A 144,179-nucleotide genomic window follows, 5' to 3' on the forward strand; every position below is an offset into this window, starting at 1 on the left:
ATCATTTATTACTTATACCCCACCCATCTTCCCAGGCCTCCCCAGCCACTCTGGGCAGCTCCCAACATAATATTAAAAATGTGTGTACCTGAAGGGAATGTGCATGCACACAAAAGCTCATACCAGTGCCAAACTTAGTTGGTTTCTAAGGTGCTGCTGAAAGGATTTATTATTTATTATTATTATTAAAAACATAATAAAACATCAAACATGAAAAACTTCCCAAAACAGGGCTGCCTTCAGATGTTTTCTAAAAGTCAGGTAGTTGTTTCTTTCCTTGACATCTGGTGGGAGGGCGTTCCACAGGGCGGGCGCCACTACCGAGAAGGCCCTCTGCCTGGTTCCCTGTAGCTTTGCTTCTCACATTGAGGGAATTGCCAGAAGGCCCTCAGAGCTGGACCTCAGTGTGGTGGTGGAGAATGATGGGTGTGTGTGTGGTGGAGATGCTCCTTCAGGTCCTTAATCTGTGTTCACATGACGTTACCCAAAATAAGGGAGATGTAGAGGGGTGGGACTTTACTTGGAGCAACACCATTATTAGAAAGGCTGCATTCCTTCGTCATTCTCTGTAAATTAGGCCTATTGGATAAATTGCTTGGTAAGAACTATTATCGTTTCTCTGAGGGATATAATTCCGTGAGCCTGACAATAGGAGGCACTGCTCGTCTCCTCCCACCCCCTGCTCTAGATGTTGATCTTTATTTTCCCCCTTTTCTTCCTGTGGGTGGGGGTGGGGGGTTGATACACCATTTTTTGATTTGCCTCAGGTGCCAAAATGTCTTGGGCTGCCCCTGAGCAAGCGAGTCCTTGCCTTCAGGCTTACAATCTAAGAAAAACATGGCACACCTGGGAAAGAGGACAGGGAGGGAAGTGTGGGGAGGGAATCAAACTCGGGCCTCAATTCTTAAACTGTTGTTCTGACAATGACCAGCCTCCATAGTTCAGAGGTAGGAGGTGCCAGATGGAGCTGGCTTTGGGCAAAGTGGATATGCTTACATTGCTTTTTTTAGGCATATGCCAGCGTTGGCAAAGTGTGCAAACACCTTTCCCCCTTCCCTCTCTTCCCTCTGCATAGCTCAGTCTGTTAGAGCGTGGTGCTGATAATGCCAAGGTTGCAGGTTCGATTCCCGTACGGGACAGCTGTGTATTCCCGCATTGCAGGGGGTTGGACTAGATGACCCTCAAGGTCCTTTCCGACTCTTCTACAATTCTGTGATACCTAATTAGCACCTGCCACATAAAGCTATGGCCTGGGCTTGGTCTGTGCACTTGTAATGAGCGTATTTGGATGGATTAGTTTAAACCGCTTTAGTGACATCTTATCCCACTGAGATCATCAGGGGGTTTGGGCTGGGTGTCCATCAATATGTGGATGATACCCAGCTCTACCTCTCTCTTAAATTGGAACCAGGGAAGGCAGTGAAGGTCCTGTGTGAGTGCCTGGAGGCTGTTGGAGGATGGATGGCAGCTAATGGATTGAGGTCGAATCCTGACAAGACAGAAGTTCTTGGTGGATAGGGGGCAGGCGGGGGGGTGAGACTCCCTGGTCCTGAATGGGGTAACTGTGCCCCTGAAGGACCAGGTGTGCAGCCTGGGAGTCATTTTAGACTCACAGCTGTCCATGGAGGTACTGGTCAGTTCTGTATCCAGGGCAGCTGTCTATCAGTTCCATCTGGTATGCAGGCTGAGACCCTACCTGCCTGCAGACTGTCTCACCAGAGTGGTGCATGCTCTAGTTATCTACCGCTTGGACTACTGCAATGCGCTCTACGTGGGGCTACCTTTAAAGGTGACCCGGAAACTACAACTAATTCAGAATGCGGCAGCTGGACTGGTGACTGGGGGCGGCCGCCGAGACCACATAACACCGGTCCTGAAAGACCTACATTGGCTCCCAGTATGTTTCCGAGCACAATTCAAAGTGTTGGTGCTGACCTTTAAAGCCCTAAATGGCTTTGGCCCAGTATACCTGAAGGAGCGTCTCCACCCCAATCGTTCTGTCCGGACACTGAGGTCCAGTGCCAAGAGCCTTCTGGCGGGTCCCTCACTGTGAGAAGCAAAGCTACAAGGAACCAGGCAGAGGGCCTTCTCGGTAGTGGTGCCCGCCCTGTGGAACGCCCTCCCATCAGATGTCAAAGAGATAAACAACTACCTGACATTTAGAAAACATCTGAAGGCAGCCCTGTTTAGGGAAGTTTTTCATAGAATCATAGAGTTGGAAGAGACCACAAGGGCCATCCAGTCCAACCCCCAGCCAAGCAGGAAACACCATCAAAGCATTCTTGACATATGCCTCTGCTTAAAGACCTCCAAAGAAGGAGACTCCACCACACTCCTTGGTAGCAAATTCCACTGCCGAACAGCTCTTACTGTCAGGAAGTTCTTCCTAATGTTTCGGTGGAATTTTTAATGTGTGACATTTTAATGTATTTTAATATTTGTTGGAAGCTGTCCAGAGTGGCTGGGGAAACCCAGCCGGATGGGCAGGGTACAAATAATAAATTATTATTATTATTATTATTATTATTTTTATTATTATTATTATTTGCTAAGCTGTAAGGAGATTCCCACCAACATTTCACAGATGGGGTATTGGGTTACGCTAAGAAGAAGCTCGCCATGAACCGTGGGTAAAACAATTGACTAGAGTTCAAAGTGGGCTTGAGGGATGCCTCAAAGAGAATGCTGGGAATGTTCACTTCAAAACACAACTAGAAAGCATAGGGTGGGTATATCTTTACTTGAGTTTTGCCTTACTTCACTCCCCCCCCCTTCCCTTGTCACAAGCTCCTATTGTCTTCCCTTTGACAGAGCTGGCAAACCTGTGGTTTTAATACTGTGATGGGAACTTTATCCCTCCCAGGTCTTGAAATCCCAAACAATAGAGAGGCTAGGAAATGCTTCCACAGTTTGAATTTGGTGTCGGTTCTGTCCATTGTGGAGCCACTACAAGGATCTCTGGAAGCGCAACACTCCCTGGGGTAAGCTCCATCGTGCTTCACTAGGTTGTAGCTGGGCATCCTTTGCCCGTGTGACCATGTCACTGTAAAAGGGCACGTGCCGTAGCACCAACATAAGGAGGCCTACTATGAAAACAGAGCCTTGGAGACACCTGCAAACTGCAAGATTAATGGGAAACCTGGTCCCAGAACTGATGGGTTAATAGGGCACTCAGCATAGTTTTAGTTTTCACTTTTTTTTAGGTAGGAGCAGCTGACAGGGTGGGGTGAGGCAGCAGGGCAGCTCCACAGTGCCAGACCACTGCTCAATCCAATCCTGGCGTTCCAAAAATAGCAAAGGCTTCTTTTTGACTGGAAAATCACCAAGCAACAACTGTGGTTGGCAGAAAATCCACTAGATGTCACTGTCGCACCACACAAGCACAGGGTAACTCAGAGAGAGAGAGAGAGAGAAGAGAGATGTTTGCCTCACTTCCCCATTTGTGTGTTTTTATTTTATTTTGTGTAGAGAGGTAGCAAAGCAAAGAGAGAGTGGTGAGGTGCCCCTTTGGCAAGGTCAGAAAATACACATGCAAATATAAGATGCATGAACTCTCGCAAAGGTCCACAGAGCTTTGCAAAACAGGGGTACAATGATAATTGCTGCTGACTGTTTGGAAGTACAAAACCCTGTTTTGCACAGTGTGAAGCCATGAAGACAGGGAGAGGAAAATGGGATTTTGCCGGTGTCCTGGCCTCTGTATGCTGAATGATTCTGTGCATGAAGCCTACAAGCTGCGCAGCTCTGTATGTGCGGTCTTGGATCTTGTAAAAACTGGCATCCCTGACCATGTGAAGAGAGAAAATAAAAAATTTCCTTCAGTAGCACCTTAAAGACCAACTAAGTTTTTATTTTGGTATGTGCTTTCGTGTGTATGCACACTTCATCAGAGCTTATGCTAAACTGTTCTTAACTAGAGGCGTGCTTTCACTAATGGGGCCTCTTGCTGCCGCTGTGCCGCCAGCACACAATTTCCATTCTCATCCTGGGGCAAAGTTCTCAACTCGAGGTAACTCTTCCAGGTTAGCTGAGTTTGTAACCTGAGGCGTTCGTAACCTGAGGCGTTTGTAACCTGAGGCGTTCATAACCTGAGGCGTTTGAAACTCGAGGTACCACTGTACTGTTTGTACATGCGCAGCATCTGTGTATAAAGTGGTAGTCAATGAATGCAGTTGTGGATTGGGATATTAGGTGCAATACTGTTCACCTTCCAGACATTCATTGAACGGGATTTCAGACCACATGTAAAAGGCAAACAGCACATGAAATCTGCAGTGTTATGGCTGCTTCTCTACACCAGGGGTAAGCAACCTTTTTCAGCCGTGGGCTGGTCCACCATCCCTCAGACCATGTGGTGGGCCGGACTATATTTTGGAGAAAAAAATGAACGAATTCCTATGCCCCACAAATAACCCAGAGATGCATTTTAAATAAAAGCACACATTCTTACTCATGTAAAAACACACTGATTCCTGGACCGTCGGCGGACCGGATTGAGAAGGCGACTGGGCCGCATCCGGCCCACGGGCCTGAGGTTGCCTACCCCTGCTCTACACCCATTCCAGCAAGACGCTCCCATGAAAATATATCCTTACTCTGTTGCTGTAGACAGCCAGTGCGGTGTAGTGGTTAGAGTGTTGGACTTAGGAGCAGGGAGACCAGCGTTTAAATCCCTGCTCCACCATGAAACTCACTGGGTGACCTTGGGCCAATCACTGCCTCTCAGCCTAGCCTACCTCATAGGGTTGTTCTGAGGATAAAATGGAGCGGAAGAGAGCCATGCATGCCACATTAAGCTCCATGGAGGAAAGGTATATAAATGTAATAAGCAGGCTGTGTTTCTGGACATATATGGATGCACTAGGGGCTGCCGTCCCTGTTCACCAACCTTGCCTACTCACCAACCACCTTCCCTCACACCTGGCCAATCCCTCCTCCCTTTATCCCACTCACCTAGCCTCTCATAGCTCACCCAAACCTCCCCTCCCCAATCCATTCCCCTCCCCCCCAGTTCACCCCAACCCCCTTTAAAGGGGGGGGACTTCAGAGAGTGCTTGCTCACTCACCTGTTGTTCTGTTGAAATACTGCAGTTGGCAGGGCCACCTATTGGAAGGCACACAAACTGCAGTGTGACAACAGCCTTACATTTTTATGTGTATAGGAAGACGTGCTGCTTATATAAATGAAAGCATTAAACTTCTATCCATTGTTTTTTAAAACACACACACAATCATTGTTATGTTCTACACTCCCATCTTAGCAGCTTTCATTATTGACCTGGGTTTTCCTCCCCAAGCTACTGAAGACCTTTGACTTTGCTTGGGGATGGTTGATCAACAAAGCTGTCACAATGATGGATTCCCCCTGAATTATTGCTTAATTAGCTTAGCTGGAGGTATAAATCAAGTGCACTGCCAATTGTCTTATTCTGCACACAGGCAGCCATGCTCAGCCTGGCTCTAATGAATTATTAGCTCCTGCCACTGAGAAATTGCAATATGCAATACCAGGTCTGTAATGGGAAAAGAAATCCAGATTCACATGTAGGGGCCAGAACCTGGAGTAGCTTTACCACAGATATTAAGCGCTATGCATGTGAGTAGTGCCACTGACCTCAACTGGAATATACGCCCCCTAACTATGTTACTTTCTAGCTAGCACACCACAGAAATACAGAAATGAGAAAGGGCAAAAAAGCACTGTTTCAACGACTGCCTCCTACAACATCTTCATTCTATTGAATTGCAGCTCGGACAGCCCAATTTATAATTGGGTCACAGGGAATGGCTCAAGTAGATAAGAACTTGGTGATGTGGTTCTGAGCCTCTGAAACTTTAGGGAGCAGTGGAATTTGTGCGAAGGTTTTTCCCGTGTGTGTGAACTCTTAACTTTGGCAGAAAGTGGTGGTGATTTATTTATTTTTCTACACCATTTGGGCACAAAGAAACAAAACAAGTTTCCCTGAAAACTTCCAAAGAATTTGCACACCCTTGGAAAACTAAGAGGGAGCCCCTTCCCACCTGCACATCCTCTGCCTGTAATGTGGTGTTGAAACAGAGGCGATTTTAGGGTGGCATGACCAGTGCGGTTGCGCTGCCGCCATGCTGTAGGGGACACCAAAACTATGCTGTAGAATGGAGTGTGAGAAGAGGGACACACATCACACAGAGCCCAAAGTCTGTCACTGGTTAAATTTGGGTAGGGGGTTTCATCTTCATACTGTGATGCTGCTGTTGCAATGTCCCAAGTCTCGCAGGGTGGGAGAGAGGTATCTTCTGGGAGCACCCCTTCCTTCTCACCACAAGGAGGAAGGAGCAGCTTGTGGTGCTCAGAATCTGATTCTGAGCTCTGTTGCCACTTGAGCTTACCTTATAATCATTTCCAGGTACCATTTGAGGACCCTCAATTTCTGCACTTTGGTGCTGTCGCTATTAGAGGCATGCCCACTCTGCTGGGATAAGAACATAAGTCTGTTGGATCAGGCCAAAAGGCCCATCTAGCCTGGCACCCTGTGTGGTGTAGTGGTTAAGAGCGGTAGACTCATAATCTGGTGAACCGGGTTCACGTTTCCGCTCCTCCACATGCAGCTGCTGGGTGACCTTGGGCTAGTCACACTTCTCTGAAGTCTCTCAGCCCCACTCACCTCACAGAGTGTTTGTTGTGGGAGAGGAAGGGAAAGGAGAATGTTAGCCGCTTTGAGACTCCGTTGGGTAGTGATAAAGCAGGATATCAAATCCAAACCCCTCCTCCTCCTCCTCCTCCTCCACCTCCTCCTCCTCCTCCTTCTCCTCACGGTGGCCACCCACTGTGTATGGGAAGCCCACAAGCAGCACTTAAGTGCAATAGCACTTGCCCCACCAGCAATTCCCTGGAACTGGATAGGGTTTAAGGCGCGAGAGTGCCTTGACCTAACCGGGTTGGAGACAGAGGAATGTACCACATCGTCATGCATGTTTTCAGTCTCTACTTTGTGACCCATAACAGCCCACCTGTTTCCTTCTGCAGCAAAAGATCGAGCAGAGGGATGTGCAGCCAAAGCCCCCAAACCATAGACTGAGTTGTTAAATGTTGGAACCAGGTGAATCTCCATGAATGTCTATGCATTGCTGCTTTAATGGAATTTTAATGAAATGCTATAGACTTTTCTGTTTATTTGCTTTCAAAGTAAGCTCGCCATGGATTATTGAGTGCAAATTACACAGGCAGCCTGTGGAACTGCATTCTGCACCGATTAGCTGGATGCAGCAGGTTATGAAGTATTTAAAAAAAATAAACTACCTCTTACTATATGCAAGCACACACAACTACACACACACACATCTTTAAATGAAAGGGTTCCCGGAGCAGTTTACAGATCAATATAAAAAGGAGAGAGAACCCTTGTCCCCAGGCTTACAATCTTAAAGACATGACACACAAGCAACAAGGGAATGGGGAAGGCAGAGAAGAGGAAAACAAGAAAATTGACTCTTGAAGCTATGCAGTAGGAGCATAACTCCTACTGGGATGAAAATGGCTTCAGGGTGTGGGCACATCCCAAAGAGACCTGATTGGCTTTGCCAGAGTACCCACAATGCCCAGAGCTTGAAGCCACCCTGCCCCGTCCCAGTAAAGAGCAGGAAAACTACCAGAGATGGAAGGAAGGAGAAGTGCCAACAAGAGAAGAATGGCAGACAAAACTGATGGCAGTATGCAGAGATGGCGAAACTGACGGGGAAGATCAGAAATGAGGAAGATCAAGTATTTTCAAAAGATTGGAGTATATTCCTAATTTATTGAAAAGACCACTGTAAACAGTTAAAATCACTGGCAGGGATGTAATGACACTTGTAATGTGGAATTAATTATGGTAACTATGGATATATAACAGATGGATTATGGTAAAAGATGCAGAAAAATGTATTTTAAATATGGAACCCATGGAGGGAGGTCCGAAGGTTCGAAGGAACCTTTTATTTTATTTTGATGTTTGAAATGGTTAAAGTTAAAATGTATAAAACTATGTAAAACCAATAAAAAAGAGCAGGAAAATTACATCCCTCATCAGTTGATTGATTCCAGCAGTTCAACCGCTGCACTACATTTGGATGTGCTCCATAGTTTCAACAGTGCTACTCCCTCCTCCGCCCCGCCATTGTAGAGAGGCTGCTGTGACGACACGGCCACTGCACTTGTCATTCTTCATTGGTCATTCTTCACACCTCTTCAGCTTGAATAAAAAAGGAACAATATATAAACACCAGAAGTGTACACAAGAGTCCCTCCTGATTTTCATTCTTAATGAAAGGATTGGGCTGCATTATGGAGAGGGTTCATTAATGTTGGGTAGCACAATCCCAGGCATGCTTGTTTGGAAATATATGTATTCCATTTCATTCAGTAGGGTTTATTCCTGGGTAAGTGCACACAGGATGGCAACTTGAATCAAGTAGCACTGCTGCATAGGGATCTCGGAGGAATCCCTTGGGAATGGCCTATCCAGCAGATTTCCTTCCATCCGCCCATTTGACTCCCATCATAGACTAGAATCTTGCTATGAATCCTCTTCACCTCAGTTGTCTGCAACAACGGCAACTTACTTACATGTGCATATTCTACACAACTCGCCCTCACTCCAAGTGTACTGGCACTGTGTCCAGGGAGGGGAAATGGTGGCAACACCCTTGGCCTCTGATCTGGGGCTTCCATCAAAGCGGTAAGAACATAACACAGGGGTCGGCAACCTGCGGCCCATGGGGGTCCTTTAACTGGCCCATGGACCCCCGCCGCCCGCTCAGTCGGCTCCCGTGCGGTGCGCTAAACTGGCATGGTGCAGAGTGGGGACCGCCTTCTGTGATGCTGGCCAGCTTCCCATTGGCTGCAGGAAGCCTCTTCCACGCCGGAAGGAGCGCCAGAAATAGCATTTGCACATGTGTGTGCGTGCATGCGCGCACTTCAGCCCATTGTGGCGTCTGCCAGACCATAAACTGGCCCAAGCCACAAAAAACTTTGCCGACTGCTGACAGGAGGTTGTGGTGGAGGATGTGATGAAGGTGGCGATTTATACTTTCAGCAACTTGTAGCATGCATTTCAAACAGCCAACCAAAGGAAATGAGCCTGCACTTTCCATGCTAGCACTTCTTATTTAACAGCTTGAATTCTGCAAAAAAAAAAAAATCCCCAATACACTGTTTGACATTAAACCTTTGAGAAAGAGTTGTTGGAAGGGAAACTTAAAAAAAGAAGCTCTAGCAGCATTTGCTTAAATACTTACCAGCATTTATAGAGCCTTGTCACTTGCTTAGCAGTACATTATCATCGTCATCCACTAGGAGAAAGGGAAGGAAAAAGAGAGAGGGGGGAATCAATGCATTTATAAATTCACTGTAAAATGTAGCAAGAAAAATAGGGCTGCATAAAATGTCAACATATTTTTATTCAAAAGCAGAAATTGATTTTTCAAAAGTGGTGGTGGAAACTGTTCCCCTCAATCCTGTTATTTGTGAGACCATTTCCCTCTTCAGTCTTACTTTTCTGCCATTATCTGATTTTCCCCCCTCATAACTGCTGATAATAATTCTAGACTGCAATAATTCTAGACGACTCACATCTCGCACCAACAGTGCTTCAAGCTCTGTTGATTAAAGGCAATATTGTATTTCCCTCTGTTAAGAGACACTAATTGGTGCTCAAGCAGGTCTATCAAGAACAGGCATTAAGAAATTATAGGTAGCGATACCAAATGGAGACCACTGGCTAGTATTATGCAGCTGGGGGGGGGTGTCCTCTTTTTTGGACAAGGTTCCTGAAATGTCAATGGTGATGGCAACAGACAATGAGCTGTCACATGTTGCATTTTAACTTTGTGGACAAATTCACATGTATTGTCAAATATCACAGAGCAGGGATGGGGAACCTGTGGATCTCTAGGGTTTCCTCTTCTCCCCTCCCCCTCTTCCACCACGTACACCTCACAAATCATCTGCAGGATCAGGAGAACCCCCAGAATGGGGGTGGGGGAGGAGGGAGAGTGTACTGGTGAAACCATCTTCTTAGTGCTACATTACATTCCACCAATGGTGTGGCTATGACCTTACTCTTGTTTAAGTCCTGTTGAAACGCATCCATTCTCAACGTTTCAGTCCTATGAGTATTGCTATTATATGGCCATGAAACTCAGACTCTAACAGTCGCTCTGGATGCTCATTTTGTTGCATTTAAAAATTCAATAAAAATTAATTTTTTTTTAATGGCTAGTGTTTGCATTGCGGTATTTTGTGATTGAAGGGAACCAAAGTGCTTATTAACACCCTTGAGGTTAATTGCAGGAAATAAATCTCTGCCGAGGTTAAGAGGGCATTTATGGGCAACGTGGAACTCTGCACGTATACAGCACGTACCAAAAGTTACATGTGAATCAGGCAGTTGCACACAGGAATCCGTTTTCCCAAGTAACAGCCCAACTGTAGTTCAGTAAATGGTGCATTTCTTAAGTAATGAAAGTAGATTGAATCAGGTGGTATAGAGACTGCTGAGCCAGCGCCCAACGTTAGTTCAATGGCCTGTGATTTTCCGGAGGCCGTCATTGAAACCTTAATGATGCACATTTTGCCCTCCTTGCTATGCTTGAGATGGTTTTCCTCCACACTCAAAATAGTCACGTCTAGCACTGAAATCACATGTGCTTGTGGACTGGACTGGCTGCTACAGGGGAGACTAGAAGTTGCCTATACCAGGTCAGTGAGCCTAAATATATATTACAGTAATGGCAATGCGATTAGCAATTGCATTGTGAGTTTTTGATACACAAAATAAATAAAAGGCATAGGTGCTGAGGAGGAGAGCTTAAACGTAAAACAAACAAATGAACGAAATGAAGTTAACAGACTTAAATAAACTTAATAATCAGTCTATGCATACACAAAAACTAATATCTGTGCTGCCCATAAATGTGTTAATACCATTTCATTATATAAAAATGGAGTTGAACCTTAAAGTAAAAAAGATGGGAAGAAACAAAAATCCAGAATATAAAAACTCTGTAACGCAATAACTAAAACAGAAAAGGCTATTAAAAAAAATATTTCCACGACATATAAAGAACCATGGAATAATCTGGATCCAAATAAACAGTGCGTGATTTATGATTCTTCAATGCTATTCTTTAGACAGTTAAAATGTCAGTAGAGGGTGTTCTAAATGGATTAATACATCTATTTAAGTCTGTTAGACATGACTTTTTCAGTTTTATTTTGCTGTTTAATGAGCCAGGTCTTCTTTTTGATTGTTAAGGTGAGCTTTAAGCCTCCCCTCCCCAGCTGTGAGAGCAGGGCAGTGCTGAGGTTGGAGTTGTGTGGATGATATCCTGGCAGAGCCAATCCAATGCTCCTGTTGTTGCTTCCACACAACCTCAACTCGCTTCCACCCTGACCCATTCTAGCCCCACCCAGGAAAGTCACAGTGGCTGGTGTTGGAAGGGAAGCTCTGCCCCACCACTCTGGCCACCGCTAGCCAAAGGTTCGGGGGCTTTTGTTTGTTTATTGACAGTGAATTGCATTGATGTGTCTTTGTAGAACATCTTGGGTGGCCAGATCTGGTGATTTATTTAAAATTTATTTTAAATCTTTCTTCTTCTTCTTCTTCTTCTTCTTCTTCTTCTTCTTCTTCTTCTTCTTCTTCTTCTTCTTCTTCTTCTCCTTCTCCTTCTCCTTCTCCTTCTCCTTCTCCTTCTCCTTCTCCTTCTCCTTCTATTATTTTATTATTTGTACCCCACCCATCTTGCTGGGTTTCCCCAGCCACTCTGGGCAGCTTCCAATAGAGATTAAAAATACATTAAATCTACATTAAAAATACATTAAATACATTAAATACATTAAATTAAAAATACATTAAATACATTAAAAGACGCCTGCTTCTTGGGAGAAAAGCAATGACAAACCTAGACAGCATCTTAAAAAGCAGAGACAACACCTTGCCGACAAAGGTCCGTATAGTTAAAGCTATGGTTTTCCCAGTAGTGATGTATGGAAGTGAGAGCTGGACCATCAAGAAGGCTGATCGCCGAAGAATTGATGCTTTTGAATTATGGTGCTGGACATGGGCGTACCCAGGATCAAAACTAGGGGGGGGCAAGGGGAGGGGCCAAGGCACGGAAGGGGAGGGGCCACAAAGTGGGCGGGAACAGCGAACTCGCGCTCCGCCGGGCTGTGCCCCTCCCTAGAAGCAGGGCTGGTGGGCGGAGGCGGAGCCTAGCCCAGCGGAGCGCGAGTTCAGCGTTCCCGCCCGCCGCGCCGCGCTCTCTGGTTCCCCGCCGCGCTTGGCCTTGCCAGAGGGCGCGACGGGGAGCTGGAGGGAGGGCGCAGCGCGGCGGGCGGGAACGGCGAACTCGCGCTCCGCCGGGCTGTGCCCCTCCCTAGCAGCAGGGCTGGTGGGCGGAGGCGGAGCCCAGCCCAGCGGAGCGCGAGTTCGGCGTTCCCGCCCACCGCGCCGCGCTCCCTGGTTCCCCGCCGCGCTTGGCCTTGCCTGAGGGCGCGCCGGGGAGCTGGAGGGAGGGTGCGGCGCGGTGCGGCGGGAATGGCGAACTCGCGCTCCACCGGGCTGTGCTCCGCCTCTGCCCACCAGCTCTGCTTCTAGAGTAGGGCAGCTGCCCTAACTTGCCGCATGGTGGGTACGCCCTTGGTGCTGGAGGAGACTCTTGAGAGTCCCATGGACTGCTAGAAGATCAAACCTATCCATTCTTAAGGAAATCAGCCCTGAGTGCTCCCTGGAAGGACAGATCATGAAGCTGAGGCTCCAATACTTTGGCCACCTCATGAGAAGAGAAGAATCCTTGGAAAAGACCCTGATGTTGGGAAAGATGGAGGGCACTAGGAGAAGGGGACGACAGAGGATGAGATGGTTGGACAGTGTTCTCGAAGCTACGAACATGAGTTTGACCAAACTGCGGGAGGCAGTGCAAGACAGGAGTGCCTGGCGTGCTATGGTCCATGGGGTCACGAAGAGTCGGACACGACTAAACGACTAAACAACAACAACAACAAATCTCTCTCATTTGTTCCTTAAAGTATAAACGTACAGAGATATCCAGCAGTATCACTGGAGATATTTTGGAGTGAGAATTCCACTCTTGAACAACCTCATCAAAGCATCATGTTCTGCATTAGAAAAACCTCAATTCTGAAGTATTAAGTACCGGAGAGAGAATAAAAATCTGTTGCTAAGCCCCCTTTTGCCTTCATTTAATGGACTTACTGATATGAATAGTTCTTTCTAAATTGGCAAATCCTGAAATGTGAATCCATATCTCCAGACACAATGAAATATACATTCAAAATCTGCTATGAATGCCCATTCCAGTTTTGTGTTTCGTGCTCTTTCCCCCCCCCCCCTTTTAATAAACCTGTTTCAATCTCATTTGAGGGGGAAATGCATTGGGTTTCCAAGGATAAAAACAAGCTACTATGAACAATAATGGAAAAGAGGAAAATGGAATTAAGCACCACTTGCCTGATCTTCAGTGAAATAGATTCCTCTCCCATCTGCAGATAAATTGCGAAATGCCTCTAGAGGGCACAAAACAAAGCTTCAGTTTGCAAGAAAATAGAAGAGTTTGTAAAACTATAGAAAAAAAAGTGGTGGCTTCTAGCATATATAAAACCATAATAAAACATTAAACATTAATGCTTTCAGATGTCTTCTAAAGGTTGAATAATTACTTATCTACTCAGTTATGGGGCCACATAACTCCATACCCTCCAACATTTCTCCAATGAAAATAGGGACATCCTAAGGAAAAGCAGTAGGGACGCGGGTGGTGCTGTGGGTTAAACCACAGAGCCTAGGGCTTGCCAATCAGAAGGTCAGTGGCTTGAATCCCTGTGAGGGGGTGAGCTTCCCGTTGCTCGGTCCCAGCTCCTGCCAACCTAGCAGTTCGAAAGCACGTCAAAGTGCAAGTAGATAAATAGGTACCACTCCAGTGGGAAGGTAAACGGCGTTTCCGTGTGCTGCTCTGGTTCGCCAGAAGTGGCTTAGTCATGCTGGCCACATGACCTGGAAGCTGTACGCCGGCTCCCTCGGCCAATAAAGCAAGATGAGCGCCGCAACCCCAGAGTTGGTCATGACTGGACCTAATGGTCAGGGGTCCCTTTACCTTTAAGGAAAAGCAGGACATTCCGGGATCAAATCAGAAACTGGGGCGGCTTCTGTAAAACCAGGGCTGTCTCTGGAAAATAGGGACACTTGTGGAGAGTATCTTATTGTGGGACCTTTTTTTTTCAGCTGCACCATGTGGTCCATGTGCTTATTTTGTTAATCCAGCCCTGTCTCTCTCAGACATTCTTTCTCTCTTCCTTATTTAGGTGGGCCCGCTGTGCTGTGGAGGCTCCTGTCATGCGTGCCTCCACCACCTGTCTCTTCAGGTACTTGCTTTTTGTGGGGAGAGGGGGAGCGGCTGGCTGTAGGGCCCTGGACTTGGGCCCTGGACTCCGACCCTAATGGAGCCACAGGTGGGTTGAAGCACCACTGAAATGAACAGAAACCGCGTAAGAGGACAGCTGTTTCTCAGAGACATTGGCCAAGTTCATACATGATGCTAAATCATAGTTTAGTGGCAAATGAGTGTTGGCAAGCCATGAAAGCATAATGACAGAACTGCACATCTAATCCAGCATTCTGCTCCCGCAGTAGCAGCCAGAAACCTATGAGAAGCTTACAAGCAGGACCCGAAGCCTTGGGTTTGTGTTTTCCCCCTCCCCTTTTCTCCAGTTCATCCACGAGGAGGAGAATGGAAATATTCGCCTGCTTTTTTAAAAAGCAGAGTTTGCTGTTATGTCTAAACCAGGATGTGTCATTAGTTTAAATTATGGTTTATTGAAGAAAGCTAGGATCCGAAACCATGGCTTGATTTTGATTCGTTTCGATAAATCATTGTTTAAACTGATGTCTGAATGGGGCCACTGTGCCAAAGGAGATACTGTAGACAAATCTCTGTGTTGTACAAAGTACCCAGTATCTAAAACAAACAAACAAAAAAACCCACTGCTGTGTATGAATGCCACATGCTCTCTTTGCTAGTGTTTTGTATAAAGTAATGTCCACTTATGTGTGCTGCACAAATAAATTCTGCTTGCAACATCCTTTGTGAGAAAGGGGGTGGGGAGCGTAGAAAAGGGAGCAGCTGGCCTTGTTTGTGGTTAGTAACAGTGAGCTAGAAGACGATACGGAAGATGGACTCAAAAAGGGATATTCAGCCTTTGCAGTAATATAGTATGCATCCCTTTCCTGCCTCTAGCTAAACTGCAGGCTTAGGAGACCTAGTATTCTCAGAGTAAAACGGTACATTAATGTTATGGTCTTAACTGCGATTTAATCTCCACCTCCATTTTACAGCAAGTTATAAAGGGGAAGATGCTTTTGATTTAGGTGTTATTACTGTGGATTTCCAGGGAACATGAGTAATGGTCTAACGGGCCTCTTTATGTATTTAACTATCTGTCCTCAATTTGTATTATTGATGTGCTGCCCTTTATTTCCATTTATCAGTAATCATCTCTTGAGCAAATCCCACTGGCAGCGCTTTCAAGTGTTTGAAGAAATGCATAATACGTTTTTAAAAATAAAAAGATTATTGGTGGATTTCTCCCACCCCGCCCCCACCCCCTGCCCCCACAGGTTCTTATTCTTGGAATTGTGATTTCTCTTCCAATAACTTTTGAAGAAGTTATGTTTCATTCCTCCACCGACAATGCAAGATGCTTTTTATCAAATGTGTATCATTTAAGTGGGGATCGTATTAAATTTTAGCATCTATCTTGGAAATTTACTGTGTCCTGGCAGGGAAGGGGAAATCTCCCAGGGTGAGAGGCTGAAGGAAGAGACAAATGTTCCCAGGTGAGAGATGAGAGGGTGCATCTTTCTCTGTATAGGATAAAAGTTAGGCTATATCTGTGAGAGAGGACCCTGCATTCTTCTAGCGCTTCTCTTTTATACTGTTTATTGCTTAGATTCGGGGTTTTTTTAAATGCAATGTGAAAAGTACATGGTACTTCCTTTATTTGCAATTGTTGGCGTATGAAAGGTGCACATTTCAGATGTGCATCCAAGTGACAGCAATAAAGCATTTGTGCTGGGTCCCTTTGAACTGGATGTGCTATCAAATGATGTACATCCCATCAACATCCTTACACAAATGTCACACTTAACGTATTGGTTATGCATGTCTAGAGCTGGGTCAAAGCTAGAAAACAGATGTGTGAAGGTCACTCTCTGCATTGGATGTTTCCATCCTTGGATTTATTCCTACTTTAAAAACAAATAAAATAATAGAAATCGCTGATTTGAAGTCGGACATTCAGGTGCTTTGCCTATCTATTGCAGGCAGGCAAGCAAGCAAACCATGAGGCAGTTCCTCAAAACACACACACACACACATTCACACAAATAATAAGAGCTTATACTTCACAACATGTTTTAGGGGATGGGGTTGGACTGGATGGAGTTTTCCATTGCTTGAATTATGCGCTATTTTACAACAATATTTTGTCATTGCTCTATTTAAATCTACATTCTCTGATTCTCAGAACATTCAGCCAGTGAGTCACTTCTCCAACAATGGATGCCAAACTACTGCATCAAGGGAAAATCCTTAAAACGTACCAGCAACTAAGGAAATGTTTTTGCGAACATTCGTTGTGTGTAACTTACTTGCCATGGTCTCGAGACGAACCATGCAGCACACAAAATCAGGAAAGTTTACCCTCATCAAGGAGTCACCGTATCGCACGGTCATCAGCTGGAGGGTTGTGTCATCGATGAACAGGCCTGCAAACAGCAACAGGAGAAGGCAAAGGAAGAGATTATAATGTATTTTAAAAGGAAACGTTGTCCAGTAATGTTCAATAACTGCAGAGAATGGAGTGTTGTCGACTTCCTCAAACATTCCAATCAGGGCCGCTTCCTTTATATATACTGGTATATAAGAAAAAGGTTATATATATCAGGAAGAGCATTGTGTGGGTGAACAAGAGTCACAGCTTTACAGTACAATTGCAGGAATGGCTTCTTGGTCTCATTGATTTCCAGGTAACCAGGAATAGGATGCAGCCTTAGTTTGGCAACTCAGACACTAAACTCATGGCAAGGGGCAGTCAGGTGGGTCCCTGGCTGAAGGAACAGGACCTCAGGAGGGCTCACAATGGCAATGGGAATCCCTGGGGTGCTAAACTGCTGCTTAGTATTTTCTTTCAGGTCTATTTAGAAGGCAAAGGGGGAGAGAGAGAGAAATGAACGATATAATCCTGGGCCCGGAAACAAATGTTTGCAATTCATTTGACTTCGGCATATCAGGAATTAGATACAGGATTTATAGGGTTGAAGGAACTTCTTCAAAGGAACCTAGAATCTACAGACTTGTAAAGTGCAGGAAGAAGCAGCGCATCTTAAAGAGGGCTATGCTTTCCCCCCAATTCTGCTCTTGGGGCAAAAGAAGCTGACTTTGCCATATTTATATTCATACTACTTACAAAGACACACACGCCTCCCTTTCTTCTGTTCAGTCCCTGTACTGTTTGCTGTTTGCCTTCAAGGACTGCACAGCATGCAATTTTCCTCCCTGTGTTACACTTTATTGCCTTTATTATCACCATACCTTCCTCGCACCTTCCTTTATGCGGCACATTAGTGATAAATTCCAGATAGTGGCATTCAGAGCATCTGCCCCCACTCCACAATTGCACACCAGGAATCATAATAGTCTCTAGAGGCCACCTAACCCTCCATCTCCTCTCCTTTCTCCTTCTGAGCAATCTCACTTAAGTTTGCGGCTGTCATTTGATCACACTTTCTTTTTCACTCCCCACCCAGGGAAGGAAAAAAAAAGAATTAATATGTTAAGGGCATAATGCAGCTCAAACAGCTATCTGAAAATCCAAATGCTCATCACTTAGGCAGTGTTATTGGATAGTAGCTTCCTCTGTGCAGTGTGATGGATTGCATATATAAATCTACCCGCCAAAGGACTCTGCTGCAAAACATCAGGAACTGGGGAAGCGAAGGGTTAAGGTTGGAGGCTCGGTTGCAATTCCAGGATTGTTCAGCAGGTGTCACTGTGAACTCAATGGATTCGGACTTCATGAAAGAAACAATTTCCAACATTCTGTGGAAGGCGCCAGAATTGGAATTCGTGATAGTAAGATCTCTAGCTTATCTTCCCCACTCTTGTCTCTTCCAGGGCTTGTGACCAAGGTTTATTTGCTATTTTTTTAAAAAAAATAAATGAACTACACCTGTCACAGCAACCTGACACACAGCCCAATTTAGTAGGTGAAACTTTTCCCATTCCTAACTTCCATATCAGGAGAAAAGCTTCAGCTGCTATATTTCTGTTTCAGAAACATTTCCACAAAGATGAATCAGATTTCAAAACTTTAATTGGCCTTAACTGAAAATACATTCAGAGTTTGTCAGTATACCTTCTTCCTCTGTTACTTTTCTCAAATTGGAAATATATAGGAATCCAGAATTATTTTCATCTTCTCTTTCAAAAATGTCCTGGAAAAAAATTTAAACCCAAGATAATATTTTAGGACATGGCTAGTATATCGATTCAGTCACTGCCATGTGAATTATCACAGCTAGGGATGAAATCCCCTCTCCCTGCCCCTAATTCCCATCTCATTCCTGATTCCTTATCAGAAGCGAGTTTCTGCCTGCCCCTCTTCACTTAAAGCTATGAGAAAGTCTCACATATTATATCCATTATTACACACAATATCTTACGTATAATATTACACATGTATGCATTATACACAGATTGTACATGCATATACAAAGTTCATAAGAGGAACCAGCACATAAATAGATACATACAAAATACTCATATATACTAATATAAAATTATGTTGCACAAATATAGTACAACATGGACCTTGGCTCTTATATACATATGGGCTGTTGTTTTATAATATAATAATTTTGTATATTACACATAGTGATTTGGGCGTTTAAAAATAATAATAATAAAATAAACCCAACAGTACATAAGCAGTTTGGGCATGAGCGAAGCTCAGTACAAGAGGCAACTCAGTTGTATGTGAAGTTTGATAAGGTCAGAAGCACAAAAATTGTGAATAGCGTGGCACAGTGCAGTGAGGGTTTCATGGTATTATAGGGTGAAAACCTCTCTTCTCGGGAAAGTGAGATCATTAACTATTTAAAAAGTACGAAAAGGAAAACAACAAGAAAAGGCCCAAAGAAAGAACAGGGAAGCAGCTGAGAGTTTGGATTCATACAGTTCAGCCATACCTTATACTTATAGAGATTTCGCCACAGCTTTTCAAACTCTTGCAGCGTGAGTCTTCCATTAGCATTGGCCTGTATATGTTGTCAAGTTTTAAATACATTTTGATTGGGTTGCATGTTAACAGATCAACTGGTTGTGTGGCCCCCAGAGTGGGGAAACTACCAGAACATTAGTATCTATGATTTGTCTCTCTAAGCTTTACGTCTGACCATTAGGTCCAGTCGTGACTGACTCTGGGGTTGTGCGCTCATCTCGCATTATTGGCCGAGGGAGCCGGCGTATAGCTTCCAGGTCATGTGGCCAGCATGACAAAGCTGCTTCTGGCAAACCAGAGCAGCACACGGAAACGCCGTTTACCTATCCCGTTGTAGCGGTACCTATTTATCTACTTGCATTTTGACGTGCTTTCGAACTGCTAGGTTGGCAGGAGCTGGGACCAAGCAACGGGAGCTCACCCTGTCACAGGGATTCGAACCTCCGACCTTCTGATCAGCAAGCCCTAGGCTCAGTGGTTTAACCACAGCGCCACCTGGGTCCCTGGTGTCAATTCTTTTGTCTATTATTTTGCACAGAGACTATTCTGGATTCACTTTTTGCAATCCCCCAACTCATGTATACTCCCCTATAACTCAGGATAAAACTTCATGTAACTGATGAGGTGGAATGTGATCCACAAAAGCTTATACCAGATCACATTTGTTAGTCTTTAAGGTGCCACAAGATTCTGTATTGTTTTTGCTAACAAAATCTAGCACAAGCAATCTTTTTTTTTAAAAAAAAGTTGCTACAATAATTTTTGCTTCTGGAATGTGAAACACCTGCTCTGCTTAGACAGTAAATACATTCATTTCCTATGGTTGAATCTCCTTCTAAATTTTAACAATAAGGAGAACATATATTTAGCTCCATATATATTTCACACTCGATTAACAAATGTGTAAGATCTTCCACTGCTAATTAAATACACAAACAGACCTTAGCATTCCAAGTACGGTCTATCAGGGGAGGCAGATTCAAACAAGTTTGTTTAAAGGCAATCTTTAGTTCTCTATGCATCAAGTGTTCAAAATATTAAGGGACCTGGACATGAATGATAGTGGAATATTAAAAATGATTTACAGAAATAAATAATTGCTGCAATTACTTTGGAACAGAACATCTATCAAACACTGCAATAATGCCCTTTGGGCCTTGTCATAGCCCAAGAGATAGAGATGGGAAACTGAAAACCACAAATTTAGAACCACAAAAAGAGCACGATTATTTGATTATTTCGATTTCTCTCCCCCCAAAACCCCTCTTAGGTGTCACAGAAAAGACTTCCATCATTGCCTAGGAATGGAGGAGAAATTTGGTCCTGTTTGCATCTTAATGCAAAAGTATCCAATTAGCACTTCTCAAAACAATATGTGAATTGAATTCTGCCCTTCCTTTGGAATGCACATCTGTCCAAATTTTGCAATGCAGTCCTCCAACCGAAAAATGTATACAAAAATGCATATACAAAATTGCAATATATTAGGCAGATATGGGGACAAAAACTGTTTTTTAAGAAGAAATGCACACCAAAAGTATGATGAACTCCTCACTGCACTCAGAAATCTAGCGTATCAGGAAAAGGCTGGGTTAGATTCTGTCTGACATGTTTGCTTTCCATATGCAGGTCGTCACTTTTTTTTTTAACACGGGAGAATGTTCAAGCATGCAAGTTCCCTTCTTCTGATTCATACGCAAAAGTGCAACAGTCTGGAACAGGCTGCCTTGCCTGGTATTTGAACCGGTACTTTGGCTGTGAGAGTCCGCATTAGATTAACAATGTGCTTTATTGCGTACTCCTCGTCCCAAAAGCAAATAAGCAGCTATGGTGACCAGTTGTAATAGGCAACTTACTCAAAGTCAGGCAAATGTAAAAGAGAAACATGCTTCACAGTTTTTTGCTTGGTTTTTCGGGGAATGGTTGTGGTGGTATTGACAATCCAGTGAACTATTATTCATCCTGTTTTACCTGCGTCTTCTATTTAGATAGTTCACGCAGTGATTTTACTGTTAACAAGACAACATTGGAAAAGTAGAACAAAAGGGATCTTTGGTGTGAGCATAAATTCTATCACATTTGTCTTCCCTTTCTCCTAGACATCAGAACAAGTCTGGGCATGAAATGTAGTCAGATAGTTAGGCTTTTCTATGCAACACAAAGTCTTCTTGTATGGAAGTGTGAAGATTGGACCGTATCTAGGTTCTGATAGGAAGTGATTTACAGAAGTGGGCAACATTTCAGGTGTTTCAGGAGAGGGTTGCTTTGACCTTCCCTTTCCTACCTGACATTTAATCGAAAAGGGGACCTTAGAGGGAAGAGTTTGGCCATTTCTGCATATGCAGTGGGCAGATCTCATGGCAAATATTTCCTTGCGGGGCTCCTGCAGTGGGAAGCGCATCCATAACTCAAAGCAAGGAAGGGCAGCGTAAGGAAGGTTTATTGCATTTGTTGAAAAGATACATCCATCAGAGCTAAAAGGCTCCTGCACGAATCGAAGCTGAATCCATCTCCGCTTCCCCAACTGGCCATTAGATCTATAAACGGATAAATCAGAAAGCAACAGGGACAAAGAATAAGGAGGTTAGGGGAGGAGGCAGGCATGAAACGGTCCACTTGTAACCCTAGGAATTTGGAGTCTACGTGACCCTACTGCATGCTGTTTCACACGTCACATTTTGCAAAATATACCAGAGGGGCGATTGGAAAAGGACTAGGCCTTGCTTTGGAGTATTTAAGGCTGATTGAAGAACAAGTAAAATAAAAAAAATTCCTTCAGTAGCACCTTAAAGACCAACTAAGTTTATATTTTGGTATGAGCTTTCGTGTGCATGCACACTTCTTCAGATACACTGTGTATCTGAAGAAGTGTGCATGCACACGAAAGCTCATACCAAAATATAAACTTAGTTGGTCTTTAAGGTGCTACTGAAGGAATTTTTTTTATTTTGCTTCGACTCAGACCAACACGGCTACCTACCTGTATGAAGAACAAGTGTATGTTTGGGCTCCTGCCTCTCCAAAGACCTCCTTCTCCCTTCAAATGGAGAATGATTGCAAGTTATCCTACACTATGCACATTCAACACCACCGTTTTTAACCTAGTCACAAACTAATGCCTGAATGCGATGATTTGAACTTAAGGTTGGGGGGGGGGGGTAGTGAGAAACTGCAGGAGGCTTTCTTCATCCTTACACATGATAGGACAGACTTTCACACAACCACCACCGTGGCTTCTTGTTTTAGATCTGTGACTCAGCTCTCATGGCAGAGAGTGGCAGACCTAACGGTTGCTGCCCCGTGACTTCAACGTATGCGCATTCACATTCCCACACATTCAAAATATGCCCCTCTTTGTGTGTGTTTTAGCAACTGTTCAGGATACAAGACAGAAGAAAAAAGAACTTGAAGAAATTTGTTGGCCACCAGCAATGAACTTTACCTTTCTGGACTATTTCATTCAGAATTCCTTGCAGCTGTGAGGCATCCAAGTAGGGGGCCTAATAAAGAACATATGAGAAGGGCTTACAAATGCTATAAAAGTTGTATATTTTTAAAAACAACAACAACAACCTGTTTCTTTATCGATATAGAACTGAGAGGTTTTTCTGGGCAACCTGACCTTTTCTTGGTAGTGATTCTCTATTCCCAAGGCTGCTGAGCACTTATATTACCTCTACCCAAAATGGCTTGATTCTGCCTTAATTTTTAATTTTTATTCTTAGATAATTTTTATTCTTAGATAATTCCCAGCAGCTTCTGAGATTTGGGTGGGGTGGGGTGGTGGTGGGAAATATTCTTATTATTTATTTCATTTATGAATGACTTCCCAGGAGGCATCCCATGAAAGCAAGTTACAATGGAAACAACCTATATAAAACAGTTGCATTTATAATACCGTGTTTCTCATATTATAAGACATGTCTTATATTTATTTTTTCCTCAAAAAAAACACACTATGGCTTATTTTCAAGGGATGTCTTATTTTTTTCCTCCTCCTCCTGCCGCGGCCGGCATTGCTGCTGCGCCTATCACTATGTCTTATTTTCGGGGTATGGCTTATATTCCTTGAATGCTTAAAAATCCTGCTATGGCTTATTTTATGGGTATGTCTTAAAATATGAGAAACAGGGTAAAAAATAAACAAACAACAGCACACAGACAAAATCGATTCAAATCCAAGACAGATACCAAAGATTTTCAATGTTTTGGGTTTCTTGAAAGAGAAATGGCTTTGGCAAGTGCCCAAAAGATAAGAGAGAATGCATTTGCCTGTCTGATATACAATGGGAAGGAGTTCCAATGGGTAGGTTGCCACCACACTAAGGGCCTGATTCCAGTGTTGTGTAGGATGGTATCTGCAGGATGTACTCCCTTGCAGAATGCAGTGATCAGCTGGGTATGTAGGGGACGAAGCAATCTTTTAGGTGTCCTAACCCCAAGGTGTATAGGGTTTTGTACACCAATACCAGCAACTTGAACCTAGTCGAGTAACTAACGGGATACCAGTGAAATTCTTTTCAGAAGTGCCATAATACGATGACAATATTCCAGCCCAAAGAGAACAATTGAGCTGTCACATTTTGCACTAGCTGCAGGCAGCTTCTGGGATTGTGGCGATCGAGATTAGGAAGAACTTCCTGACAGTAAGAGCTGTTCGGCAGTGGAATTTGCTACCAAGGAGTGTGGTGGAGTCTCCTTCTTTGGAGGTCTTTAAGCAGAGGCTTGACAGGCATATGTCAAGAATGCTTTGATGGTGTTTCCTGCTTAGCAGGGGGTTGGACTGGATGGCCCTTGTGGTCTCTTCCAACTCTATGATTCTATGATTCTATGAGATGTTCATTGGACTACAACTTCCATTTGCCTATTGCCTATTTATCTTGTGAACTGCCCTGAGATCTTTCAATAAAGAACGGTATTGAAATCTAATAAATAATACAAAGTAAATAATGTTGGCCATACTGGGACACTGAGCGATCAATACAAGCTATGAGAGGCCACAGGTTCTCCATCCCTGTTCTAAGATGCTAGTAAAGTAAAGGTAAAGGGGCCCCTGACCATCAGGTCCAGTCGTGTCCGACTCTGGGGTTGCGGCGCTCATCTCGCTCTATAGGCTGAGGGAGCCGGCGTTTGTCCGCAGACAGCTTCCGGGTCTTGTGACCAGCATGACAAAGCTGCTTCTGGCGAACCAGAGCACAGAAACGCCGTTTACCTTCCCACCGGAGCGGTCCCTATTTATCTACTTGCACTTTGATGTGCTTTCGAACCGCTAGGTGGGCAGGAGCTAGGACCGAGCAACGGGAGCTCACTCCATTGCAGGGATTCGAACTGCCGACCTTCTGATCAGCAAGCCCTAGACTCTGTGGTTTAACCCACAGTGCCACCTGGGTCCCAAGATGCTAGTAGGAATATATATTGCACTGTTCTTTTGGTATCCGCAGACGAGATCACATGGAGTTGTGCCTTTGCAACGCTGCCATAACACCATGGAGTAAAAAGAGCTGAGAATCTGGCCTATTGCCCCTGTAGCTTGGAGCTGCTTGAATCACGAACCATGGAGAAACTTCCTTCGTTGCCCTCGCTGCTCCCGGAGACAAACCTTGTGCGTTATTCGCAGCAGGCAGTGCCATTTTCACCTTTTATGCATTGATATAACTATTAGCTGTGAGAGGTCTATTGTGCAGAGGCTTTTGGCAGCAAATTTTTCTCTTGACTAAGTCAAGGAGTCCTTTATAACAGTTTATTAAGCCATTAAGAGCATCTCCTGTGAACACATGCAGCTCAGCTCAGAAAGAATGGGAATCAATTACCCAAACATTGACTGATGTCTGCTTTCCAAACGCAGCAAGTGCAAACTGGAAGTAATTCTGATCACAGTAAAATATGATATACATACCCACATATATTTGTAGCCAAGGGTTACTGCTAATTGCTTGTTTAAGGAACACCTTTCTCCCCTCAAGCAACCAGCCCTGAGCCATCTATTATGTTTTAGCCAGGTTCCTTGCCCTATTTGTTACAGCAGCTGGCAAATCAATAGAGTTTTGAGATACCCACCTGAGATCTGCATTTGCTAAAGCTGAATAAAGAGCAAGACGGGAGACTTTTATTTCCCAATTCTACATGCCATGTTGATGCAGGCAATTTTTTTTCTTCCCCATTCAACTTACCTGATTAGCATATCTTAGGAAGATGTTTTCATAGGAGTTGCCTTGATTCCACTTGGGCACAACCTGGATCAAAGGAAAGTGTGTGCGTACAAATCAGTCACAAAAAAATCAGTCGGCATGAGACATCATCTTATTTTTATTCAAACGACCCACAGATGTTTCAGGCAATTTAGAGTTAGCAACATTTGCACAAAAGGAGATTCAGTCACCTCCTCAAAAGTATGAAAGCGGGAAGAAATATGATACAACAGAACTCTGTTCTCGGATTGTCAATTATCCCTCCTTAATTATCTGAATTCACTAAATTCCCCCCTGCGGCCCCATGTGAATTCTGGCAAATGTAAACTACATCCATCCTATATCTAAACTCAGATTAACCACAAATAATTTGGATGTGCAAGCTCCGGGGTGGGCGGGGGGCAGAGAAGGTTGCTCTGTAGCATTAATCAGGCGGCGAGCAGAGAAAGAGAAATTGGTGTTATTTTATGAAGGTTTTGCGCAACAGCAAGGCTTCAAAAACGAAAGCCCCAAGGATGACTACAATTATTGGCAGTCTTTCACTGGCAGAATGTGCCAGGGTTATGGAGCAAAACAAAAGACAAAACGAGACAAAAAGGATAAGACTGGGAACTATCAAAGCTGGGAGACTTAGGGCAGAATCCTTTTAGGGAAGCTTTTAATCTTTGACGGGCTATTGTATTTTAATATTTTGTTGGAAGCAACCCAGAGTGGCTGGGGAAACCCAGCCAAATGGGTGGGGTATTATTATTATTATTATTATTATTATTATTATTATTATTCCACTGGTTGAGGGGCTATAGGGTTTGATGGAAGCTCTGCCATGCCGGTGGAGCACAATACATGCTGTTACCACACACACACACACACACACACACACACACACGACACCAAGAAGTGTGCATGCACATGAAAGCTCATACCTATGACAAACTTAGTTGGTCTCTAAGGTGCTACCTACAACACGGCTACCTACCTGTAACAAAAGACACCAGTTCAACACCTCACTGGCATATTGACTCAGCACAGTTTTGGCCGTTTTATGGGTGGTACAGGGGAGGGGCATACTTATGATATATCCTGTGCCCCTATAACCTAAGCCATCGACAGTGGAACACTCCTGCTTCCCAGCCTGTGCCAGCCTTCACTAACCTATCTTTCAGACATTTTGGACTACAACTCCCTTTAGCCATTCTGGATAAGGCTGATGGGAATTGTAGTCCAAAGCATTTGCAGGGCGCCACAATGGCAAAGTCAGCCAGCCACTGGAGGCTGCTGCTGCCAATGTGTTTTTTGGTTTCCCTTGCTGCATGCCCTGGCTCTGGGCTGCTGGGCAGAAGAATCTTTCCCCTTCCTCGGATGGCCCTGAACCCTCATCCTAGAAGGACTGTGTGTTCTCTGTAGCCTTCCTGCCAAGCAGTTGTGTGGGTGCCATGTTGTGTAGGTTCCCTCTCCTCCCCATTGTGCTCATAAAAAGGGGGTATAAGGGGCTTTGAAGCCAGGCCATGGGGATGGCTGAGGACTTCCAGTGGTGGTTCGTTGCAATTTGGGGGCTTGGTGGAGTGGGGCATTTTACTGCCATCTCCCTACAGAAAGATGCCCAGATGGAGCCAGTTGTTTGATGCAGTATACGGTAGTTTCCTTCGCTTCACCTAAATTAGATTAATCATCCGGTTTACCCAATGTAAATAAGTTAACTGGCATGTTGAGAACCTGAGTTGAGTGGACTCACTGAGAGTCAACACATTGTGAACCAGATATGTGATTGCTTAGTAGCCATGTTTGTGACTGTCTCTCCACATGCCCAGTTCACAACCCTCTCCCTTGTATTTGTTGTGCCACATTTATTTCCCTCTTTAGACGCTTTAAATTACACTTTTATACCCACTGACCTGGCGGTAAGTTCCAGCTTCCGTGGTGGGACCTACTTCTGAGTACATAGGATTGTGCTGTAAAAAAGGAATTTAAATATTTTTTATCTTAAAAAGCCCTTCATAGAGATCTGCAGAACAGCACATTCAACTAAGAATTAGTACTGCGAGAACCTGAAAACAGTTTAAGTGATCATCCTTTGAGGGTCATTTTGCTTTGCTTCAAGACAGATAAGGGAGCTGTAAGGCAATGGGAACAATTTTGGTGGTATGGTTCCCCGAGGTGCCCTCAATAGCTAAATTATAGGCATGGTGTACCCAAAGTTAAGCACACAAGACCCTGTGATTTCAACTGAAGGAATTTGAGCATGTTTCTCCCACTGAAATCAAAGGGACTTAAAGGTATGTTCAGAGGATCATGTATTGACTTATTAAATACTTCAGAGTTTAAAGAACTGTGGCCATGACTTTATATTCCGGCTTGTTCCAAAGCTGTTAACCATTGTTCTATGGTTCCATGGTTTGGATGAAATGGGACACTACATTTAACTGAAGACTTCTTGGTTTCCATGAAGGAAAGAGGTGAAGGGGCTGCAGGCGCACCCAAAAGACTCATTTATACCCCAGCTCTCTAAGCCAAGATATGATTGTCCAAACACAGCCATCATATAAGAATACATTCTGCTCTTTGGAAGAGTCTTGCTCCACTTCTAGTGTGAAAACTCCCTGTAAAGCAGTTTAAACAGCTACCAAATCACAGTTTGAACTTTCTTCTGTTGATCTTAAATCAGCTGTTTAACCTATTTTTCTCTCAGGGGGTGTAAATGCTTCTAAAGATGGGGGGGGGAGATTTGGATTTACATGACATAAATTTGGATCAGGTCCCTCGACATTAAATGGCATAAATTAGCAAGATCCAGACACTGCGTTTTTCTTAGATATTGAGTATCACAGATGGGCCTTCAAATACAGTACATGGCATTCAGCCTGTGGCCCTCCAGATGGCAAATGGTCGAAGATGATTGGAGGTATAGTCTACCAACATCTGCAGGGCCATAGAGTCTGTTTTCCTGGTGTACGGTACATACCCCTCAACTGTCCTGATTTAATCGGGACATCCCATTTTGGGGGGTCGTGCTGTCTCATGAGTCACCTGACTCCTGAGAGATTGCAGCCCCAAAAGACACACGTCCCGATTTGCCTCTGGTACATGTTGGAAGGTATGACAGTATGGCTCACATAGGTGCCAACTCCCTGGGGCCCTGAGCACCCATGAAGAGGCCAGGAACCCACAAATTCTGCTGCCAAGGCATGGCACTCATGGCCTTGGGCACCCACAGTCACAGGGCCAAGCTGGCATTCCTAATGGCCCATTAGTTGTAGCAGAGTAAATGGGCAAGATTTCAGTTAGATCAGGCATAGGCAAACTCCGGTCCTATTCCCATCATCCCTAGCTAGCAGGACCAGTGGTTAGGGATGATGGGGATTGTAGTCCCAAACATCTGGAGGGCCGGAGTTTGCCTATGCCTGAGTTAAGATGCACACATCCTGACCCAACTTAGGGCCTGATCTGATGCTTCGCATTGGCCCTGATCCACCCAAGGGCCAACTGGACCCAAATTAATTTGGGCCCCTTACCTAATGTTTTTAAACCATAATTAAACAAAAGGTCAGGATGGAGGTAGGGGAAGAAAGGGGTGCTGCATCCCCCCCCAACTGTATGCTTTGTCAGGGTTTAAAACCCTTATGGAATATGCCATTAAACATGTGGAGTAGGGGTTGGGGGAGAAGCAGATGACGTAGTCAGTCCTATTGGGTGCTGCTTTGCTTTGTGGAACATGCTGGCAAAACAGACCCCTGCAGACAGAAGAACAGAATTCTATTTATTATTACATGTCATTTTGGACTCACAGCTGTCCATGGAGGTGCAGGTCAATTCTGTGTCCAGGGCAGCTGTCTATCAGCTCCATCTGGTACGCAAGCTGATACCCTACCTGCCCACAGACTGTCTCGCCACAGTGGTACATGCTCTAATTATCTCCTGCTTGGACTACTGCAATGTTCTCTACATGGGGCTACCTTTGAAGACCTTCATTGGCTCCAGGAAGTTTCCGAGCACAATTCGAAGTGTTGGTGCTGATCTTTAAAGCCCTAAACAGCCTTGGCACTGTATACCTGAAGAAGCGTCTCCACCCCGATCATTCAGTCTGAACACTGAGGTCCAGCTCCAAGGGCCTTCTGGCGGTTCCCTCACTGCAAGAAGTGAGGTTACAGGGAACCTGACAGAGGGCCTTCTCAGTAGTGGCGCCTGCCCTGTGGAACGCCCTCCCAAGGCTGAAGTAAACCCTGAACAGGCTACCTGCCTCTCTTTCACTCTGCCAGCTGACTGCCCTACCTTTTGACTGCCCTGGTGAGGTCTAAATGGGCCAACCCAATGCAGGCTGATCTAGGGCTGCCTTGAACTGAACTATCCAAATTGGGCCACATTGAGTCAATTCATTTTCTGGATCCAGGCTTTCAATAAGTGGAAGGCACAGCGTACGTAACTGCTTCACATTTGAAGGCAACACCACTTTCTACACCTACATACCTCTGTTACTACTGGACTCAGCTCAGTATTTGGTGCCCTAATAAACAAAAGGAAGAAGAAAAAGAGAGAACTGCATTAGGATAGAACAAGACGTCTGTGTTGCTAGTTAAACACTGAATACTGAATTCAGGTTCCCTAGCAGGGCATCTGATCCAGGCCTGCAGCAGAGATACTTTTTCTATGGGAAAAGAAGGCTGGAGGAGTCTGGAAATTGTGTTGTATGGTGCACAGTTAACTTACCGTGCCAGAATGCAACACAGGTAGACCTACAAATTAAACCCATGTCATCAAGGGCATTCTTTTTCAGATAAAGGAGATGCAGAGGACCAGTGAGGGGGGTAGATCTTCTTCCCAGCCATTTGGTGGCTCAAAATATCTCTCTCTCTCTCTCTCTCTCTCTCTCTCTCTCTCACACACACACACACACACAGAGAGAGAGAGAGAGAGAGAGAGAGAGATGCTTTTCTCCCCAAGAGAGTAAAGACTCAGTGTGCGTATATATTTTCTCTTGGAAATAAAGCAGTTGGGATGGCTGGGTTTGGGGTAGACAAATGGCTGGGATGGAAAGTGTTAAAACAACCAGCTCTCTTCCAACAGTCTTCTGCTCAGTCTGAAGTTACTGTCACATTCTTGGGCCACAATCTACAACCTAGCTGAGAGGATTCAGAGAAAGAGAGCTGGGGAGCTATCATCTCCCACTTCTGGGGAAGATCTGGTCTTGCCCTACTCCTCTGGCCCTTCACCCCCTCCCCAAATAAGACAAGAGTCCTTTAAACAATAGATACTGTTAATGAGCTCCGTTTCGGGGACATATCTTCATGCATGGTGAAAGTGATCACCCATAAGCTGGGGAATGGAATGGAAGAAAACATTGGTAAAGAGAGGCTGGCTCATGATGAGAAGAGGCCTGAATGCCTGTCTACATACCTGTAGTTCTTTTGGTTCTTTAGAAAGATTCGTAGAATGAATTCTGACTCTTGGCCTCCTTGTGATATTTCTGGAATAATGATGTAGGTCCCAGGGCTGAACTTAAATATCGTAGTGGCATCTCGTTCTTTTATGAATCCCTCGTCGTAAATGGTAGTTCTATCCTGAGAAGCAATATATGTGAGAAGAAATGAGCAGGAATTCTGGAGTAACTATCACAAAATGCCATCCTCTAATTTTTAAAAGACATTGTGTAGGTCAATCAAGGGTAGAAATGAGTTGGAGAAGGGATAACAACTTGTGGACAAACTGTTAGACAGAAGAACAAACGGCTTCAGAAAGGGGCGGATTTTAAATGGAGTTTGGATGGCCTCTTATCAAAGATATTGAAGCAAAGAGGATTTCCTGCGTTGGCACAGAGCTACACTAGATGACCTTCGAGGTACGTTTTAACTCTGTTTTTCTAATCTTCTGCAAGATGAGAGGCACCTAGCTTAGTTGTTCTTCATCCAAAAGTAAACAGCAGGAGTGCTGCTGAACTGAATTCACGGTCCCATAGGGAAAACACTCAACTACGGTAGGGATGGATCAAACAGTCTTGATTTCTCTCAGTTTCTCATTTTTCCAGTTGAAATTCAGTTGGCCACATTTCAATATCCCTTTGTGTACTTGGTTGTTGTTTTTTTAAGTCCTCAGAAATGTACCCTAATTTTGATGGGCATTCCTCCTGAAATTCACAATTCCGTAAGCCATTTTTCCTAATTTGGGTTTGTAATTTCACAATACATACTTTCCCCTAATTTGCATATTTTTGTACTTGTTGGGGAGGAGATTGGGGTGGTGAATTGCACTGCAAAATTCAGACAAGCGTGGATTTCAAAGGGTGGCTACGTTTTTAGGTGCGCATTGCTTTTGGAAGTGTGAATTAGGTAGATTTGCATTAACATGAGAAGCAACCTGAATTCTTTTTCCATTGCTGAACTCAGGAAATCTTTGGTGAACAGAGATCCTACCTCCATATTTGGAACCCACACAAACACAGATTCCATGACCATATGCTTGCTACAGCTCTGGCACAGACTATGAACCTGATATCCATTCTCATAAGAAAATGTCATATCCTGTCACATTTGTTGCTGTTCCAATATTTTCATCAAGCTGGAGCAATAAATAAAATGCAACAGCTATTATTGTGATGACACATAAAGACAGCATAATAAAAACCCTTACTAAACATATTCTTACAAATACACAGGAGTGTAGAAATCCCATTTAGAATGGTTTCACAGTGTGGCACAATAATTTATGAGCCATGCCTTTGGAAAGGGTGGGGGGAGAATATAAACTGCTGTCTTGCAAAGAGAAGGGGGGGAGAGCCTATTTTTTAAAGGGGAGCATGGCAGGCATTTGGACTTCGAGGCACGATGGATTAAAACTTCAACAAACCTAAATGAGGACAGTTCTTTCGGACCTAATGGAGTCATTTATATTTAAGAATTTCTTTTGTCATGGAGACATTCAGAGTGCCTTTATAATGATGTTTATAACAATGTTTTCAACCAATTGTCCCATGTCTTTGTAACATGGGCTGAAGAATCATTGCTACAAACAGAAAATCTTTTCTCCAAGTCCCCAGCACTGAGCAACTGACAGTACATGCATTATCACACCTTTGTACTTCCCCCACTAACTAAATCTGCATGTCTTAGATCTTTTAGGCAATTGGAAAGATCAAGATCTTTGTGTAGGATGAAACGTGAAATAATTATTCATTGGACACAGTGTCCAATGTCATTCATTGTGTTATTGTCATCCATAGCATCGTGGAGAAAGGCAATCTTTACAGCAACCACATCATGCCATTAGTTAGGGACGTGGGTGGCACTGTGGTCTCAACCACTGAGCCTCTTGGGTGTGCTGAGTGGAAGGTCGGTGGTTTGAATCCATCCACGCAGCAGGGGTGAGCTCCCATTGCTCTGTCCCAGCTCCTGCCAACCTAGCAGTTTGAAAGCATGCCAGTGCAAGTAGATAAATAGGTACTGCTATGGCAGGAAGGTAAATGGCATTTCCTTGCTCTCTGACACTCGTCATGGTGTCCTGTTGTGCCAGAAGCGGTTTAGTCATGCTGTGGATAAATGCCGGCTCCCTTGACCTGAAAGCGGAGATGAGCGCTGCCCCCCATAGTCAAATTTGAATGGACTTCGTTAATTTTACCACGCCATTAGCATTTTTCTCTATATAAACCTGGTACGATTTGACCCATGGCACAACTAGAAGTGTATACCACTCCTTCCAGCTCAGTTCTTAAAGGAGTCTTATTCTCACATACACTGGTCATTGCACTACCAAAAACATTGTGTGCATTGTGTACAAGCAGAGGTGGAGAAAGCTTTTCAGCACATGGGGTGCAACCTCTTGCGGGAAATCTTCTGGGAGCCACAAATGAGGGCGAGGCCAGATGGACAAGAGGGCAGAGCAATGCATGCAAGTCTTACCTTCTTGCAGGAAGTTATATTCCAGCCATGCAAGAAGGTCAGAGGCTTCTACTCACAGACATGCCACACACCTCTCCATTCTCCTTCCAGGCAAGCAAGAGGCATTAGACAGGGACACAAAAGTGCTTAAAGAGGGCAGGTGGCCTGAGGAGAGTCCCAGTGGACAGAAAGAAATGGTGAAGGACTGCCTCTCCCCATATAAACTGTCCCAGACCCTGCGCTCATCATTTGAGGCCCTTCTTTGTATGCCTCCTCCATGAGAGGTCCGGAGGGTAGCAACATGAGAACGGGCCTTCTCTATAGTGGCTTCCTTTTAAATGTTTCTGTGGGAAGGGAGGGGTATTGTTTTGCTGTTTCCCCCTGTCCACCCACATTGATTCTAGCCATATTGGGCACATCAACAGGGTCATGTGTTCTCATGACTGGATCATAACATAGCACTTGCCTCTTTGGTAAGCATGAACTCTAAGGCAGCAGGAGCTCTTACTATGGTTTGGGACGGGGGGAGAACTAAATCAACGGTAAAATGCTCCCGAGACCCCCAGACATGGAACATTTACAAGAATGCCATTAGCACTAAATATCCTTCTTGGGGATAGTCCAGTTAAAATCTAATTAAAACCCCACATTTTTAATCTGTGCTTAATGAATAGGTTAACAAAATTGATTACTCAATTAATTATTTTAGTGCTAATTATACCTCTCTTGGATCAGATAACATTTCCTGTTTACTCTGTGCAGGTTCTTGCTGTTTCCTCCCCATGGCGAGCATCACGCAGACGTGTTTAATATACAAACCTACAAAATTATAGAAGGCTGTGCTAATACCTCACTTAAGGATCATTGAATCGTAGAGTTGGAAGGGACCCCGAGGGTGAATCTAGTCCAACCCCCTGCAATGCAGGAATTCTCAACTAAAGCCTCCAAGACGGATGGACAAGGACAGAGATCTTAAGCTACCTCTTGGGTTCTTGCACTCATTTCTGTGTGCTGGAGACTCTCCTTGACCTTTCTTGTCCAAGCCCTCTTCTTGTGGCAGAGGATACTTCCAAGGTCCCTTCACATTTTGGAAGCACCTCATCAGGGGCTACTTTCAAAGCAGGCCATAAGTAGGAATGAAACTGAGTTGTTCACAAACAAAGAACCTGTATTGATCCTCGGCATACCAACCCTCATGAGCTGTGTCTGGATGGTAGACACTGGAGCAGGGAACAATGGCAAGCTGCTCCCTCTCCTCTCCGTGTGTGCCCCACATTTCCTCCCCAAATCTGCTACTTAAGGTTAAGGGAACTTCCAGAACAGATCTGGGGGCAGTACAGGGAGAAGAAGAAGGAGAAGTTCCATGGTGCAGCCAGAAGTCCTTTCACTAACATAATTACCTCATGGGGTACCACCCCTGGAAACTACTTGCATAGATTAGGCCTCAGTAAATCCAGTAAATCTAAGTGAAAATAAATACTGGCAATGAAAATTGGGAGAAGCTAGAAATGCACAACAGGAGAGACATAATTATTCTGGAAAAGATACCCCAGGAGCACTGTTAGAGGCTGATATCGAACATGATCTCAAAGATAAGTTACAAACAGGCTACTGTGGTGTTATCCCAACGAGACGTGTGAGGAAAACATGCCTTTAACTGCCTTTTAAAGTCCAGCTTTGTGGAAATGTGTAGTTCAATATCTCATGCTTGTAACCCATCATTATAGGCATGTTTTGGATTGGTTGCATATTCTATTCCCCCCCCCCCCCCAACATCCTGAGCCAAGAGATGCTTACTTGGAAGCAAGCCCCACCAGTGACCAATGAGGCCTAGTATTACAGACAAAATAAATTAGAACACCCCTATTGATTATGCTTACTGGCTCTTCAAAATATTGGAAATAGGGGGTGTCAAGAAAAGCCTTTCTTCTGCTTCTGCCTTGACCAAAGTTTGATTTCTGCAGGCCTCCGGGTAGCAGAGAAAATTGGTTTCTGGCTCTTAGTAATGAGAATGAGATCATGGATTGAGTGCAATTGTGTTTATCTGGCAGTGACTAGTAGCTCAAGGTCAATATGGCGGCCTGCTTAATTAACAGCAATTGTGCAACTCTGAGAATGCACATATTCAACTACTGGAAAGTTCCAGCCAGTTGAGCTTCTGACTGGTTGGGAAATTCTGGCCTGGTTGCTCGGCCATTCCCTACAAGATGGGGTTATTACTTTCCTCTATGCTTCACACATTCTTCCTAATACCTGAGCACACATCTGTGCTGTTCGTTCTTGTGGTGTGGGGTCAAGTACCTTGTAGATTAGACAAGGTTAATCTACTTAATTCTAGTGTGTTGCCCTTTTGGTCAATTCAAGAAAGGTGGTCACATTTTACTCCTATTAGCAAACTCATGTATTGAGTTCAGGCACCATTTTAGTCAAAACCAGGACACTGGGAAGCAAGAGCCCTATGGTTTTCAGGACTTCAAACGTTCGTAAACGGGGCTGTTGATTGTCTACATGCTGGCTATATGCTGTATTTATAACAATTTTGAATGCTTTAAAACAGGGGTGAGCAAACTTTTTCAGCAGGGGGCCGGTCCACTGTCCCTCAGACCTTGTGGGGGGCCAGACTATATTTTGAAAAAATAAAATAAATGAACGAATTCCTATGCCCCACAAATAACCCAGAGGTGCATTTTAAATAAACAAATTCTACTCATGTAAAAACATGCTGATTCCCGGACCGTCCGCAGGCTGGATTTAGAAGGCAATTGGGCCGGCCCCGGCACCCTGGGCCTTAGTTTGCCTACCCATGCTTTAAAATGTTTTAAATTTTGTTTTGTGGTGCTTTTAGGGGCTGTTCAATGTTACACTTTGTGTGTCACTTTCTGAGGTTTTTTATTCTAGAATGTGCCACAGGTTCCACATGCAACTTCACTTTATAATTTTCAAGTTTTGTCAAACCAACAGAAACCAGAACCATAGCTGCCAAGTTAACCCTTTTTTAAAGGGAAATTCCCTTATGCTGAATAGGCTTCCTCGCGAGAAAAGGGAAAACTTGGCAGCTATGACCAGAACCTCCAGCCAAATGGCTACAGAAAGATTCTGCTCTGCCTTGCCGCTGCACTCAAAAACAATGTATTCCTGAATTAGCATTCTTAAGAGTGGAATGAAGTGCCCTCCTGAGGCTGTATACGCATCTTTCTTTGTAGGGAGAGAAATTACCTAACCTGAAGCTTCATCCACACTATGTATTTAAAGCACTCTTGTACCATTTCAGCAGCCATGGCTTCCCCCAAAGAATCATTGGAACTGTAGTTCATTAGGAGTGCTGGGAATTGTAGTTCTATGAGGAATAACTTCATTTCCCAGGATTCTAGGGGGGAATCCATGACTGTAAAAGTGGTATAAATGTGCTTTAAATGTGTAGTGTGAGCAACACTACTTCAAGAAAACCCCTCTCCCGAGGCAATGGTATACATTATTACTTCTGAATTTTTTAAAACTTAAGTATATATTAAACCTTCTCATAACTGCAGAAGGAGACAGAAAGAGATAGGATGTTTGTAGCTAAGGGAAAAGGGGAGTAGATCAATGGCACCATAATTTTTCGGTGTGTGTGTGAGAGAGATGTGTTAAGATCTCAGAAATAAAAATAATGGTATATTTCACACTAAAACTACCACCCTAAACATTTCCCCCCCTGAAACAAGTCCTATATTGATTCATTTAGGTAATTTCTTTTCTATAGCATGTTTGAACCCAGTCCAAACTACATAAGTAAGTCACAACACATTGTGCGGTGGCTTGAATCCATACAAGTTATTGTAAGGATGGAAGCTGGGGGTGTGGTGCTGGTGGTTATTCTAGATTAATTAATGCAGAGTAAATGAGGCTAATCTTATCTACATCTCCTGCCAAAATATCCAGGAGTTTTGAAGTGGGTGTCGAATGGGAGAGACAGAGCTAACAAAACAGTTTGCGTTCCAGCCTCTAAAGGACCCGGAAATGCAAAAATAGGTTTCGTTACATTTCAGAGGCAGTGCTTAACTAATCATTTGAAAATAATTAGGAAAAGGCAAGGGGTGGGACAAAGAGATGTGGGCAGAGCTGGGTGTGTGGCTCTTGTCATCTGGGAGGAAGGATGGTTTAGGGCACTGGATAGGAGGCAGCAATGTTAATCTATTTCCCTCCCATTGCAGCCTGGAATTTCCCAGCCATCATGAGACAAAACAGGGCTGGTTTTCAGCTGAATCCAGCACATGGGGCTAGAGCAATTTATACAGATGGCCAGGCTCAAGCATGAGCAGAACACCTTTAGATGCAGTGAAGGGCGGGAAGCTATTGTCTGGCGTTACTTACCTTGAGTATTACGAAACGAATGCCTGGAGGTTGTGGACTCCTTGTATCATTGACAAGTTTCTGTGTCAGTGATACCACAACATTGTAATTTTTCATGTCCGGCTCCTGCACCTGGATTAAATACCGAGGGTTTCTGGAAAAGGCACCTGTTGCGGAAAACAATGATTTCTGTTATCAGACACATGCAACAGAGTAGTGTGGATCAAGAAGAAGAAGAAGAAGAGTTTGGATTTGATATCCCGCTTTATCACTACCTGAAGGAGTCTCAAAGCGGCTAACATTCTCCTTTCCCTCCTCCCCCCCACAACAGACACCCTGTGAGGTGAGTGGAGCTGAGAGACTTCAGAGAAGTGTGACTAGCCCAAGGTCACCCAGCAGCTGCATGTGGAGGAGCGGAGACGCGAACCCGGCTCCCCAGATTACGAGTCTACCACTCTTAACCACTACACCACACTGGATCAAGTGAGACCTTCCTCCTTTATCTCTTCCTTTTACATCTGCCTGCTGCATGCATGCCTTCATAGGCTTGTGGTCCTGTGGGAAAGGCAATTCCTTCAGCCCGTCAATGTCTCTAGCAGGCACTTAGCCTGCCCTGTTGCAGGAAGCTAGACATTCAATTTAAAAAGGTAAAGGACCCCTGACAGTTAAGCCCAATCGCCGACGACTCTTGGGTTGTGGCGCTCATCACACTTTATAGGCCGAGGGAGCCGGCGTTTGTCCGCAGACAGTTTTTCTGGGTCATGTGGCCAGCATGACTAAGCCGCTTCTGGCGAAAACAGAGCAGCACACCGAAATGCCACTTACCTTCCCGCTGGAGCAGTACCTATTTATCTACTTGCAATTTTTTTGGCATGCTTCTGAACTGCTAGGTTGACAGGAGCTGGGACCGAGCAACGGGAGCTCACCCCGTCATGGGGATTCAAACCGCCAACCTTCTGATTTGCAACCCCAAGAGGCTCAGTGGTTTAGACCACAGCACCACCCATGTCACTTTGGCATTCAATTGGTGGTTACTTTATAAGAAGTCATGATCCTCAGTTCTACCAAATACACTCTTTGCACACAGCCAGAGATCCCTGCTAAACAGAGATTCCTGAAGCAGTGGCATTGTTGCAGGCTGCAATCCTTATCTATCAGGTGGAGGCAATCTGCATCTCTTGGCCTAATTCATGCAGGTGACAAACGGATTGGCAGAAAGGTGTGAGAGAAAAGTCAGTGGTCCTGCCTGCAACCAGAACATGGCCCCCAGCAGATTATGCCACAAGCTTGCGCAGCATTATCTTCCACTCCTCCACACCCTGCAGCCATCTTGTGCTTGCAAGATCTCCTCTGAAGGACCCCAAACTGCCCCAGAGCATATTTTGAAGCAGTAGGGGGCTCTGTGGGGCAGGAAGAGAAGCAAAGACTTATTGTGCAATTGAACGTCTATTCCACTTGCATAAAGACAATTTAGAATACAATCATATACAATTACTATATAAAAATAACAAGTCGCTGGATTCTTGCAAATCTGGTGGGGGCGTAAATTAATGCTAAATTCCTGAATAGAGGAGGAACTGCATGTAAGAAAAATGAAAACATCTTATGTTTTACACCAGAAGTAGCAGAACTTTGTTTTTTCATTTTAAAGAAGCACAACAGTACAAAATAAATTGGTATCTGAAGAAGTGTGCATGCACACGAAAGCTCATACTAATGACAAACTTAGTTGGTCTCTAAGGTGCTGCTGGAAGGAATTTATTTTGTTTCGAAATAAAACATGTTATCGATAAAATATAAGCCCCAATGTATTTCTTACAAGACTGAAAATAGTATATAAAGGCTGTAAAGCATGAATATATATATATATATATATATATATATATATATATATATATATATATATAGTTGGTGAGAAAACAGGAATTTGTTAGCAAGCCATAAAATTATGTTAGCAAAATCTGAGATTCTAAAGCAACACTGATTGAAGAGAAGTGTAAAGTTTCCATGGTTATGATTATGTGCAAATTAGCTGTACTGATTAAAGTGTGGTCTTTTTGAAGAACAGAGAAAATGGTTCAGATTCCAAAGCAGAATGCATACACCAATTTTAGAAGTGGCTGTTATGTTATATAAATTGTGAAGACATTTGCTGTTTGTATGTTTTCACATGCTGTATTTTAATTTTTGTTTTCATATGGTGAATAATAACAAGTTTAATGAATCTAGACTTCAGATAGAAACGCTTTCACACAATGCATAGATAACATGCCCAGGCTGCAATCCTAAATTCACTTTCATGGAAATAAGCCACATAGAGTTATTCCAAATATCCTAAAGAGAATCCATGCGCTATCATCAAATAAAAAGGTAAAGGGACCCCTGACCATTAGGTCCAGTCGCGGACGACTCTGGGGCTGCGGTGCTCATCTCACATTATTGGCCGAGGGAGCCGGCATACAGCTTCCAGGTCATGTGGCCAGCATGACAAAGCCGCTTCTGGCAAACCAGAGCAGCACATGGAAACGCCATTTACCTTCCCGCTTGTAGCGGTTCCTATTTATCTACTTGCACTTTGACGTGCTTTCGAACTGCTAGGTTGGCAGGAGCTGGGACCAAGCAACGGGAGCTCACCCCGTCACAGGGATTCGAACCGCCGACCTTCTGATCAGCAAGCCCTAGGCTCAGTGGTTTAACCACAGCGCCACCGTACAATTAAAAATGTGGTCAGTTTCCAGACTTGCCATATAACCAGGACATCCCTAAATAAACAGTTGACACTGCTTACAGAAAGTGGCTGGTGATATTAGAGCCCCACCAAATTAAGTATTGGGACAACTAAGCAGGAAAAGGATAGGAATATGTAAATAATAGCATAGGAGGTTGATTTCAGTGGGCTTAAGCATGCCTAATTCTGTGCAGAATTCCTATGAGATTTGTATATTTCAGATTTGAGATCTGGCAAAGAAAACGAGGTCTGGGATTGAAGCTGTAGGTTCTGTTGCTGAGCAGCAACTGCCCTGCAACACTGGAAATTATTTGGGAATCTAATGTGGAAGAGGAAATTGTAGCAGAACCTTGGGAATTGCAGTTTGTTAATTTCACAAACATGGATCAAAAACTCAATTAAACAAACTGGGTTTATTACCAGATCAAGTGTTCTGCAGAGGCTTGATAGACCTCATGATTAGAGCAGGACAGAGGTCATGGGCAATTGCCATCTACAGATGCCTGTCTCCAGAGTGTAAAATTCAAGATTTGTATGTTACCACCCACTATGAGCATGTAATATTGTGCTACGTCTTTATAATCAAGCCTGTGTTAATTAAATATTGGTGCAATATGGAAATCTAAAACATTGCTATGTTTAAAATTTTACTTTTTCAGTTCAGGTCCAGATAATAAATTACTATTTCAAAACATACTGTTTGTAAAAAGAATAGGGAAGTAATTAAGGAAGGATACTCATTTTTACCTTCTGGGGAGAGCCCTTGAACCCATCTGTCGACATGCGTTTGCACAGACCACATGTTGCTCCTCTGTGCTCCAAAGTCTAGGAAGGTTGGCACATTATTGCAAACATGCAATAATAAAAAATGTTCTTGGAAATCTTCATATGACATCCTGACAGAAGATAAAATGCATTCTCAGGCAGGCTTTGCATCATTCTACTTGGTACAACAACTACACATACATTTTCAATCCTGGTTTTGCAGCCCTGAGGACTAGAAATATTTTTGAAATAGAGAAGTGGAATGCAAATGGAGAAGTGGAATTTGCATGGCTCTAGAAAATGACAGAGGACGAGATGGTTGGACAGTGTTCTCGAAGCTACGAACATGAGTCTGACCAAACTGCGGGAGGCAGTGGAAGACAGGAGTGCCTGGCGTGCTCTGGTCCACAGGGTCACGAAGAGTTGGACACGACTAAACGACTAAACAACAAACAACAACAAAGAAAACAAATTGCAAAAACAGCTGGCAGTTACTTGTGGTGAGCAGCCTATAGATTGCTGGTCCTTTTCTTAGGAATTTTTTTTACAGATTGTAGTCTTGGGTTGCATTCATCAACCTATTGCTAAATAGCACTTTGCAAGAGTGGGACAACTCTGCATGTGCTGTTGTAATTTCCTTCCTCTCCTCCCCAACCTGCAATCTGTTCTGAGGTTTTCTCCAACTCTCTGGAGCATTTTTGAGGATGGCATGGGACATGTGCTGTGGGAGGAGGGGCAAAGTCCCCTTGTACAAGTTGAAATTGTCCCACACATTTATTGAGTTGAATACAGCCTCTTATTTTTAATAAGAGGTTTTGCAGTCCCATGGACAGCAAGAAGATCAAACCTATCCATCCTGAAGGAAATCAGCCCTGAGTTCTCACTGGAAGGACAGGTCCTGAAGCTGAGGCTCCAATACTTTGGCCACCTCATGAGAAAAGAAGACTCCCTGGAAAAGACCCTGATGTTGGGAAAGATGGAGGGCACAAGGAGAAGGAGATGACAGAGGACGAGATGGTTGAACTTGGACAGTGTTCTCGAAGCCACCAACATGAGTCTGACCAAACTGCAGGAGGCAGTGGAAGACAGGAGTGCCTGGCGTGCTCTGGTCCATGGGGTCATGAAGAGTCGGACACGGCTGAACGACTAAACAACAACAATCTTTAATATAAGTGTAAGGTAAAGGTACCCGTGACCGTTCGGTCCAGTTGCGGATGACTCTGGGGTTGTGGCGCTCATCTTGCTCTATAGGCTGAGGGAGCCAGTGTTTGTCCGCAGCTTCCGGGTCATGTGGCTAGCATGACTAATCTGCTTCTGGCGAACCAGAGCAGCACACGGAAACGCCATTTACCTTCCCACTGTAGCGGTACCTATTTATCTACTTGCACTTTGACATGCTTTTGAACTGCTAGGTTGGCAGGAGCAGGGACCAAACAACGGGAGCGCACCCCGTCGCGGGGATTCAAACCACCAACCTTCTGATCGGCAAGCCCTAGGTTCTGTGGTTTAGACCACAGCGCCACCCATGTCCGTTAGTGTAACAGGACCCTGAAAATAAGAGTGGCTCACTGCAAGAAGATTATTTATTATTAATTCAATTTTTATCCTACGCTTTCTCCCAAAGAAGCCCAGATGGCAACATATGGAGATTATTATAGCCTGGGGGCCTTAAATCTAGAGCACAGAGAATCACAGAATGACAAATTGTGAAAATACCAGAACTCGCCGTTATCCTTGTCTTCATACAGATATTTCTTGTATTGCTTCGGGACTCGATCCCATTCCATGGAACTACAAAAGAGGACAAGACCATATGAAATATAAAAAAGAGGTTCCTAATTTGCCCAAATGAGTGAAATGGGTGTGACCAAGCAGGACCTGACAAGCCAGAATCCCTTTGGAAAGGTTCATTGTAAATACACCAGCAGAAGAGCAGCGAACACATTTCAGTTTATGAAACACAAAATCATAGAATTATGGAATTGGAAGGGATCCTGAGGATCATCTAGTCCAACCCCCTGCGATGCAGGGATATGCAGCTGTCCTATACAGGGACTGAACCTGAAACCTTGGTGTTATCAGCACATTCTAACCAACTGAGCTCTCCACACCCACATATGAGCATAATAGAAATAAAGAGCACGTATACAAATAAGGCAGGCATCCCCAAACTTCGGCCCTCCAGATGTTTTGGACTACAATTCCCATCTTCCCCAGCCACTGGTCCTGTTAGCTAGGGATCATGGGAGTTGTAGGCCAAAACATCTGGAGGGCCGCAGTTTGGGGATGCCTGAAATATGGGTTACATGGAAAACAAAAAGAATATGAATATGCAACTTAACTTTTAAACCTTGCTCTAAACAATAAACAGCTAAAGAATAAACAGCTTAACCATTGCTAAATCCTACATCGGCTCACCTAAACCCCATAAGCCCTCTAGTTAAAGCTTACTACATTTCCCCAGCTGTCCTAACTACAGGGTGACTCCGTTTAAGAGACAGCGTTAAAATTCCAAGAAGCAGGCTCCTGTGGTCTAAAACACATCTTACTAAAGATCAGTTCACAATCTTTCAGTTTGCGATTGAATCAGTTCATTTTCATTTTCATTTTTTTTTCAAGAAAACTTCATGAGAACTTGCCATCCTTTTAAGGCATTTTTCTTCTATTATACACTTTCTTTTTGTATTCAATTCTCCCTAATGCAATGCATCATTTTTGCTGTTTTCACCAACGTGTGCCTTTTTATGCACACATTTTCCTAACAGGCACATTATATATATATAGGCACATTACTTGATTGGAGAACTGTAGCGCAAAATTTAGAGAAGTGCAAATTGCAAAAAGATCATTGTGTTTTGGTTCACACGTTGCTTCAAAAGGTGTGACTGACAAAAGCCAACAAGCTATATGTAAATTATAAATTATAAACGTCTGGATCTATATTACTGAGGCCTATTCCTCTACAGCAGTAAACCATTTTGGACCTCAAGCTGCATCTGTGTGGTGACTGGAACTGGGGGCAACTTTCACTGCATGGGTGTCTCACCTAGCACTGTCTTTAGCATATGCACCGCTGGGGTGCAAAGATCTGCCCAATGCTCCCAAATTTTAATAATAATAATACAGTGGTACCTCGCAAGACGAATGCCTCATGCAACGAAATACTCGCAAGACGAAAGCATTTTGTGATGTGTTTGGTAACTCGCCGCACTTTGCAAGATGAATTTTTTTTGCGTTTTTTCCCCCTGCGGCAAATTGCGCTTTGCAAGACGAAATTATCGCAAGACGAAGCAACTCGTGGAATGAATTAATTTCTTCTTGTGAGGCACCACTGTAATAATAAATTTTTATTTATACCCCGCCCTTCCCGGTTTAGAAACCGGGCTCAGGGCGGCTAACAATGAATATAAAACATCAACCCAAAACAACTTAAAACCAACAAATGTAGTTTAGCCCCCAAATTAACACCACCACACTTAAACTTCTAAGTATTGTTTAGTACCTACTAAGGAGAAACATCAGTCGTGTCAAAGGTGCCGCTGACCCATCTCAATACAATATGTAACATAATATTTTGATGTAAGAGTTAATTTGGCGTGCACGGCGCCGTTGTGAATGACAAGCGGCGGCAGCAGCATGGCACGTCTTTGGTAAATGAGCGCACAAAGTCGAAAGTCCTTTAGTGAAACAGTAGGTACACATTCCGGCAATACCTAGGTATATATGTACAGTATTTTGTTTCTCTAGCTTGATCAAAATTATTTATTATTTCATAACAGGTAGATACCGGTAGTTAAGAGCTTTGGCAACTTCAGCGACAGGCGCCCGTTGCCCCCCAGAGCTCTGCACCCCTTGCACTCCTGGGTAAAAATGGCCCTGGTCTCACCTCAGATTCCCAACATGCTTCTCCCTGCCACTCCATTTTATCCTCACAAACAGGTAAGTCAGGCTAAGACCTTAATAGCAGAGTGAAGATTTGAACTCTGGTCTCCCAGGTCCAAGCAAATTAGATTGACAGACTTGCATTGGTTTGCTATGTGTCATGCATTTGCTGTTCTTTTAGAATGTGTGATTCTATTTTGGATTAAAACTTGGCACAGATCACTTTGAATGTTCTGAATGCACTGAATCTGCTTGATGGCAGGTTGCTAAAATACAGTAAACGAATCTGAATCTGATGCACTCCTACACTGATAAAATGCTACAAAAAAGAAGCAGCTTGCTAGAAATGCTCGATCGCATGAAGACTGCAATATGTACATTAACATATGTATGATATTTGATTGCTTTGGGGCAGCATTTTATCAATGTGCATATGTGTATCAGTACTGCGGCAGGGGCAGGGAGAATCTAATGAGGGGGGGGGATAAATTCATTAGCTTGTCTACCGCCCCTGCTTCCGCTATGCATGAACGGATTGATAAAACACTGCCCCCCAAAGAAAACAATCATGTAGCTGAAAACTGCAGTGCATGCACAGAGCTCAATATAAAACTCAGAAATTTAAAAAAAAGAAGAGAGAGGGATGGATGGATGAGTACATATGCATCACTTCTACTTTGGAAAGAAGACCAGAAATCCAAATTCCAAGGAGAAATTCGGATGGGGTGAATTTCGGAAGCATCACTCGTTCCTTTCAATGCTTAGTTCTTCCCCTAAAGCTTAAAATTCAGCCACGAATGAGCACTGAACAAATTGCCAGGAGTAAGAAGCTACACACTTCATTCTTAGGTCCTGATCATGCACCTTTGTTGTTGGGGTGCTTAGAATGCCATACAAAGAAGAGAATGAAACAGTTTCTGTTGGTTTTGATAGTCCTGGATGGCACCGGGGCTGGCTGAAGGCATTTTGCTGCCGAAGTCAAAGCAGCAAACACCACGTGCACACGCACTCAGGTGCGAGCACTGTTTCTCTCTCTCTCTCTCACTCTCACTCTCTCCCCCCCCTCTCTCTCTCTCACACACTGCCCCCAAGTCAAGATGCACAGTAGCCAAGACCTGTCAAATCATTTTGGTGCCTGAGGCAGAAACTCCTACAAGCACATCTCTCCCTCTCTGAGAATAAAAATGCAACAATAATAAACAACTCAAAATGTACTGACTTTTCAGGATACCCGAAACCAGCTGGCTGAGGTGACTATCTCACTATGCCTAATGGTACGGCTGACCCTGGGTGTACTTTAATAAAGAAATAATTCTTTGCATCTTTAGCTGCTGTTATTACCTCTCAGCAATCCCACCACACAGACATTGCATTAGCCATCCAGCTGTGTTAATTCTCAAGCTGCAGTTTTATAATTAAGTGATAATTGTGTTGTATGCATAGCATTAACCAAGCAGAACTCAAGAATTGTATTGATCCATGCAGTTTAAGCCTGCTCCACCAAAATTTCAACAGTACTGAGATTAGAATTAAACTTTGCAAAACCTGGGAAACTACTATACTATACTATACTATACTATACTATACTATACTATACTATACTATACTATACTATACTCAGTGCTTTTTTTGGTAGAAAAATAGGTGCCAGTACTCATCATGAAGTTGTTACAGTAAGTGCCACACTTTTAAACAACAAAGAGAGCACCTACCAGTACTGTGTACCCTTGAGTGCCCCTGAAAAAAGCATTGACTATACTATACTATAGGGACGCGGGTGGCGCTGTGGGTTAAACCACAGAGCCTAGGGCTTGCCGATCAGAAGGTCAGCGGTTCAAATCCCTGCGATGGGGTGAGATCCCATTGCTCGGTCCCAGCTCCTGCCAACCTAGCAGTTCGAAAGCACCTCAAAGTGCAAGTAGATAAATAGGTACCGCTACAGCGGGAAGGTAAACAGCATTTCCATGTGCTGCTCTGGTTCGCCAGAAGCGGCTTAGTCATGCTGGCCACATGACCTGGAAGCTGTACGCCAGCTCCCTCGGCCAATAACGTGAGATGAGCACCACAACCCCAGAGTCGGTCATGACTGGACCTAATGGTCAGGGGTCCCTTTACCTTTATACTATACTACACTATACTACAGTATACTATACTATACTATACTATACTATACTATACTATACTATACTATACTATACTATACTAACTTCTTAACTTCAGTCACACCAGCATGTAGATACTAAAGAACACTTCTCAGGAAATATTATTTTAGTAGCCCAGAGGAAAGGAAGATGGCTATATAAAACCATAAAGCAGCTAGTATACTGTTGCACGTACAGTATACTGTTCTTGTTTTTCAGTTTTCATTTGCTAATTCAACAAAGGGGTGGGGGGAATGAAAAATAAAGGATTATGAATACTGTACAGGAGCATATTTTCCAAATTTTCAGCTCTGTGGTAGTGGGTGGGGGCAAAATCATGGGACACCATCCAACCACTGGTAATTTCTTTTAAGTCTTATTGATCTCAATCATTTCATGCTTAAATCATTCGTAGTGGAATCGATGAGACATAAAAGTGCTTATTTTTGATAGACGGCACCTAGGGTAATTGTAGTGAATTGTTCTTAGGTGTGAGGAAAGAAGAAAAAGGAAATAGCATGCCCAAAGCGAGAGCCGGTTGGGAAGGGCCATAGCTCAGTTGCACAGCAATTGATTTTGCATACAGAAGGTTACAAGTTCCCTGGCATCTCCTGAGAGAGACCCATGCCTGAAATTCTTGAGAGCTTTGCCTACAGTAGGCAATACTGAGAGAGACAGTCGGATGGTTTAATTCAGGATAAGGCAGCTTCTTATGTTCCTATGACCAGAACATAAACTGTAGAAGATGAACTTTGGAGGTGTTGACCAGGGCCAACGGGGGTCCCACAAAATGGAAAGCGAATTTAGCGGCGGGGCTGACATTTTTTTGATGGTTTTGGGCAGTAGAGGCACAATAATATTACTTTGATGGCAGCCAGCAGAGGCAGCTTTTATCCCCCTCCCTTGTTCATCTTAAAAACAATAATAGCTTGGCCACTGCCTGTGGTGGCAGCAACAGCACCAATGAAGTCTTTCTTGATGGCAACCAAGCAGGTGGCGTACAACTCAGGTGAGATCCAGCAACCATCTTGCTCTGCTGCTACTGCCTACTTCACATGGATGCCACCATTTTGGCCCCAGCAGCATCAGAAGCCAAGGAAGGAAGCTGCAGCAGAGCAGAACAGTCACTGGAGAGCTGCCTCAGTCTGTCCTGCCTGTTCCTCCGAGGTTTGCCTGGGTCACAATCTGGGAAATCAGCAAGAGGGAGGGTGCACAGTTTGGATGTGCTTTAAGGTGAACAGGGAGGGGTTGGTGAGCAAAAGCAGCATGGCCGGCGGCAGCCCCCAATGAAATAAAACATTTGAAATCATACCGATCGCTCCAAGCTCCAATCCACTCCTTACGACCATAAGGATTCCAAAGTCTAATTAAACGTTCCGTCATACCCATATAGGGAACCTATTAAGAAGAAAGAAAAAGTCAGTGGCATCTTGTATATTGGGGGTGTTTTGTGGGGGAAAGAGATGTGTAAAAGCTTCTTCTACTGTATTTTGGGAGGCTCGCTTTAGTTCCTAACTTTGTCTGCATCTAAGGAACAAAGGAGAAGGGGACGACAGAGGATGAGATGGTTGGACAGTGTTCTCGAAGCTACGAACATGAGTTTGACCAAACTGCGGGAGGCAGTAGAAGACAGGAGTGCCTGGCATGCTATGGTCCATGGGGTCACGAAGAGTTGGACACGACTAAACAACAACAACAAGGAACAAAGGATGTGACCCTCCACACAGTGAAGTTGCTTAAATCCCATTGCCTTCGATGGGATATAATAAGCCTTACTATGCACAAGATGGTAGGCAATGCAGCTTTTTTTAAAACTATGTGACGCGGGTGGTGCTGTGGGTTAAACCACAGAGCCTAGGGCTTGCCGATCAGAAGGTCGGTGGTTCGAATCCCTGCTCGGTCCCAGCTCCTGCCCACCTAGCAGTTTGAAAGCACATCAAAGTGCAAGTAGACAAATAGGAACCGCTACAGTGGGAAGGTAAACGGCGTTTCCATGTGCTGCTCTGGTTCGCCAGAAGCGGCTTTGTCATGCTGGCCACATGACCTGGAAGCTATATGCCGGCTCCCTCGGCCAATAATGCGAGATGAGCGTGCAACCCCAGAGTCGGTCACGACTGGACCTAATGGTCAGGGGTCCCTTTACCTTTACCTTTCTGTGGAAAATGCATTATTTTTGCAATACACAAAACAAATACTGCCTAGTAAAACATGGGAGCAAAATAAAAATAAGTCCTGGAGCACTTATTAAGTACTAAATAAGTCCTATACACTGTTGTAGCATGATTGAAACTACCTTATTCACACTTATGGAAACAGTATGTGAAATGAAACACAACTATCCTTAGAAATATGCACTTCTCTGAATTTTGTGATGCAGTACTTCAACCAAATATGTGTATATTAGGAGAAATGTGTGTACAAAAATGTGTATATTAAGAGAATTTATTGATGAAAACAGCATATGAAAATGTGTATATTAGGTAAAATGCACACCGAAATAATGGTAAATTCTGTTTGTTTGTTTTAAATTGCAAACTGATACAGAAATCAGGAGAACTGACACTAAGATTAAAGATAAACTGAGAGAAACTAAAATTGACAGATTCATTCATCTCTAACTGCAAGTTACCTCCTTGTTAACATGGAGCATAAAGCTATTAATGGCTACTTGGCATGATGGGTATGTTCTGCCTCCAGAGGCAATAGGACTCAAATGTGTGGCAAGTGCTATTGCACTCCGGTGCCGCTTGCAGTCTTCCCATAGGCTTCTGGCTAGCCACTGTGAGAACATCACTGCTGGACCAGATGGGCCATTGGCCTGAATCAGCAGACTCTTCTTATGTTCTGATGATGCCCTTGATGAAAGCACTACTTTAATACACGTGGTCAGCATGTATGGTCAGGTTCACAAAAGCATTTATTGGCTTTGGGTATGAGCATTCAGCTTCCTAAGCATGTTTCTTCAATATGTAGAAACTATATTGTAGCTTCTTTTAGGAGATGCTGCTTTCTGTGCTTCCAGTTGTAAATAAATTCAAAACATGAGAAGCTTCCATAAATCTTACAAGGTTCTCACCTTGAAATGTAATCACTGAGTTCTGGATTCTGTTCTCAGCTCGATATTAACAAGTCTCTCTGCCTCTAACAGCCAACTAAATACTATATCTGTTCAGTCTTGATGTGTGCCTTTTCCTACTGAGACTTTACTCTTTCCCCATACATTTCATTTTCAAGTTGCCACAAAATCTTACAGCTGGTTTAAGTCACTGAACTCTCGTCTATTTTTTTTTCCTTCACAAAATGATGCAGTGCCAATGTTGTCTTATAGGCATAGCTGCCAAGTTTTCCCTTTTCTCGCGAGGAAGCCTATTCAGCATAAGGGAAAATCCCTTTAAAAAAGGGATAACTTGGCAGCTATGCTTATAGGGGGGAAACAGGTTAAAATTTCAGACCATTCAATTACTGGGAGCAGGAGTCATGAAATCCATTCTTCCTTTTTTTTTCCTTAGGGCCAAATCAGACATGCAGCCTGACTGCTCTCCCCACCCAGCTCCCTGGTTTTATAATGCTCTCACATCATTATAATATTACATGGAGAATGTTCAGGATACAAAGACAGTCTGCAGCCATTTATGACGTCCTGTTGGCTCTTGCTGCAGGTTTGAATGGGCTGCAGGATATTTTCATGCATAGCCCAATTCATGCAAAACTTGTGCAACCCCTGGACGCAAAACAGTTCACATGGGGGGAAATGCAACCATTTGTGCAAGTCCTTAGGTAATTTTGCCTTGGATATTTTGCTGGCAAGACTCTAACCAGCAGTCTCTCAAATGCACAATTATCTAAGGAAGTTGAGGAGGGGGCAAGACAAGGAGGCAGGGCCTCAAGGGCTAGGTGGGAAGCTTTCAAATGCTGCATTTAGCCTGGGGACTGGAGATTTCCCATCCCTGGGTTAGAGTAAGCCAAGAGCATCATGAGGTGTGGGGGTTTTTTTTTATCTCTCTGTTGAGATAAATCATGGGCATATTATTTGAACCAGTTTGGCTCCTAGTTTATTGTTAATGGTTAATGCATTATCACCAAAGTTTATAGTTTAACCAAAGTCATTATAATTATAAGGGTTTTTACATTAAGAAGAGAATAGGCTAAACCATAACACTATGAGCGCATTGATCTCTTTTATTTAACACTCTGCATGCCAATTCCTGCTCCTTCCAAACACTAGTCTATGTTTGGGGTCTCCAGTGTGGTGCCTGTGGGCATCATGGTTTCTTCATATCACACACCCCCCCACACACACAGTGCCTGCCAAAGCCCCCTCACCCTCTCAATTCTTTTATAGAAATGTGTTTTTTTGGGGGGGGGGAGAGCCATGTGTTAGTTGTATATTGCCTTCTTTTTCACCCGTGTTTTAGTAGAATTTCTGGGGTGGAGTGTCTTGCCTGTTTTGTTTGGGGAGCGAATCTAAGCCTTACCCAGTTTTCTCCTGTGAAATGGTGATTTTGTGGTAGCCCTGGGCCCGAAATAGTTGGGAACCCCTGTTCTATGGAGCATTTACACCACCTGATTCCCAGTTCTTTCTCAAATGGGTGTGAGTGCTATGGCACCTATTAACTGCATATCATTCATAAGCAATTACAGGCAGTGTATGTATTTGTGTGGTGATGTGAGGAGTACTCAAGTTGCAAGGGAATGTCCTATGCCATCACTTGGTCCCCTTGGGCAGCTGACAGGGCCCAAGCAAAGCCCACAGCCACTGGCTCCTGCACTGTGCCCTTTGGACAACCAGGTCCAAGAGCTTTCAGTTTAACGATCTTGAAATTTTCTCCTGTAGGGCATTATGGAAAGTTAAAATGGCAGCTCAGACCCAGCCATCTGGTCATGGTGTGCCAGCTGCTACCACCCCTCCCTCCCACACCTCAGTTAAGCCCACAAGTGTAGGAAGGGACCTGGCACAGATCATTTAGTCGAGGGCCCTGCAAAGAGAGGTATCTGTATAGTAATGCAGTTCCCGGAAGAACTACATGCCATATTAGTGAGCATTCTTACTGCTGCCAAAGGAAGGAAAGCCAGAGGATTAGTCAAGGTCATTGTCCGTTTGGCCATATTTTTTTTGTCCTTGTTGATACGGTATGAGCATCGTAAGTGATGATTCTGGGGGATGAGCACTGCACTCACCTTGAAGGCAGACCCACTTACTGCAGTAAATCCTTTGCTTTCTTTTGCCGTCGCTGGATTATTACTTTCTGCCAAATTGATCTCCTTCCCCAGAAGATGATATTAAAATTTGGGGCAAGGGAAGGGTGTACGCTCGGGAAAGATAAACCTCGCAGGTGAAGAAAATGACTTCTTCATCCAGCTGTGAACTCTTGACTCTGCACTTTAGCATATTCTGAGCAATGTCTCTTTCACAGGGCACTTTCCCACAGCAAGTGTTTTGTGGACTTGAGGTTGCTTTTAAGTGTTGCACAACGCCACATAACACTTTCCATATTAAAATGCTGTCCCATATTTCCTTCCTTATTTAACCTGGATTTACCATTTCCTTTTTTAAAATTATGGGTTGTTTTTTTTTAACATATTGGATTATCTGCAGAAATGGTAAACTGTGTTTAATGCTATCGGGTGGTGCTCTTGCATCAATAGTTTATATCTCAGAATTAAATTAACTCCATGGATTCAACCCACAGAAGTGTCCGTTCATTTAATTTGTTTCGGCCTCTTAAAACTTGCCCGAGGCCCTTTTTCTGGTAAGTGGGTTATCTTCTGCCACATCACTGGCTGAACCAATGAGTGTTAATTATGGGCTCAGTGTTTCATCATTCTTGATAGTTCCCTTAAAAACGACTAGCTCGCTGTGTCACCTTGCTAACTTTATCATTTCTTTACTTCTACATAAAGCGACTGGGTTTCAGACATTTCAGGAAGGCAGGAATGAAATTATGTGATCTCAGTGACGCATGGAGGTCTAGATTAGATCAACGCAACGTTACCTTCTGGCCCTAAAAGCAATGAATTATGAACATGGGGATAGAGAACAGCGGGCCAGCTGCCAATTAGGAGAGAGGGCTGTGGGAAGAAGACAATTAAGAATGACAGAAAGAAATGTTTTCTCTCTCACCTCTGCAGTCTCCACAACAGTGTAGGCATGACCTTGAACAATTCCATTCTTCTCGTTTACCGCACCGTTCTGAATGGAGAAAGGACAGCTATAACTTCTCTAAAAGCATTAGCAAACATATTTTCATTTGATCCAATGAATGTGGTCTGTCCTCCAATCTAAGGAAACTTCAGGGGGGCTCAGGAGGAACTCCTAGGTTGTGTAACTCCTCTCCCAGAGTGGTATGCTGGGCACTTTCATTATATAGCTTTCGGCAAATGCTGAAGTCACACTTCTTTTGACACTTGAGAGAGGTTTATTTCTGGACCTGCCTTATTTTTCCAATTTAAAGTTGTTCTAAGCTGTTTTCAGTATTGTGTTTTAATTGCTGTAACTTGCCCTGGGACCTTGGGGGTAAAGCGTGAGTAATAAATTGTAATAATAATAAGAGCACCGTGTCTTGTAAGAACAGTTACAGCCCATGACACTGAGCATTCAAACAGAGAAGGCCAGTGAGTGTGTGTCCCCGGCCCTCCTCCAGAACCTAGAAATGGGGGTGGAAATTGAGTGGCACACACTACCTGGTTTCCAGGTTTATTTAGCATGGCTGTATGGCACTTTGCTTGAGGGGAAAGCATTACATAGAATCATAGAGTTGGAAGAGACCACAAGGGCCATCCAGTCCAACCCCCTGCCAAGCAGGAAACACCATCAAAGCATTCCTGACAGGTGGCTGTCAAGCCTCTGCTTAAAGACCTCCAAAGAAGGAGACTCCACCACACTCCTTGGCAGCAAATTCCACTGCCGAACAGCTCTTACTGTCAGGAAGTTCTTCCTAATGTTTAGGTGGAAGCTTCTCTCTTGTAGTTTGAATCCATTGCTCCGTGTCCGCTTCTCTGGAGCAGTAGAAAACAACCTTTCTCCCTCCTCTATATGACATCCTTTTATATATTTGAACATGGCTATCATATCACCCCTTAACCTTCTCTACTCCAGGCTAAACATACCCAGCTCCCTAAGCCGTTCCTCATAAGACATCGTTTCCAGGCCTTTGAAAAGAGAGAATTGTAAAGCCATTCATGCTTTACAAGCTGATGGAGCGAGAGCATTAATGCTAGGAGGCCATAGTTGTCCCTCTTCAGACACGAGATGCACAGCCAAGTAGACCAACAATTTCAGGGGTTCTGCATGCAATTTTGAGGGGTACAGGTGAACGAGACCGATTCTTGCTGCATCTTCTTATATTCCAGTTCCTAGAAAAAAACAAAACTTCTAGCTTACCTCTGGAGGAGTGACGCATCCCATGAGGCAACCTGACTTGGCAGCGGCTTTCACTACCTCATACAGGTAAGAGGAAGGGCGAGCAAGGTTGAAAGACATCTGGACCCCGCCTGTGAAGTCCACTAAAGCCTCAGAAATGTAGCCCATGTGCAACTTCCGATAGGAACCGTGCAATCTGGAAGAAGAGAGAAGACTTTGAGGTTAGGCCAGTACCAGATTTAAGAAGGCCCTGGGAAAGGTGTCCTCTAAGACCAGCGTGCCCCCCTTTTAAGCTTGCCAATGGTTTTTTAAAATATTGGGTGCACAGTGCAGTGAGGAAGTGGTCAAGACTACAGTCAGAATGTCCATGTATTGGGGCCCAGAGGCATTCTGATGGGGAAAAGAAGACGAGCGGTTGCATACCCTCCAACATTTCTCCAATGAAAATAAGGACATCCCATTCCATAATGATAATTTTACTATTTATACCCCACACATCATACCGGGTCGCCCCAGCCACTCTGGGCAGCTTCGAACATATATAAAAACATAATAAAACAATAAACATTTTTAAAAGACCTTCCCTATACAGGATTGCCTTCAGACGGCTATGGGAGTGGATAACTCCATACCCTCCAACATTTCTCCAATGAAAATAGGGATGGCCTAAGGAAAAGCGGGACATTCCAGGGTCAAATCAGAAACTGGGACGGCTTCTCTAAATCAGGGACGTCCCTGGAAAATAAGGGCACTTGAAGGATCTGCGGTTGCAGTCTCAGGTTCACTGCACTAGTTTTTTGTTTTTAAATGAAAAGAAAATTGGCAGGACTACAAACCCCCCTGGGACCCATTCTTTTCAATCATGCTGGGTGCTGGTGCCAGGGCTGGACAGCTGGGAAGGAAAGAAGGTTATTTCATTTTATTTATTTGTAAGGTCATAAAAGAAAGATTAGGTTTGATGGATAGAGAAGATGAGGCAGGGAGAAGATACATTTTTTACAGGGACATTTCACAGCATGTGATTTAAAGGTACAAAGGCATGAGGGAAGGGAGTATACGGCGATGGCTCCCCACCACCACAATTTTTTGTAGCAGGTGAATGAGTACATCAGCAAGGTTAGTGAGTGGGGCTGTTTGAAACCGGCTGGAAAAAAAATATTCCCCATCAGGAAATGAGTTGTAATCTAAAAATTGCAAATGGGAAAAGGACAATTTTGACATTTTCCATTTTTTTAATAGGAAAACAGGAATGACTGGTAACTGTTTTTGTGGCAAAGATTTCTGGTTTGAAGCCATATTTATCCTTAAATTGCCAATTTAATGCAGGTGTGTTAGAAAATCTGGTTGGCAAAGGGAATATGAGGCTGCCAAAGGGAGCAGGTTGCCTGCAGCTGGTAGAAAGGAAGAAGGGGGAGAATGGGAGAGGGATTCCCTCAAACCTCAAACAGCACCACATCTCGCAGCTGCAGAAACTCCTCAGTGATTCCTGCAAATGGCATGGCTTGAGAAACCAGCAATGGCATATAGTAGCAGAAATCAGCTACCAGATCACCATGGCTGTGTCAGTTTGCATTTCTTAGTACATAAAGTATTGATCTGATGTGTAGAGATCTTTCCTATTCTACTAAATTCAAGAGGGCTCTGGAAGCTTCTGTGTGTGAAAGAAACAAGCAGAAGGTTCATGATGTTTGAGTACAGCTGGCTTGAACTGGTTCTCTTATCTCTTTCTGCCAAGGTCATGCTGACTATCAAAATAAGTCCAGAAGGAGCCTGGGTTTCAGTTTCACTTTCTTTCTCTCTTCCTTCTGGTGTGGTGTTCTGTACATAGCGTGCTTAGTGTTAAGGTTTAGACTTAATATAAAGGTAAAGGTAAAGGGACCTCTGACCATTAGGTCCAGTCATGACCGACTCTGGGGTTGCGCGCTCATCTCGCATTATTGGCCGAGGGAGCCGGCGTATAGCTTCCAGGTCATGTGGCCAGCATGACAAAGCCGCTTCTGGCAAACCAAAGCAGCACATGGAAACGCCGTTTACCTTCCCGCTGTAGCGGTTCCTATTTATCTACTTGCATTTTTACATGCTTTCGAACTGCTAGGTTGGCTGGAGCTGGGCCCAAGCAACGGGAGCTCACCCCGTCACAGGGATTCGAACCGCCAACCTTCTGATCAGCAAACCCTAGGCTCAGTGGTTTAACCACAGCGCCACCTGGGTCCCAGACTTAATATAAGTTATTGTAAATTTAAGTTAAGTCTGCTGCAACTGGATTTCTTATGGACAGTGCCAATTCTGAATGTATTTGGATTTCTGACCATTACGCTCATTTGCCTTCAGTAGCAGTAAAGCTCTGCTGGATGAAAAATAATCACCTCTGTCTCTATTTTTTGGGGAATCCTGCAGCGTGTTTTTAGTTTTTACTCTGCTAACTATACATCTGAGTTCTGCTCAATATTGAGTAGAATCCCATGACAGACTGTATATCTGTGGCCACACCAGGACATATAGAAGAAGCAGACCATTTGGATCCCTTCCAGTCGGGATTCAGGCCTCATCATGGGAATGAAACTGCCTTGGTCACACTGGTCAATGATCTCCGACGGGCTAGGGACAAAGGTGAGAGCTGTTTCCTAGTTCTTCTTCGTTTGGCCTCCAGGCATGAGGTTCCCTATTCCTACGTTAGACCACATGTAAATCAGGATAGAAACTGACACATCAGTCCATTACTGGTCCATGTCAATTTCATATTTGTTCATTTATAAATCCCTTCCATTCACATTCCATATTAGTTTGAGATTATAGCATTTAAACATGCATGAAAATCCATATATAAATGGTATTGAAACAGTTTGAGATGAAATCCATTAGAAATTGTACTGTTTCTTTTTTGAGCCAAGAACTGCAAGACTGAGTGAAATTCAAAGGAAATTTATATTTTTAATCTGTGATTTTGTCTAGATTTGCGAATTTGGTTGGTTCTCTTATTAAAAATGCAAACTAAACAAAATTATAATTTCTTTGTGAATTAGGATACTAGGTGGCCTGATCCATACCTCGCAGACAAATGTACAAATCAGAACATAAGTATCCTTCAGATCTTACACTTAACTGAATTTTGCAATGCTTTAGCATCAAAACACATATTTTGAGCTAAAATATGTATAAGAGAAAATAAATTTACAGGTGCATATTTTGTGAGAAAGTACGTTAAAACATGCATTTAAATGAGAATTTTTAAAAAAGCAGATAAATGTAGAAACTGGGACGGAACGGATTTATGAATGGACACATAGGAAAGTGACACAGATAATCTGTGATAACTTTAAAAAACTGATCTCTTTATTTCTAACTGTTATAAAATAACAATTATGAAAAATGGGTACCTGGTCCTACAGTTATATAACACTATTTCATGAAGCATGAAGAAAGATAAAGAAAGCATCATAAAAATGGTCCTGAGATACACTATGTTTTGGGATTGTTTTGTGTTTTGTTCTGCAGTTTAATCTTGAATTCATCCCTAGGCAGGCTTTGTATCATGCTGAAATTTTGCACACAAACTCCCCATTGCATGCCACATTGTGAAGCAACCACCCTGGTGGCATATTTGCAATCTTCTAACTTCGAAAACAATTTGCCACTGTTGCAAGGAGATCTGATAGAGATGAGAAAGCATACAAGCAATGTTTGGAATTAAGCACGGCAGATATATGTACAACACAAGCACTAATCTCAGATTCCTTTTTGTTGTTGTTCAGGTCATTCAGCGTTCAGCAAATAGTAACAAGTCTGGCTACCAGAAGGCATCTTTCAAGCCTTGTTGCCTTATCTTGGGCTTTTGATTGCAAACGCAAAAAAAATAAATAACAAAAGAAAGGAAAGAAAAAAGACAAATCAGAAGCGACTGCAGATAACAGGAGTGCATGTCATTAAAACTCACAGTAAGCACACTATCTGAGTAACACAGAGACTCGGAAAATGAAATCCATGGCTAATTGTATTTTAAAATAATGTTCTCGACCTAGACTGACAAGAAAGGAATTTACAGTATACACAGGGGAAACCCCTGTTGCTGAAAATCTCATAAACAGCATCTCTCGCCATCTTAATGAAATAGCGATCTGGAATGAAAACGCTGCTCAGCAAAGTGGTACCTGAGTCAACTCCTTCTAAAGAATGTTCCGGTCTCTCAAAATCAGCACTTTAAGATCAGCTCATTACCTGACCTTTTGTTGCTGCTGCCACACTGCCTGCTTTGTTGTTTTGCAGGGATGGGCTAATTGGAGCTGTAGTCCAAAACCTCTGGAGAGCACCAGAGTTGGCAAAGAAAGGAGATGGAGAAGGAATACAGGCATAGATTTCAAGAAAGGGATTAGGTGGTAATATAACCTGAAGCAAGGTTTTCCATCCCCATTCCAGTAACTAAGGCTATAGTCCTACGCTCACATAACCTGAGATTAAGCCCCATTGAACTCAATATACATGTAAACCACTAGACTACACCAACAACATGTGGAGCTAACATTTGACTACAGCTATACTTTGTGATTGTTTGTTACTTATACGGACCACAGAATAGTTGTCTGTGGTCCTCCTCAAGCATGGGACATTGGCACAGGTTCCTTTTACCTAAAGCATCCATCGCTGGGAGGTCACAATCATTAAACAGAGCATGAAAGAGAGAAAGATTCTATGTGTATTTACTTGGCGTAGGCTTTTTCAAGCAGTGGCGGCCAGAATTCATTTCTGCTCCGGGGATGAACGGATAAGTATTCTCCATTGCGAAAAGGCAGTCGGTCATCTATCACCACATCCAGCCAGTCTCCAAAGTACCAGAACTTGGGAAACAAAAACAAAAAAAGGAGAAGGATAAGCTTCTTTTATTAAGAAGATGAATTCCTTCTAGGCCAGGTGTGGGGAACCTTTGGTCCTCCAGATGTTGCTGGACTACAACTGTCATCATCCCTGGCCATTCACTATGCTTGTTGAGGCTGATGGGATTTGTAGTTCAGCAACATCTGGAGGTTCCCCATACGTTTAATGTTTGATTTTGTTTGATTGATTTGTATTTTTGTTGGAAGCCTCCCAGAGTGGCTGGGGCAGCCTGTCAGATGGGCAGGGTATAAAATAAATTTATTTAATTTTATTATTTTAGAAATAGAAAGTGCCGTACAGTTAAGCTATCCTTATGGCATGTGTGGGGTGTTCCCAGCTAGCGCTTTCCCAGGCACAGGAAAGCTTTCTGACTGAGAACTCTACATGCCATTCCAATGAGTACATAGTAAACTGTGTTCTACTAAGTCAGACCATTAGTCCTTCCCACTCAATATTGTCTACCTCAGGGGTAGTCAACCTGGTATTCTCCTGATCCTGTGGACTAGCACCTCCGTCATCCCTGGTGTTATATATTGAGAGGTCTGTGTTTGCCTGAACTTGGGTCTGGATTATGGATTCTGAGCCCCTGTGTTCTGATTTGATACATGATATCCAATCACAGAACATTTCAGGATTTGGGCCTCTGCCATTGGCCCTTAAACTCTGAGTCATGATTCGCAGCTTGGAGGTTTAGACAGCCAATTGCATTGGGAGTGGCCCAGGCCTTCAGAAATGTATATAAGCAGTTGTTTTGCCCCTGTTGTCCAGTTCTCTTAGTTCAGTAAAGGTTCTTGCTGTTATCACTGTATCTTGCCTTGTGGGAACCCACCTACACTTCACCTACCATTGGCTATGGTGGCTTGGGAGTTGTAATCCACATCTGGAGGCCACGTTGTTGGCTACTCCTGGTCTATGGATGGGAAACATTTGGTGCTCGAGATGTTATTGAACTCTAGCACCCATCAAACACAGTCAGCGTGGCCAACATCTGAAGGGTCACAGGCTCTCCATCCCTTGGCAATGACTCTTCACAGTCTCAGAAAGGGCTCTTTCTCAGCCCTACCTGAAGATTTCAGGACTTGAACACGGGGCATTTCCTATGCAAAGCATCCGTTCTGCCACTGAATTGCAACCTTCCTCCATGGGGGCCTTTACGCCCCATGTGCCATTTGCCTCTAATAGTGTGTTATAGCTGCCTCTTTGGATCCAGTTCAGCCTCCACACGAACCACAACCAGCTCAGAAAGTCTGTTTCTCAGCCTCCTATGGGCAGAGAAGCAGTTGACAAATTGTGATGTTATTTTCAATACTGGAATGCTTGTTTGAGCTTGTGAAGCTTTGAAAGTGCCCTACCATTTTCATTCTTTAAACTGGGTTTTTTTCCACCTGTCAATAAGCTCTTCTAATTGCAATTAAAATTACTATTTTTGTGAAGCGTTTCATTGATTTGTAAGAAGCAATGAAAATTAAAAGGAAAAATGAGCTTAAGGGGACTGTCCCTCTGCCAACTAGGTGGCAGGAGGCAAGGTATTTGAAATTGCCAGATTTCTTTACTGAAATAGATTCAAAATTATGACACCCATTTGGAAGAATAAATCACTAATAGAAAAACAAAAACAAAATGGAAGTATCCCCTTTTTTACTGGTTCTGCAAAACCATGCTTCCTTAGAGACAGAAAGGAGTAAGGTTGCCCCATCTGCTCTGCTGCAAGACCTCTTTCATCAGGTTCCACCTTCCCTCAACTGTCTCCTAGCAGGAGTAATTCCTACAGGCTGTGGGAGAGAGGGGAAGCAGCCTCTCTTAGTCAAAGCCACCTCATATGCCAGGCTTTGGGAAATCGGCTTCCTCCCCCGTGTCAGTAAATAAGCAGATCAAATGAAAGTCTTACCAGTTAGTTTCTTTAATAAACAAAGCGAGAGACAAAAGAAAGCAGCTCTCTAGAATGGCGGTGCTCCCAATTAAGGCTTACACACCCCTCCATCCCTATTAATCCACATCACTCCTACATCTTGTAATCTGAGTTTGTACCCTCAGTGCTTTCTGTTCTAACACTTTCTGAGCTCTTTGGGGGTGGGGAGGGAGGGGAATGCTGTCTAGAGACTGTGAATCTGTTAACCCTCTCTCTTCCAGTGTTTCTTCTGCTGGCTGTTCCCCATCCAGTATTTCCTAGCTTCTGCCTTCTGAACTATGCCCCTCTGCAAACCACTGTTCTAAATCTATACTGTCCTCCAGCTCCTGGGAAGATTCAGGGTCAGGGGGAGGGAGCAGCTCCTACCATTCATCTTCAGTGCACTCCTCCTCAGCACAGTCCCTGACATCATAGGAATGTTGTGCATCTGAACCCAAAGGTATACTTTACTTAGCCGTAATGTTCCAATAATACACAAGTTCTCAGAGAAGGCTGGAGACAAACTATTTTCACACAATAAGGTCAATTGTCACCCAGTTCTCTGTTGATCTTCCATTGTAATTAACTACTGATTACATATAATTTGCTTTCCAATTACCTTTGCTTTTTTGAAATTATTGGAGGACAGGGCGTTAAACAATCTTCCTGTTCAGTTTTTTTTAATAAAAAAAAGAGAAGAAAAGCCCATCAAATATTGATATCTACTATAAAATAAGATTGCCGTAGTAAGCTATCCTCTAGTCTGCTGGCCACTTAAGCAGCTGGATGGTACAGCTGAAGTGTTTCAAGAAAGAAAGCAAAGATAGAGTTCGCTGGGGACAAACCGAAAGATCCATTTTTGCAATCATTAGCAGGTTAATGTAGTGTGTCATGCCTTTGCTAACAGCATGGGACAAAATCTCCATAGTTGCAGTATCAAGATATAAATTGATGTGTCTGGGATAAATTTGTCACAGTTGTGGCTATAACTTCCAAGGCTGGGCCCTAGGAAAGGAATAAGGATGAACAGAACATGGCCATGTTTCAACATGAAAGGGAAATGAGGAATACTGGGACAATCCTGTCAGATGGTTCATTCCTTCTTTGCTTAATAGCATGTTCCTAAGCAGAGATCGGGACGCAGGTGGCACTGTGGGTTAAACCACAGAGCCTAGGGCTTGCTGATCAGGTCGGCGGTTCGAATCCTTGCGATGGGGTGAGCTCCCGTTGCTCGATCCCAGCTCCTGCCAACCTAGCAGTTCAAAAGCATGCCAAAGTGCAAGTAGATAAATAGGTACCGCTCCAAGTGGGAAGGTAAACGGTGTTTCTGTGCGCTGCTCTGGTTCGGCAGAAGCGGCTTTGTCATGCTGGCCACATGACACGTAAGCTGTACGCTGGCTCGCTCGGCCATAACGCGAGATGAGCGCCGCAACCCCAGAGTCGGTCACGACTGGACTTAATGGTCAGGGGTCCCTTTACCTTTACCTAGGCAGAGATCATCTGAATAAAATGCAGTTTTGTGAATATTTGCCACAAAATCCAAGCCATCCTAAAATCATGGCTCTAGTACCGGGCTGTTTCCGAAGTACAAACAAAAACGGGATTGTAAGCTTCCCAGGGTAGATCATTGGAGTTGCTTTGGTTTTGAATCCACATCTGTGATTGATTAATGTTGATGCTGAGTAATAATTTCCACTCCTTATACTCAGTGTTTTGTAGCATTATCTTCTTTTCCCTTTTCCTCTGCTCCTTGTTAAAATGTAATTTTGGAGAAAGTGGCCATAGCTCATGAAAGCAAACAGTCCCAGGCTCAGTGTCCAGTTTCTCTAGGTAGATCTGGACAGGTAAAGGTAAAGGTCCCCTGGATGGTTAGGTCCAGTCAAAAAGAACTATAGGGTTGCAACACTCATCTCGATTTCAGGTCGAGGGAGCCATTGTTTGTCTGCAGACAGCTTTCCAGGTGATGTGGCCAGCATGACTAAACCACCTCTGGCACAATGGAACACCACGATGGAAGCCAGAGCACATAAAAATGCCATTTACCTTCCTGCCTATTTATCTGCTTGCACTGGTGTGCTTTCAAAGTGCTAGGTTGGCAGGAACTGGGACAGAGCAACAGGAGCTCACTCCATCATGGGAATTTGAACCACTGACCTTCCATTCGGCAAGCCCAAGAAGCTCAGTGGTTTAGGCCACAGAACCACCTGCGTCTCAGAGATCTGGATAAGACGCAACTGAAACCATAGCTTCTAGACAATGTGAAAAACATCAAGCTAGATGATTCAAAGATTAGACTCAGCAGAAGGAAACTACCTATGGAATTATAATATATTGTTGTGAGTTTTGGGGTGTGGCAGGTTAGACCGTATGATACCTGAGTCCCTTTGAATCCCTGGGGTCCTGGAGCCAGCAAGGGTTACAATCTAATGGAGATTCCATTGTTGAACTAGCCAGGCAAGTTGGGCAATAGTTGGTCTTTAGTATAACAAAGGAAGTTGCTCCATGCCAGAGGTTAGATGGGCAGGCTCCCTCCCTCACTGGGTGGGTAGTGAGAAATACAATAGCCAGAGTGTGTGAGAGAGAGCTAGGCTAGAGGCTGCAGGCAGGAACTGAGAGAGAGCTATGCATGATTTCCGTTTGAATTCAAGGCTGTGACTATGGGAGAAGCAAGAACTTTTGGGGGCATTTATGCTGTGAGTCCCTCCACCTTAGATTGAGGTTGTAAAATGTAAAGGTAAAGGGACCGCTGACCATTAGGTCCAGTCGTGACCGACTCTGGGGTTGCGGCGCTCATCTCACATTATTGGCCGAGGGAGCTGGTGTACAGCTTCCAGGTCATGTGGCCAACATGACAAAGCTGCTTCTGGCGAACCAGAGCAGCGCACAGAAACGCCGTTTACCTTCCTGCCGGATACCTATTTATCTACTTGCACTTTGACATGCTTTCGAACTGCTAGGTTGGCAGGAACAGAGACCAAGCAACGGGAGCTCACCCTGTCGCGGGAATTCGAACCACCGACCTTCTGATCGGCAAGCCCTAGGCTCTGTGGTTTAACCCCACAGTGCCACCTGCTGAGGTTTTATATATATGTAAATAAACCACATATAAAGGCACCACAGTCTCGGTTGTGTTCCTCATTCAAATGAAGCCAGATTTTGGGCACATGCCTGGAACTCCTGGAATCTCACACCATTGGTGATTGGGGTGGCTTGCAAGAATATAGTTATGGCTGGTGCCACTGGCCAAGGGCCCCTGATCTAAGGGGTGCCCACTGCCCAAGCCTGACATACTGCCGTCACCAACCTAGAGTATCTGATTTAAATGTATAGTGGGAAACCCTAGTGAATAGTAAGAATTCTATTCTTGCCTGTATGCTCTTTTGATTTAATACGTTCAAGAATCATCTACCAAAAATGGGTGGTTGAAGTTTGAAACAAAAGGCAGCATTTGATGTCTCTCCAACCTTCTATACCTCCAAAATTATTTTTTAGTTTAAAAAAGTGATCAAGGTAGCCGAGTTTAAATTTTGTATAACAAGAGCGAGAAAGGTTTTGGATGCAACTTGCATTTATCTGAACCATCAAAGTGAAAGCATGGCTTCAAGCCAGGAAAAACAATCCAATTTGTTTTACCTTTAATCATTGTTGCTGATTGGCAGAGAACAAATGCATGGAGACACTTGGAGTACCATCTTTCCAAGCTCTTTGATGTTGGAGGGCTTTTTTATTTCTTTCCTCAGTCAAAAGCTCATGGCAAACAGCTAGTAGCACAAGGCTGCTGGCCTATTGACTATGAAGGTTTAAGGCTGAAACTGCAATGCACCTTTGTTCAAACATCGCAGAAAGCAGTGAGGCTAAAGTGCAAACAAGAAGGCGTCTTTCAAGAGATTGAAGCCATTTTATCTGGGTACTGGAAGATTTCCAAGGATCAAGAGTAAAGTTCACAATAAAACAGAAATCCCCCTTTTATTTGGTGATTAATTCAAGCTCTCCTGTTTAGCACAGAGGAAAGGAAAACCGTGCTGTGCAGCTGTTAGGATCCCTTGAGCTACACAATTTTGTTTAATTTGTTAGTTGCAAAACTTGTCACTACCATTCTTTGTTGTTTTTTCAAAAGCACGCCATGTGACCTAGAAAAAAGGGTGAACCAATAACATTGCTACAATTCCTCAAAACCCCAGAGGAAAAGGGGTTGAGAATTTGATAGGCTAGGCTTCTTTCAGCTCCTGGCTGGGCATAATTAACTACAAGCAAGAACAATGAAACCAAGCTAAGCAATAGCTTTGCCCCTTAGGCAGGGGTGGGGGAATTCTTTGGTCTGGTGGGCCAGATCTCCGCCCCCCCCATCCCCAGGTGAGAAGGGCTGGCACAGCAGGGGCGTTTCGTTGACTTTGCTGCCATTGAGTTCCCTGCACCTTCCTCTTTCCCGCTCAGTAACTGGCATCTACACAAAGGGTTGGGAAGCCAGGTGAGCAATGTGACCCCGTCGGCACCTCACCGCCACCCGCCAAACATACGCATGAAAATACATCAGGTGCTTAATGACTAATCTCTGTGGATGGGGATGTTAAATCAGTGCTTTCCAATTTCTCAAAGTCCTTTGAAGTAATATAGAAATGGCAGGCACTATGACTGAAATAGAAAATAGGCTTTTTTATCTCTTTGTTGGAGGAAATGGTGCATTCTTTACCAAGTTGCATAAAAACTAATTATCAAGCTGTGCTGCGCTAGCAGCAACTTTGAAGAGATAATTTAAGAACATTACGGACAAAGATATTTGATTCAGGGGTATGAGTGTTTGGGTTGGTCTTTGTTTGGTTTAGCTTGATCTTCTTGTCAGAAGAAAAAGTAGATGCAGGTATACCGAGTTCCTGATAAGAGGGTAGTGGGAAATATTTTCAAATACCATAATAAATTCTACTTCTTAATAAGAAGACTGGAATGCTCTTAAATAATGCGTACAAGCTTTTCATGAAGTAATTCCAGAGTCTATTTTAAACCTTTATTGGAGAGAGTAATTCAAAGTCGTGTTGTGCTGAAACCTCCGGTTTCTCAAAAGTTTTTATTTCCTCCCAAGAGAGGCTACTATATGTTGGAAGCCGCCCAGAGTGGCTGGGGCAACCCAGTCAGATGGGCAGGGTACAAATAAAAAAAAAGTTGTTGTGGTTCTGCCTCATTCACAGGGTGTTTTAGAATTTAACAATTATTTTGGTGAGTTCAATTGTGAGGTATTCAAAGATGGTGCATGTGTGTGCCTTTTAATTTACATTAAACCAGCATAGCTGCCAAGTTTTCCCTTTTCTCACGAGGAAGCCTATTCAGCATAATGGAATTTCCCTTAAAAAAAGGGATAACTTGGCAGCTATGTAAACCAGGTGCGAGGAACTTTGGCCCTCCAAAGGCTACACCATCCCTGGCTATTGGTCATGCTGACTATGGCTGATGGGAGCTGTAGTTCAGCAACATCTGGAGGGCTAAAGGTTCCCACACCTGTATCAAACATTTCTCAACTGCTCTGCAGCCTCCCTTGCTGCTCAGTCTTCCTGATCTGAAAAGACCACCATTACATCATTATGTCTTGCTTTACCTAGCACAGGGAGCCAGATACCAGCTGCCCGAGAGTGCTGCACTCACTGATTTTGTTTTTGAAGGAACTCCTTTTGCACCTAAAAAAAAACACCCCTCGACACTGATTGTAATAAAAGTGACAAGATTTCACATTAAAGAAATGCAGGAATAACAAATAGCTGTCAGGCACAAGGCAGGCAGACTACCTGTTTTCCGGTGTACTGGAAAGCCCACCAGAAGATTACATGCAGTTCATCTGGGAAGGCTGTTGAACGCTGACCACTGGAGACGTCTTGTTGAATGAAAGAAAAGGGCATTCACTAAAATGCTCGGCCATCTTGAAAGTGGGGAAGGCTCAGTTAAAATTCTGCAGCAAGCCTATCAGATCTTCATTGTTGTTGCTCTTTCTCTGATAATTTTCTACTGCAACTTTTTCATAGCTGCCAAGTCTGGATCGTAAAGATCCGGGATCGGCAGCGCGCGCATGACCGGAAGTTGCGTGACGCAACTTCCGGTGGCACTTCGCCCTTCTATGGGCACCAGAAAATGGTGGCGCCAGCGCCGGAAGTCGCTTCCGCGCATGACCGGAAACACGTAAAAGCGACTTCCGACGCCGGCGCCGCCATTTTCTGATGCCCATAGAAGGGCAAACCGCAACCGGAAGTCGCGTCACGCAACTTCCGGTCATGCGCGGAAGCGACTTCCGGCGCCGGCGCCTCCATTTTCTGGTGCCCATAGAAGGGCAAAGCGGCACCAGAAAAATGGCCGCCGGGAAGAAGCAAATTAAAGGGACAATGCCGGGATTTTCCGCCAAATGGGAGGCCGCCGGGAAACGGTAAGAAAAAAGGGGTTTTCCCGACGGATACGGGATACTTGGCAGCTATGAACTTTTTCCTCATTAATTGATATAGAGTGGGAGTGGTTAAAAAAAACATTTTCCCAGCATGGCACTATTGCAAAGCCATATACAGTGGTACCTCGACTTACGAACGACTCGACAACCGAATTTTTCGACTTACGAATGGGGGTAATGTGTCGAGACACATACGAATGTCTCGACATCCAGGAAAAAACCTCGGCGGTTTTAGATTTTTTGACTTATGAATTTTTAGATAGGGTTGCTTCGACTTACAAATTTTTCCATTTCCAATGCATTCCTATGGGAAATCGCGTTTCCAATGGCATTTTTCGACTTACGAATTTTTTTACTTACAAAGGTGCCTTCGGAACGGATTAAATTCGTAAGTCGAGGCACCACTGTGTTAAGGCAAAATGTATAAAATAGTAATGGTAGGTTATCCAGATGAATCAAACGTCAACAGCTCTGCCCTATCCAGAGTGACACTATTACTTACAGTAGCTAGAAAGATTTATGGTAAATGCATCTAGTCCGTAGCTGTGTTGACTGTAAAAAGGGCCAAATGACTTAAAATTGTTAGCATTTTCATTTCCTGGGAGGGATCTTTTAATTAATTACCGTATTTTATGTATATTTAACTTTTATATAATTTAATTAAGACATTCTGTATTCTCTATATGTTATGTTTTTGCTCTTAAACCTACATTTTGATTACTGATTGTGGCAAGCATGAAATAAAACACTACTTTTAACCATGAGCAGCTCTAGGTTCTGGAGTTTTATCTGAAAACATAATACAAAATGACACAACGCCAACATACTATTTTTACATACCCGAAAATGAAAAATCCCTGCATAATTGTGTTGGAATCCTTGGTCTCTTGGAATTACGTTTTCCAGGAACCGTGGTTGTAAGGTCAAAGAACCAAGAGCTGCTAGAACCCAACAATCACCTTGGAAAAGATAAGACAGAGGTTGTAATTAATTCCACAATCAATCTACTACACCCTCTTCTAGCAGGCATTGATTTTTTCCAAAGTTCATAATTACTTGGTTCAGAACATAAATTGTACAACTTGCAATGGTTGTCTATATTTGTTAACTGAGAGACATTTCCCTCAAATGTTATTCACAGGAGTTCTATTCAGGTCTAATTAGGCCCAGAAGATATCCTAATTTAGTCCATGAGGCTGTTTTCCCCAAGCCATGTTCTCCTGCCCTATGCCTGTTGTCATACATGAAGTCCATCATGGGGCAAGTAAGGACACGGTTCCTGGCCAAAAAGAAGGGTTTGAACAATCGATTGGCAGTGCCTAAAAACTCCTGTGTCCAGGGGCATAGCTAACTGCTCCAGCACCCTGAGTGGTGGGGGTGGGGCGATCCACACACGGGGGTGCCTGTGGAGTCCGTCTGGCGGACGCAAGCCCCACACTGCCGTTTCGGGCAGCGTGGGGCCCTGGGCCACCACGTCACTCCCAGGAGAGACGCGTGGCTCGGGTGCTCTGCAGTGCTGCCCCCATGGTGTGCCATTTGGTCACCCCCTCAAGGATGACACCCGGGGTGGGCCGCACCCCCTGCACCCCCTTCCTACGTCCCTGCTTGTGTCTTTCCCTGCGTGGCTTGATTTCAAACCACCCAGGTTTGCATCCTGCATCCTGCCTGTTTAAATAGGATTTAAAACTGATTAAACATATAGTGAAGGGGAAAGAAGCACGTCCCCATCTCTTCCTATGCACAAAAGGGCCAGACATCATTCGACCATACATGTAAAGTAAGGGAACTAGCGCAGACAGACAGGCTGCAGATCACCACCTGATGATTCACAGGTTTATTTTTCATTCCCTTCTGGACAATCTTTTTTAATCACTAGCTCCCTCGCTGACATTTCCGCCTGAGCATCCCAGCAATGTGTCAAACTGAACTCTCCGTCTTCTTATCCAGACCTTCCCTCTCTGCCACACTTTTCTGTCACTGTTGAAAAATCCTATTATCTCCCCTACCTTCACTTTCACTTAAAAGACGCCTGCTTCTTGGGAGAAAAGCAATGACAAACCTAGACAGCATCTTAAAAAGCAGAGACATCACCTTGCCGACAAAGGTCTGTATAGTTAAAGCTATGGTTTTCCCAGTAGTGATGTATGGAAGTGAGAGCTGGACCATGAAGAAGGCTGATCGCCAAAGAATTGATGCTTTTGAATTATGGTGCTGGAGGAGACTCTTGAGAGTCCCATGGACTGCAAAGAAGACCAAACCTATCCATTCTGAAGGAAATCAGCCCTGAGTGCTCACTGGAAGGACAGATCCTGAAGCTGAGGCTCCAATACTTTGGCCACCTCATGAGAAGAGAAGACTCCCTGGAAAAGACCCTGATGTTGGGAAAGATTGAGGGCACTAGGAGAAGGGGACGACAGAGGACGAGATGGTTGGACAGTGTTCTTGAAGCTACGAACATGAGTCTGACCAAACTGCGGGAGGCAGTGGAAGACTGCTATGGTCCATAGGGTCACGAGGAGTCGGACACGACTAAACGACTAAACAACAACAACCTTCACCGAGCACAACCGTAGGGCCATCTTTGGCTACTCTTTTTCATTTTCTCCCCACATCCAGGCTGATGTTAAATCCTTCCACTCACTCTTTCATTTGCTGCCTGTACAAAATTTGCCTTTTCTTTTCGGAATCGGCTGCTGAAAACCTTTTGCATATCCAGGTCATCTCTCATGTAGACTTTCTCCATTTTCTGCTCACTAGTTTCTCTCCTCCATCTGTTGCAATAATTTTCTCTTCCATCACGGTGACCAAATGACCCCTTACTTTCGGTCTCTGCACTGATTCAGTCAGCATCACTTTGCAGGGCACTGGCTCACCTGCTTTCTCTTAAGGCAACTGCATTAACTTTATCTGTTCCCTCATCCCAACTTACTTCTCTCCTCTCAACCTCTGCTCTTCACAAGCCTGTTATAATTAGAGCTGAGCTGAAATTTCTCAGCAGGCTTCTTATTTCTCCAAGACCATTTCAGATATCTTGCTTTTTCTCATCCCTGTCCCTGGAAAAAGGTCACTTTACAGTATTTTCTCTGAATAGTCTCTACCATTGTTTTGGTGGTGGTGTTGGCTGCCATTTTTCTCCCACAATGCCCCAGAGCTATACAAGGTCTGCGTCATACGCAGGATGCAAAACAAGCAAAACAACCTCACAGACAGCAAACAAACGAAAACAGGTGAGGGGGGGGGGAGTTATGCTTTGGCCGCTTCTCATAGTGAGCACCACCCCGGAAGGAACTGCTGAAGAATTTCTCATTCCCATGAAAAAAATAAGAGAAATGGTTCTCCTCACAGATACGGTAGACGCAGGCTATCTCAAGATACAGATACCCCCTTCACAGAATCGGAAGTGGAAGCTGAGTGGTCACCAAGTCCTAGGGGCAGTAGCAGTCTCAGTTGGCCACCAGACCCCAGAGTACCAACCTGAGGAACAAGGATACCTCATGAGTAAAGAGTGTCAAGAGTATGGGCAGGAGTCAGGCTCTGGGGCCTGTAGCGCTTTGCAGGACTGGGGCCTGCCTCAGCTTGTGCTGGAGAAGCAAGGAGTGGCCACTCAGGTGAGGCCACTCGATAACTCACTGCACCTGGTGGCAAGAGCTGGGAGGGATAAAAGCTCAGCATTTTCCTTCAGCTCTTGGCCACAGCAACGCTATCCCTGCCTGGTTGCATCTGGCCTCTTGCTCCTTGCACCCTCGCCTTGCTGACGCCTTGATCCTCGACCCTTGGACCTTCGCCTTGCTGACGCCTTGCTTCTCGACCCTTGGACCTTCGCCTTGCCGACGCCTTGCTCCTTGACCCTGCGACTGCCTGCTGCTGGACCCTCAGCCCTGTACCTGTTCCTGCTTCTACACCAGTGTTTCTCAACCAGTGTGCCTCCAGATGTTTTGGGACTACAACTCCCATCATTCCTGACCACTGGTCTTGCTAGCTAGGGATGATGGGAGTTGTAGTCCCAAAACATCTGGAGGCACACTGGTTGAGAAACACTGTTCTACACCACCATCTTGCCTCTGGTCCTGACGTCCTCAGCCAGGGCTTCAACCGCCCGCCGACCGGACCGTGACAGTGAAATACTCTTGAGCTAGCAACTTTTCATGAACAGACTAAGTCCTCAGGCAACACAGATGGCCTGTAGTTATGCCCTGGCCTTCAGTGACAGGCACAGAATACAGGGATAACATTTCTGAATCGGCTTCCTGACTTGTGCACCTAGCTAATCACTGGACTTCCCTGTGTTTTGACTTTGTACCGCCTTTGATCTTGCTTATCCTGCCGCCCCTGGATTTAAGCATTGAAATGCCATCAGACTGTGATCCCCATGCTGTCTATTTCTCAGCTGCACATCACCCTCTGGAAGACCGTGTCCTCCTTGAGCTTCTCATCACTCTCACGTCCCACAGCTCAGAATAGGTGACCCAGAGGAAACCCATCCTGGATTATTGATGTCTCTCCCCCCCCCCCGCAATTCTTCCAGCTGAGCTCAACCTAAAACATAGTTAATCACAGGGCCCCCAGCACAAGCTGCCAACCAAGTTTACTCCTTGATTAATGCAGAGAAGAGGGAGGAAATCCAAAAGCAATAGCCAGTTTGCTTAATTGGGGTGAGGGTGGGGAATCCTATTTGGTCCTCAGGTGACCAGCTGAAGAGAGAGTAGGTAGCTACCCCCCCAAATACAAAGATGCCCGAATGGGGGACAGCATGGGCTTATGTAGCCCTTTTGGCCTCATCCCCTGACCAGCAGCGGTGCAATGTGCAGATACTCCTCCCATTGACACGACCCATGTTATGTATGCACTGGTCTGTGCTCTCCTGAGCTTGAGTCTGGACTAAGATCCTGAGCCCTGTGTTTTGATTTGATACATGATATCCAATCACATAACATTGTCAGGGTTTGGGCTACTGGCATTGGCTCTTAAGCTCCTCACAGCTTGGGGGCTTAGGAAGTCAATCACATTGAGAGTGGGAGTGGCCTAGGCTTTCAGAAATACTTATAAGAAGTTGCTTTGCCCCTGTTTGACGGCTTTGTTCTGTTAGCCATTGGCTCAATAAAGTCTCTTGCTGTTGTCATTGCGTCTCGCCTCATAGAGGCCCAGGTACACTTCACCCCATCTTCATTTGAAAGGGTCCAGGGGCGTAGCCAGGATCAAAACTAGGGGGGGGGGCAAGCCATGGTCGTTCAGGGGCGGGGCCAAGGCACAGAAGGGGAGGGGCCACAAAGTGGGCAGGGCTAAAGGGCCAACGGGCCTGATGACATCATGGCGGTGGCAGCAGTGGCCACCTTGTGCTTCTGGGGCTGGTAGCGTTGGCGGCTCCCCTGCTTGGCTGGAGAGGACGGGAGGGTCGGGCAGGCGAGAGGGGGTGGCAGGGCGGGCGAGGGCGAGGTAAGACATGGCCGCAGCCACGACGGCTCCGAGGCGTTGCTGCATATCAGCATAATATTTCAACCATGGTTCAAGCCCCACCTTAGGGAAAAAATCCTGCATTGCAGGGGGTTGGACTAGATGACCCTTGTGGTCCCTTCCGACTACAATTCTATGATTCTATTGATATATTACCATAGCATATGCATCATTCTGCTTTCTTGAATTGTCCTACTCCTAGGCATAGCATCTAACTCCTAGAGGCCTAGGTGCCCCCCCCCCAATTACTGGTAAATACCGTATTTGAAAGAGTCATCCCCCCATGTTGATGGGCTTTCCATGTGGGGCTTATCTGCCTCCCCATATTTTATTAAGGATGGAAGATGGAGGGAAGGAAGGAAGAAATAGAGAGAGAGATAACTCATATTTGTGGGTGTCTCTGGATGACGGTGTGATGCTGGAACTCTGCAGCAAGAGGACAGGAGGGTCGGGCAGGCAAGAGGGGGTGGAAGGGCGGGCGAGGGCGGGGCAAGGCATGGCCGCAGCCACGACGGCTCCGAGGCGTTGCTGCATATCAGCATAATATTTCAACCATGGTTCAAGCCCCACCTTAGGAAAAAAATCCTGCATTGCAGCGGGTTGGACTAGATGACCCTTGTGGTCCCTTCCGACTACAATTCTACGATTCTATTGATATATTACCATACCATATGCATCGTTCTGCTTTCTTGAATTGTCCTACTCCTAGGCATAGCAGCCAACTCCTAGAGGCCTAGGTGCCTCTCCCCCCCCCAATTACTGGTAAATACCGTATTTGAAAGAGTCATCCCCCCATGTTGATGGGCTTTCTATGTGGGGCTTATCTGCCTCCCCCCGTATTTTATTAAGGATGGAAGAGGGAGGGAAGGAAGGAAGAAATAGAGAGAGGGATAACTCATATTTGTGGGTGCCTCTGGGTGACGCTGTGATGCTGGAACTCTGCATGTACAGGAGCCTTGTAAGCAGCTTTCTCTCTGCTCGATTTACAGCAGGCATGTCCAACAGGTAGATTGTGATCTACCAGTAGATCACTGGATGTCTGTGGTAGATCACTGGTAGGTCACTGGCACCCCTAAAAAAAGCTCACCCAAAATTTTCCTCCTCCCTCAAAAAAGTTGAACTATGACCTGAAGCCCTAAACAAAAATGGGCCTCCCTCCTAAAAGAAGCTCAACAAGTTTGACCTAACCCCCCCAAAACAGGGCTTCCCTTCCTTTTAAAAAAAACTCAACAGCTTTGACCTGAACCCCCCAAAAGGGGGTAGATCACCCCCAGTTTTAAACTCTGAGTAGATCAGAGTCTCTTGGGAGGTGGCCACCCCTGATTTACAGTATACAGATGCAGGAGGAGGGGCAGACTGGAACACCAATGTTTTTTATAAACATCACTGTGTCTGTCAAAGCTACAGCCCCCCCTTTCTTATTCACTTTTTTTAGCCTTGCAGAGCCACCTTATTCAAATTGAATCCTCTGAGTCTGCACCCTCATTAAATCGCCAATAGAACTCTTAATGCTCCTGAATGCTCATTAACAACTCCCACTTAAGAACAATAGGGTGAAATGGTCAGCTATCGAATCTTGCCTGGGGATATATGCTCCATTGTCTTAACTGCTTAACTACTGGTAGCCACTTTGCTTTATTTATTTGATGTGTTTTTGTTACTGCTGTGTTCCCCCCCCCCACCCAGCAAGCGGAGACTTAGCTGCTCTTGCTAAAGCAAAGCCCTTTCCACTTCAGTTTTTGGAGGGGAAAAGTGCTGGTTATGGTCTGTAAAATACATTAATTTTTTTGCTTCTAGGGGGGGGGCAGCTGCCCCCTCCTGCCCCCCATGCCTACGCCCATGAAAGGGTCTTGAAAACCCACCTCAACCAGTGTCTGGGCAGACACACTTCTGATTAGCATGCAAAGACTGAAGGGCAATTCTGAACCCTCAAGCTTGTTCGTTGTACATTCCATGTCATCGGAACAGGGCTATAGTAAGAAGTACTTGATCAAGAACGATTAAAAATAATGCAGAAAACAATTAATGCTTTCTATAGCATTCCAATAAAATAAATAGATGTTGTTAGGATATAGTAACAGGTGCACTCTTGGTTTGCAGGCCTGCAAACTCCCAAGTACCAACATAGAATTTGGATCTTACCTATAGGCCCTTGAAGAATATCAAATCTGCTCACAGAATCCACAATCAAAAGCGGGTTCTGGTATGAGAGGATCTCCTTTAAAAGAGAATAGCACACATTTCTGTTACTTAATAGAATGCTGATTAATAGCTGCTAATTACGTTCATTTCTTTATACTATTTGATGAACTTTACTTGACACCTCCTTCCTTGTACTCATCTGTATGTCCGCTCCCCTATAACTCCAGTTGAATGCAACTGAACTGGCTCCCATGTAAATGGAATTAGAATTGCAGCCTTAGTTTCTAGTAGGTGCATTTAGATCTGCAGCCTTCAGCAGGAATGGACTGAACTTTGCTCAAATGCATGGCCTGAACTTTGCTCAAATGAAAAATCCTAAACATTTTCACCCTGTCTGCAAATATCTGTTCCCGGGTGGCTAAATTAGGATCGAAGCCAATATACATGTGGACAAATGCTTCCACTTTTCACCATAATGTGCTAAAGGGGAGCATGTGCGCTTCCCTTCTAAAAAATACAGTGGTACCTCTACTTACAAATAACTCTACTTATGAATTTTTCTACTTACAAATGGAGCTCTGTCCGCCATCTTGGATGCGGTTTAGATAGGATTTTTTCTACTTACGAATTTTTAGATAGGGTTGCTTCGACTTATTAATTTTTTCTCCCAATGCATTCCTATGGGATTGGACTTAAAAATTTTTCGACTTACAAATGTGTGTTTGGAACACATTAAATTCGTAAGTAGAGGTACCACTGTATACCATTGCAGATTGAGGAAAAGCTCACCCATTGCTCCTATGGAAAGTGAGCAGAGAGATGAATGAATCTGTCTATTTCAGTTTCTCTTGGTTTCTCATTTTTCCAGACTTAAATTCAGTTCTCCACATTTCTGCAGAATTTGGCATTTTTTAAAAAATAACGGCATCAAATTTTCTTGAATATTATATTAAAGAAAATTTGATAGCGTTTTGCTGCAGATTTTTCCGATACACACTTTGGACGCAGTTTTGATGAATATACATGTTTTTACTAATGACTTCCCCTAATGATGCTTTTTTGTATGATATACATTATGCTTTTTTCCATCCAGAACTCGCTGGAACTCAGTTCCTTCACCTCTCAGGTGGGCTCCATTGCCATTTTAAGAGAATGAGGGAGGTGTTCATGGTGAGTTCCAGCACCTCCTTTTATAGAAAGATAGTGCTGGTTATACGCATTTTATGCACACTTTCTTGCAGATTTTTGTACACTCAAGTTGAATAATTGTGTAATAAAACGCAGAAAAGTGTGGATTTCAAAGGATAATTTTGCATTGGCCTGAGAAGTGCAAGTCAGGGAGTTTCATCACTAAAATGCAAATTCTCATCCTCCCCCACCCCTAAGTTCACATTCTGCTTTTGCATATTAGAATTCACATGAGAGAGTGAAAATGCAAGTCCACCTGTGGTTTTGTGCCTCTATTTTTTTTGCCATGAACAGTAACATGGGGAGGGATCCCAAGCTTAGAAAACAAAGGAATTTACTACTGTTGCTAGATATAGCAAATTGCAGTCAGAAAGAGGGTTGCACATTATAACAAGAAGGCAAGACCAATGAGCGGCAAGTAAATTTTTATTAAAAGCCAACTTCCAAACTCTGGAGAGCAGCAGTTCCTTTGTGGCCAGTAAACTCAAGAGAGGAATATGTTGTTTTTGTTTTTACAAAGTTCTCTTCCTCTGGTGTAACCTGTAGGAGATTGAATTTAATCAGAATCTTGTTCTTTTTCCCTTTTAATTAAGATGTGTCATTTTCTCTGAGGAAGGTTCAAAACACATCAGGAAATTTGGGAACCAACTCCTTAATGCATTTTTCTTGCACACATTGATTTTGCTGTCTCCTACACAGGTTTGACTGATAACTTGTCGCTCTTTTCATTTTCATACTGTGTACACAAGCTGATGTTGAAATATGGCTTTAAAGCTTCAAAGACATTTAGATGCATACATGGTCTGATTGTCTGCTAAGACTGATTTGAGACCAAACACCCTACAGAGATGTCAGTGAACTGCATATTCCAGGGAAATTCTGTAGCCCAGGTGTTTTGTGACTGGCTTGCTTTTGGCCATATTCTTTTCTCCAACAACATGTGCAGTCCAATTTAGGAGGAGGAGGATGCAACTGAGAATCAGAAAAGCCCAAGTTCTGTTTTAAGGTCATTTCATTATATCAGAAAATGGAGTGCTTTGCATGCCTCTTAACAACTCAGTTTATTAGAACTGAAAGAGACTTCTGGGGTTATCCAACCCTGTTCTCTAAGGCAGGAAATTCTTTATGTACAGCAGCCCATGGCAAATGTCAATCTGCTTTTTAAAAAAAGCAAAAAAAAGCTCATTCTCATCCCCTCACCCCTTATCACTGGACTATGGTCCTTCCTAGAAGGGGAATAATTGCCACAGGTAGAACAGCCATATGCACCAGCCTAAACTCTTCTATTTAGCACAGGGCAGAAAACTCCACTTGGGCAAAACCTAGTCTGTTCTTTATATTAAAATAATAATAATAATAATAATAATAATAATAATAATAATAGAATTGTAGAGTTGGAAGGGAAACAAAGAGTAATCTTGTCCAACCCCCTGCAATGTAAGAATCACAGCCACCCAACTTCTGCTAAATAATAATAATAATAATAATAATAATAATAATAATAATTTATTATTTATACCCTGCCCAACTGGCTGGCTTTCCCCAGCCACTCTGGGCGGCTTCCAACCGAATATTAAAAACAATACAGCAAACAATAAAAACCTCCAATGAACGACTGCCAACCACCATCTGAGGTTATTTCCACTGTTGAACACCTCTTACTATTAGAAGAGGTTCTTCCTAATGTTTAGTTGGGATCCAGGTGGCGCTGTGGGTTAAACCACAGAGTCTAGGGCTTGCTGATCAGAAGGTCGGCGGTTCAAATCCCTGCAATGGGGTGAGCTCCCATTGCTCGGTCCCAGCTCCTGCCCACCTAGCAGTTTGAAAGCACATCAAAGTGCAAGTAGATAAATAGGGACCGCTCCAGCGGGAAGGTAAACGGCGTTTCCGTGCGCTGCTCTGGTTTGCCAGAAGCAGCTTTGTCATGCTGGCCACATGACCCGGAAGCTGTCTGCGGACAAACGCCGGCTCCCTCAGCCTATAGAGTGAGATGAGCGCCGCAACCCCAGAGTCGGACACGACTGGACCTGATGGTCAGGGGCCCCTTTACCTTTACCTTTCTCGTAACTTGAATCCATTGGCTTGGGTCCTACCCTCCAGAGCAACAGAAAACAGCTGTGCTCCATCTTACATGTGACAGCCTTGGTTTCCAGAACCTTGATCATCTTGGTTACCCTCCTCTGCACCCATTCCAGCTTGTCAATATCCTTCTTCTTTTACTGTTATTACATTCCTATGCTAGAGTTACCCCCCAAAAAATTTCAATAAATCTGGGGGCACTTTTTTTTTTTAAAAAAGAATTATTATTTTTTTAAAAGAGAAAATAAAATAAACAAAACTAAGGGAAAAAATGCAACACCGCAGAGCAAAGTTTGCTTTAAAACTCAGCTTTGGTTAATTTAAACAACAACAACAACAAAACCCCACCATGCAATGTATTAAATCCAGTGGAATAAACAGGCGGGCACATTCAAAAGATGCGCGGCTGGTGTGCCCCAAAGAGGCAAGGAATCTGAAGACTGGGCTAATAATAACTACTCTGTGTGATTCACAGCTCTTTGGCACCCAAAGTTGCTATTTCTCAACACCACGGGAAGCTGCTTTTCCTTTTGTCAATGTTGGCAACTAGTAGACTGGATGTGTTTTTATGCAGGTCGCTGGGGATTTGAACCCTAAGGCCCTCCCTCGCTCAGTATTACTGGGAAAAAAATCCATTTGTTTGCTTGTATTCCATCAGCTTAATGAAATGGAAACAACATTTCCTGCCTGTGACTGCTTAATAAGAGAAGTGTCACTGCCTAGTCAACTGATTGAATTAGATGTAGATTTCGGCAGTAATTGATGTGTGCCAAGGAGAAGCGACATTAGTTACCATTTGCACGAGTTCCGCATCTGTAGCATAAGACCTTTAGGAAAGGGCACGACTCATTGCACTGGAGCCAGTTTTCCTTTCCTAAGGCATAATCCAGAGAAAGAAGAAACTTCTCCCTTAGGTTTGATTGTCAGAAAATCTCTTGTGATTTTGTTAACCTTTCCCTACAATATGCAGCACAGCAAACTTGACCGAACCAACTGGAGCATGATTGTTAAATCTCTTTGTTTTATCTGGTATGGTTCCTGTTCTTTTGTGTTTTTTAGACACCTGGGTGGTCTCTGCTATGTTGTTAAGGATGGTGGATCAGGGACAGGAAATGTGTCGCCGTTCGCTTATTGCTGCACCATCCCTGGCTTGTTGGATATAGGTCCAACAACATCTGGGGAGCCACAGTTTCACACACACACACACCAAATGTATATGGTGCATGCTTTTGTGCAAGATCTTAGACTCCAGATCCGTAGAGACCTACAGACTATGCTCTTGCTTCCTTTCGTTTGAGAACCTAACTAAAAGGCATTACCAAACGATTGCTTGAGTTCACCTTGCTTGCGAGCTCTTCTGGCACAAATGGCAGACAAATGGAATGGATGAGCTTCAGGCAGAGTTTCTAGTTGATCAGAATGAAAACTGCTCCTGTACCTTTAACTGTGATTTAATCTACAGAAATATAGGCGAAACTTTCCATGGCATAAATTTCAGTATTATCAGCTGCTAACATCAGCAGATCAAGCTGTTATTTAACAGTGCAGGAGTAGGAGCCAGTAGAAAAATGGCAACCCCTATCTCTCCTAGCCCTATATTCCCAAACCATACTGCAGAAGAGTCCTGTAGTCCTGTACATGTTGTCGGGCTCCAGTTCCCATTATCCAGAGTCATCATGGCCAATGGTTAGGGTGGGATCAGGGGAGCGGTAGTCCAACAACATCTGGAGGACCGTAGGTTCCACACCCCTGCCATGAAGACCAGGCACCCCCAAACTGCGGCCCTCCAGATGTTTTGGCCTACAACTCCCATGATCCCTAGCTAACAGGACCAGTGGTCGGGGAAGATGGGAACTGTAGTCCAAAACATCTGGAGGGCCGAGGTTTGGGGGTGCCTGATGAAGACTGACCAGAACCTCAAAGAGTGCCATGGAAGCTAAATAGGTGTGGAACTGCTCATCATCACCTGGCTAGGATTGCTCTGAGAGCCTCAGAAAAGCCATTCTAAAAAAGAAAGAGTGGGATTTAAGTAAATTCAGCAATAATGCATTCACTAATTTTCAGCAAGTGGCAAAGGGCATGGATGTCAGGTTCAAGAAGGGCGCCAAAGATGACAGTTTTGTGCTCCAACCCTGTTCCCCTTCAGGGACTCCCGTTATCAAATTGGCTCACTTTACAAGTCAAAACAAGTTGTTTCTAGCTGTCAGCACCGCCTGGCATCTGCAAATCAAGCTGTGTTCTTTCTGCTTTATGCATTACCACCAGCTATAAAGATCCCAGACTCTGAACGTAATTGGCAATTCTCTTGTTGATGCCTGAGATAAAATTGAAGCCCGCTTCACTCCTCAGCTGCTATATTGGAACTGGAATGGTGACAGCGGAGAGGGGGGGGGAGTTATCTGTCACTTAAATAACCAGATACTGCATGACTCAGAAGATGCAAAACAAGCAGAGACATCTTGGATTGAGGTGCAATTTTTCTTTACTGTCAGTTTGCTAAACCAACCATTAATGACTGGCACAATTAACGGGGGTGGGGGGTGGGGTGGCTGAGAAAAGTTATAGCCATAGGGCAAAAGTGTTAGTCTCACAAAAGTGGGCTCATTGAATTGCTTATTGGGGCTTGCAATTAAAATTAATTTCAAGATATTGCTAATTTGTATAGATTTACATACATAGCCTTTGAAATGTGACGTCGTCCCTTGACAGTTACTAAACTTCAAAAAACAAGCATGCACCACACTCATAGTTATATCACTACAAAACAAAGGGGAAATGACTCTTACACCCCTTTAAAAAATCCCCATCTACTCCCCCCCCCGCCCCCAGTAGTACACATTTCAGTGATGTCAACAACTTGGATAAAGGAGAGGAAGGAGAAGGTATTCCATGTCTAAGCGGTGTTGTGTAGTGGTTAGAGCAGTGGATTAGGACTCTTGAGGCTAGGGCTGAAATCCCCACTCATCCATGAAGCTCGATAGTAACCTACTCACAATGTTGTCTGAGGGTAAAGCCTTTACATGCATACAGAGGAAGGACCATAGCTCAGCAGTACAGTGGTATCTCTGTTTACAAACTTACTTCGTTCCGGAGGGCCGTTCTTAACCCGAAAGAAACCATTCTTAACCTGAGGCATGCTTTTGCTAATGGGGCCTCCTGCTGCCGCCGCACTGCCAGCACGCAACTTCCGCTTACATCCCAGGGCAAAGTTTGCTACCCGGAACACCTACTTCCGGGTTAGCGGAGCTTGTTGCTCGAAGTGTTTGTAATGAGGACGGTACGTAACCCAAGGCTCCACTATATTTATTATTTTCCCTTCCCCCCCCTCACATACCTGCCAAGTCTTGCGCTGAAAAATGCGGGATTAGTGGCGGCGCGGCACTGGAAGTTGCATAGAAGCAACTTCCGGGGCCGCTCTGACCATGTGTGGACACCGGAAATAGGGCAGAGCGGCACCGGAAATTGCTTCTATGCATGCCCGGCGGCCATCTTAGTGGTGGCCGCATGGCAGCGGCCATCACCAAGATGGCTGTCGCCATGCGGCCACCACCAAGATGGCCGTCGGGCATGCGTAGAAGCGACTTCCGGTGCCGCTCTGCCCTATTTCCGGTGCCCACACATGGGCAAAGCAGCACCCAAAATGGAGGCTCCCTGGCAGGTAGAAAATCTGGGGGATTTGCGGGATTTTTCTCCATTTGGGAGAACAGTGGGAAACAGATTAAAATCCGGGGGTTTCCTGTGAAAAACAGGATACTTGGCAGCTAAGCCTCCTCATCTTCTGTGACCGGTGCAGAGACATGGTGGCAAAGGGTCTTCCTCTCTTTCCCTCTTCCCTCTTCCCTCTCCCCCTTCTTATTCTCTCCTCTGAGGAGCACTGGGCAACCTGAGGAGGAGGAAATACCCCTTCCTGAATTAATGAAATTAATTAATGAAAGCCCCCTTTTAGCATTCTTTCAATGTATGATAATATGACCTCAAATTTCCATTTGAAAATTGGAACAGGGTCTATCATGTCCACGAATATAGATCTGTCTGCATGATCAGAATTCTATGATGGCCACCAATTCATGGAAGGTAAGGCTACTATTAACCCTTATGGCTATGTTCTACTTCTACTGCTGGAAGCAGTGTTCTTCTAAATATCAGCTACTGGAAACCACAGGAGAGATTGCTGTTGCTTTCAGAGCCTGCTTATGGACTTCCTATAGGCACCTGGTTGGCTTTTGTGAGAACAGGATGATAGACTAGACTGACCACTGGCTTGATCCGGTAGGCTCTTACGTTCTAATGTGTATACTGTTGTATGCACATAGGTACTGTTCTAACTTTCAAATGAACTTGTCACGGCTGGAAGTAGAAACAACATACACCATCTTCTTTTTCCATTCCACTTTTAAAAAGAATGCTTGGCAAGGGCTAATCACACCAGAGCTTGCAGTTTAATGTTGAGTTAAATGACTTTACTAGGAACACGGAGCTGATATATTTCCTTCTCTTGAGTTCATAATTGAGGCATGCATTACTTTGAACTACCAGAGGGCACTGTTTGTGTAGCAAGCTAGCCAGCACTTGTTTGTAGCTTTCTGTCTAAGGTAATGCCACCTCTAAAAACTGAGCAAAAATATGTTTACTGTTTATTGTTGAGACAAGATGTCTGCTATTTCTCTCTTTTCATCTCTGCTCATCCTGGAAATAGTTCCTGCATGAATAAAGCCATTGAACTCCAGAAACTATAGACAGTTATTCCACTCTAATTTACCAACGCTCGAAGGTCTGCTAACACTTGGTAGCTACTCACAGTTGGTCTCCGCCACTCGATTATATATGGGTTCTCTAGAAGGGGCAAGGGTCCAATGGAAGTGAGGTTTGCAGGGAATGTCTCATCTTGAAAAAGAACACCATGATTCAGGCACTGGTATCTCAACTGAACAAAGTCCTGGTTCTTAAATTTCACAGGGGAAGCCACATTTCCTGCTCTCTCTGGCTTTGGCACACCTGGCTCAGGTTTCCTCGGGTACATCTCAGGAATTGGGTTCCTGTTCCTTTCCTGAAATGAAGAAATGATAATGGTGAGGAATATCATTAACCACCATGTCTGAGGACTGGATCCCAAGAAGGTGGAATTCCCAAACCACAGGGCAGTGAATGAAACCTCATTATCTGGAAAGTTATGTGAATATGTCTGAAATTCCACAAGTGCTACCGATATATCTGTGCCCCAAAATTTAAACCTTCCTGGAGCAGAAAATTAACAAAGGCTCACCGAGCTGCTGAGCTGCTCCTCGCTCTTGCTGTCTCAAGGCATATTAAAATCTCTCATGGCTCTGTTCCTTGTTATTTCCACTGATAATCTCCCAAGTTTCCAAACAAAGCCCTCTTGACACTGCTGATTTCAGTAACTCCACAGAACATTGTTTTGATCTATGAGATAGCCAAGGCCTCAAATTCAATATAGGAGGCTATTATTAAAAGTGTGCCTGAGATTTATGAGAGCATTTGCTTTCCAGTCCCTTCCCCACATTTTATAAGCACACTGGCCACCTCTTGCCATCTGCAGTCACACCGCAGTCCTGTAATTCTGATTGTCAACATCAAAGGGACTGATTAAACACAAAGCTGCGGAGTCTTTGTATATTCCAGGTTCCTTCCGTGAAGCTGAACTCCCATTGAAAAGAATTAGACAAAGGAGAGTGTGATCCCACTTGGACTGCCATATGGCTTAGGGGAGCTCTCCTGCTCCTCCTTTGAACTAGACTAATTTCCCAACTGGAGAAGGGCTTGATGGTGAAACAGGTAGTGTGCCATTGGAGGAATGGCTGATATGCCAGCCCAGAAGGAGGAAGAGAGGAAAGCTTGATGGTTTCTACAGTGCAGATATTTCAGCTGTGGAGACGGTAAGAGGAAACCTGCTCTATGTATCCTGTTCAATTGCTTCATAAGGCTCAAGCCAGCTCCAGCTTTTTAACGCTCTGGCCAATAAGGGGAAAGGCATTGGGATGTGTGACAAGCACGGAGCACACAATTCTAAATATTTGATTAAAAGGTTCCCATAAATTAAACAATTTTGTTTCAAATATATTTGAATAAATTGTGCGTCTTCAGAGGGATGCAGAGCACCTGGTGGGATTTTATTTCTCACGCCTCGAATTTAGATGCCCAATATTCACCATCTTCGCCATCGTGGGAAATACCGTACGGATGCCTTGATTTAGATTAGGGTGTTACCATTTATTTCTCTTATTCCTTATTGTTTGCTTTGTATATGGAACGATGTAATACCCTGCTAATGCACCTTTGGGTTGTAAAATGATAATTGCAAAAGGATTTAAAAACATAAAAATATAACTGACTGTGAAACATATTTGCATTTTCACATTGACGTGTGATACTTCCTCACAGTCTTAAATCCTTCCATCATGCTGTGGAACTCTCTGCCCACAGAGGTACATACTGCTTAACCGCCCCAATTTAAGAGGGCTACTTATTTCCATTCCTCCCAGTTTCTCTTTTTTCCATTCAAAAGGTGTGTTAGTCATGCATTTCAGCATCAGTTTATGATTTTTCAAAGGCTCCTCACAAAGGAATTGTGTACATTTCTACTGATGTTCATTTTTCTGTATGCAATTTGTTCCAAAATGACACATTTTTCCCATTTTCACCAAAATATGTGCATTTTTATGCACACATTTCCCAAATACATACATTTTTGTACACTTTTTTTGTTAGCAAAGTTCAAAGCTCTGCACATTTTTGAAGAAAGGCTACATTTTCGGTTTGCATATTCTGTGGACTGGGCTGAATTTCTCCCTTTTCCTAGCTTCTGGCTTTGCCTCTCATCTTAATAATAAACCCTATAAACCAAGAGCATTTCTGCACATGTTGTTTAATTAAGAGAGACTGTTTCTTTTTAAAGAGGGAACCAGATGAAATTCAGAAATAACCTTCCACTGACACGAAGAGCGAGCGTTCCTTTTTGGCTTCCATTTCTCCGCACAAAGGAAATAAATCTTATGTAATGTAGCATAACATGACAAGGGAATGGTTTCCCCTTAACAAATACTCATTTGCAACAGTGCTCAAGCCCGCCACATGCAAGGATCTATTTCCTGCAACAGTGTTCCAGCAAAACTGATTACTAATTCCACAACTCAAATTAAAACTAGCAGAGCTTGAAGGCTGGGACTGACACATGCGTTCGTTCTTCTCTCTCCCTCCCTCCCTCTCTCTCCCTCTCACCCCCTGCGCTGACAGGGAACAGCAAAGAGTTTTTATCATGTGAGCGTGTGTGTTTAATTACATTGTTTAACACATTGGGAATAATTTAGCAAGTGGAGTGAAGAAAATAAGGCACTTAGCTCTCCTCCCTTCCGCAGAACAGCTTCGTCAGCTTCATCAGAATGGTGTCTGGGTATGTACATGGACAAATGCAGAAGCAGTTGTTATGCATGATTAAAATTCACTGCTAGGGGGAGAGATGTGCTTCACAAAGTGTGTGCTCAAACATCAGAGCAATGCGTTCTCTAGTGCTACTTGCACTTAGGTTCATAGGAAGATGACTTAGATTTGTCTGCCTAGGCCAGAATTGTCACCACTTCCCTCGGGTCACAGGCAGAGGTTCTTTCCCATTGTCTACTGCACTGCCCCTTTCTGAATTATTTATTTCATATGTATAATTGAGTGTCTTGTTTTAATGCGGACACCTGTCAACAGAAACCGAGAATGCAACAAAGGTAAGAAGAGCCCCTCTGGATCAGACCAAAGGCAATGTCTAGTCCAGCATCCTGTTCTCGCAGTGGCCAACCAGATGACCTATGAGATTTACCTCAGTGGGATTTTGCTGCTAGCACACAGTGCCTTTGCTGTGCCTTTTCTTACCACTCAGGCTCCCACCTGAGCTCCGGTGAGCTCCAGCTGGGAAAAAAAAGCCCTGTATTGGAAGAATAAGTAGAAGTAGATTGTCTGAAGAGATCCAGTGAGCAAGAAGGCCTACGTCAAAATTTCAGCAAAGCTCATAATACTGGAACTGATAAAAGGGTTTTCACCATGGAAATAACAGCATATTAAAACCAGCATTTGGTGTGTGTCAGGGAACTGGTTGTCAGAGTCCACACAGAGAGAGGCGTGAGAGTGAGTTGTGTCTGAGATCAGAACAATTGCTATAACATATGCAAAATTAATCTTGTCTGGTATTACCTGAATAAAGGAGATGGTTAAGAAAGCCCACCATCTATGCTGCCAGATAAAGAATATTTGAACACTGCACAGGCCAACATATTGTTCAGATGGGTGTGTGTCAGATTAGATAATGAACAAATCATTTTAAGATGCCAAAGTAAATTTCAAGAACACAGACAGGAGAGATTATATTGCGTTATGTACAGATCAGCGGCTTAAGCTGGGAGAAAAAGCAACCCGTTCTCAGAGATATCGGTAACATAGGTAGGGTGACTTTGCACATTTCAACACACTCAGTGCTTCTGCTGCCTGTTACCACACAGGGAATCCTATGGCGTCGTATGAAAGTTGAAGCCTGAGTGTCCAGGCATAGTCTGAGGTCCAGTGCTGAGGGCCTTCTGGCGGTTCACTCACTGCGAGAAGCAAAGCTACAGGGAACCAGGAAGAGGGCCTTCTCGGTAGTGGCGCCCACCCTGTGGAATGCCCTCCCATCAGATGTTAAAGAGATAAACAACTGCCTGACATTTAGAAAACATCTGAAGGCAGCCCTGTTTAGGGAAGTTTTTAATGTGTGACATTTTAATGTATTTTAATCTTTGTTGGAAGCTGCCCAGAGTGGCTGGGGAAACCCAGTCAGATGGGCGGGGTACAAATAATAAATTATTATTATTATATGAGAGCACAGGAGGCCACCAGCTTGCTAAAACTAAGGCAGCCTGGTCAGTGACTAGATGGGAGACAGCCTGGGGACCACATGTACACAGCCTTGGGTGCCACAATGGAAAAAGGTAATATATCTAGAGATAGAAAGAAGACAAAGTCCCTACCAGAAAAGAATGGCAATCTAAGCTGTTGGGCTATGCCGAAATGGCAAAACTCACCAGGAAAGCTCAGAAACCAAGAAGAACTTTAATAAAGAATGGGGGGGATTTACAATTTACTTGAGAGACCACTCTAAGCAGACAGATGAAAACATTAGCAGGATTGCAATAACACTTTTAATGTAAAATTACTATGAACAAAATGGAGAGACGTAAAACTTGGATGATGAAATAATATGCAGCTGAAAAGGTGGATAATAGGACGCATGGAGGGGAAGGGGGCAATTCTAGAGATTCGGAGAAATCTCTAAATATGGGTATGTATAAAAATCATTTCAAGAGATGAGGGGGAAATGCAAATATATAAACAAGAAAACGAACATATTTCTAAATACACAAACACAACCTTTGCCTCAACATGCAATGAGCAGTCACTCAATGGGTTGCAACCTGCAGGAAGGCTTGATAAGATCATAGGCACCTGTCTTAGACTGAGTCATAGGATCCTAGAATTGTACAGTTGGAAGGGACCGTAAGGGTCACTGAGTCCAACCTCTGGCAACAGAAGGAATATGCAGCTGCGCAGTGCGGAGATCAAACTTGCAATCTTGCTGTTATCAGCACCACGCTCTAACCAACTGAGCCATCCAGGTTGACTCTTGGTCTACCTAGCTCAGTATTGTCTACACTGACTGGCAGTGGCTCTCCAGGATTTCAGGCAGGGGTCTCCCCCACCCCTTATCTGAAAATGCGAGCGATTGAACCTGGGACTGTCTGCGTACAAAGCAGATGCTCTCCAAGAGCTATGGCCTCTTGGAGCATCCCTCTTTTACAGTAGATCTGCAGCTGAATTGGCAGAGGAGGCAATTCCCATCTGTTTCCTCACCCCCATTCTTGTCATGTATTCCTTTCCCTGTGACTCGAAACACAACAGGGGAATAAAGTAGAATCCCCAAGTTGCAAACTAGGCAACAATTCTATTTGTAGGTGATTGCTTTTAACACCCATCTTTTGTACTGAATAGTGTGAGTGTGAACCAGCGCACCTTACATGTATATGTATGCGCGGACACACACACCTGAGACCATCATCACCCATATGCCATCCTCCCCCCCCCCCGGCCTTTTCATTCTGCTATAGCAGTTTTTGCAGGTGCCCGGGAACCATCTGCTATATATCCAGTGGATTTGTTCAGGTCGCTTTCAACGTGGCAGTGTAGATGTACAGCAAACAAAGAAGTTGTTTCTATAATTATAGTTCTACAGCTCAATCCCCTTTACATCAGTTTGACAAAATTCTTCTTCAAATTGTATATTGAAGTGGTCCTCCCCTCCCCCATTCCCGTTCCTAGCTGCTCACCCTGGCCTTGTCTCTATTACTCCAACAAAGCTGTAGCCAATCTTAAAAAAGCTATTATAGCCGAAATAAAGGAAAAGAGATGCCCAGTTGTTAAAATGTTTGTTTGTTTATTGCAACCCAAACTGCAAGTCAGCAGATCTGTATGGCTGGGAAATCCTGTGGAGAGCAGCAGATAATTTTCAGAAGACATCTGGAAATCGCAATTATAAACTGGAGAGTTTGATGCAAAAACTCTGCCGGGCAGAAATCAAACGTGGCTGAAGGACAACGATGGAGCAGACACTTAACTTCTGGAACAATCCTCAGCATGGGCGTACCCAGCATGGGGCAGGGGGGCAGCTGCCCCCCTAGAAGCAGGGCAGCTGGAGAGGACAGGCAGGGACGCTGCCTGCTGTGCTCCACCTCAGCCTGCTTGGCTGAAGCGAAACGGCAGCAGCGGCAGCGAAGCTGCCTCCGTTGAAGGAAACCTGGGCCTGGACCTGGGCTAACTTCAGCCCACATTCTTTCAAGTCACAGCGAGCACAGCACAGAAAGTGCTGCCCCACAATGCTCCACGGCACCTCATTTGCAGCAAAGAAGAAGAAAGACCTTATAATACCACTATTATAGTGGCTTATAGACACATCGGATTTAAGTAGGCAGGAATTTTTAAATTTTAATTCTAGATATTATTAATTTTTTCCCCTAAAAAAATACATCTCTGATTCCTCCCTTGGACATATTGATCCACTGACAAGGAACCAAATTCTCTCCCCTGCCCCACCCCACCTGCAACACCTTGTCATGCACCTGCACTTAGTGTGTAGTAATATTTGCAGAAAAGAACTTCTAGGGTGTACCTGATCTCAGACAAACCTTCGAAAGGAAAGATGCTCCCTGGTTTATAGGGCAAAAAAGGGCAAACTATGGAGATGCCAAGAACTATTACAAAACAAGACACAAGCAGGATAAGTGCACTAAACAAGAGAAGAAAACAGCACCTATTTAATACCTGGGGGATTCCTATTGCCTGGTGTCTAATCAACTCACTTTTCAATCACATATCTAACTTCACTGATAGGCTGAAGTAGCCAGGCTGACTCATTTCACAGAAATGGCTCAGAAGGGATACCTGCACATTTTGCCTCATAACTTTCTTTCTAGAGCAGCTAGAGATTTACTTAAAAAGAAGAGAGGAGAATGAAACTCAAACTCTGACTGGGGGCTCCAATGGAGGCATTTGTGGGCACTGGGTTGACAGCCCCCAAGATACAGGATTACAGCCTTAGCCCATTGACTTAAAAAAAACAAACTTAAGGAGAAAACAGTTCTGCTTCAATTTAAGTTACAATTCCTAAGCACAATTCCTTGAATTAATTCCCATTCAAATTAACTGAACATCTCCAATAAGCCTGGTTATGATTGGACTGTCCAGGTGTTTGTTTAGCACAGTTAGTAAGGAAGTTCATATAAATTATATGTTCTAAATAATTCTGGAGGGATGTTCATTAAAGCTTAACACAACATTTTTGTACTTTGGTTCTGTCACACCCTGTTTTAAAAACAATCTTAGTTGTAATTTGCAGTTTTAATGTCTATTTTGTTTGTTAAATCTATGATATTTTACCTAATTATCTATTATTTGGCGAAAGCTGTAAATAACCCACTGCTCCTACAATTACCACTTCATTAATGCCTCAGGAGATCAAGATCAAGCATAAGACGTGGCTGCGTTGCCGCCATGCATCCTACTTCAGCAGTTCATGGTTTTAATCCTATTAATTTAGAAGGGATTTTCTCCTGATTTTTATTCATTAGATGTTGCTTTCTACATTTCATATGCAAAACAACTACCTTTCCTCACAGCATAATTCAATAATTGTCTTAGAAAGTATTTCGTTTGGGCCTCCCAGTGCTTTTTATTTTGTTCATAATAGAGGTGCCCAACACAGCACCCACCAACATCATGTACCTGCCAGTATCTTCTATGGCACACTAAAAAGGACCCAGTAAATACCCCGTCAAAAAGCCACAGTGCACAGGAGAATATTTGCTCTGCCTCAGCTTATCCTACGTTGAAATCCACCCCCACCCTGACAAAAAATGCCCACTTTTTGTTGGTTGGCAGGGCTGGCCACCCGCCCTCCTATTCTGAACAAAAAGGTGCAAAGAGCTTCTTTGGGAATGAGTCCTGCAGTTTTGCCTTCTTTTTTCACTGATGGGAAGGCTGATAGGGCAAGCACACATCACCATTTTATGGTCCTGTCCAGTACTTTTTTTTCCTAAAAAAAAAATGTTTAGGCGTACTCTCATTTTGGCTCAAGAAAACCACCATTTTATAGTTCAAATCAGGAAAAATAAATACAGTAAATAGACAACAGTACAAAGAACATGCATTACACCGGGATAGGAAATGAAGCCGCCATTGGAGGTGGTAACAACAAAACTGACCAATCACCGTGCTAGATTCCAACTCCTACTTCACACATTAAACGCTCGCTTCGTCTGAGACTCAGGAAACACCATGACAACAGAACTGACAATTCACTGTGCTAGAGAAGAAACTTTTAAAAAAAATAAATAAATAGTTTCTTCTCCCGTTTCTACCCCCAGAAAAAAGCACTGGTCCTGTCTCTTTTCCTGCTTTTCTAGATGCTTTACACACCGCATCACACACTGTGTGTTATATTATGTATAGCCATTGTGTGTTATATTATGTCCCCATAGCAGCCATTTTGTGGGTGGCAAACACAGGACTTTCTCAGATATCCCCATATGCCCACCAGGGAAGGAGGTATCTATCCAATTTAGTTCTCCCTATTTCTCATTTTTTTAAATCTTAAATTCAGTTGTACACATTTCTGTAGCAATTTGCAATTTTTTTTAAAAAAAAATCAAAGCATCTTCATGAAAATCCTTCAGCATTGTTGTACAAATTTCCCCCAAAATATTTTTTTGTATATTGTATTGACTAATGTTCATTTTTTTGCAAGCAATTGCTAAGAAAATTCAATACTGTCCTATTTGGTTTCAAAGAAGGAAACTTCCTCAAAATGAGGTAAGAAGGATGTTGAAATTCTTAGAAATAGTTTAAAACCACATTAGAAACTCAAAAGGAGTGTATAATACAGATCAGAAAAGGTACCAGGAGGACCAAGAGAATGCCAGAGTTGTTTTTGAGCTGAGCTAAATAAGCTGTTCTCCTGCCAACCTAGCAGTTCGAAAGCACGTCAAAGTGCAAGTAGATAAATAGGTACTGCTCCAGCGGGAAGGTAAATGGCTTTTCTGTGCGCTGCTTTGGTTTCGCCAGAAGCGGCTTAGTCATACTGGCCACATGACCCGGGAAAACTGTCTGCGGACAAACGTCAGCTCCCTTGGCCAGTAAAGCGAGAGGAGCGCCGCAACCCCAGAGTCATTCGTGACTGGACTTAACTGTCAAGGGTCCTTTACCTTTTTTTTTAAAAAAAATAAGCTGTTAGAGGCAAGAAGGCTTCCTTCAAAAAACTGAAGAGAACAAAAAGGAACACAAAGTTCAGCAAAAAAAAGAAGTTCAAGCAGACAATAAGGGATGCTGGAAAAAAGAATTTGAGAAGCACATTGTTCAAAACATTAAAGCCAACAACCAAAAGCTATTGAAGTATATTAGTAGCAGGAGACCATTGAGGGGGATGGTTGAATCCTCGGATGACGATGAAATCAAAAGAGTACTAAAGAAGGATAAGGAGATTGCGGAGAAAGTGAATTAATTCTTTGCATCCATTTTCACAACAGAAGATGTGGGACGGATCTTAGTGCTTGAACTAACCTCTGCAGGAGGTGGGTCCGAGGAACTGAAGCAGATAATGGTGATGAGAGATGAAGTTCTAGGCCTAATAAACAGAGTAAAAACCGACAAATTGCCAAGCCCAGATGGCATCCACACAAAAGCTTTCAAATAACTCAAAAGTATGTAACTTGTGAACACTGGAAAGTAGCAAATGCAACACCAATTTATAGAAAGGGATCCAGTGGGCACCCTGGAAATTACAGGCCAGTTAGCTTAACACCTGTCCTGGGAAAACTGGTGATTGGCCACTGTGAGAACAGGATGCTGGAATAGATGGGCCACGGGCTTGATCCAGCCAGCTCCTCTTCTCTTCTTATGCTGTTTGAAACAGAAAGGGAAGCTAGATAGATGGAAGTACCAAACCGTCCAACATTCCCTATTGCTTTCCCTCCTCTACATGCACACACACAGAGGATTGTATCCCTTCCAATTTCTTCAGCAATGCCCAGTTACTTCTGAAAACTTACCATTACATGGGAAGGTTCTTTACAGCAGACTAGCCCCATCCAGAGCCAAACAAGTCATCGCTTCTTCTTCTTCTCTGTACTCAAGTCTCTCCAGGCAGCACAGTTTCCAACGGCCTGTCCTCTTTCAAAGCCAAACACTTCCAGTGCTTCTGTGAAGGTGATCTTCCAGTATCCGTGCTTCCGGTTTTTTTTAATGCTGTTATCTCTTCAGAGACAGAATGGCAAACTGGTTTCCTCCCCCTAGAAAAACCCTGTCATATGAATATTTGCCAGCTAAATCCAATGAGATGACTTCAGCTTTGTTATATTGATTTATATTTCAGCAGGCATGCTGCACCCCCTTAAGTAAACACCTGCTGGAGTGAGCATGAAGTCAGTGCCAGGCCTGGGACCAACAGTATACAACTTCCTGCTTCTCTCAGGGGTTATCTTACCTGTTTTCCACAGGTAGCTCGCCCCTCCTATCCTGTGGTGGTTAATGTTTCACCACTCACAATGTTTTGTGAGTTTAAGATATTGTTAGCAAACACCAGGCTTTGTTTCATATTCGTTTTCATGGTTCTCTCAAAGCTCTACCAGGAAATGAAGAAATATTTATGGATCTGTACACTAAACAATGGATTTATCATGTCATTGGACAAAAGAACCCACAAGAACGCCCCCTCCCACAATTCCGCCAAATACACTTCATAAATAGACATGTTCTGACAATGAAACAAAAAGACCTAGGAGACCAGTGTTCAAATTCCCACTCAGCCAGGAAGCTCACTGGGGGACCTTAGTCTTCCAGCCTAACCTACCTCAAAAATTGTTGTGAGGATAAGATGCAGGCCACATTGAGCTCTTGGGAGGAAATGTGAGATAACAATACAAATGTGAGTTAATGTAAACAGCATGCATATGTCTTGCATGTAGAAGGTCCCTGGTTCAATTCCTGTCATGACCTTATATTAGGAAGGAAGGAAGGAAGGAAGGAAGGAAGGAAGGAAGGAAGGAAGGAAGGAAGGAAGGAAGGAAGGAAGGAATTGGACAGCTGGTGATATCCACCTATTATAATTATTTACATACCACCCTTCATCATTCGATCTCCGGGCGGTTCACAGTAACCAGTCAGAGTAGAGAGTGCTTGGCTTGAACTAGTACCCGGTATAAGCAACTTCCTTAGTTTTCCAAGTTGACCCAACATGCGGTTTACCAGAAACCATATAGCTTCCTGTTAAGGCTTCCAGATACATCAGGGGACAGAACACCTGTATCTTAAGAGAGAAGCAGCATTTTGGCAGTGCATCTCTCCCCCCCCCCCAATTGCTGCAGCGCTCTGCTTAGAGTAGTTGCTTCTCTTTAATTCCTCCCTTCCATGAAAGGCATAGGAGTGTCAACTGGCAATAAATATGCCAACCTTTCCCCAAGCTCAAATTTATTACACGTGAATTACCTTTGGTGAGCTGGATTCTTCCTCAACACTGGAGTGTCTATTAAGCATTTGCTTGGTTCTAGTGGGGCCTATATCTGAAAAGCAGATTTGGGCCCCCAGGGTTAAACCAGGTGTTTCTCCCCCACACTCCTGCAAAGAGCTGTTTCACGCGAATGCAACATAAATAAAAGCTGATTGCACTAGGAGCGTGAAAGCCAGGCCTCCTTCATTCCAAGCAAGGAGCTCTGAGGTGATAAACACCAGAGCTGCTGCCAGCTCATCTTGACAGCATGTGCGCTCTGTTAATCACTGGCTCTCTGGGGAAATGGCAGGTATATTCCCCTCCAGGTGCTGTGATTCATTGTCTGGAACCGATATCTCTGCTTAAACGGTGGATTAACATGATTTAAGAAATATTCATTGCAAAGTTGATTAGAAAGCCCCATCAGCAGCCTGGCAGGGGATTCACTTAGTACAGCATGGCTCCATTTTGTGATTCTCAGCATCTCCATAGATGGTCCATACAGACATGTCCATTTACATGGTGGTTTAAAAGTACTAGGGCTGCCAGTATAGATATACTGTATACACTCACAGTTTGAGTTTGGGGGTGAAGGGGGAACTTTTGGAGGGCCAAAATATGTTCTGAAGCTCACCCCTTCCTCAAATGTTGCAATATGCTCTTTGCTTGCACCTGTGCACTGCCACCCAACACACAGTTTCTTCTCTGCTTCATTCATTCATTCATTCATTCATTCTTACTTGCTCTCACTTATGCTCTGCCTTTCTTCCATCATGAAACCAAGGCAGTATGCATGTGGCTTCCAGGTGGTCACCTGTCCAGACACTGACCAAACCCAGAGTTGCTTAGCTGAAGCAAGCTGGTCCTCAAGGGCCTTCACGCAATAAGAAGTCTTCTGCCTGTGATATGATCCCAACCACACTAGAGATCATTTGGTCATGATGATACTAACCTGACTTTATTTAGCAGTGTGTGCATGTACGACAACATCTCCCACCCACCCCCATTTTTTTTATTTGACCAGGCTAAAGGGTTTCAAACAACTTTCGTGGGGATGCCACAGGGAGGGATTGAATGTTGCACTCACTTTGTCAATCATTCCCTCCAAGCAAGCATTTCAGCTTGCAAGTCAGAACGGTCCCCATCTCCTCCCCCTGCATGTTGTTCTGGGGGCTCTCCCAACCCACATAAGTCAATTTCAGGGGGCACGAGGAGGGCGGGGGGCACCCCATTGCTCAAGGAGAAATCCTTGCATGGGCTTCTGCTGGTGGGACTTGTTGGTTGAATCCTGCCCTTAGTTCCTACTTTAATAAAAGGCAATCAAGGTTGGGTATTTTTTATTTAAAATGTTAAAGTAAACTCTGCTTGAAGTGGCAGCTTAGCTACTCACAGCAGACAGGTGGCCCTTAATGTAACAAAATGCCCCAGGGCATTGCAAAGGGAATTTTTGGAATGAAAGATGGCTTCTCCCAAGTGCACTGCATGCTGATCTCAGTAAGAAAATATCCACTGGAGACTCTGGAACCAAAACAGCTTTTGGGGTTTCAGAATCTTTGAACAGCACCTCCGAGTTCATATACCCACTACTGCAACCATTGCTTCTGGTGGTTGTAATTTGCCCACAACTCACTTCCATAAAACAGTGTTTTCAACATGCAAAACTGGTAGGCCTTGGTATTGGACATCGGTATCACATTCTCCCATAGCTGCCTTGCCAATATGCTTGTCCAACTTTGTGTTGACAGAGAGGTTGCTGGTTGTGGTGGAACCCAGGTAGAAAAAATTCTCTACCACCTCAAGCATGGAATCACCAATGCTGATGCGTGGAGTGCTGGCAATGTCCTGACCCAGAATGTTGGTCTTCATCAGGCTGATAGTATGGCCGAACTCCCGGCAGAAAAAACAGTTGATGAGCCTCTGTAAACTCCCTGAATTTGGAAGCATATAGAAAAGAAATGAAAGGAGTTGAGAGTTGGTACAGGCACACTACTGCTACCTTGTTCATTCCAAGTGCAGACTATGACTTTTTAAAAATATAATTTACACTCACAATTAACTTTCGCAACCTCTAGGTTGCAATGTGACAGCTGTTTAACTATGCATAAGCATTTGAGCAGCCAGTAATGGATGCATTTGAAATGCAGTGACAATCTGGTGTGTGAAACAGAGCCCTTTGAGGATTCGTCATGTCATCTGTTTTCATATCCCAGCTGACTGTCAACCTCATCAAACTATTAATGGCAACTAAATGGTGGTGGATGCATTCATGTCACCGAGTTTGACTTTTCTCTCACTGTATACTAATATTATACCAGCAAAACTTAGGGGTGAGAAGACAAGAAAACAATCTTTTATACTTTCAACTTTCACAAAAACTTTCAGATTATAGTTAAGGCCTGTAACTTAACCATACCATTCAACTCCCGGATTGAAAAATCCGGGATCAGCGGTGGTGCGGCACCAGTACCGGGCTGCCCGTGTCTGCATGTCTGGGCACCAGAAATCGCTTGTCTGGGCACCAGAAATCCAGACATGCGCAGACAGCCGGGAGCCGGGACATGGCCGCCGGCAGGAGCTTTATGGGATATTTATGGGATATAATCAATTGGGGATAACAGCAGGTAACGGTAACAAAATACGGGGGGTTCCCGCAAAAAACGGGAGACTTGGCAGCTATGAACTTAACTCAGCTCTGTTAACACCAAGGCTTGTGTTGTGATAGCTGGCAATAGATAATTTATTCTATAAATACTCTTTTGGTGGCTTAAATACAGATTGCAACATTATCAAACTCCCCCTGCCCCCATAGAAAAAATCCCTCTTTCCTCAAATTAATTACTTGCAATACTGAATAACACAGTTAATTGTGAACATAAGAATAAAAATGTCTAAATCCATGTTTGTGTTTGCTTAGGGTTGCCATATTTCAAAAGGTGAAAATCTTGTTTAGCTTTTCTTTATTTTTACCTAAAGGTGTTCAGCTTTTTTGTGTGTGCAAAATCTCAAAAAAGAATTTTTTTGAGCTATTTTTAAGGAAATTAGGCAAAATCTACATTTCCAACATGGATTGCCATACACCCAGATTATCCTGGACATCCCAGCGATTTCCACCCTGCCATTGCTTCCGACTGCCTTATTCCAGCTATGTCCAGGAAATTCAGGACATATGGCAACACTATGTTTGCTAGATGAATTAGCAACTGCATTTTCTGCATTTCACTTTAAAGTCTTATTATCCAAATAGACTGGGTGAAGGGAGGTTCCACACTAATGATAATATATTCAGATAATCAAAAGCATAGTTTAAATGGTCTTAAAACTGATATGTAGGCTATGCAAAATGCAGAATGCACACTATAAATTCAGACAGCTTGGCGTGTGGGATGACTGATGTTAGGGTAGCCGGAGGTTGTACTGTATATATAGCACAGAGAGTGCAAATTTGCATTCCATACTAGATGCTATCTGGACATCATCCATTTCAACTCAATTGCTCAAAAATCTATTTTTCCAAAAGGCAAAGAGCCTACTCCTGAACCATCCACACTACTTTTTTTTCAGAAAGGGAATGTCTGGATCTTCTAGCTGTAATATGGAATTCAGCCAGTCTTGCCCACCCACAGCTGCTAAAATAGTGAGAGTATATCTAGCCATTAGTTCTTGCAAGTAAACAGTGATCATTTGCTAGTGCAAGTACATCCAAAGATGCAATTTACACAACTGACCTGCCAGCACAATTTCCTTACCTTGCAATCAAGTATGTGGCTAAACCTCTGCTTTTTTTGCAAACACACAATTTGCATTCCATTAGCATCTGTGTAGGTTCAGCTCAAATAGTCAGGCATCATCAGAAAGCAGAAGCACCCCATCAAAAATCTGCAAGAAATGTGTTCTATTATTCTCCCAGATTTGTTTACTGTCTACTTGCTTAGTGGAAGCTGCCATAAGGTCCTTAATGCATGAATGCTTGTAGGAAGAGCATTTAATTCAAAAGATGACACCTGGGGAACAAGTATGTTTGACAGCATGCTGAAATACCAGCAACTTTCCCCTTGATGATGGGATGAAGGGACTCTGTCAGGGTGCAAAGAGCCTGATGCCAGATTGGAGATATGCACAGCACTTTGCAAGGAAGCCCTGACAATCAGCTCATCCTTGGGCCTTGCATAGTGCTGTACATCAAAGCCTCACTGATCACCAAGGCTTCCATGTTGGGATTCTCAGGTGAGATGCAAGCACAGTGGAAGTTTCTGCCAGTACTAGATATCACATGGAAGCAGCTAAGGTCCAAATAGTTTATTGTTGCAGAAGATAAGGCTCAGTAAAACAGTTCTGTATGTATACACATTTTGTAGGCTTTTCTAGATACAAATATATACAGATACGTACAAGTATATATACAAATACATACAAGATATATACAGATACAAGAATACCTGCATTGCTTCAAACAAACTCAAGCAATTCAAGACATAATGCTGGACAAGTAACAGACTCTGACTCATACCAACTCACACTATTGAGCCGGCATGCATTAATCACAGATATAGTTAAGGCACTGGGCTGTTATCATAGCAACTGTTTTGGCAGACCTTGCACCTGCAATTAGCTCATCCATAGGGTGTTTTATACTCATGAAAGATGAGTATATGAAGGATACTCTTGAACTCTTGTCCAGTTACTCCAACATTCCATGCACAGTGCTATACAAAAACAGAGTTGCCTGATGTCATTCTGATGTCAAGTGGTTGACAGGTAAATAACCACAGCCAACAGAGGTAGAAGAGATATAGATCTGGCTTGTCGGCTGGATCTAGCTCTACACCTGCCTGGGTGCAGACAATACCGAGTTGGATGGACCAATGGTTTCATTGAATATAATACAGCTTCCTATATTCCTATGTCAATATGATCTCATGTCACTATCCTGCTTTTCTGTATCTAGGAGAATGGAAATGACAACACCCCCTCCCCATAGGAGCAAACAAGCACCCCGTTCAGGGCTTAAGCCTGAATCCATGAGGGCAAAAAGTGTGTAGAAGAGTAGTGGGACATGGCCAGGTCCCAACCTCTCCCCTCTCAGGCTTCATAACTTATCTGGGTTTCTGATCACAAGGATATGTCTAAGCACATTCAGCCAAACACACTTAGAAACCCATTCCTACTCAATGTGGGCAGGTCATGGGTGAAGTAGGTGTGTCTGTCGCACATGAGGACATGGATAGTGGGACCAGTGGGTTTGTCCCCTATTAAGTTCACCCTGGTCTTTGATACCCTAGAGCAGTGATGGGCAACCTTTTGAGCTTGATGTGTCAAAATTTGCCAAAAAACTGAGCATAACTCGGGTGGTGTGTCACTTCAAGAAAAAAACCATAATTTCGTGATATTTATAGTTTAAATAACAAAAATGTATAACTGTATTTAATAAACCAAAAACTAATTCTTATTTACCAAACCAAAAACCCCTTATTTATCACAAAGTGCCCAGAGTTGTTGAGCTTTTTGGGGGGAGCTGCTGACCAAAGTTTTGGAGGTTTTTTGGGGGGGTGCAAAAGTTGTTTTGCTTTTTTGGGGGGATGCCCCAAAGCTGCTGCGATTTTTTGGGGGGGGAGAGAGAACAGAAATAAATGGCGAATAATATCTTCGCTGGAACTAACACGCAGCACCAACATAGTCTGCCAAAGTGCCAAAAAAACCCAGCACAGAACGGGTTAAAAAACAAATGCTGTTACACCCAATCATCGTCTGCCAAAGTGCCAGAAAAAACAGCACAGAAAGTGTTAAAAAACCAATCTCTGGCTACCAGCAACAACAACAACAACAACAAAAAGGATCTGGGTTTTAACAGCGGAGACAAGCTGTAGCGTGAGGAGGAGCGGGAGAACAAATGGGGGGCAACAACAACAGCACGAATGGGCTGATGGGGCGCGTGCCAGCAGTGAGGGCTCTGCGTGTCACGTCTGACATGTGTGTCATAGGTTCGCCCTCACTGGCCTAGAGGCATATTCTCAGTATCCACCCTGTTTTTTGTGATCATGTTTTTTATTGTAATTTTTAAAACTGTTCTGAACTGTATTTTAAATTGCCATATGCTTTAACCTGTCCTGGGACCTTAGCGTAAAGGGTAAGGCAGCAGCAGCAGCAGCAGCAGCAGCAGCAACAACAACAACAACAACAACAACAACAACAAAACAGCTAAGGGAGCTAAGTTTTGAAGGGGAAGCAAGGGCTGATAATTGACCAAGAAGAATGTGCCTGTCTAAATGATGCTCTGCCATCGTCCAGGTAAATAGGGTTAACAAGGGATCTTCTTACGAAAACAATATGAAGGAAACAGGAAGCCTCTGTAGCTAAATGGTTTTGTGGTTCCCCTGAGACAGTGGGTAACATTTTTATTAGTTTGAGGAAGGATGATAAATGTTTAATATAATCCATTGAAAAACAGGTTCAGAAGGGAGTGGTCTAGAGCAGAAAAGTGGGTCAGGGGGGGAGAGGAAATGGCCTCTGTGTGATAAGTAGGAATACTTCCAAAGTTCTTGTCATCTGAATTTATTCTCTGGGTTTGCAGATCGATTCTATCAGGTCTTACATCTGAAGTGGAACCGAGATGTTAGGAACTGGTATTGAACCAAAGTAGCTGCCCTGACATTCATCATTGGCCAGGAAGTTGGAGACAGCAATTTTGGGGTGCACAAAAATGGATGAACTTCCCAACAGTGGTGATTATGGTATGTTCCCCATTGCTGCTGGCTGCAATTATCCTTTAATGTAAATGCAACTTCCAACCCAGAAAATGTCAGTGAGGGCAGGAAGTGTTGCTTCCTTCTCCTACCCTCACTCCAAATTGGCTAGTCTCATTTCCTTTTTGTGTCATACTTTGTAAAAGAGTATTATGTCTTGCAATGTACCTTGAGAAACAGGCGTCCTGATTTTAATATTAAGCTTGTCATTTCTAGAGGAAGAAACAGGATTTGCACCTTTGTACTGCAGTGACTTCCCCTCCAGTGATACGAAGAGACTATTCCTCCGCTTTCCCATTCCACATGTGGCAATCGAAAAGACACTTAAAACCTTATTTGCTTCCCTTCCTGAATGTAATTTACTACATTTGTTACATTGCACTGAACCTGAGCTCCTGGAGCCATTAACCAGAGAGTCAAGCTGTAATGTGTTTTCCCCAATGCACGTTTTAATGAGTGACGGGAAAAGGTATTGAAGAAGAAATACAGCAGCCTGAGATGGATCAGATTCTTCCAGGAACAAAGAATGACCTTCCTCCTCTCCGGCAGAGCTTTCTGCTTTCCTTACAGCCCGCTAGCAAAGCACAAAGACTCTTCTTATTAACTCTGAGCTATGAAGACAACGGTGAATTTACCTGAGACAGGCAGCCCTGAATGGCTTTTATACTGAGTGGATTTTTCTTTACCATTGCAGAAACAGAAGAGTATCCATATTCCATCCCAAAAATAACCTGTTTCTTGGAGTGACCAAATTCAGGATGCTTTAACAGAACAGGAGATTATCAGAACAGTCTATTCCATGCCATCCCTTTCCTGGTCTTCCACAGTTTGAGATATGCAGGTTGTTCAGTCCTAAACATGAAAGAAGATGCATAGAAAATGCCACCTAAATAGCTATTGGTTTTCCTTTCTATTTTGTTTATTGGACCGATAGCCTGTTCCAAACAAAACTAATCTAGGTATTTGGAACTTCGTTCTTTATAAATGGGACATTAAATTTGATGCCAAAGAGAATATTCGATTGCTTCAGCCCCACAAATTATGCATTTTGGACCTAATAATCAGTTCTGTACATAGGAGCCAACTCCTAGGGCAGTGGTTTTCAACCAGTGTGCCATGGTACCCTGGGGGTGCCTTCAGTGGTGGTCAGGAGTGCCACGGGCAACACTAGCCTCTGTCCCTCTTTCCTTCCCCCCTCCTCTGATGCCTTCATACATCTCTGCCTCCCCAAGACCTGCATAGCTGTTTGCTGCAGCAGCCCTGGCTACAAGCTCCCCAGGCAAATGGTGCCTCTGGGCTGGCCAGGGGGTGCTGGCTGCCAGGAGCTGAGATGGCCTCAGAGTAAGCAAGCGAACAGGCGAGGGAGCCCAGCCAGCCAGTCCTCCACCCCTTGCTGTTGGGAATGGACAGACAAGTCCCAGGCCCCTGTGGGGCAGTGTGAGGAGGCACCTCTCTTTGGCAGCCCCACAGGGATGCCACAGAAAAAATGTGGTTGGCCAAGGGAGCTGTAGACTCAAAAAGGTTGAAAACCTCTGTGCTAGGGGTTGAGGGGTCTTTGTCCCACCCCAATAAATGGGGTTGATGTTTGTTCCATTCTAAGCTGGCCTGTTCTTCCAGGATAAAAACATAAGGAGAAGCCTGCTGGATCAGGCCAAAGACTCATCTAGTCCAGCAGTCTGTTCTCATCACGGCCCACCAAATGCCATGGGAAGCCCACAAGCAAGACCTGAGCGCGACAGCACTCTCTTCCCTTGCAATTCCCAGCATATTGCCTCTGACAGCGTAGCTAGAACATCACGGCTAGTAGCCATCAATAACGATATCTTCCCCTGAAATATTGGCTTTGTTACTGGCTTTTCCTTATCAGCACTCCCTCTGGCGCTTGGCCGTGCCTATCACTGAGAGCTTTTCATGGTATGTGATCCTCAACGAGGTTACAGTGTCAGGGCAGTCTCGAGCAGGTCAGCCGCCCTGGCGCTGAGGGGCGGAGATCGCTCCGGCGCCCCCGCCCTCGCAGGGCGCAGCATGGTTTTTAAAACACACATACAACACCCTGATGAATACAGATAGCAGAACAAGTCAAATGCACATAAAGACTGACATGCTTAAACAAGAAGAGGGTCAACATGCCAAATGCTGAAGGAAGGGTGAATTCCCTCAGAAAAGCTCCTTACAAATTATTCACCTGGCACTATTATCACAGGAGAAGCAAAAAGGTGTTCCATCCTATTATTTCTCTCCTGCTACATCCAGGTATGATGCAACCGGACCTTGTTTTAGAGGTCATTGAGAAAAGGCTGTCCTAGAAACTAGCCATGTATTATATGCATAGGCAAGTGGTAAAGTTCCTATGCTATTTTCCCTGTAAGTAAAAGCAGCTTGGGGAAGGGGAGGTCTTTTCTTCAGCCGGAACTCGCCGGAACTCAGTTCCGGCACCTCTCAAGTGGGCACCATTGCCATTCTAAGAGATCAAGGGAGGTGTTCATAGTGATTACCAGCACCTCTTTTTCTAGAAAAATAGCAATGGGGAGGAATATGATTTTGTATCAAGCATATGGGGAGGAGTGCTTCCCACCACAACTTTTTTTGTCCCAAATAATTCCCCACCACTTGCTTCCCTCCTGTAGGTTTCTTTTTTTTAAAAAAAAAAAAGTTTTTATTAGAGTTTTCACAAAGATAACAACAGTATATATAAAATTAGAACAAAAAAAGAAAAAAAGGGAAAAAGGAAAAAACAAATAAAAATAAAGCAAGAATTCTTATATCACTTCACATAGTATAATAGGACCTCCTCGGGTTCCCCTCCCTGTGGTTCTTTAACACATTTATACTTAGCAAATTCTAAGTCATTTTAATCACCTTGTATAATCTTATTTTCTTCCTTTCATATAACATGTTCCTAAATTCCACAGTCTATTTACAACTTGATTTCTGATCTAATATGATACCTTAGCATATTTTTTAAAATACAATTTAAAATCTTTCCATTCTTCTTCCATCGCTTCCTCTCCCTGGCTGCAGATTCTTCCGGTCATCTGTGCCATTTCCATCCTCCTGTAGGTTTCTGAAGGTAAACATACATTTGGACAGGTGCGTAGCAAGGGAGGGGCGTAGGGGGCGGGCCGCCCCTAGCTCCAGTCTGGCGGGGGCAGCGCAGGGGCAGCGCACGGGGGCAGCCCCCCGGCCCACCCCTTGCCTCCTCCACCCGAGCAGTGCCGCTGCCACCGCCCAAGCACAGCAGCAGCACCAACCCGCATGTGTGGACATGCACAGTCCGTCCTGGCTCGTCCTGGTGCACATGTCACGCGTCACAACGCATGCGCGCTGCGGAGCAACACCCCATCCCCAGGGGGCCCTGCCCCGGGCAGCCAAGCGGCACTGTTCGCCACTGCATTTGGAGCCTCATTGTGTGAGAGAGACAGCTTTGCTGGGTTCAGAGCGCTGTGTCATTAGGGAAAGGGCTATGCAACCACTGTTGCTTCTCTGCTGAAAATTGTCCTCTTTCGATGTTGCTAGGGTTGTGTACCTTAGTTAAGGTACTTTTAGGCTTAATGTGTAGTTTTCCTCTCCTTTTCTCCACACAATGGAGGGGCCTCTCCAGTGTGTGTGTGTGTGTGTGTGTGTGTGTGTGTTCAGGATGACAGGTGCTCCTGATGATGTCAAGGTTTATACAGGATGCCTCTTTTGACACTGTTTGTACCTGCAAAAAACTGGGATGTTTGTATCGCTTTGTTTCCAAACAGTGTATACTCTATAGCTTTATGCTGAAATCGCTTTGTTCTATGTTGTTGTCTTCTGTCCTGTTTTTGTTGTGCTGTAGCACAAGAGTGCCCCTCCTGATGGCAACAATGCAGTAAAACTGGGGCAGCATTGCAGAACAATTAATAAAGCAGAATGATGTGAGAGTGGTCCAATATAAATCCACCACCCACATGCATCAATGACATGTTGCAGAATCCGCCCACTCCCCCAAAACAAACCAGTCTGGAGGGGCTCATGGTTTCTTTCCTGATGAAGTCATCACCTCCTTGTCAACCTGTGGTTTTAGAGCAAAGCTAAGAAGCAAGTGGATCTGCTACATGTGTCATGCGGAAGTTGGCTGGATGTTTCCGCATGCTCACAGTACTCCGCAGATTGTTATCTTTCTGCCTCTATTAGCTGGAGGCAAAAAGCCAAACCACCAACTGGTCTCAACATGTGATATAAAACAGAGGGAAAGGAGTGAGATAGGGCAAAGAATTTGACTGAAGCCAGGGCCTTCCTGGTTGCCTTGATGTTCTCTTTCAAGGGAAATTGTTGGCAAAAGCATGTTTTCTAATGTGCTCCTGCTGATTGCCCTTAGTTATGGTCTTTAAGCTCAATTTGTCAGTTGTTTGTGCATTAGGCAGGCAGCTGATATAATGCCTCTGTTGCTAAGAATAGGGCCTTTCTTATTCTCAACTGGGCTATCAGGCATCTCTCAGCATCTGCTCCCTTCCTTCATTAGTATATTAGGACAGGAGTTCTCATGCACCATATTCCTGAGTAATGCGGTCAACAAGAAACTATCTTGTCAGGCACAAGGCACCTCTCCACCTGGCAAACTGTGGCAAGGATTTTTTTGTTAACATATTGAGTTTTGAATCTTACATTGGTCAAAGATGCAAGGCTGGACCCTCGGCCCTTTCTTCTAACTCTCAATCTTTGCCACCTGGCTTTATCCCTGGTGTGGGGCTCGTTCACACAACCATATACAGTGGTACCTCTACTTACAAATTTAATGCGTTCCGAACACACATTTGTAAGTCGAAAAAAAATTGTAAGTCGAATCCCATAGAAATGCATTGGGAGAAAAAAATCGTAAGTAGAAGCAACCCTATCTAAAAATTCGTAAGTAGAAAAAATCCTATCTAAACCGTATCCAAGATGGTGGGCGGAGCTCCATTCGTAAGTAGAAACATTCGTGAGTAGAGTTATTCGTAAGTAGAGGTACTACTGTAGAATCATAGAATTGTAGAGTTGGAAGAGACCACAAGGGCCATCCAGTCCAACCCCCTGCCGAGCAGGAAACACCATCAAAGCATTCTTGACATATGCCTGTCAAGCCTCTGCTTAAAGACCTCCAAAGAAGGAGACTCCACCACACTCCTTGGTAGCAAATTCCACTGCCGAACAGCTCTTACTGTCAGGAAGTTCTTTCTAATGTTTAGGTGGAATCTTCTTTCTTGTAGTTTGAATCCATTGCTCCGTGTCCACTTCTTTGGAGCAGCAGAAAACAACTTTTCTCCCTCCTCTATATGACATCCTTTTATATATTTGAACATGGCTATCATATCACCCCTTAACCTTCTCTTCTCCAGGCTAAACATACCCAGCTCCCTAAGCCGTTCCTCATAAGACATCGTTTCCAGGCCTTTGACCATTTTCGTTGCCCTCTTCTGGACACGTTCCAGCTTGTCAGTATCCTTCTTGAACTGTGGTGCCCAGAACTGGACACAGTACTCCAAGTGAGGTCTGACCAGAGCAGAATACAGTGGTACTATTACTTCCCTTGATCTAGATGCTATACTCCTATTGATGCAGCCCAGAATTGCATTGGCTTTTTTAGCTGCTGCATCACACTGCTGACTCATGTCAAGTTTGTGGTCTACCAAGACTCCTAGATCCTTTTCACATGTACTGCTCTCAAGCCAGGTGTCACCCATCCTGTATTCGTGCCTTTCATTTTTTTTGCCCAAGTGTAGTACTTTACATTTCTCCTTGTTAAAATTAATCTTGTTTGCTTTGGCCCAGTTGTCTAATCTGTTAAGGTCATTTTGAAGTGTGATCCTGTCCTCTGGGGTATTAGCCACCCCTCCCAATTTGGTGTCATCTGCAAACTTGCTCAGGATGCCCTCAAGCCCATCATCCAAGTCATTGATAAAGATGTTGAACAAGACTGGGCCCAAGACAGAACCCTGTGGCACCCCACTAGTCACTACTCTCCAGGATGAAGAGGAGCCATTGATGAGCACCCTTTGGGTTCGGTCAGTAAGGCAGTTACAAATCCACTGAATGGTAGCATTGTCTAGCCCGCATTTTACCAGCTTCTTTACAAGAATATCATGGGGCACCTTGTCAAAGGCCTTGCTGAAATCAAGATAGGCTACATCCACAGCGTTCCCTTCATCTACCAGGCTTGTAATTCTGTCAAAAAATGAGATCAGATTAGTCTGACATGACTTATTTTTCAGATGTGTCAATTGAATGAAGGTCAGACAAAACAATGTAGAGCTCAGCATAGGCTAATATGGTTATCGTAGTGTTTATTTATTTATAAAAATATTTATATACTGCTGGGCCATAAAGAATATCAAAACAATTTACAGCAATGAAACATAAAAACGGTAAAATAAAAACAATGAAAAGTTTAACAGCATTAAAGTCTCACATTGAATATAAGTGATCTGCAAAAGGGACTTTATGATCTGAAAATAGAGACGGTGGCTGGATCTACACTAGTCTGCAAAAATGCAAAAAAAGTAATACAGTGGTACCTCGGTTTTCGAACGTCTCCGTTGACGAACATTTTGGTTTATGCCATAAACCTGGAAGTAAATGCTTCTGTTTTTGAACACGCCTTGGAAGTCGAACATGCCACGTGGCTTCTGCTCAGTGCAAGATCCTGAGGCCTAGCTGTCGACTGTTGAGTTTTCGGTTTTCAAACGCTTCAGAACTTGAATGGTCTTCCAGAATGGATTACGTTCGAAAACCGAGATACTACTGTATAGCTCTAAATGCAATTTCCCATTGAAGATTGATTGATGCTCTACAGCTCCCTCTGGTGTCACATTTTTATAACACATTTTTAACGTTATAACCAACCAGTGTAGAGTAGTCCGATGTATGTGCTTTTCTTACCCAATAAAATATCGAATAAAAACATATTTCTTTTTTAAATTAGCCACTATTGAAGGATGTATTCTTAATTTCCTGCATAGGCCTGATGAAATGGAAAAGTTTTCAGCACAGAAGGCACCTGCTGAATCTCTAGTGCCAGAGTGTTCCACAGGACTGGGCCGATTACACTAAAGGCTTGGTTTCTTGTTGTTGCCAAATGAGCCTCACCAATTCAGGGAACAACCAGAGACGATCCTGCAGATGGTCTCAGTGACTGAGATGGCATATAAGAGTTCAGGCAATCCCTGAGTTGTTCAGCCTTTGTAAATTAATACAAGACCCTTGAACCTGGCTTGGTGTGAGATGGTAGCAGATATTGTTAAATGTACCCCTGTTTTCTGAGCAGTGAGGCATTTCAAGGGCACAGCACTTACCCTGGGTTGGTTTCCTTTGAAATGAGGTTACTGGAGGAGTGTGGCATTTTGTAACATTTGCATCTATTGATGAATCTACAGCTTGATCATAGGAGGAGGCTCACAGCTTCACACCTCAACAAACACCTCAAAGTCTTTCAGACATGCTTATTCTTTGGCCCTCCACCTGTATCATGCCTCCCTCAAAAGTACAGGCTGCTTCTCTTTTCACAAACACAGCTATGTGATGTCATCTTCAAGAGACTGGAGCAGACAGAGAAAGAAATGCTGTCTTTCTAGGAGTTTTGGCCTGTTTCCTTAAAGTTTATGAAAGCTAATCTCCTTTACAAACGAAGGTCGTTGGCCACAGCCTTTAAAATAAGCCCCAGCAGTTTCCTCCCAGTAATATATGCATTTATATGCTCACTTTACACATCACTCGGCTGGAGAATTGTACTGCAAAGTTTGGAGAGGTGTGCATTTTGAAGGATGTTGTGTTTCGGTTCTCATGTTGTTTCAGAAGGTGTGAACAAGCTTGATTCGCCTTTGAATGCAAACAGAATCGATCTTCTCCTCCACCCCTAATTCATGTATGGCTGAATCTCACACATGGTTCCATTACAGGGATGTGCCTAACCAAGAATGGAACCTAGTTGTTTGTGTGAAGAAGCAAGTTGTAACTGTGTGAATCACTCCCAAGACAGCCTCAGTAATATCGTTGCCCAGGCCTTCATGGCTGAATGGCCTATTGTTTCAGAGTCTGAGAAAGAAGTAAACTTACATATGAGCTCAATGTTCAAACCTCATTTGACAGGTGTTCCTCTCGGGTACACTTCTGATCCACCTACCATTCAGGGTTAATTAAAAAGAAAAGACTCTTCCGCTTGTGCCAATGGGATGACGAGTCCAGAGAAGCAACAGTGTTTGACTCCAGCAATGAAATTTAGAGCCATCAACCATTTCATCAGCAGAGCATCTGGGTTGTTTATTCCTTTTCTTCTCTGCGTTGGCAGAGCTCTGCAGGTCTCCTGGGCGTATAACTCATGTTGTAGTCAGTGCAAGTCACAGATGGAGTGTTTTCACCGGGGTTCAATGTAATTGCTAGCATCTATCACTTTAATGGCCTAATGAAGGTGAGATGTAATTAGAAAGGGTGTCAACCGGAATATGGAGTTTGTTCTGCAATTATCTGTACAGCGGGTTACCACTGTCACAGAACAATGGCGGTTATAAAGCTGGTAATGTGTGGCATAAATGTTCATCACCGGGTGACTTAACGCGACAACTTAAGTTCTGTAATTGCTGCTTTTCTTAGGAACCGCTTTCAAAGCAGAGGGGCAAGTCCTTCCCCGCAGTGCATGACAATGTCGAACCGCAGTGACATCATCAGGCCAAACGGCTGATTGGCAGCGATGTCAACTGAATGTGTGTTTATGCAAGCACGCTTCTAATGAATTCAACAATTGTAATAAGAAGAATTCTCAGCGGGACAATTGCCAGCAGAAAGCAACCTCCAGCCTAAATGTTTGTAGCGCCATAATGTGCAAACCGCAATTAAAAAAAATGTTTGCAAATGAGAGGAAGAGTCCTTGACTTTAAATCAACAATGCTACTTTCTAGGCAGACAGAAAGCATCTCCAGACAGCTGGATGATTGACCCTTATTTAAGAGATAATGGCAATGGTATAAAGAAGATTGCCACCAGATAATGATCTCCCGCAGCTAGATAAATGCTGTGGTTTTATGCCTGATGGATGCAGTAGAGGGAAGTGGCAATAGGGGTTCCGAATGGGATGCGGGAAAGGCTCAAATTGCACTTTAAACAGCAAAACACGCACACACACACACACACATTTCACTATTGTATCGTATCGTATCGCAGTATTCCTGACTTTTTTTCTGTTCCTTGTTGCGCTGCTTTTAACAGCAGCTAGCTCTCCAGGCATTAGTTGGTGTTAATGCATGACTAGTTGATGTTCCTCCTGGCTAGATCCAGTGACTGTGATCTCCTTTCCACAAACTTTATAATAATAATCATTTATTATTTATACCCCGCCCATCTGGCTGGGTTTCCCCAGCCACTCTGGGCAGCTTCCAACAAAATATTAAAATACAATGGTCAGTTAAACATTAAAAGCTTCCCTTTTGCTACGTTCCTATTCTTCTTCCACCACTTATAGAGTTCATAGATAGATAGATAGATAGATAGATAGATAGATAGATAGATAGATAGATATCAGAAAGATAACTCCTCCTTCTAGTTCAAACTGGGAGATGATCAAATAAAAATGTGAATGCATAAACATTCTGTGGAACTTGTAAAGTCCCAGTCCTGCCGATCTAAGTGGTCAAGTGGTCATATATGTTTACTTGAAGCTTAAGGCTACTTTTAAAAAAATCAGTAAAATGATTTCCCTTTATAGCATTGTGCCAGAGCATCCCTCCGATGTGTTTCTATGCATGTCTTATTTTAGAATCTGTACCTTGAATGATCAGTTTTAACTCTTTAATTGTGCCAACTAAAGTCCACCTAACATCTGCTAAATAAATATTCTAATCCCCCTGATAATTTAAGTATTTGAAATACTTATCACCTGCTCTTCATTGCAATAGCAACCCCATAGCAGGGTACATGGAAAGTTAAAACACAACGCATATAATAACACAAGGAAAACGGACAACAGTCTGCTCTTAACATAGCTGCCAAGTTATCCCTTTTTTTAAGGGATTTTCCCTTATGCTGAATAGGCTTCCTCGCGAGAAAAGGGAAAACTTGGCAGCTATGGCTCTTAACAACCAGAACGAATGCAACAATAATCAGACCGGCTCAGGCTCCAATGGTCAGCAATATCTGGGCGAGAGAGATGTGTCTTTATGTGGCATCAGAATCTCACCTGAACCAGCACCAACTGTGTTCCAGAAGGAAATGAGTCCCATAGCTGGGGTGCCACTACTAAGAAGACCTTTTTTGAGACAATGGCATTGCTTAGAATTGATCTCTACTCTCCTTGTCCCCAGTTACCCTTCAGGTGCCAATGTCAAAAAGTCCTAAGCACAGGTGTCAGGATTGCACGTGACACTGGCAGGCTTGTAAAGTGCAGCACAATTTTGGAAGAGTTGGGTGGAATATTGGGAGCTGGCTCTCATATAAGCAGGCTAGCTTACCAGTCCAAATTAGGTCCGTTTCTGATGATGAACCGCTAATAGGATCACACAAATGATGGCTCTCCTTGCTTTGTCCTCCAAGGCTGTAACTCATCGGACACAAATTAATTTCTCCCCTAGTTGATGATTACTATACAGTATTGTACTTTTATCATATTGTACACCATTCTGATAGCTTTGACCAGGATACAGTTTATGAAACGAATCAAAAGGAAGTGTGGCTTAGTTCCATGGGGTTAATATCCTAGTAAGACCCCATAACATTTGGGGGGTGGGAGCTCCATCAGATCATTGCTCCATCTAGCTCTGTAATGACAACACTGACCAGCAGCAGCTCTTCAGGGTTCCAGAGAAGGGATGTGTGCAGCCATACCTGGAGATGCCATAGACTGACCGGGGGGGGGGGCTGTACCGCCGAGCAATCCCTTCCCTTAGAATTGAAGCCTTAGACCAGGCATCCCCAAACTGCGGCCCTCCAGATGTTTTGGCCTACAACTCCCATGATCCCTAGCTAACAGGACCAGTGGTTGGGGAAGATGGGAATTGTAGTCCAAAACATCTGGAGGGCCGAAGTTTGGGGATGCCTGCCTTAGACCAATAACTGCTGTATGAAAAGCCCACCCATGAATGGCTGGCTGCATGACAATGGCCAATGTGGCAGCGCGTTGTTCGGAGCATCAGTGTTCATTCTGCAGGGTAGAGTCTGTTTCCAGGGACTGGGAATGCCTTGCCAATGCTGGGTGGTGGGTTTCCAACATGAATGATCGTGTTTACTTAAACAGGAAGTCTATGTAATGACAGCGATGGCTTCTGAGAAAGTGAAGCGCATGGTAATTGCTACAATTAAACTGTAATGACATAATTAATGCAAAGATTATGCATGGCTCGACTCCAAGCTGTCACAGTGCAAGAGGTGTCGATCATGCCTGGACCACAGTTCCCTCTGTTGAGATAGCCTCCGATCAGCCTTGGGAAGCCAGGGAGCATTGTGGAAGCAATTGCTCACGGATGGTAATAAAACAGGCTACTAGAGATAAGAAGGAAACACATGGAGAAGAGCAGGCAAGGGCCGCAGCTCAGGGACAGAGCATCTGCCTTGCAAGAGAAGGTCACAGGTTCAAATCATGGCATCTCAAGGTAGGGCTGGGAAAGAGTCGCTGTCTGAGTCACAGACAGTCAGTGCAAGCCGCACTAAAGAGGTGGAGACAATTCTCAGTATAAAGCAGTTTCCTATGTTCCTGTGATTTGGTGAAAAAACTGAGGGCTGCTTTACACTTTATGCAGGGGGCCGGTCCACTGTCCCTCAGACCTTGTGGGGGGCCGGACTATATTTTTTAAAAAAATATGAACAAATTCCTATGCCCCACAAATAACCCAGAGATGCATTTTAAATAAAAGGACACATTCTACTCATGTAAAAACATGCTGATTCCCAGACTGTCCACGGGCCGGATTTAGAAGGCGATTGGGCCGCATCCGGCCCCCGGGCCTTAGTTTGGTGACCCCTGCTTTATGCAATTCCTGCTCAGAAAAGCGACTGCTTGAAATGCATGCATAGATTAAATCACTTATTCCTGCATTTCAGGGGGTTGGATCAGATGATCCTCAGGGTACCTTCCAACTTTTTGTTTGTTTCTGTGATGTTCCTCCATGAGGGAGCCATACGTATTGGAAGATATGGATGCTTCTGACGTCTTTACACTGCATGCATATAGAGCCAACAAAATGAAGAGCAATGTAGAATGCTCCGCAGCAGCCTCCCTCCCTGCCTGCCTGTTTTTCTCCCTTCTCCAAGCTGGTGCCCTCCAAATGTTTTGGATTACAGCTCCTGTCATTTCCAGCCATTGGCCACGCTGGCTGGAGATGATGTGAGTCGCAGTCCACAGCAAGAGGAGAACATCTTTCAGAGAAGCCAGTTCAGGCTGGTGTTCTACTGTTCACTTCAAGTGGGTTGAAGCATCCCAGAGAATAAGCAAAGGGTACAGGTTGGGAAAGAGCAGCATGAGCAAAGTATTAGGCTGCAGTTCTCCTGGCGTTTCAAGTCCCACATATCTGGCCCCCTTGCGTAGCTTCGAAGCCATGCTGAGCATTGTCGTTTGTATGTTGCTTCGGAAAACAGGACTCCAAGTTAATGGGGGTGAAAAGTGCAGCAAAGCAGATTTTGTTTAAATGTTTGGCAGACTTTTTAAATGGCAAGAGCTGTTCACCCCTAAGGAGGTGGAGGGTTCCCTTTTGCTGGAGGGGTTTAAGCAGATCCTGGATGGCCAGGTGTAGTTGCATTGTGCATCGTCCAAGGGGCTGGGCTACTTCAGGGGTCACTTTCAACTCTATGATTCTACCATCCCTGAAACTCTAAGAAACAAGACCCAGTGTGGACCAGCACATTGAAGACCTGGCATTGGACATACCTGGTCCCACCTCTACCGTGCAATTTTTATTACTTTATTATTTTTATTTTTGGTATATACTTAGGCAAATCACTGCCTTTCCCATCTTGATTTCGCAGGTGTACAGTGGTGATCTACCTTGCAGGGTTGTTGTGAGTACAAAAGGGTACCAAGAGTGGGGGCTTATCAATGCTTGTCTTGGTTGATTTCAGAAGGCCCAAAGGAAGTGGGAGAAATGGCCAGGTCTATCGAAGAATGGAAATGAGAGCTCTGAGCTAAATGTTGGAGAAAACTTCCTGGTGGCAAAAGCTGTTCAGCAGTAGAACAGAGTGCCTTGAGAGGCAGAGGCAGAGAGCTGACATTTCCTTTGGTTTCCTGCAGTGATGTAATGGGCTAATGAACTGGAGGCAAAGAGTTGTTGTTGTTGTTGTTTAGTCGTTTAGTTGTGTCCTACTCTTCGTGACCCCATGGACCAGAGCACGCCAGGCACTCCTGTCTTCCACTGCCTCCCACAGTTTGGTCAGACTCATGTTAGTATAAGGTTACCAGATGTCCCTGTTTCTCAGGGACAGTCCCCTGAAAAAATCCTATCATTCCTACTGAAGTTGAAAAGTGTCCTCGGATTCACTGGAAAAAAAATCTGGTAACCTTATGTTCGTAGCTTCAAGAACACTGTCCAACCATCTCGTCCTCTGTCGTCCCCTTCTCCTTGTGCCCTCCATCTTTCCCAACATCAGGGTCTTTTCCAGGGAGTCTTCTCTTCTCATGAGGTGGCCAAAGGTAGCCTTTGATCCTGTTCTTCCTTTGCTCTTCTGTCCTTCCTGTGCTAGAACTCTTTCTTACTGACAATCCAGATGTGCAGAGACATTAGGAAGCTCACAACACCCAAGCCTCATGGTGGTAGAGTAACTGTACCAGAACTCATCTTGCACGGGAACTTGGGACTTGTCCACACTTCCTAGAAAAGATGAGTCTGAGAGGTTTCCCACTTGTCCTATGTCTCTTAGGTATGGGGTCCAAGCAGGGTGTTTTGTTTGTTCTGCCACTTTCCCTGGGAAAACCCACTGTTTACTGCTGAATAATAATAATAATAATTCCAACAGAAAAATGAAATAAAATAATCTATTAAACATTAAAAGCCTCCCTAAACAGGGCTGCCTTCAGATGTCTTCTAAAAATCTGGTAGCTGTTTTTCTCTTTGACATCTGATGGGAGGGTGTTCCACAGGGCGGGTGCCACCACCGAGAAGGCCCTCTGCCTGGTTCCCTGCAACTTGGCTTCTCGCAATGAGGGAACCATCAGAAGGCCCTCGGTACTGGACCTCAGTGTCCGGGCAGAACGATGGGGGTGGAGACACTCCTTCAGGTATACTGGACCGAGGCCATTTAGGGCTTTAAAGGTCAGCACCAAAACTTTGAACTGTGCTCGGAAACGTACTGGGAGCCAATGTAGATCTTTCAAGACCGGTGTTATGTGGTCTCGGCGGCCGCTCCCAGTCAACAGTCTAGCTGCCGCATTCTGGATTAGTTCTAGTTTCTGGGTCACCTTCAAAGGTAGCCCCACGTAGAGCGCATTGCAATAGTCCAAGCGGGAGATAACTAGAGCATGCACCACTCTGGCGAGACAGTCTGCAGGCAGGTAGGGTCTCAGCCTGCGTACCAGATGGAGCTGATAGACAGCTGCCCTGGACACAGAATTGACCTGCGCCTCCATGGACAGCTGTGAGTCCAGAATGAATCAGAAGAAACATCAATCTGCAGAAAAACTGATGTTGGATCTGATTCAGCTGTAAACAGTGGGTTCTCCCAGGGGAAGCAGCCAGGCAAGTGGAAGTGTGTGACAAGGCTTAGGATGTCCAAGAAAAGTGGCAATGTGGAAGAAGGTAGCCACAAGATGGCAGCCGATGGGATATAGTGTGTGTGTCTGTGTGACTGTACACACAGAGAGAGGGGGAACCTGTGGCCCTCCAGATGTTGTTGGACCGCAGGTCTGATCATTACTGATCAGCCGCCACACCAGCTGTGCCTCCCATCCATGTGCGTTGGATCTATCCGCAAGGTTGCATTAAAAAAAACTATTCTTTTTAGCTGTTCTGGCTGTGCCAAATGCCCTTAGCTCTCCGTGTTAACTTCAGATACTGCTGGAAAACCAGCCAGCCATAATTCAAAACATCCCCTGGCATCTTGCTTGTAAAGGTAGGTAGGAGTGATAGCATGACCAAGCTCCATAGATCATCCGGGGAAGGGAAATGTAAGAGTCAAAAGCCAGCGCCGACTGCCCATTTCATCGGAGCGCTCATGAATCTTGTCAGCCAGAGGTCATTCAGCCATTCTAACTGGTGAGCTTGCACTTGCTAGCACCATCTCTGCTCGGCGGAATGAAGACTGATGGTGGTGGCATGTTTCATTGGTTCAGTGGTGGTTTCTGTTCCTGTTTGCTCTCTTTCCTGAGCCAGTGTGTCGCTTAATGGCACATGGGACCCCCTCCAGAAGTCCTTTTGATTGTGCATTCATGATTTGTGCTCATGATGATGTTACTGGGGTGGTTATACTTCAGCCTGCTTTCAATACGGTTTGCATCTGCTACGGTTTTGGAGCAGAAAAGCTGCCTCATTTCCAGCCAGTGCATGCCCTGCAGCTCCCAGCTGATATCTTATAACTTTTCACATATGCACATATATGTCCAAAGGGCCTGAACTGGTGGCGACTGACCAGCAATAAGACCTCAGGGTCACAGTGGACAGCTCAATGAAGACGTTGACCCAGTGTGCAGCAGCTGTGAAAAAAGCTGGCTGAGGCTGATGGGAGTTGGAGTCCAACAATATCTGCTTTAAAGCTCATGACACCTGATTATAAACATTCCCAGTTAGGTCAATCATTCACAGACACACTTGACCACTGCGAAGGAATGGACTTCATACACCTTGCTTTCAGGTAATCCTTTGGGACATTGATGGCCCCTCTTGCCCCCAGCAGCAGCTGAGGCTCTCTGTCTTTTCTGTTGTTACTTAAAAATGGAAAGTGCAATGCTGGTGGTCAACAAAAGAGGTTTAAAGACTCTTTCAAGACAAATCTTTAAAAATATAGTATAAACACTGACAACTGGGAAACAATGGCTGCGAGCGCTCCAGTTGGAGAACAGCCTTTACCAAAGGTGTCATGGGTTTTGAAGACGCTCGAACTCAGGACAAAAGGGAGAAACACACTAAGAGGAAGGTACATTCGGCAAAACCTCATTGTGATCAACTCCCGCCCAGAAACCAAAGTCCCCACTGTGGAAGGACACGTGGATCCAGAATTGGCCTCCACAGTCACTTACAGACTCACTGTTAAAACCGTGTTCATGGAAGACAATCTTACTCAGCTACGAGTGCTCACCAAAGAAGAAGACTTCATTTTCCTTCAGAAAATGATGGGGGTCGAAATTTGCAACGTGAGAGGCTTGTATTTATTATGTGCTTTTGATCGCTATATTTTCTCTCTCTGTGTGTGTGTATTTAAAAATTTGGAATTCTACTCTATGGATTCCTGGTGTATTTTAAACCCAAAATAATTGGAAAACAAAGTACAACTTTGCTCACTGTTGTGCATATGGTTATGTTTTAAAATAATGTAGCGCCGAATTTTTATTTGCCTCTGACAGAGCCTAGCATAAGAGCCCAGCACTCTAGCAAAGGAGAGGCCCAGGATTTGTGTTCTTGCGGCACCATCTTGGCCGCTTGACTGCATAAACACACAGTGTTGTTCAGCATCTGAGGAGAAGTAATGACTTTCCATTTAGACTGTGGAGCATTCTGCTTAATAATAAATACGCTCCTGACATTGTTAAATGATAGCTTGGTTCTAATAAACCCCATGTTGATCGGTATGTTGGTTAGAGTGGGTAATTCATCTTCTAGCACTGCTGAAACTATAGCTAGGATTATAAAGACAACATGAATTAGGCATCCAAAGCCAGCTTCCCTCCTGCTGCTGTGTTTATTTCCGAAACCATCAGAAAATACTGGCCACTTTATTTATTTAGTTATGGCTCTCTTTATTAGTTAACTGGTGGCTCACATGGGAAGGAATGTGGTGCTGTATTATTGGGAGGGCCACACAGCTGAGGCAAATAGGGACAGTGGAAGCTTCTTCATACTGGGTCCAACCATTGGGTCCATCTAACTCAGTAGTGCCTACACTGGCTGGCAGTAGATCTCCAGGATTTCAGGTACAGAGACTCTTCCAGCTCGACCTGCAGATGCTGAGGATTGAAACTGCAAAGCAGACCATCTGCCACTGAGCTACACCCCTTGCCACAAATGTTCTCCTTACTTCCCTGTTCTCTCTTGCACCCAAATGGACCCAGTAGGAAGAGCTAAGTAAACCTCTTGCTTCCAGCCGACAGCCTCCTTCCTCAACTGGGTCATGTCAACCTGTATTATGGTGGCCATGTATGCATCACCCAAAATGAGGAAGTGGACCATCCCAAAAGGATGCACATTTGCATAAAACACCCACGTGCTAATTTATAGATATTGTTGTTTAGTCGTTTAGTCATGTCCGACTCTTCGTGACCCCATGGACCAGAGCACGCCAGGCACTCCTGTCTTCCACTGCCTCCCGCAGTTTGGTCAGACTCATGTTGGTAGCTTCAAGTACACTGTCCAACCATCTCATCCTCTGTCATCCCCTTCTCCTTGTGCCCTCAATCTTTCCCAACATCAGGGTCTTTTCCAGGGAGTCTTTTCTTCTATTTATAGATAAAGATACAAATTTAGGCAAAACACTATGATTTTAATAGAAATGTCATGCATCTCACCACAGCAGGCCGAGTAGGGATTTGAACACCGGTTTGCCATGTTTTAGGGACCCAGGTGGCGCTGTGGGTTAAACCACAGAGTCTAGGGCTTGCTGATCAGAAGGTCGGCGGTTCGAATCCCTGCAACGGGGTGAGCTCCCGTTTCTTGGTCCCAGCTCCTGCCAACCTAGCAGTTCGAAAGCACATCAAAGTGCAAGTAGATAAATATGGACCGCTCCGGCGGGAAGGTAAATGGCGTATCCGTGCGCTGCTCTGGTTCGCCAGAAGCAGCTTTGTCATGCTGGCCACATGACCCGGAAGCTGTCTGCGGACAAATGCTGGCTCCCTCGGCCTATAGAGCGAGATGATCGCCGCAACCCCAGAGTCGGACACGGCTGGACCTGATGGTCAGGGGCCCCTTTACCTTTGCCATGTTTTAGTCCAATACTCTAACCACTGCACCAAACTGTCTGCCTTGCTCTAGTCATGGATCTTAGTGGTGGTGGTGGGCATTCCTGAACCCTCTTGGCATAAGGTCCTCATTACCCAGGGAGCCTCTCACCTCTCAAAGTGACTGCTATTTACCAGTTATGTCACAAATTATCCTAATCCAAAGCTGCTAAAACTATAGTCCTCCAATTCCCTGCTTTCTTTGTTACTGACTGTTGGGAGTGGGGGAAAAAATCTAATTATCTTAAAATCTAATTATAGCTCTAGCTACTTGCAAGAGATTGGTTGTCAGGTTTAAATGCAACCCCCCCCCCCCAAGTTCAAGTTGGCTATAAAAGTCATGTTCTACATGCTGCTCATTAAAATCCATTGTCTGGTGCACCCAATACACCAGAAATAACATCTTTTCTGGGAGCAGAGTATTTTTCTGCAGCCTTTTCATGATCCGAGGTGTACAATCATTCAAGGAAACCTCTGGCTATGTCACAAGCCCAAACTTGAGAACTCGGAGTCATCTGGTGAAGTGAATGGCAGCAAGTCCAGCACTTTGAAAACAGTTGTTCATCACAAAACACTTATGCAGCCCATGTAATTTATGGCTGCAGGATTTCATAGTGGCCATTAATATGAGACCGTCAGAAGGATCCGGGTTAATTCATAAATGAGAGGTTTACCAATGGATATTAGTTATGAGACTGATTTTAAACACAGTCTGAGGATGGGATTCTTCACTCAGCACAACCCTGGGTTACACCACTTGGCTATATAACAAGATTATGAAATACGACACCCAAGTCTTGAACTGGAGCAAATAAGCTCATCGAGTTTCAGTGTTATCTCATGGATGGGTAGAGATCAGATCGGCTGTAAGAATTTCCCCCTTATTGTGCCACTTGTTATTCATGGTAGGGCAGGAAAAAAGCTTCAAAGGTGATACCAGGTATATCTCCTTGCGCTGAATGCACTTTATACAAGGCAAATTGGTTTTTGCTTCGGACGACTCTTGTAGAGGAAAATCAATTTCGGGTTACAATGGCTTTGATCTTTCAAGCTAAAGATCCATTGCAAATGTGGTAAGTGGTTGGGCTGTACGGCCTCTGCATAGAAGGAATGCATAAAGCAGGCGTTCGGATCAAGGTTTCGCTTTGAGTGTATATAATAAACAGCCACAAATCATGCTGGCCATTCTTAGTGCAGGCTCCCAAATGGATATTATCCAGGCTAAGTAGCTTGTTTTTCTCTGGTGATGGCCACCACAGGGATGTTTAAAGGAAATGTAAGTTTCTGTTTAGAAGCTATTCGTGTTTCAATGTCACATAATGCTTCCATGTCTCAATATTTCCTTCCCATCCAGAGTGTGTCAATGTCCTCTTGAGTTTTGCGTGAAACAAAGGCTGTTCTAAAGAAACATGGTCCTCTCCATTCCCTGGATCTCTGCTATATGTGCTGGCTGGGATGGAAGGGACCTGGAGGCTGACATACTTGGAGGGTGATTTCCATTAGGGAGTCAAATTATCTCATGTTCAACCTTTCCCACGCACTCACCCCCTCCATGAGAGACCTTCAATTGGTCTCTTTCAGCTTACCTGACCACCCAGGGGTGTTGTAAGGCAAGGGTGGGGAAACCTCAAGGCCAGGGGCCAATTGTGGACTTCCAGGCCTCTCTACCTAGCTGTTTGGACTCTCCCCAGCCCACCTCCCCTGCGTATTTTTGCCTGACTGGAATATGCCCTTGAACTATGGTACTTCTTGCTTGTCTGGATGGAGGAAAGATAGGGATGTGTGCATTGTAGAATCTACACTTGTTCCACCCAGTTTTGCCTCTGGCCATGCCCACCACAGGCCTGTGGTCCCTGGGTGTCCATCCATAACAGAATGTGGCCTTTGGCAGTGAAAAATCCCCACCCTGGCAGTAAGGAGATGGATGGCTGGACGGACTGACGGATGGATGAATTAGCCCATTGCCATTTCCTTGAGGTCCTTAGAGGATGGGCAGAAGATTCAGATGATAAATACAATGTTATTTAATTTAAATTGATCAGTTTTTTTTAAAAAAATGTAACTGTAATTCACCTTGAGCCTTAGAAATAGCCAAGAATATCAGCATAAATAATTCTGTAAAGTCTATTTCAGCTCCGAAGTCTTGCCCTAAATTGTAGATGGGACTATTGATATACCGGTATATATATTTGGTGAGACATTGCAACATATGAGTTGTGTTGTGTGTGCTTCCCCCCCTTCTACTTCCCCCCTCATTTGTTCACATATGCTTTGGGTCCATAATTCCAAGCGCATTTCCCTTCGGCAAAACTGCATTACGTCTGAAGCCTATATCATTAAAGTAATTTATCTACCCAAGCTCTCTTTAAAGGTAGCATTAGCCTTCACCCTTCCGTTAAAGTTTGTCGATGGCTTGTTTCAGGAGCCTGAGCTGTACTAAGGATCCTGTCAGAAATATATTTGAAGCCAGAAGGCCAGCGCTAACATGAATATTTAGATGTGCGTGATTTACATAATATGCGTGTCGTAAACATAACACCTGCTGGTCATGTTTAGCTAGCTGTTTTTGTGCGAAAAATTGCTACTCTTAAATAAAAATAAAACAGCCAGCATCTAAAACATCTTCATGGTGTTCCACAAAGCTGTTTCACACCACCATTTCTGAGATTTGTGGGGGAGGGGGTTTGCCATAAGGTAGTTTTTGCTCTCAAACATCATGTGAAATGCATGTAGCTTCCATACACAAAGTTTGTATATTTTCTACTTGAAAACAGGTAGAAAAAAATCATAGTAATTCCCCCCAACACCCCCACAAAACCCAATCTTCTCTTTACAAGGAGCCATGAGACACATAACAATTGTTTTCATCCCCTTGTTTACATTCCATACTATACTTGCCATTGTTCAAAGTTATCTCTGCATCATGAGAATCAGAAGCATGGTTGCTGTTGTTTTTAAAAGAAATATATTCATAATTCTAAGGGAGGGCTGAAAGCTGTAAGTGTAAACAATGATCGGAAGGGACAATTTTTTCACAGGAACAATGGCACCCTACTTTTTATGTCACCCAAAGGGTCTGAGAACAGAATTAGGTGGCCAAGGAAAGTGAAGAGGCCCCGAGGAAGATGTTCCACACAGCCTAGTAGTTAAAGGGGGAAATTTGGCTCACATGTAGACTTGTTAAAACTTGTTAAGTTTTGCAGAGAGGAGGAGGGAAGAGTCAAAAGGAGCTTGTGGAGGAGACCTTGGGACACACTGTACTCTCAACTAGGTCACCAGGAGCACAATGGGATTTCTGGCTTTCTGAATGGCAGTAGAACAAACCAAGCTAAATTCTGATTGTTATTATTATTTAAATACAAGTCAAACCTATTCCAAATTGAGGTGAGGAGGGCTTTCCCCTCATTCATCTTGCTTGAAATTGAACCACTGGAGCACATTTCACAGTGACATCAAAATGCTTTTCTCGGTGCTCAGCTCTAGTGATCTCACATGTTCATTTTTGGTTACGTAGTTGTCATATGCAGAGCATAGAACAGCGCTAGAGGATGGCAAGGCTGCTCATTATAAGTGAAGTTGCAGAAAAGTATCTGAAGAAGAACTGCACTCTCTTCTCCCTTTTACCAGTGCAAAACACCTGCACGAGCTATTGCACTTTCATAAGAGAAAAACACGAGACGTTGGTCTTCAAATAGCAAAATATTACTTTTATGATGCATGTGAAAATTTTCCCTATTCCAAGGTTTTTAAACAGTGGAGAGACAAATTACAATTACAGAGGACCAGCAGGTGATTTTAGGCTCATCCAAGACCCCCTGAGATGGGAAAAAGTACAGCGTTAAACAGCCCTCTCATACAGAAGCATGACTCAAGTCTCTCACCATACGCATATAAGATGGATCCTACTGTTCAGAGTCGAAGGTGGCACGATGATGCTAGCATTGCCAGTAGTGATGAGAATCCAATTCATAACTGGTCTGTGAATACAGGTTTGTTGTCCTAGAGGTCCAACTCTGCATTTCAATAAGGACTTGGAGGCTCACCTAATCCAGACTGTTCAAACCCATACTCCAGTCCAGTCACTCTAGAATCTGTGGCCATCATGGCTTGTGCATGGGTGAACTATAGTAAATCCCCCCAACCATTTGGCCCCAGTATGATCTCTAGATCAACACTTTTGCAGGGTGTGGTTGATTTTCAACAAAAGATTAGAGACCACAGTGGGGCGATACAATATCACATACTGTGCCCACAGGTAATGCTAGGTTTCTCTTGTCCTCCTCGAGGCTCTGAGAAACAGCCATCGTCAGCACAAGTGTTTGGTCTTAGTGGCATAGTAGTTGCATGATGTGGAATTCAACAGGAAAGCAGAACAGCCAGTGCTATAGCTTGGCAAAGCAGGCCACTTTCCAAAGCTCAGAAGCTGTCAAAGAGAACCACTAAATAATGCTTACGGAGCAAATGGGGAGATTGGAGGCAGAGGGCATCTCTTTTATGCCTCATCCTGTCCCATGTGCAGTCAAGGATTGTGCTCTCCCACGAGAGTGTGTGAATAAGAGGAACCAGTTACATGCTGCATGTGAGACCCTGTGCAAAGTAAGAACGCACCATGTCTCTCTCCAACCATTGCCAGTGAAGGGAGAAACTGATGGTTTCTTGGCCGGGGTCTACCCAAACCCTTGAGTAAGCTTTGTGCAGCGACAGAGTTGTGCAAACAGTTCCTCTCTTCTACACACATATTAGATTTGACCTCAGCTCCCAGATATCATATATCTCTCTCTCTCCTCTCTCTCTCTCCACCCCCCACACGCACACACACATTTTCTCACTCCAGGCATATACAGTATCTAGCACACAACAAGTGCATGAATCAAATACAAATTATAATGTGCAATATAGCTTACTCCAGCACGCTTCCAAAGTTGTGCTCAGTTACATCAATCAAAAGTGCAAGATTAGTTAGCCTTTTCTGCTGTATCCCAGCATATCCATTTCTCTGCTCCCATAAGGCCTGGTTTTCCTTCTCCCTGCCCTTCGGCTGCTAGAAGCTGCTCTCCCACTTATTATTTCCCAAGGCTTTCCCACCACCTTATCAATGAGGACAATAAATTACTGCATTTACTGATTTCAGCAGGTTCCCTTCTCAAAAATGAGAAGCGCGACTTCTGCTACAACTAGCAGATTAGGGTCATTGAACATTGTTTCCAGATTAAGCAGTTGTGGTCTTATCTGTATGGTTGTGTAGTCCCACCTGGCTTGAATTTCTGCTATGGCTCTCAGAGCCAGCACTTGTGTGCTTTCTTCAACCTAGGCACGGCTGTATGTCCTTATTCTTTGGCTTTTGCCCCACGCTAGAAGGCAAGCCCCACCCCCACCCCCAAGCTTGGACAGCCTTGGCTGTTGTTCTCAACAAAGTTCCTCTTGGCTGAGCCTGCTAGCGTTGTCGACAGACGTGGTCAGGACATCACCATCTCCCATCGCTGGCTCATTGCAGTGCTCTCACAAGGGTTAATGACGACTTCCCGCATGTTCTCGTTGGTGTCCCCCACCATTTCGGTGTCCAGGCAGTAACGTGTGGCCATGTGCTCAATGTGAGAACCAACTTTGTTCCATCGCTTTTGGAAGAGAAAGGGGACAGGCAAAGAGATTAAATTCAGCATGCCTTACCACCACTGAGCTACAGTAGTTAAGATCTATGGCAGTGTTCCTCAATGCTGGGTTCCCAGATGCTGTTGGATTACAGCTCCCATCACCCCCAGCTACTTTAGCCAATGGTTAGGGGTTATGGGGGCTGTAGTCAAACAACATCTGGAGTCCCGAGACCACTTATCTATTGTCTGTGAAGTAATAGTACTAATGGCTAGCACTCCCTTTATCTATTTTTGGTTTCCACAACTGTAGAGCATCAGCTATATGGCTGATATTCAGCTAGGTTATACCTAAGATAGGTTAGACCTATTGAAAGTAATGGACATAACTTAGTTATGCTCATCAATTTCCCTGAGTCTACTCTGAATACTCCCTCCTGTGGTTTACAGCAACTGGTATTTAGAAGTATACTAATTCTGAATCTGGAGGCAGGGCATAACCATCATGGCTAGTTGCCATTGACAGCCTTATCTCCGTGAACTTGTCCAATCCTCTTTTAAAGCTATCAAAGTTTGTGGCCATCGCTGCCTCCTAAGGGAGATCCAAAGTTTATTTTATCAGTCCTGACTCTTCCAACATTCAGCTTCATTGCGTGTCAATGAGTTATAGTGTTATGAGAGAGAGACTTTTTTTCTATCTACGTTCTCCATGTCATGCATAATTTTATAAAGGTATATCAGTTGCTCCTTGATTCCACACATCTAATTCATATCTCAACATTTCTATGGATGATGTGAGGAAAACACTTCATATCTCTGTTAGTAAAGTACGCTGTAAGAGAGATTTCAGTCTTTTTGAGGGGAAAATGGCCTCACCTGCTTGCCATCCCCTTCTTTGCAAGGTAAGAGAACCACCTGTGAACCCGGAAAGAGGGTTTGTATTGATAAGCACAGCTTCTGGAAGTGGACTTGCTGGTTGTATGTATATGTCCATTCCTGAAACAAAGGAGAAAACTGTTACACATGCTACCCCATTCTCTGAGTGGTGAAACTCTCCAGGGGTTCCAAACGCTTCGCCCTGGGTTCAGTTTCCTTGAAATGAATGTCAGTGGAGACTGTGGTGTCTTTAGGATATATGGTTTTATTTACACATATATGCAACCTGTGCATAGGGTGGAGGGCGGCCTCACAGCATTAACACCCCAAAAGATCTAGCTCCTTTGTTAGTCATAGATTTCAATCCAGCATGGAGCAAGGCATGTCTCCGTCTCCAGCGTCCAGCTCTCACTCTGGCTATTGTTCCCCCACGTAACTGAGTCAGCCTTGGTTGCCCTGATGGATGACCTTTGTGGGACAGATGCTCCTGCTTCTTGATCTCTCATTAGCATTTGGAATCATTGACCATGGCATCCTCCTTGACTGGCTCTGGGGAATGGGGAACTTGGGGCACTGTATTTCAGTGGTTCCAATCCTATCTGTAGGATTGGGTCTAGAGATTAGTACAGTGGTACCTCATGTTGGGCTCACCAGCTGAACTATTTAAAATTTTAAAAGATGATGCTGTTAAGGTGCTACACCCAATATGCCAGCAAGTTTGGAAAACTCAGCAATGGCCAGAGGATTGGAGAAGATCAGTCTACATCCCAATTCCAAAGAAGGGCAGTGCCAAAGAATGCTCCAACTACCGCACAATTGCGCTCATTTCACACGCTAGCAAGGTTATGCTTAAAATTCTACAAGGCAGGCTTAGGCAGTATGTGGACCGAGAACTCCCAGAAGTGCAAGCTGGATTTCGAAAGGGCAGAGGAACCAGAGACCAAATAGCAAACATGCGCTGGATTATGGAGAAAGCTAGAGAGTTCCAGAAAAACGTCTACTTCTGCTTCATTGACTATGCAAAAGCCTTTGACTGTGTCGACCACAGCAAACTATGGCAAGTTCTTAAAGAAATGGGAGTGCCTGATCACCTCATCTGTCTCCTGAGAAATCTTTATGTGGGACAAGAAGCTACAGTTAGAACTGGATATGGAACAACTGATTGGTTCAAAATTGGGAAAGGAGTACGACAAGGTTGTATATTGTCTCCCTGCTTATTTAACTTATATGCAGAATTCATCATGCGAAAGGCTGGACTAGATGAATCCCAAGCCGGAATTAAGATTGCCGGAAGAAATATCAACAACCTCAGATATGCAGATGACACAACCTTGATGGCAGAAAGCGAGGAGGAATTAAAGAACCTTTTAATGAGGGTGAAAGAGGAGAGCGCAAAATATGGTCTGAAGCTCAACATCAAAAAAACCAAGATCATGGCCACTGGTCCCATCACCTCCTGGCATATAGAAGGGGAAGAAATGGAGGCAGTGAGAGATTTTACTTTCTTGGGCTCCTTGATCACTGCAGATGGTGACAGCAGTCACGAAATTAAAAGACGCCTGCTTCTTGGGAGAAAAGCAATGACAAACATAGACAGCATCTTAAAAAGCAGAGACATCACTTTGCCGACAAAGGTCCGTATAGTTAAAGCTATGGTTTTCCCAGTAGTGATGTATGGAAGTGAGAGCTGGACCATAAAGAAGGCTGATCGTCGAAGAATTGATGCTTTTGAATTATGGTGCTGGAGGAGACTCTTGAGAGTCCCATGGACTGCTAGAAGATCAAACCTATCCATTCTTAAGGAAATCAGCCCTGAGTGCTCCCTGGAAGGACAGATCGTGAAGCTGAGGCTCCAATACTTTGGCCACCTCATGAGAAGAGAAGAATCCTTGGAAAAGACCCTGATGTTGGGAAAGATGGAGGGCACTAGGAGAAGGGGACGACAGAGGACGAGATGGTTGGACAGTGTTCTCGAAGCTACGAACATGAGTTTGACCAAACTGCGGGAGGCAGTGCAAGACAGGAGTGCCTGGCGTGCTATGGTCCATGGGGTCACGAAGAGTCGGACACGACTAAACGACTAAACAACAACAACAACCTCATGTTGGGAACAGGATCTGTTCCGGCAGCCCGTTCGCAACATGAAGCACCACACCTGAGCATGCGCATGACGCAATGTGACACTTCTGTGCATGCGCAAAGCGGGATTTAGCGCTTCTGCGCATAGGTTACGGACACGCCGAACCCGGAAGTAACCCGTTCCGGGACTTCTGGGTTCAGTGCGTCTGTAACCTGATCATGAGGTATGACTGTACTGTATTGGGACACTGACTTTCAGCCTCCTGCCAACTATGTTATGTGCCAGAGGGGACTATTTTATCTCTGGTGCTGTTTAATAATTACAGGAAGCCATTGGGAATTGTCATTAGGGGTTATTTGCTGCACCACGGTAAACACTTGCAAAAGAGTGGCACAATGACTTGGGATCTGTGTGCAAGGCCAAGCACTTAATATTGACTTCATTTCTATAGAATAAATTCAGGCAGATATGCCACCTTCCTGTCCCAAACACTTCTTCTTCTTCTTCTTCTTCTTCTTCTTCTTCTTCTTCTTCTTCTTCTTCTTCTTCTTCTTCTTCTTCTTCTTCTTCTTCTTCTTCTTCTTCTTCTTCTTCTTCTTTTTAAAAAGCAAACAAACTCCAGAACTGGTTGCATGAAACAGCCATAGGAAACGTGAAATGGGTTCGTTTGTTTTGTTTCTGGCGCCCAGGATGAATTGTGGCAACAAACAGATTTCTACCTTGTATCTCTCAAGACAACAGTGGAAGAAACAGAGGAAGGGTGAAACAAGGGCATGGCGCAGGCGTCTGCTCCCCCCCCTTTCCTTTAACATTTCCATATTTTTATCTGGGGCCGCCATCTGGTTTCCATCTGATTAAATGGCAGGGGAGGGGGAGGCTGCCTCGCCATCCGAAGGCAGCCGTGCAAAAGTCAGCCAAAGATGATACTTTAAATTTATTTCTTGAATTCATTATGATGCTGAGGAGCAGTGACAGGTGTCACCTTGAATGATGTTAAAGCCTTGAAAAATTGTCCCCGGTCTCCAACAGCGTTAATGTAGCTTTTTCCTTTTCCTTTTTCGAGGGGGGAAATGGGTAGCATATGAAGTGAGTCACTGTTTGAAGCCGGCACACTCCCCCCACAACCCTCACTACATTTTCTCAATAGCCTTTTGCACCACGGACAGCCTTTCAACACATTTCGCAAAGATCTGCCTTGTCTCTTGACAAGGTGCAACTGCCTTTGCTGCTTCACTGCTTGCTTCTGTCTTTCTTGGCCAAATCTCCACCAATTAATGAGAAGGTAAACTGCACTTTGGAAAATATCACCGGGGAGAGAAAAATCCAGAGAAATTATCATGGCTGGGGTGCAGGGTTGTTGTTGTTGTTGTTTTTGTGTGTGTGTGTGTGTGTGTGTTATTGTTGTTGTCTTTGCCTTGCTTTTGAGGTGGTGATGACTTTTTCATATTTTTTCTCAAAAATTATTTCCCGTAGCACAAATGGATGAACTTTTGCCTAGCAATGACTAAAATGAAGTATATACCATTGAAATATTTTAAAAGGTTACCGTTTTTAATTTTTTTGTATGCCGTTTTACCATTTCATAAAATTGTATTAACAATTCTATATATATTTCGTATCAAATTTGGACACAGCACCACATTCCACAATGGGGAGTGTTCTTAGCAACATAGGGTATACAAATGTCACACCTGCGCAAGGTAAAAGCCCCTTTTTGGGACCTCAAAACTCAGCCAGCAGACCCTGCTGGGCATGCTGGGAAAAGAACCTACAGGAGAGGTAGCAAAACATCGTCCTCTAGCAGCGTCTACTGTTACTGCAGCTAAAAAAAAGCTTCCTTGTGTGTTTGATGGCCCTCTATAATGTTGTATATATGTGACTCTAAAGTTTGGGTTCAATTTTATATCTGCTTACAGTGACTTCAAAAATGGTCAGAAAACTGATAAATAAATTTTTTAAAATCATTTTGTGTGTCAGGTTTTTTTTATCAAAGCTCTTTGAAAGTAAGATTTTATCTAATCTTTAATGAAAGCTCATAAAATTATGATACAGTACAGGGAAATGAGGTTGTAAAAAAGTCATCACCCTACTGATCATGCTGCAAATCATCTCGCTGATGGCATGAGGCCTGCAACCTTCCCAGGTGCTCATGCTCCAATTAAAGCCCAGGCAAAGACATTATGAGGCAGTTGTTCCTATGGGGTTTTTCAGGTCAGGAAGTGTGGGCAGCTGGGGAGGCTGCAGAGAGCCGAAGAAATGCTTACTGGAAAGAAAAATGCACACACCAGTCTTGGCTACCTCACAAAGATAAAGTAAGCTCAAAACCCCCAAAGAGTCCTGAAAATGAGGTCGAAAAGTGGAAGCCTCTTTCACAGAGGAAGAAAACTTGGCAGGGCATATTTTGGCACAACACTAATAATTAAAGAACACGTGAAGAAGACTCCAAAGCCCACTGAAAATATGCCTGCGAAGAAACATTTTTGGGAATGAGGCATTCATTCAACAAAACATTTTTAAAAAAACCCAAGGCTGGGGATAGTTGGTATGTATTTGCATAGGATGGGCTAAAATATAAATATTATAAATGCAAAATTCTCCTGTTTTCACAAAGATGTATTGAATACATCTGCACTTTGCAAGGGCTCCATCTGTGGAGACTGGATCATCCAATGGCAAGGGTTGGGTTCAGGTTTAGTCCCTTGTATAGCTAAGGATTTAAGAACCACATTTAAGTTTTCCCCATAGGAGTCAGCGACATCCATCTGCTTATATGGGAGAGGTAATGGGATGCCTTTAAGCATCCCTAGTGATTGAAGCAGGACAAAGTCCTTCACTTGTATCCCGTCTTGCATTCCGTCTAGTCTGACCCAGAGTTTAGTGGGAACCATTTCTATTTGCACAATTTGCCCTCTTATCAACATAGCCTCATAGAATATGAGAGACAGAACCTGAATTTGAAAGTGAAAAAGTGCAGATGCGTCCAGAGGAGCTGCAATGTTGCAGGGAGTTGAGATATGGTCATCATCACGAGTACCATCTTCTAAGGGTGGCCCAATTTACAGCCTCCAGAGTTTAAAGCAAATATGTTGGACTCCCCAGCCCCCCACCCCCCAAGAAAAGCACTGCTAGTTTCCTGCTTAGTACCATTCCAAGTCAAGGAATCAAAGCCTCAGTGGACCTAGTAGAAAAGGGGTAGCCAGAATGGTGCACCACAGTTGCTGCTGGGGTGCAACTCTCATCATCCCAGACCATGGGTAATGTTGGCTGCGGCTGATGGGAACTGGAGTAAACTAACATGTGTTGTAGACTTTTTGTTGGCATCTCTCTGTCTTGAGAGACAATGGAGTGCACCTCTGGGGCTGAAGTCAAGCCACTGTGTTAGCAGCATCAAAGTGACATCCCCCAGGGCCAGGGCTTTTTTTTTTCAGCTGGAACTCAGTTCCGGCACCTCTCAGGTGGGCACCATTGCGCAGTCCTGAGCAGTGTGTATGGACATCCTGAGTTGCCCAGATGACGAAACCCCTCTCTTGGCCTCTCTGATGTGGTCCAAAGGAAATCAGAGCAATATGTTTGGCACCAGCTAGGCTGCAGGAGTTGATGGAAGGAGGCATACAAGGCACCACCCAACTGCCTTAGGGACTCCACTCTTGTGTAGGGTTTACTCCTTAGCCTTTTCTTCTCACAAAGATGTTCCACAAAGCAGTGGAAGTTTAGGATCAGAGTTTTCCTTCCCTATATGGGCTACCTTCCAAGCTTGACAAGTCCCATCTGCTCCTCATTTCCCTCTGTAGCATGTGCAGAAACCATCTAGACATATCAAGAGATCCAATGCACCCTCGTCACCATTTCTTTGAGCTCCTGCCATCGGGACGGAGATATAAAACAATGCAGGCAAGAACGAGCCGTCTCAGGAACAGTTTCTTTTCTAGAGCGATTTTGGCCTTAAATGGAAAGTCTGGACTTTGAAGTCATCTTATTTTACTTGTTATTTTGTATCATATTTACTGTTTTTAATTAGGTTTTGTAGTAATTTTGGATTATGCGAAATGCTTTATCTGAGTGGATGTAGCAACCGAGTAATTTCGTTGTTCCCGCAAGGTGACAATGACAATAAATATATCTTCTCTTCTCTTCTTGACCACTGGATCCACTATTGGTCTTGTCCACTCAATCCGCTAGAGTCTGTCTTTGCATGCAGGGGAAGTCCCTAGCTCACCCATTGGCTACCCTCACCTGGTTGAGCTGGCCAGTCAAAGCTGCTCCCAGTGTGTGTCGCTGTTGCATGCTGACAGCTTCTAGTAATCACAGGTGAGAGGTGTGTGCAGGGTGGGCACAAAAGATGTACAAACTACTGCAGAAGGAGCACAATATGTCCCTTACCAGAGGAACTACCCCTCCCCTAACAATGATTACAGGTAGGTAGCCGTGTTGGTCTGCCATAGTCAAAACAAAATAAAAAAAATTCTTCCAGTAGCACCTTAGAGACCAACTAAGTTTGTCATTGGTATGAGCTTTCGTGTGCATGCATACTTATCCGAAGAAGTGTGCATGCACACGAAAGCTCATACCAATGACAAACTTAGTTGGTCTCTAAGGTGCTACTGGAAGGAATTTTTTTATTTTGTCCTATCAATGATATTAGAGACAAGACTCCATAAGAGTTCTCAAAGCGAGAAGCACAGGCTTGTAATGTATGACTACCTTAATCTAATGTACTTTAGCCAGTAGCAGATTGGATAAATTAGGGGACAGAATGTCAGCCCCTCCCAGTCTGTAAAGTAGGAAGAGAGCATCTTGGAAGGGGCAATCTTTATCATTCTCAACGGGCTTTAAAGCATACTGTGGGCTCTTGCAGTACCCTGAGTGGACATTTTTATTTGACCAGCTTTGTCCCCAGGGTGGACAATAAATCTTAGCACTTTGCCATAGGTGCACTAGAGGAGGCTGAAACAATTGTTTTTGTCTTGGTCGAGATGCTCCCTGTGACAAAGTTCTGTGAATCCTCTGGGGAGAGAGCTGACAGATCAGAGCATCTGGCTGAATTTTTCAACAAGATCAGGACAAAAATATTAACTAACTAGGATGTTGGTGATTCACTCGGTGATTGATATTTTGAGAGGCAGACAGTGGGACACAACAGGAAGGGGGGGAGAGATTGCCATCCTTCTGTCTGTTTCTCTTTTCCTACAGGAGACTGACAGCTTCTCTCTGAATACAGAGTCATTTCTGTACTGCTGCTGTTGACGATGTGCTCAAGTGTATCCAGGCCTAAGAGGCTCCTGATTTCTTTTCTAAAGCTTGTCAGGTTTCTTGGAACAGCTAATGATTAATGGGTTTATTAAATGAATCCCAGAGTCAGAAATCCATTCCAAGAAGGTTACTGCAAAGTTTAATATCAACTGATGCTCTGTTTCTAACAGAAAGCCAATGCACCAGCCAAACGGTGACATCTTCATTAGACAAAACCAGGGCAAAATTACGATCAATTATTTACCCTCAGATGCATTTCTCCAGTGAAGTGCTAAATCAATCAATCCCTTCAGCAAATGAGACATAAACAAGACCGGATAATGCCAAGTGTCTGACTTGCAGCATCATTGCAGAGGCAGCGTGCTTGGTGCCGTGATCAGTGGTACAGTTGGATAATTTTAGACTCTGGACTTAATAGTTTAATAATCCCCCACACACCCTTTGAAAAGTAACTTAGCTCTCTGCATTTGGGGAGTCCTGCCCTCCTGGTCCTTCTGCCCAGGAGTGGAAGGAGGGGGTTTGTGGACCACTTGCAGTGAGGCAATGCTTCTATTCTTCTACTTAGTGTATGTGTGGGGTTTTGTGTCAGCGCCACTTGTGTGGGTTCTCTTACTATTCTTTTGTTGTATTTCCTTGGTGGTGAGAGAGGTTGGTTGTCTTTGGTTGGCTGTAGTGAGATTTGTTTTTGTGTGTGAGTGGGGTGTGTGTGTGTATGTGTTTGGATTAGGTTAGCCAGATTGATTCGTAATCTGTTGGCGGATTCTTGTCGTTGTCTTGTTTGGCTGTGTATGTGATAAGGTCTCTCCTCTTTGCGAGAGGGGAGACTTTGTGGATGGGATCCGCTTCCCGCGCTAAGCAGGGGGGGGCGTGTTTTGGCCCCCTGCTACCACCTATCCCTGCTGCCGCGCCCAGCCTCTGGCTGGCCAATAGGGCTGGCTGGGGGGCGGGGTTTACCTGCATTTAAGACGGCGCGGCGGCATTCAAATCCTCTTTCTGTTGCTGCATCCCGTTGGATCTCCCGCCCACCCTCCCTTTAGGTCTTCCTTTGTGTGTTTGCTTTGACCTTGCTATGGACTTTGGTTGGTTGCCTTGGTTGCCCAAGGGGCCTGGTAGGAGTTTTTTTTTATCCATTTGGCTAATTGGCACTGGCCTCTTGGTTTTTTCACCTACCTCATAGCAATTCGTCACAACTTCGTTTGGTATTGGCGGTTAGGCATTGGAATATGTATTTGTCTGGTGTGTTTGAGGACTGGTTGTGGCCATCATCCAACCCTCCTCTTTTAGGGGTATCCCGTTAAAGGGATCCGGCGGTCGTGGATCCTGTCCCATGCCCTGCTGGTGGCTAGGGCCATGGCACGACCCCCGGTGACATCAGGAGAAGCTCTCAGTTTTATTTGCATCAACAGGCTCCTCCCACTGGTTGTTAACCTTATATGACTCCCCACTGAGTGGGGTGGAGTCATGCTTGCTCGTGTGTCTAATGCCTAAGCCAATACCTCTCACTTGCTCTAACCAATAAAGTTGTGGCCTTATTTTACCCATTAACTTAAATTCATGTGCCACTGTGTCTTTATTTCTCGCGGAGGGTGGGTCCTCGAACCGCAAAGGGGAACCATACAGGGGTGAAGGAATCTTCCTTCTATTTGTCCCTGTGTCAGTTTCTGTTTATTGGTTAGTTTTTCTAATAAGGCTGTCTCCCATACTATTTGATACCATTGGTCCATGCTTATTCCTGACAGGTCTCTCCAGTGACTTGCTATGTGGCTCCCTCAGATTCAGAAGCTGAATACCAGGAAATGGGCAGGGTGGTAGGACAACAATTAGAGAGCACTATTATTATTAAATATTGAATTTATATAGCGCCCTATACCCTGAGGTCTCAGGGCGGTTCATTATTGCCCGAGGCCCATTGACAGACCAACTCAGCATTACAAAGATGTCTGCAGACTTGACATGAAGCCTAGCAACATCAACCCCACCATGTAGGAATCCCTTGCAGATGAGACCACAGTGTCTGGAGACAGGCAGTGGGGTTGTGCAACCATTGGCCAGAGAACAACCAGCAGCACAACCCGATGCACCAATCAATACATAGATAAACAAACAAACAAGGCAGGTGATCTTGGGCATTATCATTTAGAATACATGATCTGGGAGTCCATGGCTCCCCACTTATAGATGGAGCAGATGTGGCAGGACAGCAGATCTTCAGGCAATCTACAAGGAGAAAGGAGCTTTGAGAATTCCCACAGCACATTATACCTCCATGTCTCTGGCAATAGAACGAGGAGCACATTAAAAAGACACTCTTAGTTTCCTGCTGATTGTGGAACTTACTGTCTCTGGAGAGACATCAAAGCCAGAGCCAGGGCAGCTTTCAGAAGCGTTGCAATGCCCATACTGGTGTTTACCGAAGGGCGTTGAGGTAGGACTTTAATGTATAACAGCTCTCCCTCCCTTCTATTTAACTATCCGCTTATCTGCTTAAAATGCTAACCAGAATATGGAGAGAAGAGAACACCTTTTTGTTGTCACAAACAGCACCTAATTCTTAATCTAGATCAGAGAATACTCACTGATTGACACTGAATATTTTCCCCCTTTAGTGATTGAGAAGAGGGGAAATGAGGTCAGCCTCATTAAGCTGCTTCTACTTTAATAGGCAATTTAATATTGAATGAATGCAGAGGATGAACTTAAATATATCATTTCAATTCGGCACATTTTTTTGAGCGACGGAAAGGAGTAAATAGTTCTGAAAGATAGGAGGAAAATTATAATTCTCATTTTCTTCCTCTGATCCTTGAAGAAGAATTATGTGTCAACGTAGCTTGCATTCTGAGTACGGATCGGCTTCAGGAGTTCAGGAGTGTGCTTCGTATCAGGCTTGTCTTGTGGAAGGCCTGCTATCTTGCAACTTCGATACCAGGGACATTGGGAGTATCCATGAGTCTATTTTTCCAGTCTATGTCCCCCAAATCTGCTGTTTGGACAAGTTGGCAAAAAACTGGCACCTGTTCCAATTTTGAGGTGGAAGAGCAATCGCACAGCAATTTAATTTTTTTGCACATTTTTAGTGTGATAAAAAGGCCCCTATGAAAGAACCTTGAGGTGTTTAAAAGTGACATCTTAAAAATACTAGGAACAAATTGGAGGTTTTGGGAGGGGGGGCAGAATGACAGCTTGCTAACTTTCACTGTGGGGGGCCCTTTTGCATGACCATTTTGTCACATGAATGCAGAGTAGGGGAAAAAATGAAGGAACTCACGGTGACTCCTGAGAATGCATCATTTCAAAATGCAGGTAAGCGATTAATTGTATGAATGTTCTCCAGTGGAAAAAACAACAGCAAGCCTGCATCCAGAAAAGCATCTAAGGGGAAATGCTATATAGAACCTCATATGCTAGTTTTCTGTGGAAAGGGAGTTTGGGACACAGAAAAGCACTAACCTGCGTTCTGAAATACATCACAGAAGGACTTGCATTCCAATTCAAAGTGTTGGTGCTGACCTTTAAAGCCCTAAACGGCCTCAGCCCAGTATACCTGAAGGAGCTTCTCCACCCCCATCGTCCAACCAGCGCCAAGGGCCTTCTGGCAGCTCCTCACTTCGAGAAGCAAAGCTACAGGGAACCAGGCAGAGGACCTTCTCGGTAGTGGCGCCCGCCCTGTGGAACGCCCTCCCATCAGATATCAAAGAACTTAACAACTATCTGATGTTTAGAAGACATCTGAAGGCAGCCCTGTTTAGGGAAGTTTTTAATTACTGATGTTTTAATATATTTTTAATCTTTTGTGGGAAGCCGCCCAGAGTGGCTGGGGAAACCCAGCCAGATGGGTGGGGTATAAATAATAAATTATTATTATATTATTGTTTTTATTATCCGTTTTGGGTTCTCTTTGGCTCTGGCAATAAGACGAGTGATTTTTGGCTGGAAGACAACTTAATTCATGGACTTGTATGACCACATGGCACCAATTATGTTTGTTCAGAGAGCAGACAACCTGAAGAAAGCTCAATTGTAAATACCTCATTTAGTAGGCTAGCAGTATATACGGCCACTTTCCTTTGGAAGATGCAGCCCAGTAGGCAATAACTGAAGTTCACAAAAATGCATCTTATTGGGGAAATTGCCTGTACTTTAGTCAAAGCTGCATACAAAAAAAAAATTGTTTTTCTTGGGGGAAATTTGTGCCAAAATGTTGATGAATTTCCATGAGGATTAACCACAAATTTCCATGCAAATGCGGAGAACTAAATTTAAGAATAGAAAACTGAAAATTGACAGATTCATCCATCCCTACTCAGGGCATGGCTTCTTTGTAGTGGTGCAACTATTATTTCAATTTCAGAAGGAAAACCTCACTGCTAAGTGTAAGAAAAAGAAGGCATTTAAATCTGGAACTTCTTTTTAGGAAAAAAACAACAACTAGCTTTAATTTCCTCGTTTGTTGTCTTCATACTGCAGGTGTTTTGTATCACTTCCCCCCCCCCCCTTATGCTATTTTATCTTGACTGCCTTTGGACAGAAAAGCAATTGAGAGGTTTTGCAAATCAAATCCCCCCCCCATTATTCATGAGCACGTTCAGTGGTTCTGGGTGAGCCACATGTTATTCTTAGTTTCACAGTGCCGTCTTTAAAATGGGATCGCCCCCAAAGGATTGCTGTTAGGATAAGGGCACCGCATACTCTTTAAATCCCAAATAGGCCCCAGAGAACTCACCTGAGCCACCATTGCTGCACCTTTGCTGGTGATGCAGGGGTTTAAGATCACAACTGGGAAGTCCTGGGCTTCTGACTTCTGGGTCTCCAGGCATCTCTGTCTCTGTCGAATCATCCCAGTCTGGTAGAGAGATTCCTCAGGAATTCTGAGGAAAGAGGCAAAGATGAGGGTCATCAGTTTTTGGTAAGGTTGCTCTGCACGTAAAGATGGAAGAAATAAGAAGTTCCCTCCAAAGAAGAATGGATAAGTGAGATAATGGACTATGTAGAAATGGCAAAATTAACAGCCAAAATAAGAGATCAAGCAACGATTGCTTTCTGGAAGAATGGAAACCATTATTGGACTATTTAGGGAAATATTATAGTGCGAAGAATTCGCGAGCAGGATTTGAAATACGGGCAACAGAAGGAATTAGAAAATACAATATTGATGTTTTGGCATAATAAATAGAAGGTATTGTGCAGCTGAGGGGGGAAATTAAAACACCATGGAAAATGGGACAGGAAGTCAAGAAAAAATAAACTTATTGCATGGAGAGGCGGAGTCCCCCCCAATCCCAGGAGAGCCCTGAGTGGAATAATGACTCGAGACAATGTGCTATGGGATTAAAATTGGCCACACCACAAGTTTCAGATGTAGGGAGACCTTGGCTCAGGCATTGGGAATTTATCCTTCCCAGTCCCCAGCCGGGGATCTGGGAGACTTCAGGGTTGTCCAGAATGTGTGGGGATTGGGCTGGCTCTGGAGAACATATGTTCAAGCAGAGAGCCCACCCTCTGTTTCGCCACTGCTGCAGGGGAGAGCAATGACAACCTCTTGGCATAAATGCCTCCCCTCAAGATCCCTTTAATGGGGAACCCTGGTATCACGGGGGCATGGGTCACCACTTCATCCCCCCCCCCCTTAGGAAGATAGACTAAAGGATTCTGCCCAAGGCCTGAAACTGCCAAAGTTGTGACGTTTTGCTATGGGAAAGGCAAAAGATGCCAAAGCAGGAAAATTCCTTTCTGGCCCTTCAACAGCGACCTTGACATAGCAGTGCCTGCGTACCTGTGGAGAAGAGGTTAACCTGCAAAAGAAGACTTATCTGAGGGAGGGGAGGCTGGGAGAAGTTCAGGAGTCGACTGCCGCTTCACAGGTAAGATTCACCTTCTGTTGTGTGGGCAGGACGGTCCCTCCCCTTACCTGGCCGATCCCCAGGCAATGCCTCCCCAGGCGGGATTGGATGATTGGCTGAGGTAGGTGGAGACCTCCAGGTATCCAGCCTGGGGAGGATGAGGCCAGCCCGAACTACCAGGAGTCGCATTGGGATCCGGGGGGCTGCACGCGACCATGCAAAAGGCTCCCCCCATTTGATGTGGGGAGCGGTCATTATGTATTGATGTATATACATCAAACTTTTGAAAATTCAATAAAAGTTTACTACAAAAAAGGGGTTATCAGTTTTTACCTAGTGGTGGCCCACAGTAATCAGGAACAGCACTTTTCAGCACAAAGACTGAGTGTACCTTTGCTGGCAATGTTCTGGGGACTGCATGCCAGCAGAAGACAGGGCCGAACCAAATGTCTATGGTGCACCAGATATGACTCTCAACTTTGAACAGAACATTTGATTCAGGGGGAGGGAAGAGAAAAGGTTCCCCATCCCTGGTTCAGAGGAAAAGTCACATCTTGATTATTTAGCTTGGGGGGGGGGTTGGATAGGCAGAGTAATTCTATGCATGTTTACTCAGAAATACTGTATTTCGCTGTGTGAACAGAGTTTTCTTGCAGGAAAATGTACATAGGATTACAGCCTTGAGCCGATTTTCATTTGAGGAAAAGGGAAATTTGTGACATTTCACCCGCACAGGTAGTACCTACTATATTTCAAAATTTGCTAGTACCTCAGTTCAGGATAGACATTTTCCAGGTACCACTTGAAGGTGTGGCATTTCAAGACCTTTCTCAATTCCACTCTGCTCTGGATGCTGTTGAAAACAAAATATTTGCAAAAAAAAATCTAATTACACCACTTCATACCGCTGCAACTTGAGATGGCCTCGAGTCCCAAAGACAGGATTCTCTCTGAAAATCTAGCTAGTGGCAAAATGCATTAGTAATCCCATATCCACACCTTCCTCAGCTCCCACAGTTAATTCCTTGTGTGTCATGTAAGTGAACAACAAAGGACCAAACTAGAAATGGCATTCATTGGCATGTCCGCAATTGAGGTGTTGCCTTTTTAACATTAAAAATCCCCCTTGGATTGCCTGATCAGCATTGGGACCTCAGGGAGGAGAGGGGATTAACCCTCTTCCTCATGCTGAGATCCCAATAATAATAAAAACCCAAAGTGATTTGGCATGGAGGAGAACTCCCATTGGTGCAAATGGAAATTTACTGGAGTGAATAGCCACTTTGGTAGTAGGGTGACTTTCATTAGGAGCATAGTGTGGGGAAGAAAGGGTTAAACTCCTCGTGTGCCAAAGTCTTGGATCTCTTGCATTGCAGCTGCTATTTAAAATTTAGAAGCTCGACATGTGGATTGCAATCATGCAATTAATCTAGGCCGCGGAATGGATGGTTTTAACTGCATCCTATTGGTTTATTGTATTTTAATTTGTTGTAACCTGCCCTGAGATCATTTGAGGTGAAGGGTGGGACATAGATCTTATAAATAAATAAATGTCTACTTGGCCCTTAGTCCCATGAGAGTTCCAATGCAGGTTTGCTGCCTAAATGGTATGTGTTCTATTGACATATACTAGAGCTACAAGACCTTGGGGTCAGCGGGGATAGCTCGACGGAGATTGTGACCCAGCATGCAGCAGCTGTGAAAAAAGGCAAAACCCATGCCAGAGAACATTAGGAAAGCAATAGAAAACGCAAATGCCAGTTTTATGAAGCAATTATACAAATCTATGGTGAGACCGCACTTGGAATAATGTCTAGTTATTGTCATTTCACCTGGAAAGTGATATTGTAGAGCTGGAAAAGGTTCAGAAAACGGTGAGAGATTCAAATGAGAGGAGCAAGTCCCCTGGGACAACGTTTGGGGCTTTTCAGTTCGGATAAAAGGTGACTAAGAGGATGTTGTTGTTTAGTCATTTAGTCGTGTCCAACTCTTCATGGACCAGAGCACGCCAGAAGATACATGTATGCAATTAGGATACATGCATGCAATTATGCCTAGTGTGGAAAAAGTGGATACAGAAAAAGCTTCTCTCCTTCTTTCAAAACCGTAGAACTCCAAAATTCTTCTTCACACAATGCATTGCTGGAATTCATATAATGGCTACCAAATTGGGTGGCTTTAAAAGAGGACTGGACAAATTAATGGAGGATTGGACTATCAGTGCCACTAGATTGGCCATTGGCCTGTACCAGCAAACTCTTCTTATGTTCTTATAACACAATACGGTTATGGTATTCTAGCTCTGTGGCTGCTTTTCGTACTGTACTCTGAAAATGGGGAAAATGCCACGAATCCACTTTTCGACTGCTTCTTTTGAAAGCAAGGCTCAAGAGCTCCATAATCTTTGTTTACACACAGGCATATGGATCCCAGTCTGGCTAAGGGACATGCACCCGGGAATTTGGTTTCCATGCATGAATCACAATCTGGATGAGGAAGCACAAATATAAAGTGTGCTGGACACATGAGTCCTAGTTCAATCTGGCAACCAAGAGTGCATAAAGAAAATTAGTCTCAGTTGCTGGTGGTGGGTTAGGATGTAGGAAGAGCAGCGCCGGATTAGTCCAGAGGTCCATCTAGTTCAGCATTTTGTTCTCATAGTGGCTAGCCTTATGGCTATGCACAACATGAATACAACAAAACTCTGCCACTTGTGATCCCCAGCAGCTGGTTCCTCTAATACAGTGGTCCTCAACCTTGGGCCTCCAGATGTTTTTGGCCTACAACTCCCAGGATCCCTAGCTAGCAGGATCAGTGGTCAGGGATGATGGGAATTGTAGTCTCAAAACATCTGGAGGCCCAAGGTTGAGGACCACTGCTCTAATACAATGGGTGCTGTTGGACTACAACTCCCACCATCCCATCGTGCCAGCCAGGGATGATGGGGGTCGTAGTCCCACAACAGCCGGAGACCCAAGCACCTGGAGTGGAACTTCTGGGGTGCTGCAGCAGGCGCCACAACAACGACATCCAATGGAAGGCGAGAGGTGGGAGGGGACAGATTTTGGCATTGCACAAGGCATCATTGAAATTTGAGATGCCAAGGCCTGCTACTGCCCCCCCCCCCAAAAAACAGCCCTGCACTATACGATGCTTAATATAGCGGAGAATATGTGGACCTCCGGATGTCGCTGAACTACAACTCCCACCAGCCTCAGCAAGCTTGATATAAAGGAGGTGGGTAAGCAAGCAAGGCCATGGGAGGTGAAAGCGGAATAAATCACATTACACTTTCCAGCAGGAGGTTATTGCAAAAACCCTGTTTCGCCCACAGGGCAAATATGAAAATGAGGATTTAGGCTGCCTGGCTTGTATATTTTACTTGCTTCTTTGCCCTGGGGCAGTGTTTGTTCATACTACTAGCTCATCTTCATAAAGATAGCATGTTTTGCTTTTCTTGGCCCAACAGGGCAGTCATTAAAGGAAGGAAGGACCTTGGAGGTTGACCTGGAACCCTTTCCAGGAAGCGGTAAGAGGAGAAGACGAGCTCTTTTATTTTAATCTGGGAACAAGCCAGCCTTTCTAATAAGGTATACCAATGCAGTTTTATATAAGCTCGCATACACACACACACCAAGCAACTAGGACTTTATATCCATAAACTCACAGCATCTGTTTACTATTAACATCTAATTAACTGTTCCCACAGAAACAAAATGCAGGCATCCCAACAGCTGGACTATAAAACCATAATGAGGTTCCACTGTATCAAACAATTGAGTCGCTCTCTTTGTGTTTTCCTTCCACCGCCAGAGGGGGACACTTACTCTCCATATGGCCTCCCCTGAGCTGCAGGCCGGGCCGCGTAATAGTACTGCTTATATTCATCCATCCATACTTCAGCTGTGCGTTTGGTGTTTCTGAGGAGAGACATTTTTTAAAAAAAAATGAGGGAGAAACCACAGGAGCATGCATGAAAGAGTTTTAATTGGATGCCTCAAATAAGAGCTCGAAGGGATAAATTGTGTGTGTTTGTGAGGGGGGAGAATCCCTTTCCATCCTCCCCCCCCCCAAGGCATCTAGGTGGTGAAAACAGTAGATAAGATACAAAACAGATCGGCATATTATTTTAGTTTTATTACAGTTTCATTGAGAGCTGAGGACATCTTATTTGAGGGGGACTGCATTCATGGTGAGGTTTTTTACAAGACCCATACATGTAAGTTTTTTAGATGTGCACCTTAGGGCAGGATTACGTGTTGTGTTCACTGTGCAGCTTGCAGCCCTGTCAGGAGATTTCATTTTTATTTTATTTTTAAATCTTAGGCACATGGGAGATAGAGGGAGCATTTCCATTGGGACTGCAGCACATAGCAGGGGAAGGTATAACCCTTCTCTAACCGGCTGCAATTGCAATTGCACACTGATGGGGCGGGGGGAAGCCCCAGTGGTAGTTTTTCTCTATCACCATTTGCAGTGTGAGGGCGATATTCATCGCAATCGTAGCTGAGGAGGGAAATGCAGCTGTTGCGCATCTGTGAAGAAGTACACAGAATTCAGTGTCTGGGGAATATAGATTTTCAGTTGAAATGTGTTCTTTATTCAGTCGGTCTCCTATTTCCCTCCCTTTCTCCCATGCCTTCTGTTTCTCCACGTTAATCTTATTAACTTAAGGCCTGACGATTTTCCGTTCAGGAAACCTGCCTTTGCTTTTCTCCTTCTGCAATTTCTTTTCATCTCCCATGATAACCTTGGGTTACTGTCCCTATAAAGGCACAGCAGCTTTTAATGTTCATTTCACGTGGTATTTTACTCTTCTGAGAGACTCTGCTGCCCCAAATAGAGCTGTCTCTCCCAAAATGACTGCACCATTCAGTTCAATGATAGTTGTAGTCGTGTCCCACAGGGCAGCTCTAAAGTGCAGAGTTTTGCACACATGCTGCAATGCATGCAGGCATTTGGAATAATTTATGTGTGTTCTCTCAAATACATTTTAATATCTACGAATGGTGCTGTCACAATTCATACAGCATGGAGAAAAGATCAACATTTAAAATATAAATAACGTGTCACGGCTAACCA

At 44.1% G+C, this 144,179-nt stretch overlaps 2 protein-coding genes across 6 annotated transcripts in view; both read right to left on the reverse strand.

Annotated features, from left to right (window-relative positions):
* Positions 1-7,110: 7,110 nt before the first annotated feature.
* CAPN13 (calpain 13) lies at positions 7,111-93,654 on the reverse strand. 2 transcript variants are annotated; one of them, XM_060272961.1, is made up of 23 exons: positions 93,236-93,654; positions 83,407-83,655; positions 75,342-75,417; positions 68,589-68,707; positions 59,269-59,402; positions 54,592-54,766; positions 53,332-53,400; positions 48,523-48,608; positions 42,904-42,978; positions 41,170-41,318; positions 37,716-37,861; positions 30,889-31,052; positions 29,962-29,998; positions 27,393-27,449; positions 25,483-25,545; positions 22,755-22,812; positions 21,776-21,849; positions 19,281-19,349; positions 18,449-18,527; positions 16,683-16,799; positions 13,488-13,543; positions 9,256-9,309; positions 7,111-8,210 (listed from the first exon to the last, which is right to left on the reverse strand). In XM_060272961.1, the coding sequence occupies exons 1-22, from the start codon at positions 93,272-93,274 to the stop codon at positions 9,283-9,285; spliced, it is 2,118 nt and encodes a 705-aa protein (XP_060128944.1). In that variant the 5' UTR covers positions 93,275-93,654; the 3' UTR covers positions 7,111-8,210; positions 9,256-9,282. The 2 variants fall into 2 exon arrangements, with proteins under 2 accessions (XP_060128944.1, XP_034967372.2); XM_035111481.2 differs by lacking the exons at positions 7,111-8,210; positions 9,256-9,309; positions 13,488-13,543; ... (1 more) ...; positions 18,449-18,527; positions 19,281-19,349 and adding an exon at positions 86,431-86,519 and having other exon boundaries at positions 19,749-21,849; positions 93,236-93,653.
* Positions 93,655-123,149: 29,495 nt separating this feature from the next.
* GALNT14 (polypeptide N-acetylgalactosaminyltransferase 14) overlaps positions 123,150-144,179 on the reverse strand; it is a 233,723-nt gene continuing 212,693 nt past the window's right edge. For 2 of the 4 annotated variants that reach the window (XM_035111477.2, XM_060272962.1), the window contains 5 exons: positions 142,925-143,017; positions 139,867-139,950; positions 137,981-138,125; positions 125,928-126,047; positions 123,150-125,078 (listed from right to left, as the gene is read on the reverse strand). In XM_035111477.2, the coding sequence (XP_034967368.1) occupies positions 124,920-125,078; positions 125,928-126,047; positions 137,981-138,125; positions 139,867-139,950; positions 142,925-143,017 (601 nt within the window). In that variant the 3' untranslated portion in view covers positions 123,150-124,919. The other 2 variants (XM_035111479.2, XM_035111478.2) reach the window with 2 other exon arrangements.

Source organism: Zootoca vivipara, chromosome 3 (genome assembly GCF_963506605.1).
Source record: "Zootoca vivipara chromosome 3, rZooViv1.1, whole genome shotgun sequence".
Lineage (NCBI taxonomy): Eukaryota > Metazoa > Chordata > Lepidosauria > Squamata > Lacertidae > Zootoca > Zootoca vivipara.

Bases quoted from the DNA above. Each gene is read 5' to 3' on its own strand.
- CAPN13 (XM_060272961.1), bottom strand. From the start codon at position 93,274: ATGGGGCTAGTCTGCTGTAAAGAACCTTCCCATGTAATG. The intron at 41,319-42,903 runs GTATTTTCACAA...ATCTTCTGTCAG, and splicing joins AAGGATAACGGCGAGTTCTG to GATGTCATATGAAGATTTCC. The intron at 29,999-30,888 runs GTATGTAGACAG...TTTGTTTATTAG, and splicing joins AAGAACCAAAAGAACTACAG to GGCACCAAATACTGAGCTGA.